The following is a 144,179-nucleotide window of genomic DNA, read 5'->3' as shown; positions in this document are numbered from 1 at the left end:
CACAGGGCATAGTAGTAGATAACATACATCTCCCCCAAGAAAACCTGTTTTATGGTCACAGACCACTCATTTGGTCTTGTAGTTTCTATTGTACATTGTTGGATTAGGGGACTGGTGATTACAGAATGTTACTTACCTTATCACCTAGCAAAATTGTACATATGTCCCTGAGAGTGAGATCACTCAAACTCTAGATGTTCCTTAACTCTGGTTTTCTGGAATGCTGGTACTTGCTTCTTGAATGCTTAAAGAGTTCGACTGTTTCCTCCTACAGGGGAGGAAACAGACACCAAAAAACCATAAGATACCTAGGAATAAACCTAACCAAACAGGTAAAAGATCTGTACTCTGAAAACTATAGAATATTTATGAAAGAAATTGAAGAAGACACAAAGAAATGGAAAAGCATTCCATGCTCATGGATTGGAAGAACGAACGTTAAAAAGCTTATACTACCCAAAGCAATCTACACATTTAATGCAATCCCTATCAAAAGTCTACCAGTATTTTTGGCAAGGCTAGACAAAACCCAAAATTTGTATGCAACCACAAAAGACCCTGAATAGCTAAAACAAACTGGAGGTATCACGATTCTGAATTTCAAGTTATATTATAAAGCTGTAGTCATCAGGACAGTATGGTACTGGCACATATGCAGACACATAGATCAATGGAACACAACAGAAAACCCAGAAATGGACCCCCAATTATATGGCCAACTCAACTTCAACAAAGCAGGAAAGAATATCTAATGGAAAAAAAAGACAGTCTCTTCGACAAATGGTGTTGAGAAAACTGGACGGCGAACATGCAGAAGAATGAAACTGGGCCACTTTCTTACACCATACACAAAAATAAATTCAAAATGGGTGAAAGATCTAAATGTGAGACAGGAAACCGTCAAAGTCCTAGAGAAGAACATAGACAACAACCTCTTTGACCTCGGTCACAGCAACTTCTTACTAGGCAAGTCTCCAGAGGCAAGGGAAACAAAAGCAAAAATGAACTATTCGTACTTCATCAAGATAAAAAGCTTCTACACAGCAAAGGAAACAAACGAAACTGAAAGTCAGCCTATGGAACGGGAGAAGGTATTTGAAAGTAACAGATCTGATAAAGGGTTAGTATACAAAATCTATACAGAACCTACCAACTCAACACCCAAAAAACAAGTAACCCAATTAAGAAATGGGTAGAAGGCATGAATACACACTTTTCAAAAGAAGACATTCAGATGGGTAACAGACACGTGAAAAGGTGTTCAACATCATGCAACATCAAGGAGATACAAATCAAAACCACAATGAGATAGCACCTGACACCTGTCAGAATGGCTAACATTAATAACATAAGAAACAACAGGTGTTGACCTCTTGCACTGTTGGTAGGAATGCACACTGGTGCAGCCACTCTGGAAAACAGTATGGATAGTCCTCAAAAAATTAAAAATAGAACTATTCTATAACCCAGGAATTGCACTATTAGGCATTTATCCAAAGGATAGCAAATGCTGATTTGAAGGGGCACATGTAGCCCAGTGTTTATAGCAGCACTATCAACAACAGCCAATGTACGGAAAGAGTCCAAATGTCCATCGACAGATGAATGGATAAAGAATTATATATATCAGTGATGCATTACTGAATTCTACTCCTAAAACCAATATTTCACTATATGTTAACTAAAATTTAAATTACAAAAAAACAAAACAAAACAAAAAAAACCAAGGGCATCTGGGTAGCTCAGTCAGTTTAGTGCCTGCCTTCAGCTCAGGTCATGATCTCACATTTTGTGAGTTGGAGTCCCACTCAGGCTGGCTGCTGTCAGCGCTGATCCTGCTTCAGATCCTCTGTCACCCCCCTCCCCGCTCCTTCTCCACTTCTGCTCTCTCAAAAATAAATAAACATTTAAAACAAAACAAAGCAAAAAAAAAAAACAACAACAAAAAAGGGGTCCAATTCACAATGACCACTTTTACTCATGAATTTATCTCTCCTCATTTCTTCTCAAACTCTTACCTCAAAACAATCACAAAGCCCTAGCCTGCATGACACTTTTCTTTTACTTCCTTTCTCTTTCTTCTCTCATCCCACAACACACATAAAAGAGCCCAGAAATCTTTCTTACCAAAACAAGAAAGGAAAGAGAGAAATTTAGCACAGAAGACAATTTTCTTTAAGGGGAGTAACCCAGATGTTGTCCCTACCATATAAAATCAAAAGTAAATCAGTAGATAAGAGGCAACATCAAAAATATTACCAAAATCTAATACACACACACACACACACACACACACACACACACACACACAGAAATATTACTCAGCCATTACAAAGGATGAGATCATGCCATTCACAACAACATGGATAGAACTAGAGGGTATAATGTTAGGTGAATAAGTCTGACTGAGAAAGACAAATACCATATGACTTCACTCATATGTGAAATCTAAAAAAACAACAACAACCCACAAGTGAGTTAACAAAAAAAAAAAAAAAGCAGAAATCAGACCTGTAAATACGGAGAACAAATTGATGGTTACCAGAGAGGAGCGGGTAGGGGGATGCGTAAAATGGGTGAAAGCAAGTGGGAGATACAGGCTTCTACTTACGGGATGAACAAATCACAAGAATAAAGATCACAGCATAGGTAATATAGCCAGTGACACTGCAATAGTGTTGTATGGTGACGGAAGGGACTTACACTTGTGGTGAGTACAGCATAACATGTAGAGAAGCTGATTTGTTATGTTGTACACTTGAAACTGATGTAGCAGTGTGTGTCAACTATACTCAAATAAAATTTATTTTAAAAACCACATTACCAAAATCTGAATTACAGATGAAAGACAGATAACTAAAAATGGGTGTATTTAATCTTTTCACAAGATGTTCATAAGCTGCACAAAAAAATATTGATTGAAACTTGGTTTGCCAATAGATGTTTGCTTCAAGGTGCTAGCATTTGTCTAATGACTTTAGTGTCTTATGACATTGTATTCACACCTAAGACAAAGGGAGTATATAATCTTAATCAGTGTTCATTGAAGGCCGTGTGATGCAAGGGAAATTGACATGGTTTCTGCAGCCAGAATGATCAGAATTTTAGCTTTGCCACTCATTAACTTGGCATTCATAACAAAAAAAATTAACGTCTGTTTCTTCCTTTTTAGAACTGTCATCATGCCACCTATTTCAGGAATTGCCTTTAAAGTTACAAATAATACGTGAAAATCAGAACAGATTTATAATAAGTAAAGAGATTGGTTTAGTAATTTAAAAAATTGCACAAAGAAAAGCCCAGGTCAAGATGGCTTCATTACTGAATTCTACCAAAGGTTTAAAGAATTAAGTCCAATCTTTCAGAAAATATTCCGAAAAAACAATGATGAAATACTGCCTCGTTCTCTGAAGGCAGTGTTATCCTGGTAACAAAACCAGGTAAAAACATCATATGAAAAGAAAACTGCAGGCCAATACCTCATATAAATATAGATTCAAAAATACTAGCAAATAAACTCCAGCAATATATATGAAACATAATACACCATAATTAAGCGGGATTTATTTTAGGAAATCAAGGTTGGCCTGACATCAAAAACAAATTAATGTAGTGTATCATATGAATAGAATAAAAAACACGAAACACATCATTATCTCAAGAGATGCAGAAAAAGCATTTGACCGAATCCAATGACTGCTAACAGACACAGAGTGTTGCCTTTGAGGTGATGAAAGTGGTGTAGAATTAGATAGTGGTGATGGTTGCACAATCTTGTGAATATACCAACAACTACCGAATTGTATACTTCCAATTGTGAATTTTATGGTACATAAGTAATATCTCAATAAAAACATCAACCTCATTTAAAAACACTAAGTTTGGGGCGCCTGGGTGCCCTGAGTGTCTGACGTCAGCTCAGGTCACGATCTCACGGTTCATGAGTTCGAGCCCCGCGGTCTCTGCGCTGACAGCTCAGAGCCTGGAGCCTGCTTCAGATTCTGTGTCTCCCTCTCTCTCTGCCCCCCCCCCCCCGCCGTTCATGCTCTGTCTCTCTCTGTCTCAAAAATAAATAAACACTAAAAAAATTTAAAAACATTAAGTGCAATCTACATAATATAAGGCAAAATTATAGTTCAGTGTTGGCATTAAAGAAACAAATTCAATAGTCTGGGTGGAGGGATGGGTAAAATAGGTGAAGAAGATTAAGAGGCACAAACTTGCAGTTATGAAATAAATCACAGAGAAGAAAAGTACAGCATAGGAAATATAGTCAATACTATTGTAATAACCTATGGTGATAGGTGGTACTACATTTACCTTGGTGACCACTGAGTAATGTATGGAGCTGTTGAACCACTATGTTGCACCCTTGAAATGAATACTGCTTGCATGTCAACTATGCTTCAATAATAAAAATTAAAGGGGCGCCTGGGTGGCCCAGTCAGTCAAGCATCTTGCTCTTGGTTTCAGCTCAGGGCACGATTTTACGCTTTGTAAGATTGAGCCAGGCATCGGACTCAGCACTGACAGCGCAGAGCCTGCTTGGGATTCTCTCCCTCTCTCTCTGCCCCTCACCTGCTTGTGCGCACACTCTCTGTCTCTCTTTCAAAAATAAAAATAAAAATAAAAATAAAAATAAAAATAAAAATAAAAATAAAAATACCCAACAATCTGATGCAATTAATAGAAATTTAAAAAACAATGCATGGGAAGTGGCAAACAACGCACGGCACACAGTGAGTGTTCAAGTTCTAATGACAATTCTTCTTATCTCTTTTTTAAGTGTTTATTTTTTTGGAGGGGAAGGGCAGAGAGAGAGAGGGAGAGAGAGAATCCCAAGCAGGCTCCGCACTGTAAGCACAGAGCCTGATGTGGGGCTCGATCTCATGAAACATGAGATCATGACCTGAGCCTAAATCAAAAGTCGGATGCCTAACCGACTGAGACATTCAGGCACCCCACTTTTTGTTTTCTCTTGATACACCGCTATGACAAATACTCTTCAATGATTTAGATAAAAACTCATCCCAATATCCAACAGTCCAACTGTCACAGAGGGTTCCAATGGGTAATTGGAAGTGATGAAGAAATGAAAAGTGAAGCACCTCGTAAGTTGGAATCATGATTAACCCCTTTATACCAAGTATGTCAAGCCTTAGTTTATCATAATTAATCCTACTTACCTCTTCTAATTTTTGGATGAGTGTGCAGAATATTAATTTTTCTTTACATATTTGGTAAAATTCACCATGGAAGTTATCTGGGCCTGGTCTTTTCTTTGTAGGTGGTTTATTGATTAGTAATTAAACCCCATGTTTTAGGTTTATTCAATTGATTAGTAATTAAACCCCATGTTTTAGGTTTATTCAGATTTTGTGTTTCTTCTCGAGTCAGGTTCAATAGTTCATGTCTTTCTAGGCATTTGTCAATTACATCTAAATGTTCTAATTTGTGGCACACCTGGGTGGTTCAGTCGGGTAAGCATCCAACTTCAGCTCAGGTCATGATCTTGTGGTTCATGAGTTCGAGTTCCATGTCAGGGTCTGTGCTGAGAGCTCGGAGCCTGGGGCCTGCTTCCTATTCTGTGTCTCTGTCTGTCTTTGCCCTTGCCCCACTCACGCTCTGTTTCTCTCTCTCTTTCTCTCTCTCAAAAATAAAAAGAAACATTAAAAAATTTTAAAAAATGTTCTAATTTGTTAGCCATAATATTTTTCCTAGTATTTTCTTATAATCCTTTTAACTTCTGTAAGGTCAGTAGTTATGCCCAGTCTTTCAGCCTTAATTTTGGTAATCGGTGTCTGTTATAGTTAATTGTATATATTTGGCTGGGCTATAGTGCTCAGATATTTGGTCAAACGTTATTTTGAATGTTGCAGAAAAAAATGTTTTTGAGGAAATTAACATTTAAATTGGTGAATTTTGAGTAAAGCAGATTACCCTCTATAACGCATGTGGCCTTCACCCAATGAGTTGAAGGCCTTAATAGCAAAAAGTTTGATCTTCCCCAAGCAAAGACTTCTGCCAGCAGACTACCTTTCAACTTGCACTCCAGTTCTTTTCTGAGTTTCCACAGTCATGTGAGCTAAACCCTGAAAAGAAATAAATGTGTGTGTGTGTGTACATATATTTTTTTTCCCTCAAATATTGGTTTTCAAAGAACCGATTTCAAGTTTTGGTTTCTAAAGGGCCAAACTTTGGTATTATCAATCTTCTCTATTGATTGTCTCTTTTTTCTTATATTAACTTCTACGTGATCTTTATTTCTTTTTTTCCTGTTTGTTTTGTGTTTAGTTCTTCTTCTAATTTCTTGAGGAATACGTGTAGGTTAATTAATGCGAGATCTTTCTTCTTTTCTAATAAAGGCATTATAGCTATAAATTTCCCTGTAAGTACTACTTAAGCTGGACCCCACTAATTCTGATTTTTTAAAAATTTTTATCCAGCTTACAACATTTTCCTAATTCCTCTTGTGATTTATTCTTTGGCCAAAAGCATCTGTTTTATCTTCCAATTAGTTGTGTATTTCATAAGTTTCCTTCTGTTGTTGATTTCTAATTTAATTCATTGCGTTAGGAGAACATACTCCTCAATATTGTCCGTTCTTCTTATTAGAATAATCAGTCTCCTGTGAAGTATTTGCTATCCGTTACAAGGTCTAGACTGCGGCAGTGAATAAGAAAGTCCATCCAGAGACACATATGCACATCTTCAGAATGTGTCACATTGGGAAAATTCCTTATTTCAGATTACGTGGCTTATCAAGACTTGAGTAAGGTTGCTCAATGAAATGTTCTGTAAGTTAATGAAATTATTTGAATGCAACTTAGAAAATTCAGCTACATTGCTTTGGATCGAAATAGGTGAAGGAGGGTAAGAAAGCCTGTTTCCTTCTAATGCTATAGCCTCAGAATCCCAAGAGTGTCTTAGAACACAGTTGGACATCACTGGAATAGAGGATACCCAATATAAGGCCTTTTCCCTAAATCCAATGATTCTAAAATTCATCTGGCATATGATGTAAGTAAGTGGGATTTTATTCAGGTATTCTCATATGGTAAACTGCCATTTATTGATCATATATTATATAATGCGGTGTGGTAATCTTTTTATTATTTTTCATTCTACTTAATCCCATAAACCCAATGAGTCAGATAGTATTATCACTGTCTTATGAATGAGGAAAATGAGGCTCGGATTTGTCCAAAGGAAATGAACTCCAGCTTTCTGTGAAATGAGGGTAATATGATCTACTTCAGAGGAACAACTAAAGATAGCAACAACAGAAGTTGTCCATAATTTAACAATGGAGCTGATGGGAAGAAAAACTGTCATATCCTATATAAAGTCAATGGCAAAACGTAAGTACAGAAACCTAGATTCCTGGTCTTCCAGGTCACTCTAACACTCATTTGTACGGTAAGATGTTTTTGAACCAGGGTAGAACTAAGATACTGTAAAAGTATATTATGAGGTTTAGTCAGTGTTGTTATGGCCTTGGAGTAGAATGGTACCAGAGAAGCTAAAATAAATCAGTAAAGCAGGGGCTATGGGTTAAGTGAGGTGCTGCAAGTCTGAGAATTCAGGCAGCTTGAGTGGATATACTATTAACTATTTTCATTTCGCTTTCCTGTCAGGATCCCATAACAAGGCAAGACTGCTAAAAACGAGGGTGGGGGAGGTCTTACTACCCAGAGAGTTTTTGCAAAGCATTGAGACGTGCATATAGTAGAAACTCACTTACTATTGGTTCCCATCACCCAGTCCCCATCTTAGGTCAGAGAGTTAGATATGCAATGAAGCATGCAAGAAAGCCATTGTAGGGGCGCCTGGGTGGCTCAGTCGGTTGAGCGTCCGACTTCAGCTCAGGTCACGATCTTGCGGTCCGTGAGTTCGAGCCCCGCGTCAGGCTCTGGGATGGCCCAGAGCCTGGAGCCTGCTTCCGATTCTGTGTCTCCCTCTCTCTCTGCCCCTCCCCCGTTCATGCTCTGTCTCTCTCTGTCTCAAAGATAAATAAATGTTAAAAAAAAAAAAAAAAAAAAAAAAAAAGAAAGCCATTGTAGCTTTTGGAATCGAAGGGTACATTATCTCATCAGTTGGAAAACGAGTGGAAAGTAACCAGAACACATTCATGAAAGCACGGGAGTGACAGGGACTTAGAAATACCTGGGGGGGAGGTGCCCGGATGGTCCAGTCGATTGGTCTGACTCTTCATTTTGGCTCAGGTCATGATCTCACAGTCTGTGAGTTCGAGCCTGTATCGGGCTCTGCGCTGACAATGTGGAGCCTGCTTGGAATCGTCTCTCTCTCTGCCCCTCCTGCCCCTCTCTCAAAATAAAGAAATAAACTTAACAAAAAAATACCTGGGAGCTGGCAATTGATTAAGCAGTGTAAATCTGAATCTGGGATGGAATAAGGGGCAAGAGCCATCAAAAAGGTGGAAATGGACTTGCCTGTTAGGTGCTAGGAGCTATCTGTCCGCTCTGTACCTCGGCATCTAGTGTGAAAGTTGAAACACACGAAGTTTTCCATACATCCTGTCAGGCACTGTTGTTAAATTTGTCACCTGATTTCGTTTTTCGCTACGTCCCTATCACAAATGCTGTACCACAACCACTTTACAGATGAGGAAACGCAAGTGTGGAAAGGATTCTTGGTCACGCAGCTGGTTACCGGTAGTGCCAGGATTCGATCATGACGAGGATTGACCATAAATGCTTTTCCAACTAAACAATTCTGTCTCCCAAAGCCTTCCCTTTCCCTCTAAATGCTTAATACAACAAAGGCCACAGCAAAATAAGTGACTCTGACACCTTACCACTTCCATCAGTTTCACAAAAGTAATACAACATAACAACATGGCACCAACTTCATGGAGTCACGTGTCTAACCCTCAAGTTTGTTAGTTTGTAAAGGTCAGCTCGTAGAAAGTGAGTGCCAACAGAGATATATTCACTTGGCTGCCATTTTCGCTGAAGCACAACTTGTTTTGTCAACATATAAATTCCCTTATTGGAAATATGACTGGAGCTGAAATGATGGTATTTGCAAACTTGCATTCAGCAAAACTAAAAGTCTAATATTGGCATATAAGGCTTCATAGATGAGTTATCATGTATTTCACACGAAAGCTTTCTGAAAAGTTTTGCTTTTATTTTTGAGATTTTTTGGTCTATCTATCATAAAAACTATTCTCATTTATCACTATAAACATAGCTGTACGGAACGAGAATCTGTATGCAAATTTTGTGCTCAAAGGAAAGCAAACTTTTCAGTTTCAGTTTAATTTAGTTCTTTATTTGTGTCTAAATCAAATTATAAGTACATTTACAAAATATCCTTAGCACTAAATGTGAAATTTGGGAAAATTATTTTCAAGATTTCCTACAAATCATCACTTTACATTATTCATAACTAAATTAAACTAAGCATGAAAAAACACCTCAAACTACCTTTTTATATTACTCAAAATGCTGATGCAGAGAGACTGCAGCAGAAATATCAACGAAGAAAATATTGCAGCAGTGAATATATACTATGACCTAGAATGAGTGGAAGTGGTCCCACTTAAAAAGATGTTCAATTATTCTAGAAGAATATTCCTAAAACTTTCTTGGAAGGCTAAATCTTAATGCTTGGTCATGCTGGCATTTGTTTATATTGCTTCTAAATAAGTTTCTCATTAATGCAAATATGATGCAGGTCTTTAATTAGAAGGGACATAATCTGAAGAAAGTTTTTGAGAGGTTGTCCAATAAAGTGGAGGTTGAAATATGAAAGAAAATTAAAAGGTAGGGTGTACTTAATGAGAAGGCCTAATATACGTGAATTAAAAATCTCAAAATAGATAGTAGAAAATGGCGTCAAGGAAACAAAGAGATAATGACTGATGTCCCTCCCTAATTTTTGAAGATAAAAATTAAAATCCAGAAAGACTAACAAATACCAAGTATAATAAATGAAAAGAAATCCATGACTAGACACATGATAGTGAAAGAGGAGAATACCAAAGACACAGAAGATCTTAAAAGCATCCAGAGAGAAAAGATAATTCACCTGTAGTAATTAGACTGCGACCTGACTTTTCAACATCAGTGAAGGGAACAGGAAGGCAGTGGAACTAACCTAAAATCATATACCAAGTTTAATATTTTCCAAGAATGAGAGTGAAATGATGACATATTTATTTATTTAAGAGCTTTTAAGTTTATTTATTTATGTTGAGAGAGAGTGTGTGCATGTGAGCAGGGCAGGGCAGAGAGAGAGGGGAGAGAGAATCGCAAGTAGGCTACGCACTGTCAGCACAGAGCCTGATGCGGGGCTTGATCTCACAAACCATGAGATCACGATCTGAGCCAAAATCAAGAGTTGGACGCTTAACCGACGGAGCCACCTAGGTGCCCCAAAAGGATGACACATTTAGGTAAACAGAAAGGGAGATAATTTGATGCCAAATAACCTGAACACCCACGGAAAAAATATTGATAAACAGACTTGGTATATTCATAAAAGTGAATACTCTGTGGCAGTGAAAATGAATGAAGTACAGTTGCATGTATACATGTGACTGCGTTTCAACATGCTTCTGGGTTGGAAAGAAAGTCAAAACAATACATACGGTGTAGCTCAATAGGTACAGTGTTCAAAGCCAGGGACCACCAAACAATATATTGTTGCAAGATACTAACATTGTAGGAGCCAGAGAGAAGAGTAAAGCGATGACAGCTACAAACTGAAGAAGGTAGACCACTGGATAAGGGGGTGTGATTGAGTAGAGCACACAGAGGGCTGCGAATGTATTGGTAATGCTGTCTTTCTTAAGACTTCTTAAGATGTCTGTTTACATTGTACTTCTAAGTTATATATACTCTTCTGTATGTATATTTAAAATGAAAACAATCTAGAACAACGACAAAAAGCTCCTGGGGGAACTTGTAGGCGGGCAACACTTACTAATCATTGGGGTTTGTGTTTGACTGACTGGGCAGCAAACGTGCTGGGGGCCTTTTAAATGGTATTCAAGTTTTTGCTCTTGACCATTCAGTTTTCTGAGAGAACTTGAATTTTTCTTCTGGAGGCGTTTATCTTTTTAAGGAGCATTCTGTGACTGCGGTGAAGTGGAGTTGAGGGAAGCTTCTTTTTCCCTATACTTTCAATTAATTATCCTGGTTTTATTTCAAAATCACCCTCTTGCCCTATGTTGTTAATCTGGCGTGTCTGGTTTCTGGGCTTCGCAGGCGTTCCTCAGGGAAGATGAGGTTTTTCTTTGGCTCACTGTTGCTATAATTGGACAGTATATGTGCAATATATGTATATGCGCATTGTTTCAAACATGAAACAATGCAAAAAGCATGTAGCAAGCCATTAATAAAGAACTATTTGGGTGGTCTGAATCGGCCGACAGCAAGTCAATCCTGTGTGCAGAACTGAAACATGTACTCCTGCCCAGCAGCTTGTACACCCAGGGTGACGGTCTGACCCCCGCGGCATGGCAGACCGCACGCAGGGGCAGTGAATACAGCAGACTGGGAGAGCTCCTCCAACCCTGTTCCTCTAATCATGTAGCTTTTAAAAACCATGGCGTGTGGGGCGCCTGGGTGGCCCAGTCGGTTGAGCGTCCGACTTGGGCTCAGGTCGTGATCTCACTGTTTGCGGGTCTGAGTCCCGCGTCGGGCTCTGTGCTGACAGCTCGGAGCCCGGAGCCTGCTTCGGATTCTGTGTCTCTGTCTCGCTCTCCCCCTTCCCTGCTCATGCTCTGTCTCTCTCTCCGTCACTCTCTCCAAATTAAAAAAAATAATAAAATTAAGAAAATTAAAAAAAAACTGTGGTATGTGTAAAGCTGAAACTTGTGTGTTTACCGTCACTCTAACCACCTCGTGAGCTAGACACTTGCCATCATTCATTTACGTGATGAAGCCTATTCATGAATCAATTGCTGCATTTTCCTATGCCTCTACAAATGCAGGTGCAATAAATTTCATGAACATGAATTTACTTTCAAAATTATAAATGAGAGAGAAGAGGCAATAATTTAATAAACTCTACAATGCGTGTGTCAAACCAATCTGGCTCTTACAAGTGAAGTCAGAGTGACTTTCGTTGCCACCCGGAGCAATAGCAGTCAAAGGGAAAATTTAAGACTTTTAGTCTAATAAATTTAGAACACTTCATTATAAAGCTACCACTCTAGAATGGAATAAGTGTTTCAGAGATGTTTATGAAGTCTAAGAGTGTAAATTGAGGGGTTTCGTTTCCAGATCTGCCGGTGATTCATGGTATGAACTGGAAGAAGTCACTTTCATGGGAGTAATTTAAGTCCTTATGTATATTTCCAGGGCATGATACCTTGAAGGGAAACTCTAGATGTGGAATACATCACACACAAAGGGAAATTTCAAAGGCCATGAGTAACAGGAAATGTATTTCCTCGTTGAGAAAAGATGATGCAAGTGCCGATTGCCCTTCTGGCATTTCCAGCACAAGGGCATCCCCACCAGGGGTACAGCTTGGTTAGTGTTTTCAGCTTTGGACTGCTGCTTCTAAAAACTATACAAGTGAGAGTGTCACAGGGTGTCTGGAAAAGCAAGAACAAAACATGTTCATAAAACGACCCGACTACTATTACAGGATGTTTATCCTTTGCTAGTTTCCATTGTCATATGTACTTTATAAAGCTCTATTCACACGGAATGCACAACATGGTGCCATGCACTGTTCACTAATAACAAATATTTTAAGTTTCTTATCTTCATAATTATGACTTATAAATTTAATGGCTGCATAACATTCAATTAAGACATTGTACCATACGCGAACGATTCCCCTATATATGGACACTTATATTACCCATTAAAAAATTTTTTTTTAATATTTACTTTTGGGAGAGAGAGAGAGACAGAGTATGAGTGGCAGAGGGACAGAGAGAGAGAGAGAGAGAGGGAGACGCAGAATCCGAAGCAGGCTCCAGGCTCCGAGCGGCCAGCACAGAGTCCAACGCAGGGCTCGAACCCACAAACTACGAGATCATGACCTGAGCCAAAGTCAGACAATTACCCAACTGAGCCACCCAGACAGCCCTGTATTACCCACTTTTGACCCATTTTGAGATCACTGTGTTTCTGTTGAAATAGCAGAGCAAGCACCAAAATGACACCAGAGTCCATAGTACTAAGCAATACATACATTCATACAATTCCAAGTTTCTATTCAATACCTAGTAATTACACTAGGCACATTTAGGTTTATTACCAGCCCCAAATGCCAGCTTCAATAGTTTTTCAGTCATGATAAACACAGGATTCAGCTAAGATCTTTTATACTGAAACCCAAACATAAGGATCTCTTGTGTGTTTCTCTGGACCTTCATTTGCCAGCAAATGTGCGAAGAGCAGTTACTGTCCTCAAAGAGATCACATCCGATTGAGAAATTAGCAAAGGATACTGAACAGGAATGGTGCTACCTCAAGGGCCAGGAAGGGAGCATCAAGAAGAGAACGTTCATCAGTGTCAAATCAGACCTCCAAAACAGGTCACGTAAGAGGAAAGCCAGTCAGTCCCAGTCAGTGAACAGATAGTTAATGAATGCTTACTATGTGTGAGGCATAGTTTGGGGTCTGAGTATACTATAGTGAACGACGCTGAGTCCCTACCCACAAGGAACTTATGTTCTAATGGGGGCCAAAAGAAGACAAACATATAAACAAAGGCATGAAGGTGACTAAAGGTACTAAGAGCTATAAAGGAAATAGAGAATGTCTTGAGATTTAGCTCAGGTATTCAGGAGGGGTCTCCGTAAGAATATGCAATTTCTTCTGAGACCTGAAAGATCTCAAAGGAAACTTTGGATTCGACAATTAGCAGCTTCCTGGTGATTTCTCAAAGTCCAGCTGATTCAGTTGAATGGTAAGGATGGAAGTCAGATAGCATTAGGAGGGTCGTCGTTCGATGCGTATAGGGAGTTTCGGGGAGGCTAGATTAAGTTCTGGAACTTTGCTCTGTAGCAGTGCTCACAGTTAACAATATAGGATTGTGTAGTTAAAACTTTGTTAAGAGGGTAGATTGCATGTTCAGTGTTCTTACTAGAAAGAAAGAAAAGCAAAAGAACCACGGATACTTAAGGAGGTAATGGATAGGTCTATTATCTTGACCGTGGTGGTGGTGGTATCGGGGATGTTTGCATACTGTCCAAACAAACCAAGTCATACATACTAAGTATGTGCAGTTCTTGTATATCAATGATACCTCGGTAAAGCTTTTTAAAAAGAGAGTGACTGGCGAGTAAGCAGAAAAAAAATAAATAAAAGAGAGGAGGCTTCACCCTTGAAGCTTCACTTGGAAAGGAAGGAGAAAGATGGAAAGAAGCTAGGGGGCAAGACAGTCAAAGGATGTTTATTGTTGCTGATGCTTCTTTTAAAACATTTTATTTGAGTTTGACCGATTTGCAAACTATGGTGACGTGGCTGATAGAAAGACAGATGCCGAACATAAAAAAGAAAAGTAACCAATGAAGCAAGGTCCACTCTCCAGCCCTTTGAATAGATTTGCTTATTCACTCAATATTTACGGAGCGTTTTTGTTTGTTTTGGTGTTGTTCTTTTGCGTGTGTGTGTGTGTTTTACTGAAGTATAGTTGATGCACGCTAATGCATTAGTTTCAGGTGTACGACACAGTGATTTGACAAATTTATACATTATGCTATGCTCACCACTTCTTCTATTGTTTTTAATGTGAACAGCCCACTAATGAGGCATGACTGCCCACTGTTTCACTTTGCAAGAGGATTCCGGCTCATATAGTAGGCTAAATTACAGCCAGCACGGGTGAAAAGGAAAAATATTGAACTTGCCACTTCACTATGGTAATTTGGTGGGGAAAGGCATCCCTTCCAAACTGGAGACATAAGGAAATATTACTTCTGTGAAATTCTTCTTAAAATGGAAATGCCAAATTTATGAAATGTTCTTAAGAAATCTGAACTAAATTTGCTACATAAAACAAATTCCAAGTAAAATGTAAGCATACGTTTTTCCAATACCATATTCTTTTGACAGAAAAATTTTAAATCTTATGCTACATGTAACTCCTCTTTAAATCACTTTTTATGCTGATAGTTTTAGGAAAATACTTTCTTGGACATTAAATAAGACTATGACCTGGTGGTCACTCTTTACTTAGCTTATCATTTGCTGGTTCACAAACTAAAAGCTAATTAGGAAAGACTATGCCTTAGCTATTAATTTTCTAAGGGGTTAGAGAGCATTTTCCTGTAGCTCAGTCATGATACTATGAGTGGATACTTTCCAGGTAGGCTAGTTCCTGGCTGTTAAACATCAGTGGCATTTTGGCCAACTTCACCTCAATCTCAGCCTCCCTACCAATCATTTAACAGCTGGGGAATAGGTTTCCCCACACAAATGCTTTAGTAGGAATTTTCACGATGCACATTCTGACCAGGTGAGTACACGCATCAAACTTTTGAAAAAGTAAAATCATTTTTATAGTTCTGAGCACATTAGATTAAATCAGTGTTTCTCAATTTTGGCATTATTGACATTGGGGCAGGATGATCCATTGTTATGGGAGGCAGTCTTTTGTACTATAGGATGGTTAGCAGCGTTCCTGGCCTCTACTCATTAGAAGCCAGTAGCATTCCCTACTTGCCCTCTTCCCCCCAATTATGACAACTAACGGTATCTGTAGACATTGCCAAATGTCCCCTAGATGGCAAAATCTTCCCGAGTTAAGAACCCCTGGGTCAAAGGCAGGCATTAATGCTATGGGGGAGATAGTTCTAAAGACATTAAAAAGCTAGTACAGTACTTAATGTGTTAGGAATACACATAAACAATAAAATGAACAGAATAAATAAACACTGGTTTTTCTTGGATAATGGATCTGTTTAATCCACCCCACAGGAGAAAACAAAAAACACCTAACTCTTACCCTATAACGATGGAAACGGTTCATGAAATTCTCTTCAAAATGGAAATTTTTAATACAGAACACATTTACAAAATATTAGCTTAAGAGTCATACCTACTAGAGGAACTCACATCAGAGCTGTAGCTTAATTTCCACCTGCATTAACTTATCCAATGATTTCATCAAGCCCTGTGCGTGGTTGCCCTACAAGGCCCGTAGATTTGTAAACTCAGATTCACACTGTAAGCATCGGATCATTTCTCCATCAGTATCACCACAAATCCGTAGTAAAGTCAATAAGCTAGGTAGCACTGAAGAATTTATAGGCAGCAAGTCACTGGGCTCTAAAGGACTCAGGTAAGAGGTAATAAATATAGCTGCCCAATTGTCTAAGAACGACTAAGCTTTTACTAATTGTCAAGGGCCAGAGAGTATGTATGGTCTTGCCAGATAAACAAAGAAATCTAGAAATAACGAAACTGGCATATCCTTGGCTACTCATTACACATTCTACCCAAAGAGAAGATCTCATTAACCTGACAACACAAGGGTGTTCAGAAGGCTGCTTTAAAGAAGGAACCAGACCTGCTGGGACTCAGAACAGTGAAGACCACGCAGCCTACGTAGGGATTTATAGTCTCATATTCTGTGAGCAATTCCTACCAGATAGTCACTGTGCCTGGATTCAGCCCTTGAATCTAAGTGTCCCCACAAGATCTGCCAGCTTTACAAGAAACGGGGAAATCTAGAACACCAAGCCCACTGAGCCTCAGGGGACTGTGCTACACACGCACAAAACTGGGGAGCTGTGTGCATCTGTCAAAATTAATGCTCCTAAAATAGCTTTGCTACTAACATCCACACCCAAACCAACCATAAACCAGGCATTCGACCCTCAAACTGTGTGCTAATGCACTTCAAATGCTTGCCCAGATACACTAGAATCAAAGTGCCAAGTCTGTATAAATTATAAGCCTAGGTCTCCAGAGCCTTTCAAACGTAATAACACTTGGCCTCTGGGGTGAGTCCGGCAAATGAGCCGTTGTTATGCTTTGGTGCGTAAAACAGATACAATGCTCACTGTTTAAGCTTCACCTCAGTCAACAGGGATACTTACTTGTCCCCTTCTTTCATGCTGCTCGGCTGTCCCTCTTCTGGGCTCTCATATCACCCTAAATGCCCTCTCCTATCAAAACTCCTAACCCCTGGAATTGTAATTGTTTATACATCCACGTGGCAATGGGCTCTGAGGGCAGAGGTGGCGTCTGCTTTTTTTTGGCACCTGACATAGGGCCTGATGCCTCGTAGGCAGCCGTTAAGTAATGGTTGAACTATCTAACTGAATCGCTTTTATGTCTGAGTCCTCTGGCACACGCAAGCCTTTCTATTTTACACACCCTATTTCATATCTCGCTTCACAGACTCGGGGACAAGAAATGTAACACTTATTGTTTTTGACAAGCTACCTTTTAAGTATCGTTCTACTAAGGTGGCAGAAACCAATTCAGAGATTTCTACCGCTTTCCCAAGGATGAGGGTCAAGGTTTCTGTGTTTGCGTATGTGTGTTTGTGTGTGAGGGGATATTACTAATCATTTTTCTGGCATCTTTTGAGACAGTCAACATCCTACCTGTCTTTCAGATGCAACACAGACATGCGTGGTCCCCATATCATGGCTCTTTCATTCCAAGGAGCTCTTTTGTCAACTTCTGGGGCATACTGAGATCATGTCGCCACTCTACGCTATTCGTTTTTAGGCCCTGGAAATTTCCTGAGATGTCTAGGTATTGGTTTTCTGGAGTTTTGCCATCTCCCCAAGCTCTACTAGGATAATGGAAGACGGCCATGACTGCTCCACCCCTCTTGACTTGCATCTGCCCATAGACTGAAAACTTTGTTTCTGGTCTTGAGAACATAAAAGTTCTACAACTCATGAGAGATTTTTCTGAGATCTTTCGACTATGCTCTGGGTTTTTCAATTCCCCCATTATAAAGAAAACCCTCTTTCTGTCTCCTGCTTTCTGCTCTGACATTCCTTCATTAAGACATAGACATAGAGTGGCCTAGCTCACCGAATGGATGGGAAGGGATGAGGCAGACCTGTACCAAGCTACAAAAAAATACTTTGAGGTTTAAGTCCCTACCCAATTCCAAAAACAAAACAAAACAAAATGTTCTTTCTATAGCTCAGTAGTTCTCAAGTGGGGGCAATTTTGCATCCCTTTCCCAGGGAACATTTTACAATATCTGGAGACATTTCGGGTTGTGGCAACGGGGTGGATGAAGGAAGTAGTTGGTTATTATTGACATCCAATGGGTACAGACCAGAAATGCTGCTGAAGATCCAAAGTCGCACAAGAGGGCCCCCCACAACAGTTTTCTGCCATAAAATGTCAGTAGTGACAAAAGTAAAACACCCTGTAGATCATTCCTTAATATGCCACCCAAAGAGATTTGGGTTGTTTTCAGATATAAAATTACATATCTTTTGGCAAATCAACAGCTGTTTCTCACCATTAATTGATACCCAAGAGAAAGGAGATGAAAACTGATATTGCAAAGACCCATTGTGTGCCAGGCACTATGTTCAATAGTTGGCATTTACATGGCTCCATCTAATCCTTGCAGAAAAATAATATCAGTGAGTTACAATGGCTATCTACATTTTACAGAGTTAAAAAAAGAAGACTGACTTGCAGAAAAAGGAAACCATTGATCCAGATCGCAGCATCTAACAGTGGCAGAACTAACACTTACTATCAAACTGTATGACTCCAGAGCTGATGTCCTTCCAGCCTTAACAAGGACATTGCCTGATCCATGGATCTTTTTTCCCCAAGTTTATTGAGATATGATTTATATACAGCGTTGTGTCAGTTTAAGGTGGAAAACGTGTTGATTTGATATATAGTGCAAAATGATTATCACCATAATGTTAGCAAACATTTCTATTACTTCACATAATTACCATTTCTCTTTTGTAGTGAGACCATTTAAGATCCATTCTCTCAGCAAATCTCAAGTGTGTAATATAGTATTATTAACTATAATCACTGTGCTGTACATTGGATGCTCAGAACTTATTCATTTTATAACCGGGAATTTGTACCCTTTGACCAACATCTCCTCATTTCCCCTGCCCACCAGCCCCTGGTAACCACCAGTCTACTCTCTATTTTTAGGAGTTTGGCTTTTTCAGATTCCACAAATAAATGCTATCATACAATATTTATCTTTCTCTGCCTGACTTATGTCACTTAGCATAATGCTCTCGAGGTCCATCCATGTTGTTGCAAATGGCAGGATTCCTTTCTTTCTCATGGCAGAATTATTCATATATATATATATATATATATATATATATATATATATATACACACACACACACACCAGAGGACACTTACATTGTTTCCATATCTTGGCTATTGTGAATAACGTTGCAGTGAACATGGGAGCACAGATGTCTTTCCTAGATCCTATTTTCATTTCCTTTGGGTATACACCCAGATGTACGATTGCTGGATCATATAGTAGTCCTATTTCTATTTTCAATTTTGTGAGGAACCTACATACTGCTTTCCATAGTGGCTGTACCAATTTACATTCCCACCTACAGTGCACAAGGGTTCTTTACCCTCAGGCATTTTCTTTTGTAGAGATTTTTGCTTTTTTTCTAATGGAGTGTCAAGCATGGAAGTTTGGCATTCAACAAGGAATACTGCATAACTTTCTTGTTCTGAAAAAAAACTTCAATAATGAATAATAATGAATAGGCTGTGAGGCTTTCTAGGAAAGTGAACGGAAATAGTACAGGCTTAAAGAACTTCTCACAGCATAACTGACCAAAATGAACAGAAAGAATCAGTGCTTAAACTTGGAAAAAAAAACCAAACCCTAGTCTCACTAAGTATATCTCTACGGGTATGATTCAGATACAAACTAATTTGGCTTAGGTTGAAAGAAGACTCAAGAAATCAATATATGACCCTTATCGCCACCTTAGTCCACACCTTCCAGTTTGGAGAGGAAAGGAAATTAGATTTGAGCGGACCTGAAAAAATGTAGAATGTATTGTGTGGAGCCCATTTCTCCACTGCAGATAACCAGCCTTGCAAATTTAAATGCTGGAAGATGTACAAAGCCATACAACCTATATGAGTGCCTACCTACCTACCTACCCAACTCTCTAGTTCCTCTCCCTTCTAGCCAGGTAAAACGTCAGAGAGAAACAGAACTACAAAACTAGAGCCACAAACAGCTTTGGGGACAGGAGACATACAAAGGTTTCCACGAAACAAAAACCCCATCAACTCTGGGCTTTTTTTTTTTTTTTTTTGTAACTCTGGGCTTTTTGTCATGAAAATGGATTCCTTACCCTGCAAAGGAATACAATGTAAAACGAAGGGCACTCTCCACCAACAGATACAGGAATGCCCCCTCAGCATGGAGCAGCTTACCCCGGTACAGGGATGCCAACAAAATCAGAGAAAATAGCAACTGAGAGAAAAAAAATAATTGCACCTGCACACAGCCCTAGATACCTCTTCATTGTCCCTCAGCATTGCCCCCCTCCCTGACAAAAAGCTGAATGGCTGAACAAAGAGTAGAAACAATAAACCCAAAGCTGTTCCATGCATGTTCCAAGACATTGGTCCACAAATGTAAATCCACAGACCGGTTTTAGAAGGTGGGCTAAAAGGCCAGATTCAAAAGCTCTAAATTTAAGATTGATTCAGTAGGTCTGGAATTGGGATTGACACTCTTATTTTGCACATCCGTGTTTGAGAAACACCCTTCAAAGCGGAGAGAGTAGGTGAGGCCAAAAATTGCTGTGTCGACCAGCACAGATACCAAGAATACTGTAGCACACCCTTTGGGGGATGGGGACAAGAAATGATCCCAGTGCAAAATAAATGAGTACAGCAAATAGGAACAACATGGTACTTATGTATAAAATGCTCTAGATGTTGGGGGAGGCGCCAAGATGGCAGAACAGCACGGAAGCTTTTTGTGTGTCTCGTGTCCATGAAATCCAGCCAGACCAACACTAAACCATCCTACGCACCTAGAAAACTGATTGGAAGATTAACACAACAATCTGCACAACCTGAACCACAGAATCCAGCAGGTACGCGACACGAAGAGCTGAACTTGGGGAGCAAGAAGCCCCGAAAGGTAGGGAACTCCTCCTTCTGCAGGCGGAGAGAGGACGGAGACCGGGGAGGGGGGAGCATACGGGAAAAGCACCCCTCCCCAAAAGCAGCTGGAGAGAAAGTGGAAAATTGGAAACAGCCGCAGGGACTAAACTAAAAAGGGAGAAAGGAGAAAGGAGAGGGTTTCAATTCCATTAAGACTGCAAACAAGGGGAGCGCAAAGGCTGCAACTCCGCAGATCCCTACCTGGAGGTGCTCTGGTGGGAAGGGCGAATCCCCAGGAACAGAGTGGGGTCCGGGAGGTTCTCGGGCCACACGGGGGAAAAGCGGTTCCACTGCTGAAAGGACATTTGGTAGAGACTGTTCAAGCCACCTGGTCCCGGCAGACCCCGGAAGGTGGCCACATTCGCTGGTGCTGGGGCAAGGTCATTAAGGGTGAAGCCTGGTGCCAGACGTGTGTTGCGATTTTCCACGGTCCCTGAAATGCCGAGGCTACGCTGTCTCGCGGTTTTGGTGGGGTGGGGGGGGGCAGGCTGTCCGGCACCTGGCCGCAGTCTCGGGGCACCGGCAGCAGCAGGGTCCAGCGGGCGTTCCTGGGTGCAGCCGACATTCGGCCGTTGCTCATCGCTTGGTGAGACCCTCCCGCAGAGGGGCGGAGCGGGTCAAAGCCACAGTCCTTCGGAAGTAAGGGGCCGGGGAAAACAGCCGCATTTGAGACAGGACTCGGGAGAGAGGTGCTGCCCGGGGCCTGGTCACGGAGAGTGCAAAAGCTGGGAGTGGACAAGAGCTGAAGACGGAGCCGGTGCGCGATTGCTGATCTGGGAGAACAGACTGGGTGGCTGCGGGGGCGCCATTTTTCACCGCTCCCGCGCATGCGCACGTGCACCGACGAGCACCGCAACAATCCACCCCAGTAGGCTAGCAGCGCCATCTAGGGGAAGACGGAGCTGTTACACCCAGCCCTGCCCAACTGGGCCAACTTCACTCTTCAAGAACACAAACCTCACCACCCGCTTAATTTATGGACTATAAAGAGCCACATGGACTGACCTCCAGGGGAAAATGAAGCAATTTCAGTCCTACTTCAATCTGTTAGCAGGTTCATCTATTCAATTTTTTTTCTTTCTCTTTTCCTTTTTTCTCTTTTACAATTCTTTTTCTTGAATACAGAAGGAGAAAAAACTGTTTTTATTTTCAATTTTTATTAAAAATATCTCTTTAATTTTTATTACTATATTTTTTACTTTTGTGTAGATTTTTTCAAATTCTACTTTACCTCAACCATTTTATTTTAGTCTACTTCAGTGCATTCACCTTTTAAAATTTTCGAACAATTTACTTTTTCTTTCTTTATTTTACTTTTTTCTATTTTCATTTCTTTTCTTCTTCCTGAATGTAGAAAGAGAAAAACTTCATTTTTACTTTCAATTTCTTTTAAAAATATTTTTATTTAATTTTTATTACTATATTTTTTGCTTTTATGTAAACTTTTTCAAATTCTATCTTACTCCCATCATTTTATTTCAGTCTACTACAGTGTATTCAGGTTTTCAGATTTTCAAACGATTTCTTTTTTTGTCTTTTCTTTTTTCTCTTTTTCTCTTTTTTTCCTTTTTTGTTTCTTTTCCTTTTTCTTAAATACAGAAAATGAAAGAATTCATATTTCTTTTTAATTTTTATTAAAAATAACTTTCTATAATTTTTTTCTACTATACTCTACTTTTGTGTATTTTAGTCTACATTAGTGTATTCATTTTTTCAAATTCTCAAACGATTTCCTTTCCTTTTTTTTCTCCCCCTCCCCCCTTTTTTTGTTTGTTTCTCTAATCTGTCAAACTACTTTCTACACCCAGAACAAAACACACCTAGGATCTAGCATCATCTATTCGATTTGTGTGTGTGTGTGTGTGTGTGTTTAATTTTTAATTTTGATTTTTTTTAATTTCAATTTTTCTACCTCATTAATTCCTTTTCTCCCTTCAAAATGACAAAACAAAGGAATTCACCCCAAGAGAAAGAGCAGGAAGAAACGATAGCCAGGGATTTAACCAACACAGACACAAGCAAGATGTCTGAACCAGAATTTAGAATCACGATAATAAGAATACTAGCTGGAGTCAAAAATAGATTAGAATTCCTTTCTGCAGAGATAAAAGAAGTAAAAAATAGCCAGAATGAAATTAAAAATGCTATAAATGAGCTGCAATCATGAATGGATGCTGTGACGGCAAGGATGGATGAGGCAGAACAGAGAATCAGTGATATAGAGGACAAACTTATAGAGAATACTGAAGGAGAAGGAAAGAGGGAGATGAAGGCAAAAGAGCACAATTTAAAAATTAGAGAAATCAGTGACTCATTAAAAAGGAACAACATGCGAATCATGGGGGTCCCAGAGGAGGAAGAGAGAGAAATAGGGGTAGAAGGGTTATGTGAGCAAATCATAGCAGAAAACTTTCCTAACCTGGGGAAAGACACAGACATCAAAATCCAGGAAGCACAGAGGACCCCCATTAGATTCAACAAAAACAGACCATCAACAAGGCATATCATAGTCAAATTCACAAAATACTCAGGCAAGGAGAGAATCATGAAAGCAGCAAGGGAAAAAAAAAGTCCCTAACCTACAAGGGAGGACGGATCAGGTTTGCAGCAGACCTATCCACAGAAACTTGGCAGGCCAGAAAGGAGTGGCAGGATATATTCAATGTGCTGAATCAGAAAAATATGCAGCCAAGAATTCTTTATTCAGCAAGGCTGTCATTCAAAATAGAAGGAGAGTTAAAAATTTCCCAGACAAACAAAAATTAAAGGAGTTTGTGACCACTAAACTAGCCCTGCAAGAAATTTTAAGGGGGACTCTCTGATGGGAGAAAAGATGAAAATATGTGTGTGTGTGTGTGTGTGTGTGTGTGTATCAAAAGCAACAAAGATTAGAAAGGACCAGAGAACACCACCAGAAACTCCAACTCTACAAGCATCATAATGGCAATAAATTCATATCTTTCAGTACTTACTCTAAACGTCAATGGACTCAATGCTCCAATCAAAAGACATAGGGTAACAGAATGGATAAGAAAACAAGACCCATCTATATGCTGTGTACAAGAGACCCACTTTAGACCTAAAGACACCTATAGATTGAAAATAAGGGGATGGAGAACCATTTGTCATGCTAATGGTCAACAAAAGAGCCAGAGTAGCCATACTTATATCAGACAATCTGGACTTTAAAAGATTTTTTTTTTTTTAATTTTTTTTTTTTCAACGTTTTTTATTTATTTTTGGGACAGAGAGAGACAGAGCATGAACGGGGGAGGGGCAGAGAGAGAGGGAGACACAGAATCGGAAACAGGCTCCAGGCTCCGAGCCATCAGCCCAGAGCCTGACGCGGGGCTCGAACTCACAGACCGCGAGATCGTGACCTGGCTGAAGTCGGACGCTTAACCGACTGCGCCACCCAGGCGCCCCTGGACTTTAAAATAAAGACTATATCAAGAGATGCAGAAGGGCATTATATCATAATCAAGGGATCTATCCGCCAAGAAGACCTAATAATTGTAAACATTTATGCACCAAATGTGAGAGCACCCAAATATATAAATCAAGTAATCACAAACATAAAGAAACTCATCGATAGTAATACCATGATAGTAGGAGACTTCAACACCCCACTCACAGCAATGGACAGATCATCTAATCAAAAAATCAACAAGGAAACAATGGCTTTGAATGACACACTGGACCAGATGGACTTAACAGATATATTCAGAACATTTCATCCTAAAGCAGCAGAATATACATTCTTCTTCAGTGCACATGGAACATTCTCCAGAATAGACCATATACTGGGACACAAATCAGCCCTAAGTATGTACAGAACGATCGAGATCATACCGTACATATTTTCAGACCACAACACTATGAAATTCGAAATCAACCACATGAAAAAATTTGGAAAGGTAAGAAGGAAGAAAAATCTCCCAAATAAACAAGAGTCCAGGGCCAGATGGCTTTCCAGGGGAATTCTACCAAACATTTAAGGAAGAGTTAACACCTATTCTCTTGAATGTGTTCCAAAAATTGAAATGGAAGGAAAACTTCCAAACTCTTTCTATGAAAGCTCTATGAAGCTTTCTATGAAAACTTCCAGAACTCGTTCTATGAATCATTACCTTGATTCCAAAACCAGAGACCCCACTAAAAAGGAGAACTATAGACCAATTTCCCTGATGAACATGGGTGCAAAAATCCTCAACAAGATACTAGCCAACTGGATCCAGCAATACATTAAAAAAATTATTCACCACGACCAAGTGGGATTTATACCTGGGATGCAGGGCTGGTTCAATATCTGTAAAACAATTAACGTGATTCATCACATCAATAAAAGAAAGGACAAGAAGCATATGATTCTCTCAATAGATGCAGAGAAAGCATTTGACAAAATATAGCATCCTTTCTGGATAAAAACCCTCAAGAAAGTAGGGTTAGAAGGAGGATACCTCAAGATGATAGAAACCATATATGAGCGACCCAACACTAATATCATCCTCAATGGGGAAAAACTGAGAGCTTCCCCCTAAGGTCAGGAAGAAGACAGGGATGTCCACTCTCGCCACTGTTATTCAACATAGTATTGGAAGTCTTAGCCTCTGCAATCAGACAACACAAAGAAATAAAAGGCATCCAAATCGGCCAGGAGGAGGTCAAACTTTCACTCTTTGCAGATGACATGATACTCTATATGGAAAACACAAAAGATTCCACCAAAAAACTGCTAGAACTGATTCATGAATTCAGCAAAGTTGCAGGATATACAGTCAATGCACAGAAATCGGTTGCATTCCTATACACCAACAAGGAAGCAACAGAAAGAGAAATCAAGGAATTGATCCCATTTACAGTTGCACCAAAAACCATAAAATACTTAGGAATAAATCTAACCAAAGATGTGAAAAAACTATACACTGAAAACTATAGAAAGATTTTGAAAGAAATTGAAGAAGACACAAAGAAATGGAAAAAGATTCCATGCTCCTGGATAGGAAGAACAAATATTGTTAAAATGTCTATACTACTCAAAGCAATCTACATATTCAACACGATCCCTATCAAAGTAACACCAGCATTCTTCACAGAGCTAGAACAAACAATCCTAAAATTTGTATGGAACCAGAAAAGACCCCGAACAGCCAAAGCAACCTTGAGAAAGAAAATGAAAGCAGGAGGCATCACAATCCCAGACTTCAAGCTACACTACAAAGCTGTAATCATCAAGACAGTATGGTACTGGCACAAGAACAGACGCTCAGATCAATGGAACAGAATAGAGAACCCAGAAATGGACCCACAACTAATCGTATGGGCAACTAATCTTTGACAAAGCAGGAAAGAATATCCAATGGAATAAAGACAGTCTCTTCAGCAAGTTGTGATGGGAAAACTGGACAGCGACATGCAGAAGAATGAACATGGACCACTTTCTTACACCAGACACAAAAATAAACTCAAAGTGGATGAAAGATCTCAATGTAAGACGGGAAGCCATCAAAATCCTTGAGGAGAAAGCAGGCAAAAACCAATTTGATCTTGCCCGCAGCAATTTCTTACTCAACACGTCTCCAGAGGCAAGGGCAACAAAAGCAAAAATGAACTACTGGGACTTCATCAAAATAAAAAGATTCTGCACAGTGAAGGAAACAATCAGCAAAACTAAAAGGCAACTGACAGGAGGTGAGAAGATATTTGCAAATGACATATCAGATAAAGGGCTAGTATCCAAAATCTACAAAGAACTTATCAAACTCAACACCCAAAAAACAAATAACCCAGTGAAGAAATGGGCAAAATACATGAATAGATACTTCTCCAAAGAAGACATCCAGATGGCAACAGGCACATGAAAAGATGCTCCACATCACTCCTCATCAGGGAAATACAAATCAAAACCACAGTGAGATATCACCTCCCACCTGTCAGAATGGCTAACATTCACAACTCAGGCAACAACAGATGTTGGTGAGGATGCGGAGAAAGAGGATCTCTTTTGCAACGTCGATGGGAATGCAAGCTGGTGCAGCCACTCTGGAAAACAGAATGGAGGTTTCCCAAAAAACTAAAAATAGAACTACCCTACAACCCAGCAGTTGCACTACTAGGCATTTATCCACTCGATACAGGTGTGCTGGTTTGAAGGGACACAGGCACCCCCTTGTTTATAGCAGCACTATCAACAGTAGCCAAAGTATGGGAAGAGCCCAAATGTCCATCAATGGATGAATGGATAAAGATGTGGTGTATATATACAATGGAGTATTACTCGGCAATAAAAAAGAAGGAAACCTTGCCATTTGCAACTACGTGGATGGAACTGGAGGGTATGATGCTAATTGAAATTAGTTAGTCAGAGAAAGACAAAAATCATATGAATTCACTCATATGAGGACTTAAGAGACAAAACAGATGAATATAAGGGAAGGGAAACAAAAATAATATAAAAACAGGAAGGGGGACAAAACAGAAGAGACTCATAAATATGGAGAACAAACTGAAGGTTGCTGGAGGGGTTGTGGGAGGGGGGATGGGCCAAAGGGGTAAGGGGCATTAAGGAATCTACTGAAATCATTGCTTCACTATATACAAACAAATTTGGATGTAAATTTTTAGAAATAAAAAGTAAAGTAAAAAAAATCTACAGCTATAAAGGTAATAAAATGACTTTTAAAACTTAAAAAAAAGAACTCATGTTAATTGTACCAATCATCAAAAATATTCATGAAATAAAAAGATATGCAAATGTCAAAAAAATAAATAAAATGCTCTAAAATAGAAGAGGGAGGAGAACAGGAATATAGCTAGCAAAGAGAGCTCAGTAGCTTTTTGGCCAGCTTCTTTAACAGTGGCTGAAGAACTAAAGAGATCATAGGTGATATGTAACAAATGGATAAACTAAAAAGATAACTCTAAAATCAGTCAGAAGCGGTAAGAAACATTATTAATCTAGACAAAATTTGAGTCGCTGGGTAGCTCAGTTGGTTAAGTGTCTGACTTCTGCTCAGGTCATGATCCCACGGTTCACGAGTTCAAGCCCTGCTTTGGGCTCTGTGCTGACAGCTCAGAGCCTGGAGCCTGCTTCGAATTCTGTGTCTCCCTCTGTCTCCTCCCCTCCCCTGCTCCTACTCTGTCTCTCTCAAAAATAAACAAAAACGTTTTTAAAAAATTGAAAATTTTTCAGTCAATAACCTCAAGTGTAGGCTTGGGAAATACAGGGAATAAAGGGCAGACAGATGAGCGTGACATATGGCATGATATCAAAAGAAAACAAACCTAACATTAGTATCACCCTTCTAAAATTAGGCTTACTACCTGTGGAAATAGACTGAGATAGGGAAAAAAGTAACTGCTCAATAATTTCTTCACTTTAAGCAACATATTATGACTTTGGCCCTTAAAATCAATCAGAACATGTTTTGAAGGTAGCTTTAACAAGAAATAGTTATGTGACCCTGGCCCAATGATTGACTCCCCTCACCCTCTGCCTTTTCATTGGCAAATAGAAGATGAGCAGTGTGCCTGTCTCACAAGGTTATTGTGAGGGCTAAATGAGATGATGCCTGCGAATTCCCAAGCAATTACAAAGAAAAGTCTCAATAGGCATCAGCTACAGCTATTAATATTTCATACAGGAGAAGTCAAAGAAACCCTTTGTATCTAAAAGTGACACTTGAAAATTTTAACTTGAATGCACTATTTTAAACGTTTAAAACTAAAACCTAGCAGAATTAAAAATTAGTTGACATATTTGAGATTGCTCAGATGGGAAGCAAATGTAACATAAAGAACTAAATAATATCAGACAAAAATGAAGTGAGATGAGGAGTGAGAACAAATATGTAGATCCAATCATACCCCTCCTTTTACTGAAAAGACTCATAGTTAGGCAGATTAATTATAATAACAATAGTATCATATTTATTCAATTCAACACAAAACTCCTAAAGGACAGTAACTCAGAAAGGCTGAAAATAAAAATCTTTGGCAAAAGGTTACCAGATAATGCAAACAAAAATGGGAACAGACATTCATTTCTTTAAAGGGTAAGATCTGGAAAAGGCACATTTCTACTCACAGCCCATTAGAACTCAGTCATATGGCACTGTCCAGTTACCAAGGGGCTGTGAACGTAGTCTGGGAATCCATTCACCCAGATCAACTGCAAGAGATATAGTAGTCAAGAAAGAAGGGATAATTGGGTATCTAGGAATCTCTGACACAAGAATATGTCTCTTAGATCAGGGGCAAAGCAAGGGTGTTTGTCAGAACAATGACTTCACATTTCTTTGGAAGTGCCAGGCAATGCAATTCAACCAGAGGACGGAATAAGAGGCACAGGTATCAGAAAGTAAAGGCAAAATCATCATTTTCTGAAGATAATATGATGTTACATTATCTACATTACCGGAGAACTTTAATAGAACCAGCTGAAGATACATTAGAAGCAATAGGAGAGGAGAATAAAATGGAAAATATATTTTTAATAATTCCCTCTAATTACATAATAGCTACTTAGGGACTATAATGAGAAAAATAGTCACATTTACACGAGAAACAACAGCAGTAATATCAATAGCAACACAACAATGACACTAAATACAATTCTTACAAATTAACCTAATATGTTGTACATTACCTCCCATAACTTATTTATAACTGGAAATTTGTACCTTTTGACCATTTCGTCCACCCCACATTCTGCACCTCTGACAAGAGCCAATTTGTTCTTTGTGGCTATAGTTAACCATAGTGTACTGTGTATTTGAAAGTTACTAAGACAGTAGATCCTGAAAGTTCTTATCACAAGAAACAAAATTTTGAAATTATGTGTGGTGATGGATGTTAACCAGACTTGTGATCACAATATAAACAAATACTGAATCATCACATTGTATACCTGAAACTAATAGGAATTGAATAAGAATGAAGAGCCCAAATGCCCATGACTGATGAATGGATAAAGAACACACACACACACACACACACACACACACACACACACACTGGCGTATTACTCAGTGATCAAAAAGAATGAAAATCTTGCCATTTGCAATGATGTGGGTGTGTTAGGGTAAGTGACATAAGTCAATCAGAGAAAGACAAATATGATATGATTTCACTCATATGCGGAATTGAAGAAACAGAACAGATGAACATAGGGGAAGGGACAAAAAATAAAATAAGATATAAACAGAGAGGGAGGCAAACCATAAGAGACTCTTAAATACAGAGAACCAACTGAGGGTTGCTGGAGGGGAGGTGGGTGGGGGGATGGATTAAATGGGCAATGGGCATTAAGGAGGGCGCTTGTTGGGATGAGCACTGGGTGTTGTATGTAAGTGATGAATCACTGGGTTCTACTCCTGAAACCAATACTACACTATATGTTAGTTATAACTATATGTTAGTTATAACTTGAATTTAAATAAATTCTTGGAAAGAAAAAAAAGAACAATGTGAAGTAGTTACTCTGGAAGTCTCCATAGTAAAGTGGAAGTGATATTTTGAAAGTGCAAAGCAATTCCATCACCGTTCTTGCTTAAAACTCTCTGTCCACTGCAGTTTAAAAGAAGTCCAAGTTTCTTTCCATGGCCTGGGCCTCTCTGACCTCATGTCTGATAACTTCTTCCTTTGTTTCAACTTGCACCTTCTAGGTGAGAAATTCAGCCACATCAGCCTCCTGTCTGTCCCTGAACACATCAAGCTAATTCTTGCTTTAGGGCAATTGTACTAGCTATTTCCTCTTCTGGAAGGCTCTTCCCCCAGATTTTTCTCATGGTAGCTCCTTTTTTTTTTTTTTTTAATTTTTTTTTTCAACGTTTTTTTTAATTTATTTTTGGGACAGAGAGAGACAGGGCATGAACGGGGGAGGGGCAGAGAGAGAGGGAGACACAGAATCGGAAACAGGCTCCAGGCTCCGAGCCATCAGCCCAGAGCCTGACGCGGGGCTCGAACTCACGGACCGCGAGATCGTGACCTGGCTGAAGTCGGACGCTTAACCGACTGTGCCACCCAGGCGCCCCATGGTAGCTCCTTTTTATCAATTCATGTTCTAGCTTAAAACTCATAAGTCCTAAAGAATTTCTCTCTCTTTCCTTTCCTTTCCTTTCCTTTCCTTTCCTTTCCTTTCCTTTCCTTTCCTTTTTTCTTTCTTCTTTCTTTCTTTCTTTCTTTCTTCTTCTTCTTTTTCTTTCTTTCTTCTTTTTCTTTCAAGAGTACGAGCGGGAGGCAGAGGGAGAGAGAGTGAGAGAATCCCAAGCAGGCTCCATGCTCAGCTTGGCTCCCAACGTGGGGCTCAATCCCACGACCCTGGGATCATGACCTGAGCCAAAATCAAGAGTCGGACACTCAACAAACTGAGCCACCCAGGCGCCCCTAGAGGCATTTCTGACCAACCTTTGTTTACAGAGCCACTCTCTCACTAAGTCATTGTCTATTAAACTGTTACATGAAAATGCCAAATACAAAAGCTAAGTTATACCACATCACGTATAATATAGATAGATTGTTCCCAAGAGTATATTTAATACATTTCATAATATATTAGATAATTGTTAGTGGTAGGCGCTGTGAAGTGAGAGAAATGAGTTAAGGCGGTCAAAGGTACAGGTTTCTAGTTCTAAAATAAGTAAGTCATGAGGATGTAATGTCTAGCATATCAGGGTAATTTCTATATATTTTGTAATTATATGTGTATAATATTTTATGCTTATATTATCATACATAAAATACATTATTTTAATAGTATAGTATATTATATTGAAGTAGTTATATCAATATATTAATTTTATGTTAGATATATTACATATATTAGATAACTCCCATAATACTATATATTATATATACATAGTATATTAAAGAAAACAGTTACCTGGTGAGATTTTCAGATAATTGTTACTTTATCCTTTATATTTTGTTCTGTTGTCTGATTTTTATTTTTTAATTTTAATTTTTTTTGAGATAGAGAAAGAGAGAGCAGGAGAGGGTCAGAGGGGGAGAGAGAGAGAGAGAGAGAGAGACTCTTAAGCAGGCTCCTCACCCAGTGCAGAGCCCAACATGGGGCTCGATCTCACAACTGCAAGGTCATGAACTAAGCCAAAAATCAAGAGTCAGATGTTCAACTTACTGAGCCACCCAGGTGCCCCTGTTGTGTGATCTTTTTAAATCATAGATGGAGAGATGAATAGACACATTCAGGGAAAAGGAAATTGAATCGGTGAGGATACAAATGTAGAAAACCCTTTCTCAAAGTGGCATGAACAAAAGGGAACTTTATTAACTCACTTCCTCAAAATATGTGAAAGAAATGTTGTGTTTTTGGAACAAATTTCCAATATAATTAAGACACAGCTTTATATTAGTTTCAGGTGTACAATATGAATCAACAATTCCATATATTACTCAGTGCTCATGAAGATAAATGTACTCTTGATCCCCTACCTGTTTCACCCATCCCCCCACCCCCACCTCCCCTCTGGTAACCGTCAGTTTGTTCTCTATAGTTAATAGTCTGTTTCTTGGATTCTCTCTTTCTCTCTCTTTTGTTGTATTTTGTTTGTTACGTTTCTTAGATTTCACATATGACTGAAATAATGTGGTATTTGTCTTTCTCAGACTTATTCTACCTAGCATTATACTCTCTTGATCAATCCACATCATTGCAAATTACAAGACTTCATTCTTTTTGATGGCTGAGTAATGTTCTGTTATATATAGATATAGATAGATATAGATATAGATATAGATATAGATATAGATATAGATATAGATATAGATATATATCACATCTTCTTTATCCGTTCATCTATTGATGGACACTTGGTTTCCTTCTGGAAGAATTGTCTTCATTCATGTGGTCATTCAGTCAAAAGAAATTTAAGTACATAATTATGTGCCTTTTAGTTTCTGAGCATATAGCAGTGAGGAAGACAGTACGCCCGCCCTCAATTATCTTATATCCTGGAGAAGTTAGAAAGAAAATAAACACATGTGTTAAATATATTTGGATACATTTCAGGTACTAATAAGCACTACAAAGAAGCTAAATTAAGGAAAGGTGGTAGAGGGTGGCAGTGGAGATTTGCTCTGGTTTGAGTGTTCTGGAAAGACCTTTCAGAAAGAGGTATCCTTTCAGTTGAGGTTTGAATGACAGTACAGTTCTGCAATGATATAGGAGAGTTCCAGAGGGAATGAACAACAGGGGAAAAAGACCTCGGATAGAAAATGTGGTGGGAGTGAAGTGAGTCAGCCAGGGAGCATGCAGAGTTAAAGTAGGAGAAAAAGGCAGGGCCAGGTTCTGGAGGTCTTTGGAGGGGGAGATGAAGAAGGAGAGGAAACTCAGATCTAGTTTCCCTAGCCTAACTACCTCCAAAACCTTACGGAGGTCTGGGGTGGGAAGAGTGGGTTCTGTCCCACAGGAATGCTCGCTAGTTCTCGTAGGATATCACACATGGTAGTTCTTTATTCTTTATTCTTCTTTATTCTCTTGTATGCATTCAATGTACTCATTTTTTTCTCTTTAACTCCCTACCCAATTTTATGAGGTCATTCTTATACTTATTTTGTATATAAAGAAACTGTATTAGTTTCCTATTGCTGCTATAACAAATCACCACAAACTCAGTGGTATGAAATAACATAATGCATTCTCTTACAGTTCTGGAGGTCAGAAATTGGAAATGGGTCTCACCGGGGTAAAATCAAGGTTCCAGCAGGGCTGTGTTCCTTTTGGAGGTTCTAGGAGAGAATCCATTTCTTTGTATCTAGAGTCTCCCTGCCTTTCTCAGTTCACATTTCTGTGCCTCCATAGTCACATCATCTCTGATGCTGAATCCTCTGCCTCCGTCTTCTAAAGACTCACGACACTACCTACCCAGATAGTCCAGAATAACCTCCCACCTCAAGGTCTTTAATTTAATCACTTGTACAAGGCTTTTTTGTTTGTTTGTTGGCTTTTTAACCATACAAGGTAACCTAGTCATAGGTTCCAGGGAATAGGGCCTTGACACATTTGGGGAAGAGGACATTATATTGCCTACTATGAAAATTGACATTTAGTAGAGCGACTCGGCCCATGTCACACTACTCTAAAGAGGCAGAATCTTTTTCAGACCCTGGCCTAGGTGTTAATTAATGTTCTTAGTGAGAAACTACAGTAAAGCACATTCTCAAGGCAGAGACACAAGGCTTTGGAGGTAATTCTGATTTATTAAGACACTAATACATGGCCGCGATCTGGCCAGTACATCAACCTAAATGTCTTTAGGAGGAGTGGCGGCATAGCTTAGCAGTTTAAGAAGTACAAAGCTCAGGAGTCATATAAATCTTGTTACGATGCCCAGTTCTACCATCTACCACCTTTGGGAACTTGGTCAAGTACTTTACCCCTGTGGGTCCCAGTTTCCTCATCTGTAACATATCTCACGAGATAATCAGACAGATTTAATGAAATAATGCCTAGACAACATAAAGTAGCACAGACGTATTCAAACACGGTCATTATTACTGAGATATTCTTTGCCTTAGTTTCATAGTGACAAATTTTAAGTCAGTGTTCATTTTTCATTGACGTTGTTAAATTTAGTGTTTTGCTTTCAAGATAAGGAATCAAAGAGAACATACACAATAAGAATGATCACGTTCTTCTAGTCTAATTTAGAAATAGGCTTTTCATTTTTGTAGCCTAAAAAATCACTTCATTTGCAAAGGAGTTCTGTATCAGTCCTATAAGTCATGTCAAAAAGATACGATCACAAAGTTGTTTTGTGCAACACAAAATATAATAAATTGTTCCCCATTCCTCGATCTCACATTACTTACATTACTTCAGATCTGTGAGAAAAATGACCCAGACTGTGCAACAATTCACTTATTAACTCTATGCAATGCTAATTAGGAAATTTTAGAAAGTATTCTTAGAGGTCAGGATCCTTTTCTGACTTTAGTGGTCTCTGTTTTTAAATCTCTGTGCATCCTTGTCTTTGCCAAGAGCTAGAAAAACAATGACTGAAGCCTCTTTGTTCTCCTTACCATTGCATTATCAGAAAAGAAAGTTATATTCAAAGAAATATTTAAACACGTTTTATGCTTAAAATAGCCAAGAGTAGGAAGACAAACTCTGTATTGTGTAAACTGCATTAAAACTCCATCTATCTTTACTAGTCTGCCGGTCTCAAGAGGCATATGTGGGCATGATAGCAACATAGTCACGATCGGCCACTTGCCTCAAGGTAATTCAGGACACATACACAGAGCAACAAGCCGGGCTGCCTTTGGATGCTCTCTTAGTTATTACCCTTTTTTTTTTTTATTAGTTGTAGTCACTCTCTGTATCTCCTTGACTACACTGGTGTTGACTACGTTCTGAGATTGGTTCTACTATAGTAGAAACCGTAAAGAAATCTCCTGGATCAGTGAAATCTTATTTTGGAAATTACTATCTTCATGGCTTCTGGGACTTTACATTTGATTGCTTTAGTCTTTTAGTCTACTCATTCCAGACTACTGATTACTTATGTCACATTGCCTTTCAGAATCCACATCTTCTTGCCTCTCAACCTATACATTTAACTTTTGACTCCAGACCACCTTTAACCGTGGAACTGATGCAGTCTTTCATTCGGCATGTCTTCTAGATTCCTGAGTCATGACTCATTTTTGACATTTGTTTCTTACATAATCCTGTTTTCCTGCCCTCCTGACCTGGTTGATTGCTGAATTCTCTTTAATATAAGAATTCATATTTTTCTTTCGCATCTGTCTTCCCCTAGAGCTTGGCTACCCCAGAATCACCAGTGGTCCTAGTTCTTGTGTTCAGGCACACAGTAGTCCACCAATCACAGATGAGTAGCCTGAGAACAGAGTAGCTTAGTTTTAAGCAGGTCAAGCAAGGCTATATGGACATCCAGACTCCTTACGATGGCCTGCAAAGCCCTGCACGATGTTCCCACATGCCCTTATCTCTCGGACGTCATCTCCTGTATCGTTCCCACTTGCTTACTATGCTATAGTACACTGGTCTTCCACTCTGTTGACGATGCCAATCTGGTTGCTGCCCTTGGACTCCTCTACATGTTTCTCTCTCGGTCTGGAAGAAAGGCTTTCCCCCCAGAAGTTTTCACAGCCAGTTTCGTCTTATCATTCCAGTTACTGCTCCAATGTCATCTCCTGAGATGTCTTCTTTGACCATCCTATTTAAAGTACCCCTTCTCCTCTCTCGTTCATTTGTCCTCTGTTTCCCTGTAATAATCACTATTAAAATTTTTTATTTCCATGTTTATTGTGTAACTCCGGCTCCTATTGGAAAACAAGATCCTAGGGAAGGTATTTTGTATCTGTTTCTCTCACTTCTGTATTCAGGGTTGCTAGGTATTTAATAAGTATTTGTTGAATGAATAAATTGATGAATGAATTAATTAAATGGTAGTTTATGACTCAGGCTAAATTTTATAAAACTATTTTCTGTCTTATTTGCTTTTTAAATTAAATCTACTTAAAGTCTTTCAGTTAATTTCGAACCCTCCAGATATTGCCTTACCTGATTTTTTCTTTGATTCTACTCAAGAATGAATAAGAGTAGTAAAATGGAAATAGTGTCCCTATAAAACATTTATCTACCATGAAAGACAAAGAGATAGAAAGGAAGTTTATTTTATTTGATTAAAAGTTTTTAATGTTTATTTATTTTTGAGAGAGAGAGAGAGAGAGAGAGAGAATGAGTAGGAGAGGGGCAGAGGGAGAGGGAGACACAGAATCCGAAGCAGGCTCCAGGCTCTGAGCTGTCAGCACAGAGCCCGACGTGGGGCTCGAACTCACCGACCATGAGATCATGACCTGAGCTGAAGTCGGATGCTTAACTGACTGAGCCACCCAGGTGCCCCCAGACAGGAAGTTTAAAATAAAAACAAAATAAGTGGGCATGAATCAATTGTAACCATTAAAGAAAGAACAAAATCGGTATAATTTATTTGAAAATATAACTAAATTTAAAATTAATTCAAAATATACATGTATTAGTTTCCTAGAGGTGCTCTAACAAAATACTACAAACTGGGTGCCTTAAAACAACAGAAATTGTTGTCTCCCATTTCTGGAGGCCAGAAGTCCAAGCTCCAGATGATAACAGAGTTGGTTCCTTCTGAGAGCTTTGAAGGACGATCTGTTCCGTGCCGTTCTCACAGCTTCCTCATCTCCCTCAACTAGTAAGTCTTTGCAAAGAGCTCATCCCCTTAACGAGATCTACCAGAATACTGTCTTTAATACTTCAATCTTCTGGCCTCTTTCATAGCACTGCCAATCCTCTCACACTGCTCGAGTTTTCTTTCCTTTTTGATGGCACTGATCTCTCTCCAACAGTTTGATCTCTAATAGCACATACATTATTATTTATTACTGTTGACTTTTATCTGTCGTCTCCCATTAGAATGTATGTTCCAAAATTCCAATAGAGCAAGTAGTCCTGCCTATTTTGTTCATTCAGTAAATATGTGGGTTAAATGAATGAATGAATTTGCTTTTCAAATTGATGCAACCTTTGGGAAATCATTACATGGCTATATGAAATAAAAACCTTACACATGTCCATATCCTTTGAGAATTTCTACCTCTTAGGAATAATCCTAAAGAGGTAAAATGAAATGCAGAGTAGGGTCTGTAGGGAAAGATTTATAGCACAGTTGGTTGTACTTGTGAAAACTTGAAAACAAATCCTAATATTCGGCAAATGCTATGTAAATTATACTTGAAATAATACACAGGCACAAAAACTATTTTGTGTTTGGAATGACATAATGACATGGATATCATTAGATTAAATATCTTCTTACCTAAAATGTGAAAAATAACATAACAAGATAAGCAATTGAATATGCCAGTGGCTCCCAAATGCATTTATTCACTAAAAAGTTATTTACTGGACACTTTTCTATATGTACTGGCAATGTGGCAGTGGACGAAACAGACAAAATATCCTATCATGGGTCCATATTCTAGTATGATAAAGCAGTCATAAACAAATCAATATGGTATAGCATCAGATGTGATAAGTGCTGCTATGAAGAACTAAGAACTCTTAAGGGTAGAGAGTGATAGGAAGTGCTATTTCAGATAGGATGGACAGAGAAGGCCTCTCTGAGGAGGTGATATTTGAGATTTGAGCAGCAACCAAAATAAACTTGGGGAGGGTGATACAAACATCTAGAAGAAGAGCAATCCAGGCTGAGGGACCAGCAAGTGCCAAAACTAGGATGAAAACAAGCCAGGCAAGTTGAAGGAGACACTGGGTTAGGAAGGAAAGAAGAAAGTTTTTGTAGCTGGAGCAGAGAGATCAAGGTAGAAAGTGGTAGGAAGTAAGTTTGGAAAGATAAACAGGGTCAGATCAAGAACAATTTTGTAGGCCATGGAGAAGAGTTTTTGCATTTCATTGTACTTGTAATGAGCATTCAAGAGACGACTTTATTTAAAAGAGTAAAATGAACCAGCTTATGATTTAAAAGAGTAACTCTGAGGGGCGCCTGGAGGGCTCAGTTGGTTAAGTGTCCGACTCCTGGTTTCTGCTCAGGTCATGACCTCATGGCTTCATGGGTTCGAGCCTCGCATCGGGCTCTGCCCTGGCAGTGTGGAGCCTGCTTGAGATGATCTCTCTCCCTCTCTCTCTGCCCCTCCACTACTTGTGCTGTCTCTCTCAAAATAAATAAATAAACCTAAAAAAATAAAATAGGGGCGCCTGGGTGGCTCAATCGGTTGAGTGACCGACTTTGGCTCAGGTCATGATCTCACGGTTTGTGAGTTCGAGCCCTGCGTCAGGCTCTGTGCTGACAGCTCAGAGCCTGGAGCCTGCTTCGGCTTCTGTGCTTCCTCTCTCTCTGCCCCTACCCTACTCATGCTCTGTCCCTCTCGAGTGTCTCAGAAATAAACATTAAAAAAAAATTAAAAAATAAAAAAGATAAAAAATAAAATAGAAACTTCGACATCTAGGTTGAAAATGGACAAATTCACAGCAAAAGAACCAGAATGACTAATTGATGATGTTGCCTAATATAGTCAAGAAGTGACGCTGGCTTGGATAGGGGTAGTATTAGTGAAAGATTATGGTAAATAACAAGATTTGGAGATAATAACAACACGAATTGCTGATGTATTGGATGTAGGAATTGAGTTGAAAAAGGTAATCAAAGTTCAACTTCTCTTTGGGTCTGAGCATCAGAGTAAATAATTGCTCCATTTCCAACTAATACAAGCAATGAGAAAGGAGAAAGGCAGGTTTACTGTTGAGGGGGCAATAATGGTGTTCTATTTCAGAGAATTGTAAGAAATCTCTTAGTCATCCAAGTGTATATGTTAAATAGGTAATTCAATATAGATAATCTAGATTTAAGGGGCTGCATCTGGGATAGATTTATAAATTTGGAAGTCATCAGTATGGAGGTGGCACTTCAAGCTGAGAGACTGGATGAGATAGATCATCACTATAGATGGAAAAATACCTGATGACTAAGCCCTGGTTTCCCTAACCTTTGGAGGGTAGCCCCAAAAAGACATAGAAGAATCCCGAGTAGGGTCTGAGGAAAATCAAGAGGATAGGGTATCTTGGAAACAAAGTGAAAACAACAAAAAAAAAGCAATTTAGTTCTAGCTAATGCAATAAAACAAGTAAAGGAAATACAAGATATCCAGTTCGGAAAGGAACAAACTGTTCACAGAAGACAGGGCCATTTATGTAGGAAACTCAAAAGAATCAACAAAGACCTCCTAGAACTAAAAATTGGTTATGGTAAGGTTACAGGATATAGACGTCAATGACTTTCCTATATACCACCAATAAACAAGTGTAATTTGAAACTAAAAACATAGTACCATTGTCATTATTAGCACTTAGGTGTAAATCTAACAACACATGTATAAGATCTATGAGAAAACTAAAATAATTAAATCAAAGAAGAACTAAATACATGGAGAGCTACTGCATGTTCACAAATAAGAAGGCTCAAAATCGTCAAGATGTCAGTTCTTTCCAACGTGATCTACAGATTCAGGGCAATCCTAATCAAAACCCCAGAAACTTATTTTGTGAATAGGGACAAACCGATTCTAAAGTTTACAAGACGAAGCAAAAGACACAGAATAGTCAGAACAATATTGGAGGAGAAGAACAAAGTTGGAGGACTGACATGATCTGAGTTCAAGACTTACTATAAAGCTGCTGTAATAAAGATAAAGTGGTATTGCTGAAAAAATAGACAAATAGGTAAGTGGAGCAGAATAGAGAACCCAGAAATAAACCCACATGAATACAGCCAACTGATCTTTGACAAAGGAGCAAAGGCAAGCCAATGGTGCAAAGAGAGTCTTTTCAAAAAGTGGCACTGAAACAATGGAACGTCCACATGTTAAAAAAAAAAAATGAAACTGGACACATACCTTATACCTTTAACAAAAATAAATTCAGAATGGATCATAAGCCTAAATGTAAAAAAAAAAAAAAAAAAATCCAAACAAAAAACCTAAGTAATTCCTAGAAGATAACAGGAGAAAACCTAGATGACCTTAGGGATAGCAATGACTTTTTTGGATACAATACCAGGGACCCGGTCTATGAAAGAAATAATTTGATAAGCTGAACTTCATTAAAATTATAAACTTCTCTGCAAAAGACACTGTCAAGAGAATGAGAAGACAAGATGTAGACTGGCTGAAAATATTTGCAAAAGATAAATCTAATAAAGGACTATTATCCAAAATGCACAAAGAACAACACTCAACGATAAGAACACAACAATCCAATTTAAAACTGGGCAAAAGACCTGAATGGATCCCTCACCAGAGAATACATACAGATGACAAATAAGCATATGAAAAGATAATCCATTTTATACGTCATTAGGGAAATGCAAATTGAAAGAGTAATGAGATGACGCTACACACCGATAAAAACAGCCAAAATCCCGAACACTGGCAACACCAAATGCTGGTGAGAATGTGCAGCAACGGGAATTCTCATTCACTGATGGGGGGAATTCAAAATATTACAGCCACTTTGGAACTTCAGGTTTATTTTTTTTTTTAAGTGTATTTATTTTAAGAAACAGAGCGAGTGAGAGTGGGGGACGGGCGGAGAGCGAGGGACAGAGAGAGAATCCCAAGCAGGCTTCGCACTGTCAGCGCAGAACCTGACACGGGGCACGAACTCATGAACCATGAGACCATGACCTGAGCCAAAACCAAGAGTCTGACGCTTAACCGACTGAGCCACCCAGGTGTCCCTGGAACTTCAGTTTTAAAGAGAACTTTAGTTTCCTTACAGAACTAAACGTTATCTTACCACACAATCCAGTAGTCGTGCTCCTTGGGATTTACCCACAAGCTTGACAACTTACGTCCAAACCCAAAAAAACCACACACAGATGTTTGTAGCAGCTTTCCTCGTAATTGCCGAAGACCTGAAAGCAACTGAGATGTCCCTCAATAGGTGAACTGATGCGTGAACTGGTACATCAAGACAACAGAATATCATCCAGTGCTAGAGAGAAATGAGCGATCAAGCCACGAAAAGACATGGAGGAACCTTACATGCATGTTCCTAAGTGAAGGAGGCCGATATGAAAAGGCTGTATAATTACAAGTGTATGACATTCTGCAAAAGGCAAAACTATGGAGACAGTAAAAATTTATGGTTGCCAGGGGTTGTCTCTGTCTCTCCCTCTCTGTCTCTGTGTCTCTCTCTCTCAAAAATAAATAAACGCTAAAAATGTACCAGTTTTTGTGTGAACATACGTTTTAAATATTCTGGAGTACATACCTAGAAGTAAAATTGCTGGGTCTCAGGGCAACCTTGTGCTCAGTTTTTCTAAGGAACTTTTAAACTGTTTTTACAAAGGGGCTGTGCAATTTTACAACCCCACCAGCAGTATATATCAGCATCCCAATTTTATCACATCTTCCCCAACACTTGTTTTTATAATAGCCAGCCTAGAGGTTGTGAGCGGTATCTCATTGGGAGCAGTTCTCTTTTGATTGATCATATTTTCCCAGTGAAATTAGGAAGTGGTGTCATCAGCTGAGAGAGAAGGGGGAGGAGTTATTTGAGGGGTGAGGACAGATGAGAAGGCATGGAATGGAATTATCTGGCAGTGAGAGAGAAACTGATTAGGGATAAGCAATGTTAAGGGCTCAGTTGAAGCACGTGGCCATGTATTTTAAAAAAGACTGGTCAATATTTTTCCTATTTTCTTCTCCTTTCCTAGTCAATTCACTGCTTGTAGACAGCCATGGTGATAATGACTGCCAAGATAAAATTTTCACAAGTCTGTAACAAACTAAGAAAAATAAGAACAATATTGATAGTTCCTTATAAGGCTTTATTCAACTGGAATGGCTATTTTATTCTGAGATTATATCATTTCTACACTATAGTGTTAAAATATCCTTTTACAATATGATGGCGATGGGAGATAATAGATTTTTTTATCACTGTTGATGGCCTAATGTTTTGTTTCGGTTTTGGCATTACTCTGCACATGAAAAGTTGGTAATTTTATGCTGTGCCTCTACTTTTTTAAATTGTCTGGGAAGTCCTAAGTCATAAATCACAAATATATCTAATATTACACTGCTATGTTTAAAAAAGAACAGAATAACAACTGGATAAAAATACAGTAAAATTTAACAGGGGTTATCTCTGAGTGCTGGTTTATGGGTGATTTTTATTTTCTTCTCCATACTTTAATGTGCAATCATAATGTTTCTATAAATACCATGTTTTATAAACAACCACAGGTTTGTTTTTTTTTAAGAACCAAGAGAAGTTCAAAAACTTTAAAGGTATAACACATTATGAGAAAAACAAATGAATACATATTTTTAATGTTTTAATGTTTATTTTCGAGAGAGAGACAGAGACAGAGACAGAGCACAGGCGGGGAGGGGCAGAGAGAGAGGGAGACACAGAATCCGCAGCAGGCTCCAGGCTCTGAGCTGTCAGCACAGAGCCCGACGCGGGGCTCGAACTCATGGACCGTGAGATCATGACCTGAGCCGAAGTCAGACGCTCAACCGACTGAGCCACCCAGGCGCCCCAAAATGAATAAAGATTTTAACTGAAAAGTTTGCTTTAAAATCCCATCTCCTTCTCTAAAATTTAATATATAATAGCATCTGATTTTTCTCTCTTACTCCTACTATAGCCAAAAATTGAGTCTGCTTTATACACCACTTAATTCTCTAGTGTCTTAAGGTTCATTTAGATTTAATGGTTATCCTGCTGCTAGAAGAGTGCGTGCTGACTCGAGAATACACTAGTGATGGTGACCTTCAAAAGGTTTTCTGCAAAAAAACCACAATCCCCCCACTGTATATAAGCACCGTTGCAAACATTTTAACAAAGACACGTTGCTGCCAAAACCAAAGAAAGGTTATCAGCAGCTAGCAAATGGTATTCTGAGAGAGCTGCCATAATTAAAATAATCTTTCAAGACGCTGAAGTCTCGAGTAAAATAAGGTTGAACCGCGGGAAAGAAAAATTCAAGAATTAGACATGCCAGCTGAAACAACAGCCACTTTATTCAGTTAGTCTTGATCTTCTAGAGACGTATCCTCATCCTTACTCACCGAGGTGACCAATTAAAAAATTCCTGTTGGATAGCCCATAGGGAGGCATATAGTTCTTTAAATTACCATGGCCAATGAAGACACAATCTAAGAGTTTGGGAGGCAAGGGTCAGCGAAATATTCTACAAATGAAAAGGTACTCTAGTCAGTGGTTTTCTAATCCCACGGTGGAAAATACCTACAGAGAGATGACAATCACCATCCTCAACAAAATAAATGAGATATGACCTGAGAAGAAAGTTGAGGTCGATAAACTTAATTTTCAATCTCAATTAGAACGACCCTATCATTGTCTCATTCAATGCTTTATTAAGTGTTTAGAATAATCAGTCAGCCCAATAGTCTTGGACAATCAATGCTTAAAAATTATGTGCTGACTTCTAACTCGCCATCCTGCATATAGTGTAAGTATTTTCCTCTATGCTCTTTCCCTCAGTCCTCATGCCCAGTTGGTTGCCAGGTTCTGATGATTAAATCTATGTGATGTGGCTCATGAATCCATCCCTTCCATTTTATTACATCTGCTTCAGTTCAAATGCTTATCATACTTCTATAAGAATATATCAACCAGATGATTCTCTATTTCTTCTATCTTTCCAAAACAGTCTATCCGACATATTATTAATCCTCCTTCTACAGAAGTGACTTTATTCTCATGGAAAGCCACATCTTCATATGCTCTGGAAGCCATTTCCTCTCAATTCCCCAGTGAGTCAGTTTCTGTAAGTTACTACATCTTCCTGTTGAACATTTTCTCTACTGGGTTATTGATGTCAGCCTGTTAACATGCTCAAGTAACCACTGCTTAAACAAAAGCTCTCCCTTGTCCCAACAACCACCTTTAGATACTATTCCGTTTCTTTACTTCCCTCCATAGCAATATTTTTCTAAGGAGTCATCTGAACTTTCCATCACAACTTTCTCACTTCCTATTTGCTCTTTCACAACTGCAACTATGTTTCCAGTATAGTCACTCCGCTAGCAGTGTTTTCTGTAAATTTTACAAACAACCTCCATTTTTTTGGAGTAGGCAACAGAAGAAAGTCACCATGGCTCCCACTCACCCTGTTTTCCTCCTACCTTACTGTCCATTGTTTCCCCATGTCCATTCATAGTTTCTTGTACCTCACTTGGAAATTTGGAATTCCTTCTGATTCAATCCTGACTCTCTTCTTTTTTCTGCACATTGATCACTGATCTCATCGATTGCCATGCCTTTCAATGCTACCTACTTAACAATTATTTTCAGATTTATTTCTGAAGTGCTGACCTCTCATTGGAGCTTGAGACTCATCCAAAAGTTTACCCGACATCTATTCTTGGATATCTCATAGGTATTTCAAACCTAATATTTACAAAATTGAAATCTTGGTCTTCATCTTAAAACCTTCCATTACTTTCCTAGTAGATGATGCAACCATCCAGTCAATTACTCATGCTAGAAAATATGAGTCATTCTCAGTTATTCCATTTTCTCTACCTATCATATACAACGAAATCTATCATCCCCAAATAAATCTATCATCCAGTTATATATGCCATTTTGTATAGCTCTTGCTCTGCACCAAGCGATCAATGTTCCTTATCTGGATCACTGAAGTAGCCCATGTATATATCTTCAGCCTTGAGTTCTCTTCTGAGAACAAGTACAAAATATCACAGCAAACTTGGGCTGCTCATTGCCATTTTAAGGTGGAACCATAGACTTTAAATAACAACATATCCCAGCACCTGCAAAAATTGATCATCTTACACAAATTAGATTTATATGCCTTTAAGGAACATAGCAAAAGTATTTACCAAATTACCCCTACTAGGTACATATTTGTGAGCAATTTGTAATTTTGTCTGGCAAGAGAAAACAGTGAATAGCCACAATCCTCAGAAGACAGGTAATATTCTTAGTGCTTTAAGAACTGCTACTTATGAGCTAATACTTGTATGAGAACTGAGACTAAGTCTACACCATGATGTGTGTGCTCACTGTAAGACAATTAATTTGCAAACTGACTGGATATTTATTTAGGCTTCATATGCTGGATCACAGAAATCTTCATCTTTTAATCTGTAATTGTTTAAATAAAACTTTAATTTTGAGATAGTTATAGATTCACATAGAGCTATAAGAAATAATGCAGACAGATAATGGGTACCCTCCAAAAGTAACAGTTTCCTCCAAAAGTAACATCTTCCAAAACTGTGGTACAATATCATAGCCAGGATACTGACATTAATGCAGTCAAGATTAACAGAACATTTTCATTACCATAAAGATCTCTCATTCTGTCCTTTTATAGTCAAACCCACTTCCCTCCTGCCCTCATCCCTCCTTAATCCATGACAATAATGAATCTGGTCTCCATTTCTATAATTTTGACATTTCAAGAATGCCACATAAATTAAATTATATAGTAAGTAGCCTTTGTCATTGGCTTGATTTCATTCGGTATTATTTTCTGGAGATACATCCGAGTTTCCTGTACGTATCAGTAGTTCCCTCTTTTTTTATTGCTGAAGAGTACTCTAACATATGGATTCACCATAGTTTGTTTGACCACTTACCCACTGAGGGACATTTCATTGCTTCTCGTTTCTGGCTATTGTAAAGAAAACTTCTATGAACACCCATGTACAAGTTTTGTGTGTGTGTGTGTGTGTGTGTGTGTGTGTGGAAACATAATTCTTTATTTTTCTAGAATAAATGCTTAAGGGTACAATTGCTGGGTCAAATAGTAGTTGCCTGTTTAGTTTTTGTTATGTTTTGTTTTGTTTGAAAAGCTGCCAAACAGTTTTCCAAATACCATCTCCCTTTCCCTCCAGGAATGTATGAATGGTGAGTTTTTTTTCACATTCTCTCCAGCTTTTGGTGTTGTCATTATTCTTAATTTGAACCATTCTGATAGATGTGTGATGATATCTTATGTGGTTTTGTCTTTCCCTAATGGCGAATGATGTTGAACATGTTTTTACGTGCCTATTTGCCATCTGTACTTTTCTCTGTAATCTTGCATTTTCAACCATCTTATGAACAAACTGAGCTTTGGCATATGTCTAGACCTTGAATTTTGATTATGATTTTGGAGGAATTCGTAAGGTGTCTGAAAGGCATGGCTGGTTTGTATTTAGATCTTTCACTGCCGAGCTGTAATGACATTCTCTGAAGTCCTTCAGTAGATACTACCTCAGTCAATTAATCTTAGAAAACCTTCATATAGGAAAAGTCAGCCCCAAACATTATGTATGTAGAAAGTAATTCAAACATTCTTTGCAAAAATTTTTCTGCCTGGAAAATAACCTAATTGGATCGTCATGAGGCTAAACTAATAGCAGATTTTGAGGCTGTTCAATGGAAATGGTTTCAAATAACATGAAACCAGTGACAGTTCAAAATAGACACAGAAAATAGGGGGGAAATTGTATCTATGAATATGGTAGCTCAACGATAGCTCGTAGGAAAGTTACTAGCAAATGCAAGATAGCTGAGAAATTGATCTTTTGTTTGTGGGTGGTTAATGCTTTTGCCTTCATAGGGGAGGCTGAATGAATAGTATGCTTTTAGTAAATGCAGACTCATCAGATCGCATCCTCACGACGCTGCTGCTGTTGATCTATAAAATAGTGATAGAAGAGAGAAGACAAAGTAAAAGACTTCATCTACTTCAAAATTCAAAAAGGAGCCTTATGGATCCTCTCTTTTCTAATCTGCTGCCCAATTTATATTTTCTAAATCTCATTCCAATTTGTCTATACAGGAATTCTCCCTAAATTTTCCCTCCAGAACACCACAGCACTACAGAATTCCTGAAAGTGAATGAATTCAGCAGTAGTAAGGATTGTAGTCCATTATTTACAATCAAGTTTCTTTAAAAAATTTTTTTAATGTTTATTTTTGAGAGAGAGAGGGAGATAGACAGAGTGCAAATGGGGGAGAGGCAGAGAGAGAGGGAGACACAGAATCCGAGGCAGGCTCCAGGCTCTGAGCTGTCAGCACAGAGCTCACCATGGGGCTCGAGCCCACAAACTGTGAGATCATGACTTAAGCTAAAGTCGGACTCTTAACCAACTCTGACACCCAGGCACCCCCCTCAAATCTCTTTTTTAAACAAAAGTGTGCAAAAAAGTGCATATTAGCACCAGAATTAAGTAAAACTTTTTTCTTTTCTTTCTTTTCTTCTTCTTCTTCTTCTTCTTCTTTTTCTTCCTCCTCCTCCTCCTCCTCCTCCTCCTTCTTCTTCTTCTCCTTCCTTCTTCTTCTCCTTCCTTCTTCTTCTTCTTCTTTCTTCTTCTTCTTCTTCTTCTTCTTCTTCTTCTTCTTCTTCTTCTTCTTCTTCTTCTTCTTCTTCTTCTTCAACCAAGCCTTGACTACTGTGTATTATGCAGTTAAATAGGATTTGTGGGATTTGTGTCTAAAGACCTCACTGTTGGAACACTAGATGCTAGGTGAACAGTTCAGGGTTAGACTTTTATTTTATCATTTGCATTCAGTTACATGTAACAGTAAGGTCAGCTACCGTTCAATGAATGATCTACTCTGTGACACCACTGTGGTAAGGAGTTTTCAGACCACTCATTTAATGCTCACCTCAATCTTGTGAGACAGATATTTTTACTGCAGTTTTACATAAAAGAAAAACAGTGCTCTAAGAGAGAAGTCATGTGTCTGGGGTGACACAGTTAGGAAGTGATACAACTGGGCTTCTCTGTCTCCAAGTCCATACTTTACACAACTGCTCTGATTTATGATGAGTAGCCATCACAACAAATTCTCTGAGCGCTAGAAATGGGGGTGTGACTCCGGGTGGAGATTGAAACATAAAAGGAACTTTGAAGTCACTGAGCAGTCAATTCCCAGTGGCTATCCCACAGAAAATTACAAACTAAATCTCTTATCTCCCTGACAACCATCCCTATGTTATTTCCTCCTGGATTTGTTGATATGTGCCTTGGGGAAAAAAATAAAACCACTTTTTTTTCTAAGACTGGAGAAATCCAAATATATGTAGGATGGTTAATACTCCATCAAGACACAAACACATACACACACACACATTTGCACAAACAATACAAACATACCTCGTATTTTCCTCACAGAAGTTGTCTCCCCCAACACCGCCCACTTAAACAATGATCATCTATTTTGAAAACAAGGTGTGGGTGTGGTGTCGGATAAACACCTGCTCAGGGGACAGGACATCTTCCTGGAGAGCCATCATCTGAAAATACCAGCAAGAAAGTCTGTGGGTCCGTCTTAGAATGAGAAAAAGGGTATAGAAAATGGACTCCGCCCACCTTTTCAAAGAAACAATAATAGTAATAATAGATTCTTATTGAAGGTCTACTATGTATCAGGCACTGATCTAATATCTATATGTGGATTAAGTCATTTAATCCTCACAACTCCATGGAGCGGGTTCTTATGATGTCTTCAGAGGTCCACAAGATATCAGGTATTGATACTGGTTGTTCATGTAAAGAACAAAATTATATTTGCTTCTAAAACAAAGTGGGGCTAGAGAGGAAACACATAACATGTTATATGCAAATATTGGAGTATGTTTAAAGGAAAAAGAAATAGTTTTTAGATGACCTGCTTTTGCTCTAGTGTTTCAACAGATGAAACACAGGGTTATTACATTTTCTTTAAACCACTTACAGTAAATTAAGATAACAAGAGCCGGCCTTTTGAACTGAACTGTATATGTTCCTCTTTGTCCTAAGTATGGTGAATTTACTTTTGGAAGTGAAAATTGGGACGTGTGGTCTAACAAATCCAAGCTTATTTGTACAAACATAAAGAAAAAAATCTACTTGAATTTAACGTCTTGGAACATTTAGGCAGTGTAAAAAAATTTTTTTTCAAGCAGTGTAGTTCTGGTGCCTATGTGGTGGAGAAACTTATGAAGCAGATTTTCAGGGTTTTGACAATTCATCTAGATTTATGATTTTTCTGTAATGAGGCCTCTGAAAGGACCCTCCACCATAGTGAAGATGATGATAAACCCATCACAGAAGGAAGAGGGAATGGAAGATTTAGATGAGTGAATATGTTCCAAGAATTGAATGTCCTAAATGCCTATATATTTTCACAAGTGTGCTAACATGTTGCTGAGCTATGTTACTGAATATGGAAAGTCACAAGAATCTAATATCATCTGACACCATACTGTACAGTTTACATGAGTTATCTCATTGAATCCTCTTAGGGCCGATGTAATCCCTTCTTAGAGGAATGTAATCATCTTTATTTTCCACATAAGGGGAACCGAGGCTCTAAATATGTGTCAGGTCCCGCTGTAACAAAGGGGGGAGATTCAGGGTTTTGGCAAAAAGGAACTTACTGTCTCAGAGTACAACTAGGTACCGCTGGTAAGTATGTGCATAGATTGACTTCAGAGAAGTCCATCATATTCCTGGGTTGGATTAGATCATCTTCTCAAATGCTTTTCTAAGTTCCTGTGTGCTTAGTTCCTATCAAAACTGTAATTAATCACATATTTTAATACTCACCCTCCCCCGCTAGACTAGCCTATCAGTTCTATACAAGTGGGACTTTTTCTGTCTCGTTCATTTCTGCACCTCTAGCACTCAGGACAGTTCTGGGCATGTAGGTGAAACTCAATAAATATTTGCTGAATGAATGAATGGGAACAGTAGATGGAGTCTCAGATGGAGGTGAAAGGAGAAGGAATTATGTAGACATTGCCCAGTCATTTTTGCCTTAAAAAACAGAATGGGTGATGGGTATTAAGGTGGGCACTTGTGATAAGCGCTGGGTGTTGTGTGTGAGTGATGAATCACAAAATTCTACTACTGAAACTATTATTACACTATATGTTAACTGGCTGGAATTTAAATAAAAACTTGAAAAAGAAAAAGCAACCAAACAACAACAACAATACAACAAAAACAGAACTCATCAGGTCCCCGCTAACTGCCCCAACCATCATCACTACTCACCCAAACAGCTGCAACTCCTGGGTTCCTATCTCATTAAATGACACTGCTATCCAACCAGTCACTTGAACAAGTAACTCCGAAAACATACATGACTTTTCCTTTAAATCTCATAATGAATCATTTGCCAAGTTGTATCGGATCTACCCATCCTGCAACATCAAATTCCAATACCATCTCGTCTATGAAGCTTTCTTTATATATGAACACAGAAAAAGAAATGCTTCTTAGTTTTCAATTCCCATGATCTATGGTACCTCTTCCACAACATGTATTACTTTGTACCTGATATTACTAATTTTATATGTGTGTGACAGTGTATCTATGTATCTAATCTAGCTATGTATCTATGAATCTGTGTAACTAACTAATATACTTAGTTCTGCATCCCCTGCAGAGAAACCTTATCCTTGAAGTCAGGAAAAATAGGTAATTTATCATTTAAATCTCCCACTGCAACTAACAGGATGACTAGCACATACTTAGTTGATAAATAAATATTTGTTGAAAATGTGATTTGTTAAATTACCCAACAAATATTAGTGTTATTCCCAGCATGAATTGTCTTTAACGTCCAGGTATGACACTGCCAGTTAAATTGTTACTTTTTCATTAAAAAGAGACATTTTATTTTCACTAGCAGTATGGTGAGATTAGAGACCCAGAAATAATGAGTGGCTGCTTGAGTCAACTAGAGAAACCTTTATCTAAGCCAGGCCTTAAGCTCTCAGTAGATCCCTAAGTTGATACCCTCAGAAAAAGTGCCACCTTACTCCGTCTTCTCACCATATTTAGACACATTTAGATGAGACTGAGCACCTGTGGAGACATGGTATGTTCCTGACATTCCCTAAAAAGAGGGAGAACTTTCCAGATGCAACAGTCTGCCTGTTTTACTGGGTATGTGATCTGGTACTCTCATTTACAGAATTCATCAATAATGTGCTTTTCTATAGAAAAAAAGCCAACTGCATTGTGTGATGGTTGCTATTTTGTTTAAATGTGCATCCCTTGTTGTGATGAGTACTAGGTGTTGTATGGAAGTGTTGAATGACTACATTGTACACTTGAAACTGATATTACCTTGTATGTGAACTAATAGGAATTTAAATAAAAACTTAAACAAATAAAAAAATAAAAATAATGACGCATCACATTCAATATAAAACATTTACTGAACACCATTAGAGATTGTTAGGGTACTAACTCGTTATTCTGAAATTTGGCAATTAAAAGGAAGAGCTAAATATATATACTGTCTTTCCTGTATGAACTATATTAGAGACTAACTTAATCATTCAAATTGATGAAGATAAGCCACCCTTTATAGAGCAATTCTAACTAGTGAATATGGAAGAAACAATAAAATTAGAAAACCATTATTCTGTAATCCTAAGTAACAAATGACTCAGGCAACAATGCTAAAACTGTTATATGGCAGCTCGATGGGGAAATTAACAACTGAGAAATCAGACTATACCAACCAGAACCCCCTGATCAGTGGGCTCTTCAGTAAAAGTGCACAGTCAACCATTGTATGGCTCCTGTTATGATGCGATATGAGGACCAAAGTACCATCTATGAAACATTCTTACCAAAAAATTCAAACCCAAATCTAATCTTTTAGAGATCACTTCCATATATAGTCAATGTGGAGGATAAAGATACAAGTTCAATGACATATCTTCTTTGTCTGGCACAAGGTAGGTACCCAATACATATTTTAAATTGTTGTTAGTACAGGCGAACATAGCATGGAAAATACCAATTGGAGCGAAATAGAAACTAAGGAAAAGAGGTAGTGAGACATGAAGAAGAGTTTGATGAAATGAGAGTGAAGACTTGCCACTCGCTTTCCTGTGGAAGAAGCAATCGCTCTAGTCTCATGAGTGAATACACACACTTTGGGGCTAGCCAGATTTGGTTCTGACTTACAGCTCAGCTTCACAGCTTAGGTGGTTAAATCTTTCAGAGCGTTAGAGCTTGAGATTCTTCACTTTTTTTGAAGTTTCCCTAACTCTATTTGCTCTTTCCCATTTTCCTCCAATTGATATTCTCTATAATTTTATCAGCTGTATTATTCATTAATTAAAAAAAATATTTATTGATTTCCCATCTTGTTATTTGGGCTGGTTTGGGGGATTAAATAAATGAACCTAAGTGTATACACATGCACACGCACATAGACACATATATTTAGATCACACATGGTAAATGCTTAATAATTGGTGCCTTCCATCCTCCTCCTCCTCATCTTTACAGAAATATTCAAGAATATAATAGAAAGATACGCTGATGGTGGGCAGTGGTGATGAAAGGAAGCAGAGAAAGGGCACAGTATCCACAAAGAAAGAACTGGAAAGACAATAAAAAGACATTATAAATTAACGTGGCTTTGTTTAGAGAAGCATCTCCTTACATGCAGTTATCACTACAAGCATTATTCATCCCGCACAGTTCATCTTTACAAGACACATGAGGGATTCTGAAACATCATCAACTGAGATCCGTAATTTACTATTAGCAGCACTTGGCAATCTATAAACAGTTGTGTGTGATGACCACACAATTGTAAGCAACACCCAATGTTTATGATTTGAATCACTCATAAACTATACATTGTAACGATGGTTGACATAAATTATACTCTTACTTTCTCTGAGTTGGTAATAACAGTAATTGTCTTGATAAATTACTTACGACATTACTCAAGTTTATGTACTTCCATTTGCTTCTATGTTTCTAGCAAAATTATGACACCTGAAGCAGATTATTCTAATTGCTTCTTCAAGCCCAGATGACATGTGTTTTTCTGTACACTATGACTAATAACCCAATTCTCTTGTTTGCTTAGTCATCAAGGCCTTCTACATACATATATACACATATTTACATGTATATATAGTGAAACATGGGAGGCACTGAGAGGTAAACATTTATTTCTGGAAGTCCTTTTAGAATTATGCTAGCAATTGAACAGGCATACATTTATCCCCCATGCACCAAATAATGCTTCAGGTTTATTGCTTGTGGATGTTTGTGAAAGAGACAAAAGTAGTGAGAAAGTCTGAGTCAGCAAGAAAAGACTGTAAACATTGGAGGGTGGGAACGGTGAGAAATTAAATAACCAAGAAAGAAGAAGCATACATTAAAGAATTAGGGAAGGTGGAGTGGACAGATTATTAGGATAGTAAAAAGCCAACCCCCAAGGCTCACTAACTCATTAATGTATCCATCCATCCATTCATCCATCAAATACTAAATCACCCTCTATATACAGGGCAATATATGTGCTACAGTGATGCTTTATTCTTGTAAGAAAGATCAAATGCCTGTACAATTAGGATACAATGAAGAACATGAGAAACTCATGAGAGGCTTAGGATACTTCTTGGTGTACAAAGACGGGATAGATTACAAAATAGATCCAAAAGTAATGGATCAGAGTTTTAGGAAAGAAGTGGCATTGGAATTAAACTTTGAATGATGGTTAAAATTTGACCTTGGGCATACTAAATGAATATGGGAGAGACTTATATGTAGAGGATACAGTAAAACCATTGGTAGAGAAGTAAAATATACAGGGAACAGTACACTTAGAGAAGAGGGTGAATAAAAACTTACACTGGTAGGTAAGACTGAAAAAGTGCATTGGGGAATAATGTCAGGATTTTCAAATACTAAAGACGTCGACCTTTAACCAAGAACCAAGAGCAATTACAGTCACTGTTCCTGAAAGACAATCTGGGTTGAGATGAAGATAAAAGATAAAACTATTTGCATTAATTTTGCATTGCTGCAAAACAAACTAACAGAAACTTATCAGCTTCAAGTAACAAATTTATTATCTCACAGTTTTTCTGGATCGGGAATCTGAAGCTGGGTCCTCCGCTCAGAGTCTCACTAAGGCTGAAATCAAGGTGTGGACTGTAATTTTATTTGCGGCTTGGGATTCTCTTCCAAATTCATTCAGGTTTTGGCAAAATTCAGTGGTGGTATGGTTGAGGTTTCCGTTGTTCTTGCTGACAGTCAACCAGGAGCCACTCGCAGCTCCTAGAAGCCTCAAGTCTCTTGTTTGCTTAGACAATTCTTTGCCTCATTCTTTGTCTCTCTCTTCAAGCCTACAATATGGACCTCTTTCATGCTGAATCCACCTGTTGAATCTCTGACTTCCTCCATCTCTGGTCTCTACACTAAGATTTAGTCTCACCTGATTAGCTGAGGTCCACACTAATGTTTTTCTAATCTTAAGGTCAATTGATTAGGGGCTTTAATTACAATGCTAAAATCCCTTCATAACAACACCTCAGTTGGTATTTGATTGAGTAAATTAAAATGTATATAGATAGATAGATGATAGAGATATAAAGATAGATTACATATAGATATAGAGACAGATATAGTCACAGATATAGATATAAACATAGATGTATCAAGGGCCAGGAATCTTGGGGGGCCATCTCAGAATTCTGCCTATTACAATCCCCAGATCAGCCATTTATTTTTGCTTATTTTTAACCTGTAAAACATATCATGCCAGTTTATTACATAAACACACACACACACACACACACACACACACACACACACATACCTTAAAAGTATTCATTATAATTGCAAGTATTTCTGATATATAGACGTACCAATAGTAGAAAATGAAAGGCATCATCCAGGTTATAATTTATATCAGGTTTAAATTAGGTATGAACTATATTTTGAACATCTAAAATGAGGGTATTCATAATTGCTATTTCAAATTAATCAGGGTGTGTTGAGCAACATCTTATTGGAAACATTGAAAATGTGACATGTTGAAATTGTATTGGCTTGGAAACAAAATACTGTACAACACACAGATAATTAAATTGTATGAGGTCATTCTTGGGCTCGTCAGAGCTGCAAAAAATGTGATATGCTTCAATAATAAGTATAAAGTAGTATCACAAATGGGCAATTGCACAAAAGGAATTTGCAAATTTGTTTCCTTTGAAGCAATGCACCACTTTCCATTCTGCATATTTGTGGTGCTGTTTTGATTCATATTTGTGATATCAATGATAGCTATTTCTTATAAAATCTATTGGTGTGTGATGTTCATTTTTCTGAAAGAAAAACTGAGTCAGAAAAAAACATACAGAGATGTGAACTGAATCTCCATACACACATGAATGGAGAATGAGTGGCAATGTGTACCTTTAGGCAGTACTCTGTTGTTGCTTAGACAGTTTCTCCTCACTGCTCATTCCTGATTCATTAATGAACAGCTGATTTGAAACGCACATTTCATTCATAACACTGAATTTTATGTGCAATCCCTGCAAAACATCACTTGCCTCATGACCAGCAAAATAGTCAATGTACATGAAGCCATCAGTCTCAGGTAATCTCTCTAACGTGGTCCACTGGTCACCGGCGTCCTGTCTTCCTAGCAAAGATTAACCACTGTAGTCTGGCCAATCAGAAAAATTGACATCATCCATGAAAATCAACAATCAGATAAACGGGGCTATTTTTCACCGCTTTTACATGTGGACACAGTTTGTATATGATCAGTTATATTTCAACATCAATTGTAAAAAAACCCACTGGTGCTTAGGCTAATGTACATCTTTGTTTTGTGAATAAATTACCAAAATTGTGATGTTATTATTTAATACTTAACAAAAATAGTTTTCTACTTATACCTTAAACAGAGAAAAGAAATGATCTTCACACAGTTTTCAGACGTTTTCTTTTCTTTTTTATATATTTACTTCTGCTTGAATTTTATTTTTAAGATTTTTGTTTTCCCATTTTTTTTTTTTGGAAATAATACATGATTCCAAAAGTCAGAACCACACAAAAAGACATATTTAAAGAAGTGTCACATCCCCTGTCCTTTCCATGGCATTTCCATACAAGGCCCTGTAGATACTGAGACAATTCATGCATCACCTGGAGCTCATCACTACAGGTATACTCCTTAATCCCCATCACTTATTTAACCCAACTCCCCACCCACCTTCCTTCTGGTAAACATCAGTTTGCTCTCTATAATTAAGAGTCTTTTTCTTGATTTGCCTCTCTGTCTCTCTCTTTTTTCCCATTTGCCTGTTTCTTTTGTTTCTTAAATTCCACATATGAGTGAAATTATATGGCATTTGATTTTTGCTAACTTATTTCAATTAGCATTATACTCTCTAGCTCCATTCTTGTCATTGCAAATGGCAAGATTTCATTTTTATGGCTGAATAATATTCCCCTGTATATATATATACACCACATGTTCTTTTCCCATTTATCTATTGGCGGGGGCTTGGGTTGCTTCCATAATTTGACTAATATAAATAATGCTTCTATAAACATAGGGGTGTATGTATCCCTTTGAATTAGCGTTTTTGTATTCTTTGCGTAAATACCCACTAGTGCAATTGCTGGATCACAGGGTAGTTCTTTATTTAACGTTTTGAGGAATCTCCATGCTGTTTTCCACATTGGCTGCACCAGTTTGCATTCCCAACAGTGGTGCATGAGGGTTCTTTTTTCTCCACATCTTCAGTAACACCTATTGTTTCTTGTGTTGTTGATTTTAGCCAGTTTGACAGGTGTGAGGTGGTGTCTCATTGTAGTTTCGATTTGCATTTCCCTGATGATCGATGTTGAGCATCTTTTCATGTGCCTGATGGCCATCTAGATGTTTTCTTTGGAGAAATGTCTATTCGTGTTTTCTACCTCTTTTTTTCAATTGGATCATTTGATTTTTGGTACTGGTTATCAACTATGGCATTTGCAAATATCACCTCTCATTCCATAGGTTGCCTTTTAGTTCTGTCGATTATTTCCTTTGCTGTGCAGAAGCTTTTTTATTTTGAGGTAGTCCCAACAGTCTATTTTTGCTTTTGTTTCTCTTGACTCAGGAGACATATCTAAAAATACGTTGCTATGGCCAATGTCAAAAAGTTACTGCTAGGGTGCCTGGGTGGCTCAGTCAGTTAAGCATCTGACTCTTGATTTTGGCTCAGGTCAGGATCTCACAGTTTGTGAGATCGAGTCCCGCATCAGGCTCTGTGCTGAGAGTGTGAAACCTGGTTAGGATTCTCCTGTCTCCCTCTCTCTCTGCCCCTCTCTTCCTTTCTTTCTCTCTCTTTCTCAATAAATAAGTAAAATAAAATAAAAACACCTTTAAAAAAACAAAAAAAAAGTGACTGCTTGTGTTCTCTTCTAGGATTTTTATGGTTTCATGTCTCACATTTAGGTATTTGTTTTACTATTGGATATTCTTTCCTACTTTGTTGAATATTTTTGGCAATATAGTTATGGGTCTATTTCTGGGTTTTCTATTCTGTTCCATTGGACTATGTGTCTATTTTTGTGCCAGTACCATACTGTTTTAATCACTACGGCTTTGTAGTATAACTTGAAGTCTGGAATTGTGATGCCTCCAGCTTTGGTTTTCTTTTTCAAGGTTGCTTTGGCTATTCAGGGTATTTTGTGGTTCCATACCAATTTTAGGATTTTTTGTTCTAGTTCTGTCAAAAATGTTATTGTTGTTTTAAAAAATGTATTCATTGTTTCATTTGCCTTCTAGTTAGTTGGCCTAGAGTGCAACAGTGATTTCAGGAGTAAATTCCTTAATGCCCCTTACCCATTTAGCCCATCCCCCCTCCCACAATCCCTCCAGAAACCTTCTGTTTGTTCTCTATATTTAATAGTGTCTTATGTTTTGTCCCCCTCCCTGTCTTTATATTCTTTTTGTCTCCCTTCCCTTATGTTAATCTGTTTAGTATCTTAAATTCCTCATGTGACTGAAGTCATATATTTGTCTTTTTCTGACTAAATTTGCTTAGCATAACACCCTCCAGTTCCATCCACGTAATTGCGAATGGCAAGATTTCATTCTTTTTGATTGTCGAGTAATACTCCATTGTATGTATATATCACATATTCTTTATCCATTCATCTGTTGAAGGATATTTGGGCTTTTTCCATACTTTGGCTATTATTGATAATGCTATTGGCATTTTGATAAGGAATGCTTTAAATATGTAGATTACTTTGGGTAGTATGGACATTTTAACAATATTTGTTCTTCCAATCCTTGAGAATGGAATGTCTTTTCATTTCTTTGTGTCATCTCCAGTTTCCTTTTTTTAAATGTTTATTTATTAAATGCATTAAATAAAGACGTTTTGGGGAGACAGAGAGAGAGAGAGAAAGAGAGAGAGAATACATGAGCAGCTAAAGGGCAACGAGAGGAACAGAGGGAATTCCAAGCAGGTGCCATGCTACCAGTGCAGAGCCCAACAGAGGGCCTGATCTGACAAATCATGAGATTATGACCCGAGCTTGAAATCAAGAGTCAGATTCTTAACTTACAGTCACCCAGGTGCTTTATCAGTGCTTTTTAGTTTTTATTTTAAAAAATTTTTAATGTTTACCTTTGACATAGAGGGAGAGAGAGAGAGAGACAGAGCGCAAGCAGGGGAGGGACAGAGAGAGGGAGTCACAGAATCCCAAGCAGGCTCCAGGCTCTGAGCTGTCAGCACAGAGCCCGACGCAGGGCTCAAACCCATGAACCGTGAGATCATGACCTGAGCCGAAGTCGGACACTCAACCAACTGAGCCACCCAGGCGCCCCAGTGCTTTATAGTTTTTAGAGTACTGGTCTTTCACCTCTTTCATTAGGTTTATTTCTAGGTATCTTATTATTTTTGGTGCAATTTTAAATGAAATTGTTTTCTTCATTTTTTTTTTGCTACTTCATGATCAGTGTATAGAAATGCAACAGATTTCTGTCTATTAATGTTGTATTCTGCACCTTTACTGAATTTGTTTATCAGTTCTAGTAGTTTTTTGGTCACATCTTTAGAGATTTCTATATATAGTAACGCTTTTTCCTATATGTCGTTTGCAAATATCTTCTCCCTTTCTGTCAGTTGCTATTTAGTTTTGATGATTGTTTCCTTTGCTGTGCAGAAGCTTTTTATCTTGATGAGGTCCCTACAGTTCATTTTTGCTTTTGTTTTCCTGGCTTACTAGAAATTTTAGTAAGAAGTTGCTGCAGCCAAGGTCTGAGAGTTGCTGCCTGTTTTTGACTCTAGGATTATGATGGTTTCCTCACAAAAGGCGTAGTTACGATTTATGGACAATGGCCCACAACCTCTCCAAGAAGATTCTTTATCTTCAGTCCTGAGCTGTATGCAAAGACTTGAAAAAAACAAGTGGGAAAGAGATTATGGGCCAGAAGTCTGGAGACTAATCTATAAGGGGCAAATGGGTTCACAATAAAGAATATAAGGAATGAGGAGCACCATCAGTTCTGTAAGATTCTCTGTCCAGTCGCTGGCTACTTCTACTCTACAGACATCTAACATATCTTCCTCTAGACTGATGTCTAAATGAAAGTGCTCTCGGTCTAGTCGTTAATTAAACTCCACTGACTCAAGAGCTAACTTTTTAACCTTGAACTTTAGGAGTATTTTCCTAACTATTAAAATACAAGAGGGCGTTGCTGGGCCTAAATAGTCTTACTATATCACATTTACCCTTATGTATATTTTAGTTTAGAGAACTTTATTTCTTATTATTAATAATTTCTCCATCACATTTTATTTTTCTTATAGTTTTTTTTTTTAATTGAGATCTGACAGTCACAGTGTTAAAAGGACAGTCCTAAAGACACTTTGGATCTCTCCTTCCTATTATTTAGTAACTAGCTCTCTAGAAGCCCTTTAAGTCCCTGTAACTATTCTTTCTTTGAAAACAAAGAAAACCTAAGACCAAGTGGTTAAAAACTTAGGTAGTCAGAACAACAACAATTGCTTGTCATATGAAGCCAATAAAGCTGTAGGCCAGTATCATTCTTCTTGCCTCTAAGACTGCCTCAAGAGGAGTAAAGTAGGTTTGCTGTAGATGTGTCTTTTTTGTTTTAGGACTAGTCGATATCTTTGGGTTTCCAAACCACTCTCTATTAAGCAGTAATGAAATTGTGGATTGGATGTCATACCCAAGAAAGAATTTCCCGATGAAACGCAAAGGATTGGAGAGTATTTTTTGAGCATATGCTATGTTGAAGGCACTGATCAAAATGTGGTCCCCTGTTCAGAGTTAAAAGGATGTTGGAGGCTTAAATAGAAGAGTTGGGTTCAACATTAGCATTTTTATTTTCCTATAATGCCTTATAGAATGTCTCTACTATATCTTATTCTCTGGAATACACTTGGATGAGAATATGGCGCAAAATAAAAAATGTGATTTTTGAATACCTTTCTCTTTTAAAAGAGAAAGATGGCAATATATACTGAATTTTATGGGAAGCTCACAGAAATAAATGCCCAAAGTAAACTAAGTTGCTAATTTTGTAGGTATTTTTCAAAGTTTTCAAGGAGAAAGTCATCTGAGAATTTATTTGCTCACCAATCTCTCTCTTTAGGCATGAACACTTCTGACATATCTGTGAGAGTGAAATTTAGTGGGAGAAAAATCAATCACAGGAAACAGAGTGAGTTTATCTTTGATTTCTAACACTTTTCTAATGTATGTGCTTTAATTTTCACAAATATTTAAATTTGAAGCAAACCCTTTGGCTTACTTTGGATGTAATCAGCTTTAGTTTAAGTAATGTAATGAATTACATACTGAACTTAATTTATTTTCATTAAGAACATCAAAGGACCAAATATAATATTATTTTATAGGTAATTCATTGAGATGATATTTCTGTTCTTCATTACGGTTTATAAAAAGAAAAAGACCCAAGGCAAGAATTGACAGTAATAATAACAATTCAAACAAAAACAAAAATATTTCTATGAATAGACAATAACACCCCAGAGGGAAGAGCACTAGATAGTCATCGTTAGCTGTACTATCATGTTGCTATCTTTATTTTAATGACAATTAGTACCATTTCTTAGGGAGGTAGGAAAAGTTTTAAATGGGGCCTTTAATGGAAGAAGACTACAAGCAGAAAAGTAAGACAGTAAGGCTTAAAGGTTAAAAATGTGATTCTGGAGCCAGGCTGCCCAGAGTCAAATCACAGTTCTGCTACTCACTACCTGTGTGACTGTGAATATGACACTTAATTCTCTGTACCTCAGTTTCACTTCTGTGAAGTGAAGAATACCAACTGGAAAAGGCAGATGGGATTGGATTGAAAAGGAAACCACAGCCAAAAATGGGTACAGAAAAAACCCTGTTTCACAAAATAGAAAAAGAAGAAAGACCACAGGGGTACTCTACATTTTAAAGTAGTGTATATAACAGAGGATACCAAAAAAAAAAAAAAAACCAACCACTTAAGACATAGAGTTTAGATCAAGAATTTCTAAATTCACTACATAATTCCAAGGAAAAGAAATTGGAGTAAATTGGAAGACATAAGGAATAAAGAGAAACAGCTATTCTAAATAATACTAGAACAAAACTTCTCAAGACATGAGAAATGAAAGAGCCACATAGTGCCAAGCAAATGAATGAAAATATGCCATACATCTTATCATAGTAGTGATAGTTTAGACCCCAAAGGTCAAGAGAAAACCATAAAATTTTTCAGAGTAAAAAATAATTATCTACAAATAATAAAACTGTGTTTTTCCTTTATACTTCCCATTGGTAACCTGGCAAGAACGTAGTGCAGAAAACATTTAGTTTTTTAAAGAAATAAAACTGAAAAAAGTTTCTGTATAGGCAGCCAATCAACCATGCAAAAGTTAGAGCAAAATAATGATATTTTCAGACATGCAAAAGTCTCAGTTTAACAACTCATGAGTCCTCCCTAAAATAAATGCTAGAAAAAAAAAAAAAGATTAATCTGGAAGAAGTAGTAATGAAAAAGCAATGGTGGGAAAAGAAACCATAAAGTAAAGGATCTGTGTAACATTTAAATAAGTACTGATTTTAAAATAATAATAAAAATCTAGAACTAAACTATCAAATAGTATCAATATAAGATGTAGCAGGGACAGGCAAAGGAATGAAAAGGAGGAAATGTGTTAAGCTTCTTAGCATTGTAAGAGAGAGAAAATATTAGTTTAATATAGATATGGAAAAATAAGTTAGATTTGTGTGTTAAAGTTTAAGTGCAACCACTATAAGAATACAAACACACAGAGAGCAATTAAGACATTCCCAAATAAACAAATGCCAAAGAAGTTCATTAGCACTAGACTTGCCTTAAATCAATGCTCGAAAGATTCCTACAGGGTGAAATGAAAGGACACCAGACAGTAACACGAAGCCATATGAAGAAATAAAGATCAGTAGAGGTAAATACATTGGCAATTATAAAATCTAGCATTATTGCAACAGTGGTTTGTACTGCCCTTTTGGTTTTCTACATGATTTAAGAGATTAATATATTTTTAAAAATTATAAGTGTTATAATTTTAGGATGTTGAATGTAATTCCCACTGTAATCTTAAAAAATAGCTATAGAATATACACAAAAGTAAATGAAAAAAAATTTAAACACTTTAATATAAAAAAATCAAATAAAAATTAAGATAGCAGTGCAGGAAATGAGGGGCAAGAAAGCTAGAAGACATAGAAAACAAATAGAAAAATGATAGAAGTTAAGATCCATATTATCAGTCATTACTTTAAATGTTATTTGGATTTAATTCTCCAATCAGAAGACAGAGAATGCCAAAATGAATAGTAACACATGATCCAATTATATGCTGTCTACAAAAGACTCATTTTAGATTTAAAGTCACAAATAGATGGAAGTGAAAGGATAGAAAAAAAATATTCTATGCAACTAGTAACCAAAAGAGAGTAGGTATGGCTATACTATTATCAAACAAACTAGACTGTAAATCAAAATGCTTACAAGGGTCAAAGAAGGACATTATATATTAAAACAAGGCTCAATGCAGCAAGAAGGAATAACAATAACATACACTTTTTTCATAGATCAGGAAAGTATATGAAGCAAAAACTGATATAAACAAAGGGAAAAATAGTTATAAAAGAATAGTTGGAGACTTCAATACCACTCAGTAATGGATAGAAAAACCAGACAGGAAATAAGTAAAGAAATAGAGGACTTAACACAATAAACCCACTAAATATAATGGACATACGTAGAACACTGTACCTAATAACAACAACATACACATTCTACTCAGGTGCACATGGAACATTTTCCAGGATAGACCATATGTTAGGCTACAAATTAAATGTCAATAAATTTTGAAAGATCAATATAATACAAAGTATCTTCTTTGACTACAACATGATACAGTTACAAATCAACAACAGAAATAAAACTGGAAAGTTAACAAATGTGTGGAAATTGAAAAACATACTCTTAAATAACCAAAGTATCAAAGAAATCACAAGGGAAATTAGAAAATACTTAGATACTGATGAAAATGAAATCATGGCATACAAAAATGTATGAAATGCAGTGAAAGCAGTATTGGGGAAATTTATAGTCAGCATTAGTGCTCACACTAAAAAATAAGAAAGATCTTGAGTTTTGGTTCAAGATGGAAATGTAGGAAGACTGTGAATTCATCTTCTCCATGAAACACACCAAATTACACTTATTAATATAACAATTCCTCCTCAAGAAGAACTGAAGCCTGACTGAATAGCTACTGATCAGCCAAAGGTTGAGAATAGCAAAGCAACAGCAAGAGAGGCCATGGTTTTAAAAAGTAAGTGACATATACAGCCAGAGCTCCAGCCAGCAAGTGAAAGTCGCCAACCACACACATTTTGCCTGGCAGATGCCATACACAGGAACACTTTTCAACTTTAGGAGAAGTTACCATTTTGACTAACCCATAGAAACAAACACAGAAAGTCAAGAAAAATGGGGGGACAGAGGAATTTGCTCCAAAAGAAAGAACAAGAAAAAAAAAACTCAGAAAAATAACTAAATGAAACAGAGGTAAGCAACATGCTTGATAAAGAATTTAAAGAATATTAAAAAGATATGATCATAAAGATACTCACTAGGCTGGAGAAAAGAATAGAAGAGCTCAGTGAGACCTTCAATAAAGAGATAGGAAATATTAAAAACAACCAATCAAAGTTGAAGAATACAGCAATTGAAAAAAAAAAAAAACTAGAGGGAATCAACAGTACATTAGAATATACAGAAACACATATTAGCAATCCGGAAGACATAGTAATGGAAAGCACACAAACTGAACAGCAAAGAGAGAAAAGAATTTTTAAAAATGAGGATAGATTAAGAGATTTCTTAGATAACATCAAGCAAACAAACATTCACATTGGAGAGGTCCCAGAAGAAAAGAAAGAGAAAGGTGCAGAAAACTTATTTAAAGAAATAATAACTGAAAACTTCTCTAATCTAAGGAAGGAAATAGATAAATACCCAAGTCCAAGAAACATAGAGAATTCCAAATAAGATGAACCCAGTAGGTCCACACCACAATACATAATGATTAAAATGTCAAAGGTTGAAGATAAAGAGAGAATCTTAAAAGCAGCAAGAGAGAAACAAAAGTTACTTACAAGGAAAAGCCTATAAGGCTATGAGCTGATTTTTCAGCAGAAACATTGCAAGCCATATGGGAGTGGCAGGATATACTCAAAGTGCTGAAAGTAAAAAAAAAAAAAAAAAAAAAAATCTACAACCAAGAATACTCTACCCAACAAAGTTATCATTCAGATTTAAGGAGAGATAAAGTTTCCAGACAAAAGATAAAGGAATTTATCACCACTAAAGCAGCCTTACAAGAAATGTTAAAGGGATTTCTTTAAGTGGAAAAGAAATGGCTATAACTAGACAAAGGAGAACTATGAATAAAATATGTAAAATGTGACAACATATACATAAAATGTAAAGGAGTAAAAATGGAAGAGAAAGGGAAAAATAAAAAAAAATGTCATTTAGTTTTAAAGAATGTGAACTTAATTGACCATCAAATTAGTATGGACTGCTATCTACTTAGGATGTTATATATGAACCTCATGGTAACCACAAACCTAAAATCTATGATAAATACACAAATAAAAAGAAAGAAAACCAAAAAAATACTAAAGATACTTATCAATCACAAAGGAAGAGAGCAAGAGAAGAAGAAAGGAACAAAGAAGAACTACCAAAACAAGCAGAAAACATTTTTAAAAGTGGGAATAAGTACATATCTATCAATAATTACTTAAAATATAAATGGCTTAATGGAGTGGCAGAATGGATAAAAAAACAAGGCCCATCTGTGTTCTGCCTATAGGAGATTCACTTCAGACCTAAAGATGCATACAGACTGAAAGTGAAGGGATGGAAAAACATTCACCATGTAAATAGAAGTGAAAAAAATCTGGAGTAGCAATACTTATATCAGAAAAAATAGACTTTAAAACAAAGACTGTAACAGGAGTCAAAGAAAGGCATTACATACCGATAAAGGGAGAAATCCAAGAAGAGGATATAACAATTGTAAATATCTATGCACCCAACCCTGAGGCACTTAAATATATAATGAAAATATTAATGGACATAAAAAGAGAAATTGATGGTAACGCAATAATAGGAGGGAACTTTAACACTCCACCTACATAAGTTGATGGATCATCCTGAGAGAAAATCAATAAGGCAACAATGTCTTTGAATGATACATTGGGCCAGATAAACATAACAGATATATGTAGAACATTCCATCCAAAAACAACAGAATGCACATTCTTTTCAAGTGCACATGGAACATTCTCCAAAATAAACCACATATTAGGCTGTAGAACAAGCCTCAATAAATTTAAGAAGATTGCAATCATACCATGCATTTTTTCTGACCACAGCAGTATGAAACTAGAAATAAATAACAAGTATAAAACTGGAAAAAATACAAACATGTGGAGACATGATACTAAACAATCAATGGGTTAATGAAGCAATCAAAGAATAAATAAAAAAATACATGGACACAAATGAAAATGAAAACACAATGACTCGAAATCTCTGGGACAGAGCAAAAGTACTTCTAAGAGAGAAGTATGTAGCAATACAGGTCTACCTCAAGAAACAAGAAAAAACTCAAATAAATAATCCAACCTTATGCCTAGAGGAACTGAAAAAGAAGAACAATGCCCAAAGTAAGTAGTAGAAGAAAGTAAATAATATAAAGATCAGAGAAGAAATGATTGAGGTAGAGACAAAAAAAAAGAAAGAAAGAAAAAAGAAAAGAAAAAAGAAAAAAAATCAATGAAACCAAGAACTTGGTTCTTTGAAAAGATAAATAAAATTGACAAACCCTGTGACTCATCCAGAAAAAAAGAGAAAATACCCAAATAAATAGAATCAGAAATGACAAAAGAGAAGTAACAATTGACACCGCAAAAATACAATGGATTATAAGAGAATACTATGAAAAATTATAAGCTAACAAACTGGAAGACAACCTAGAAGAGCTGGATTAATTTCTAGTAACATACAGTCTTCCAAAACTGAACCAGGAAGGAATAGAAAATCTTAACAGATTGATTACAAGTAATGAAATTGAACTGGCAATCAAAAAGCTACCAAAAAGTATAAGTTCAGGACCAGATGGATTCATAAGTGAATTCTACCAGACATTTAAAGAATACTTAATACCTATTCTCCTCAAGCTATTCCAAAAAATAGAAGAAGGAAAGCTTCCAAATACATTTTATAAGGCCATAATTACCCTGATACCAAAACCAAAGACCCCACAAAAAAGAAAACTATAAGCCAAAATCCCTGATGAACATAGAGGCAAACTCTCCAACAAAATATTAGCAAGCTGCATACAACAATATGTTAAAAAAAATCATTCACCAGGATCAGGTGGGATTTATTCCCAGGATGCAAAGATGGTCCAATACCACAAGTCAATCAAGATCATAGATCTGATCAACAAAATGAAGAATAAAAATAATATAATCATCTCCATAGATGCAGAAAAAGCATCTGACAAAGTACAACATCCATTCATGATAAAATCTCAACAAAATGAGGTTAGAGGGAATATAAGTCAACATAATAAAGGCCATATATGAAAAACCCACAGCTAACATCATCCTCAATAGTGAAAAACTGAGAACTTTCCCTCTAAGGCCAGAAACAAGACAGGGAAGTCCACTCTCACCACTTTTATGCAACATAGTACTAGAAGTTCTGGCCACAACACTCAGAGAATAAAAAGATGTAACAAGTATCACATTGGTAAAAAAAAAAAAAAAAAAAGAAGCTAAATTGCCACTCTTCTCTTTCTAGACATCATGGTGCTATACATAGAAAGTCCTAAGGACTCCACAAAAAAACTACTAGAAGTAATAAACAAATTCAGTAAAGTGGCAGGATACAAAATTAATACCCAGAAATTGGTAGTTTTTCTGAACACTAACAATGAAGTTGCAGAAAGAGAAATTAAAAAAAACAAAAAACAAAAAACGCCATTTACAATTGCACCAAGAAGAATAAAATACCTAGGAATAAACTTAAAGAGGTGAAAAACCTGTACTCTGTATACTATAAAGCACTGACAAAAGAAATTGAAGATGACACCAACAAATGAAAAGATATTCCATGATCATGGATTGGAAGAATTAATCTTGTCAAAAAGGCCATATTACCCAAAGCAATCTAAAGATGCAGTGTAATCCATAGCAAAAAACCAACAGCATTTTTCACAGAAGTATAACAAAATAACCCTAAAATTTGTATGGAACCAGAAAAGATAGCCAAAGCTATCTTGACAAAGAAGAACAAAGCTGGAGGTGTCACAATTCCAGATTTCAAGATATACTAAACAGCTGTAGAAATCAAAACAGCATAATATTGGTACAAAAATTGATACATAGACCAATGGAAAAGAATAAAGGCCCCAGAAATACACCTACAACTATGTGATCAACTAATCTATAACAAAAGAGGGAAGAGTATACAATGCAAATAAGACAGTCTTTTAAAAAAAAATGGTGCTGGGAAAACTTGACAGCTACACATAAAAGTATAAAACTGGACTGCTTTCTGATACCATACACAAAAATAAACTCAAAATGGTTAAAGACTTAAACCTGATACCTGAAACCATTAAAATTCTAGAAGAGAACACAGGTAGTAATTTGACATCAGCCATACCAGCATTTTTCTAGATATGTCTCCTAAGGCAGCGGAAACAAAAGCAAAAATAAACTATTGGAACTACATAAAAATAAAAAGCTTTTCACAGCAAAGGAAATCATCAACAAAGCAAAAAGGCAAGTCTACCAAATGGAAGAAGATATTTACAAATGATATATCTGATGAAGGGATAAATATTCAAAACATATAAAGAACTTATGCAACTCAACACCACCAAAACAATCAGATTCAAAAATGGGCAGAGGAACTGAATAGACATTTTTCCAAATAAGATATACACATAAAAAGATGCTCAATGTCACTAATCATCAGGGAAATGCCAATCAAAACCACAATGAGATGTCACCTCAAACCTGTTAGAATGGCTAAAATCAAGAAGAAAAGAAACAACAACTGTTGGTGAGGATGTGGAGAAAAGGAACTCTCATGCACTGTTGGTGGGGATGCAAAGTGGTGAAATCACTGTGTAAAACAGTATGAAGATTACTCAAAAATTAAAAACAGAAATACCATATGATCCAGTAATTCCACTATTGGGAATTTACCCAGGGAAAACCAAAACATTAATTTTAAAAGATATATGTTTTATTGCAGCATTATTTACAATAGCTAAGACATGGAAGCATTCTACATGTCCATAAATAGATGAATGGATAAGAAAAATGTGGTATATATTCACAATGGAATATTACACAGCCATGAAAGGGGATAACACTGAGCCATGTGAGACATGGATAGACCTAGAGGGTATTATGCTAAGTGAAATAAGTTATACTGAAGACAAATACCACGATTCCACTCAGAAATGAAATCTAAAAAAAATGAATAAATCAAAAGCAGAATCAGAACTATAAATACAGAAAACAAACTGATGGTTGCCAGAGGGGAGGGAGTGGGGGGATGGGCAAATTGAGTGAGGGGGAAAGGGAGATACAGGCCTCCAGTTATGGAATGAGTAAATCACAGGAATAAAAAACAGAGCATAAGGAATACAGTCAATGATATTAAAACAGCAATGTAATGGGACAGATCGTGCTATACTTGTGAATACAGCATAATGTATAAATGTGTCAAATCACTTAGTTGAATACCTGAAACTAACATTTTGTGTCAAGTAAACTCCAAAAAAAAGTAAGAAAGATCTGAAATCAACAACCTAACTTTACAAGTTAAGGAAGTAGAAATAGAAGGAAAAAAATGAAACCCCAAGCTAGCAGAAGGCAGGAAATAATAAAGATTATAGCAGACATAAATGAAATAGAGAACAGAAAGAATAACAAAAAATCAACGAAACCAAAATTTGCTTCTTTGAAAACATCAACAACATGCACAAACCTTTAGCTTAGATGGACTAAGAAAAAAAGAGAAAATAGTCAAATTACTAAAATTAGAAATGAAAGTGAGGACATCACCATTGATTCCATAGGTAATACCACCTCAACCCATTAGGATGGCCACTATTCAGAAAAAAAAAATATATCAAATGAGGATATGGAGACATGGGAACACTTGTGCACTGTTGTTGGGGATATAAAATGGTACAGGCTCTGTGGAAACAGTACGTCAGTTCCCCAAAAAATTAAAAATAGAAATACCATATGATCCATCCATTTCAGTTCTTAGCCGTGTTATTCATAATAGGTAAGTAAAACATGGAGAAGCCTAAGTGACCATCAAGAGATAAATGGATAAGCAAAATGCGGTATATGCATGCAGTGGAACATTATTCAGCTTTAAAAAGAAACAACAGATACCCTATGTTTTCACTCTTATGTGGATCCTGAGAAACTTAACAGAAGACCATGGGGGAGGGGAAGGAAAAAAAAGTTAGAGAGAGAGGGAGCCAAACCATAAGAGGCTCTTAAAAACTGAGAATAAACTGAGGGTTGATGGGGGGGTGGGTTGATGGGCATTGAGGAGGGCACCTGTTGGGTTGAGCACTGGGTGTTGTATGGAAAACAATTTGACAATAAATTTCATATTAAAAGAAAGGAAAGAAAATTCTGGCATATGCTACAACATAGGTGAAACTTGAGGTTATTTTGCTCAATGGAATAAGCTAGTCACAAAAAGACAAATACTGTATGATTTCACTTATAAGGAGTACTTAGAACAACCAGAATTACAGAGCCAGAAAATAAAATGGTGGTTGCCAGAGGTTGGGAAGAGTGAGGAGTGGTGGCTATTGCTTAATGGCTATAGAGTTTCAGTTTTACCAGATGAAAAGAGTTTTGGACACAGATAGTGGTGATGCTTCTACAGCATTAGGAATATGTTTAATGCCAATGAACTGTGCACATAAACATGGTTAAGACAGTACATTTTACATTATGTGCATTTTACCAAAATAAAAAATTAAAATAAAGCTGAAGAAAGTAGAAGAGATTAATAAACAGAATACAGAAAGAAAACACTAGAGTTGGTTAATACAATTAAAGGGTGTTTCTTTTTTTTTTTTTTAATTTTTTTTTTGAACGTTTATTTATTTTTGAGACAGAGAGAGACAGACCATGAACGGGGGAGGGGCAGAGAGAGAGGGAGACACAGAATCGGAAGCAGGCTCCAGGCTCTGAGCCGTCAGTCCAGAGCCCGACACGGGGCTCGAACTTGCGGACCGCGAGATCGTGACCTGAGCTGAAGTCGGATGCTTAACCGACTGAGCCACCTAGGCGCCCCAAAGGGTGTTTCTTAAAAGTAACCAATACAATAGCCACACCCAGAACTAGAAAACAGAGAAGCCATAAATGAATAGCATTAGGGATATACAAAGAATATTGTTTTTTTAAGTTTATTTACTTTTGAGAGAGAGAGTATGTGTGTGGGTGAGAGTGGGGGAGGGGCAGAAAGAGAGCGAGAGAGAGAGAATCCCAAGCAGGCCCCATGCTGTCAGCTCAGAGCTGGCCAATGTGGGACTCGAACTCACGAACTGTGAGATCATGACATGAGCCAAAATTAAGTCAGACACTTAACTGATGAAGACACCCAGGTGTCCCAAAAAGAGTATCATTTTAATAAATCTTTAGAAACTAATGATACAGGGGTGCCTGGGTGGCTCAGTCGGTTGGGCCTCTGACTTCAGCTCAGGTCATGATCTCGCTGATCCTGAGTTTGAGCCCTGAGTTGGGCTCTGCGCTGATGGCTCAGAGCCTGGAGCCTGTTTCAGATTCTGTATCTCCTCTCTCTCTCTCTCTCTGTCCCTCCCTTGCTTGCGCTCTGTCTCTCTCTCTGTCTCAAAAATAAATAAACATTAAAAAAATTTTTAACTAATGATACAAAAGAAATGCAAAAAATTTTAAGTCATTAAAAATGCCATTTCTATCTTTTTAAAGCAACAAAATAAATGATCATCTAGAATACATATATACTAAAAATATAAATATAACATATAATATTATAATATAATAATATATACACTAACGTTTTTTCAAAAAGCCGGTTTGACTTGGTATTAGATGCTGACTTGATCATGAATGACCTTGAGGAAATCACTACAACTCTCCAAACTTTTGGTTTTAATTATTAAGTGAAAATAACATAGGGCCTGATGATATTAGTTTTCTATTGCTGTCATAACAAATTACCACACACTTAGCAGATTGGGGCAACACAAATTTATTAGCTCACAGTTCTGGAAGTCAGAAGTCTAAGTGACTTGGCTGGTTTCTCTGCTCTAGGTCTCACAAGGCCAAAATCAAGGTATCTGCCAGCCTGGACTCTTATTTGGAGGCTCTGGACAAGACTCTACTCCTCACAGGATTCAGTTCTTTGTGATTGTGGGACTGGGGTCCCTGCTTCCTTGTTGGCTGTCAGCTGGAGTCCTCTTTTAGCTTTCTTATCACCACTTGCGTTCCTTGTCACTTTGTCCCTTCCATCCTCATAGCCGGTGATAAGGCATTGAGACCTCACACATCGGATCCCTCTGGCTTTTGTTTGCCATACCTCTTACTCTGGCCAGAGAAAGTTCTCTGCTTTTAAGGGCTAATGTTGATCAACATGGGTCCACAATGATTCTCCAGAACAACCTCCCTATTTTAAGGTCTCTCACCTTAATTACATCTGTAAAATCCCTTTTTTCCATGAATGATAACATATTCACAGGTTCTAGGGGTTAGGTTAGGGTGTCATTTGCCTACCACACTACCTCTTAAAATTATTGTAAGAGTTAAATGAGATAATATGTATCAAGCACTCAATACAACATATTAAATGAAGGGAAGCTATTTCTGTACACTTTTGTTTTTGTTTTTGGTATTTTGCAGATTTAGGAGCCTGTACGTTATACTATAATATTGCTTCTCTTAGATGCATACATTCTTATAAGACTTTCCCTGAAAAAAAAACACAGTCCTTGTTTTGCATTCATCATACACCAGATTCCCTCTCATATTCAGACTACAAACTCTATGATCAGCTGACACTAAGGTTTCCACTTCTTAAAAATGTTATACCGCAAAATGTTCACTGTTGTGTTATGATAGTAAAAAATTGGAAATTGGAAACAACCACAAAATATCTAAAAAGTATAGTCATAGTTAAATAACTGATATACAATATAGCATTTGCAGCCTGCATAATTAGACTCATGAAGACTAATGACACAAGAAATAATTTACTTTAATATAATGTTATTTGAAAAACTACAAAACTGTTTGTATACACATACATAGGAAAAAGTCAAATGATGTGTGTGTGTATGTGCATGTGTGTGTGTGTAATGATACATACATAAAGAAAAACCTAGAAGTAAATGTTTCAAAAGCAACGAATATGTTGGTTATTTTAATGGTAGGATTATTGGTGTTTTTCTTCATTTTTTTTTCTGTATTTTACAACTCATAAGGTATGTATATTATTTCATCCTAAAAGCCAATTGTTGCATGCAATAGCAATGAATGTAAAAGGCATTATGCTAAATTTAAAAATCCAGATACAAAAGACTCTACATTTGCATGATTCCATTCATATGGCATTTTGGAAGAGGTGAACTTATAGAATTATAGAGCAGTGATCAATGACTGCCAAGGACTGGGTGTAGAAAGGGAGGATTGACAAGGAAGAGACACGAAGGAACTTTTTCATGTAATGGGAATGTTATAAAAGCTGATTGAATGATTCATAAAATTCATAGAACAGTACACCTTAAAAAGGTGAAGTTTACTGGATGTAAATGGTACCTTAATAAATTTGACTTTAAAAATATTGCTTGGGGCACCTGGATGGCTCAGTCGGTTAAGCACCTGACTCTTGGTTTCAGCTCAGGTCATGATCTCCCAGTTTGTGAGATCAAGCCCTACGACCCAGAAATTGCACTGCTACCCACAGTGCAGAGCCTGGTTGGGATTCTGTTTCTACCTCTCTCTCTGCTCTTCCCCAACTCACTCACATATGCGTGAGCTCTCTCTCTCTCTCAAAATAAATAAATAAACTTTAAAAAAAGTGTATGTTGTTTTGAAGCCTAAAGCCAGCAGAAGAAGGGAAATAATAACGATTAGAGCAGAAATAAATGGTATGAAAAAAAAAAAGGCCGGTAGAACAGACCAAATGAAACTAAGAGATGGTTCTTTGAAAGAATTAATAAAATTGATAAACCCCTAGCCAGACTTATCAAAAAGAAAAAAGAAAGGAAAAAACAAATCAAATCACAAATGAAAGAGGAAAGATCATCAACACCACAGAAATACAAATAATCATAAGAGAATATTATGAAAAATTATATGCCAACAAACTGGAAGACACTGGCAATCTGGAAGAAATGGACAAAGTCCCAGAAACTCACAAACTACCAAAACTGAAAGAGGAAGAAATAGAAAAGTTGACACCCCAAAAACAAATAATCCAGTGAAGAAATGGGCAAAAGACTTGAATAGGCACGTTTCCAAAGAAGACATCCAGATGGCTAACACACACATGAAAAAACTCTCAACATCACTCATCATCATGGAAATACAAATCAAAACCACAATGAGATACCACCTCACCCCTGTCAGAATGGCTAACATGAACAACTCAGGCAATAACAGATGTTAGCGAGCATGCGGAGAAAGAGGATCTCTTTTGCATTGTTAGTGGGAATGCAAACTGGTGCAGCCACTCTGGAAAACAGTATGGAGGTTCCTCAAAAGGCTAAACATAGAACTACCCTACGACCCAATGACCCAGCAATTGCACTACTAGGTATTTATCCAAGGGATGCAGGTGTGCTGTTTCAAAGGGGCACATGCACCCCAATGTTTATAGCAGCACTATCAACAATAGCCAAAGTATGGAAAGAGCCCAAATGTCCATCGATGGATGAATGGATAAAGAAGATGCTGTGTGTGTGTGTGTGTGTGTGTGTGTGTGTGTGTGTGTGTATAAAATGGAGTATTACTCGACAATCAAAAAGAATGAAACCTTGCCATTTGCAACAACGTGGATGGAACTAGAGGGTATTATGTTAAGCAAAATTAGTCAGAGAAAGACAAATATCATATGAATTCACTCATATGTGGAATTTAAGAGACAAAACAGATGAACATAAGGGAAGGGAAGCAAAAATAATATAAAAACAGGGAGGGGGACAAAACATAAGAGACTCTTAAATACAGAGAACAAACTGAGGGTTGCTAGAGGGGTATTGGGTGGGAAATGGGCATTAAGGAGGGCACTTGTTGGGATGAGCACTGGGTGCTACACATAGGGGATGAATCACTGGAATCTACTCCTGAAATCATTATTGCACTATATGCTAACTAACTTGGATGTCAATTAAAAAATAAAAATAAATAAAACAAAATTAAAAAATAATAGAAAATTTGAACAGATCCATAACCAGTGAAAAATTTGAATCAGTAATCAAAAATCTCCCAACAAACTAAAGTCCAGCGTCAGATGGATTTCCAGTGGAATTCTACCAGAGATTTAAAGAAGACTTTATACCTATTTTTTTCAAATTGTTCCAAAAAATAGAAATGGATGGAAAAATTGTAAAGTCCTTCTACAAAGCTAGTATTACCTTGATTCCAAAGCTAGACAAAGACCCCACTAAAAAGAAGAATTACAGGCCAATATCCCTGATGAACATGGATGCAAAAATTCTCAACAAGATACTAGCAAATCAAATCCAACAATACACTAAAAGAATTTTTCCCCAGGATCAAATGGGGTTTATTCCTGGGCTATGGGGGTGGTTCAATATTTGCAAATCAATCAATGTGATATATCATATTAATAAAAGAAATGATAAGAATCTTATGATCCTCTCAATAGATGCAGAAAAAGCATTTGAGAAAATATAGCATCCATTCCTGATTTTAAAAAAACCCTCAAAAAAGTAGGTCTAGCTGGAACATATCTCAACATCATAAAGACCATGTATGGAAGACCCACAGCTAATATCATCCTCAATGGGGAAAAACTGAGAGCTTTTCCTCTATGGTCAGGAAAAAGACAGGGATGTCCACTCTCACCATGACTATTTAACATGGTTAAGTAGTGGAAATCATGGAAGTCTTAGCCTCTGCAATCAGACAACAAATAGAAATAAAAGGCATCCAAATTGGCATGGAAGAAATAAAACTTTCACTATTTGCAGATGACATGAAACTCTGTAGAAAACCTGAAAGACTCAACTGAAAAACTGCTAGAACTAATACATGAATTCAGCAAAGTCACAGGATATAAAATCAACGTACAGAAACCTGTTGCATTTCTATACACCAATAATGAAGCAGCAGAAAAAGAAATCAAGGAACCTATACCACTTACAATTGCACCAGAAACCATAAGATACCTAAGAATAAATCTAACCAAAAAGGTAAAAGATCTATACTCTGCAAACTCTAGAAAACTTATGAAAGAAATTGAAGAGAACGCAAAGAAATGGAAAACCTTCCATACTCACAGAAGACCAAACATTGTTAAAATGTCTGTACTATCCAAAAAAAAAATCTACATTTTGAATGCAATCCCTATCAAAAAACTACCAGCATTTTTCACAGAGCTAGAACAAACAATCCTAAAATTTGTATGGAACCACAAAAACCAAAGCAACCTTGAAAAAGAAAAGCAAAGTTGGAGGCATCATGATTTCAGACAAGCTATACTACAAAGCTGTAGTCATCAAGACAGTATGGTACTGGCACAAAAACAGAACATAGATCAATGGAACAGAACAGAAAATCCAGAAACAGACCCACAACTATATGGTCAACTCATCTTTGACAAAGCAGGAAAGAATATCCAATGGAAGAAAGACAGTCTCATCAACAAATGGTGTCGGGAAAACTGGACAGCAACATGTAAAAGAATGAAACTGGATGACTTTCTTACACCATACAGAAAATAAATTCAAAATGGACGAAAGACCTAAATGTGAGACAGGAAATCATCAAAATCCTAGAAAAGAACACGGGCAGCAATGTCTTTGACCTTGGCCAGAGAAACTTCTTACTAGACACATTGCTGAAGGCAAGGGACATGAAAGCAAAAATGAACTATTGGGGCTTCATCAAGATAAAAAGCTTCTGCACAGCAATGGAAACAATCAACAAAAATAAAAGGCAACTGACAGAATGGGAGAAGATATTTGCAAGTGGCATATTGGATAAAGGGTTAGTATCCAAAATACATAAAGAACTTATCCAACTCAACACCCAAGAATATAATCCAGTTAAGAAATGGGCAGACGAGGGGCACCTGAGTGGCTCCGTCGGTTAAGCGTCTGACTTCGGCTCAGGTCATGATCTCACAGTTCGTGAGTTCGAGCCCCGCATCAGGCTCTGTGCTGACAGCTCGGAGCCTGGAGCCTGCTTCAGATTCTGTCTCCCTCTCTCTCTGCCCTTCCCCACTCTCTCTCTCTCTCTCTCTCTCTCTCTCTCAAAAATAAATAAACATTAAAAAAAAAAGAAATGGGCAACTGACATGCATAGACATTTTTCCAAAGAAGACATCCAGATGGCTAACAGACACATGAAAAGATGCTCAACATCACTCATCATCAGGGAAATACAATTCAAAACCATGATGAGATAGCACCTCACACCTGTCAAAATGGCTAAAATTAACAACACAGGAAACAACAGGTGTTGGCAAGGATATGGAGAAAGAGGAACCCCCTTGCACTGTTGCTGGGAATACAAACTGGTGCAGCCACTCTGAAAATCTGTGTGGAGAGTTTTCAAAAAGTTAAAAATAGAACCACTCTATGACTCAGCAATTGCATTACTGTGTATTTATCCAAAAGATATACAAATACTGATTTGAAGGAGCACGTGTACCCCGATGTTTATAGTAGCATTATCAACAATAGCCAAACTATGGAAGGAGCCCAAATGCCCATCAACTGATGAATGGATAATGAAGATGTGGTTTATCGATACAACGGAATATTACTCGGCCACCAAAAAGAATGCAATCTTGCCATTTGCAATGATGTGGATGGAGCTAGAGTGTATTATGCTAAGTGAAATAAGTCAGTCAGAGAAAGACAGATACCATCTGATTTCACTCATATGTGGAATTTAAGAAAAAAACAGATGCATATAGGGGAAGGGGAAGAAAGAGTGAGGGAAATGAATTATAAGAGACTCTTTTTAAAAAAAAAACATTTTTGATGTTTATTTTATTTTTGAGAGAGGGACAGAGTGTGAATAGGGGAGGGGAAGAAAGAGAGGGAGACACAGAATCTGAAGTAGGCTCCAGGCTCTGAGTTGTTAGCACACGGGGCTCGAACTCATGGACTGCAAGATCATGACCTGAGCTGAAGTCGGACACTTAACTGACTGAGCCACCCAGGTGTCCCATAAGAGAGTCTTAAGTACTGAGAACAAACTGAGGGTTGATGGAGGGAGGTGGACGGGAGATGGGCTAGATGGGCGATGGGTACTAAGAAGGGCAGTTGTGATGGTCACTGGGTGTTATAGGTAAGTGATGAATCACTAAATTCTACCCCTGAAGCCCATTTTATCATATCTGTTAACTAGAATTAAATTTTTTTTACATTTATTTATTTTTGATAGAGAGAGACAGAGCACAAGTGGGGGAGGGGCAGAGAGAGAGAGAGACAGAGACAGAATCCAAAGCAGGCTCCAGGCTCTGAGCCGTCAGCACAGAGCCCGATGCGGGGCTCGAACTCACAAACCACGAGATCATGACCCGAGCCGAAGTTGGACGCTTAACCAACTGAGCCACCCAGGCGCCCCTTTACTAAGTAGAACTTAAATAAAAACTTGAAATAAAGACAAGAAAGTTATTATATTCATATGACACTCAATACACAATTGGACTCCCTGGAGTCGATTCAACTGCCAACATTTTATCCACCTGCATAAGCAACAAAACTACAAAGACAGAAACTCAGAGTGCATGGTCTTGGAGTTTTAATCTCATCGAATTAAGAATCAATACTGAGTCTGCTAGAAGGAAGTCAAGAATTGTGTCCACTAGCGTCCCTATTGCTTGTCACCCCGTAATTCCAATGAACGCATCCAATTCCTCCTCGCTGCTGTCTTAGGTGTGTAGCACCTGCAAGGAATTCATTTTCTCACCATCTGGAGCTCTCAGTGTTTATTGTTCACTAGTAGACTAGAAAGCACCCAAAGGATGATATTCTAATAAAGAAAAGTAGAAACGCAATGTGTCCTCAATTTATTATACAACAATCCAGAGCTCTGAATAAGGGGTAAACTGTTCATATGTTTCCAATATGATTTGTTAATTAAGGAAATGGCAGGGGAAGAGATAAATGACCCTCATATTACACAGCAAATTAAAATTCCAACCTAATGCTAGCATTCATTATCTAGTGTCTTAATTTACCATCGCTTTCCAAAAAATGGAGGCTTTACATATATTCTTAATGTTTTCAATTTCTTTTGATGATAAATTGCATATTTAGGCCTAAAATCTATATATAAAACTTATTTTTTTTTAGCACAAAACTGGATTTTAGTGCCTCACTGAGAATGTAAAGTTTGAAAAGGGTGTTTAACAAAGCCAGAGTGTTTTTTTCAAGTCAGGATGAATGCATCCATTTGTATTCCCCTGTGCACAATTCACTGAACTTCATTTGGAAAATGTCAAGGATAAATATTCTTCAAATGCTTCCATTAAACAGACGATAACCATAGTAACAGTGTATAGTTTGATTTTACCTATATTTCTAAAATTCGCTCTTAAAAAGAAAATGGTATTCAGATTGAAGGTGCAAATGGAACCACTTACATGGTTTTTACACACTGTTCATATCGGGATATTAAAACAAAGATACAATATACCTCCTAATGCATTATATTTGAGTGGCGCCTATTGTCAAAAAGGCTTTTACATAGCCTTTTTTATTCTAACATGTTCTAACTTGAAATCAACTATATCCTCAATTGAGAATGCAGAGACGCAGCTCCTTTCTAAACTCACAAAGTTATTAGCTATCTCCCTTTTACAAATACACACCAAAAAAAAAATGACAGACAAGATAGATAAAATGTGCCCTAGGTCTAACCACATGATGCTAAAGTGGAAAGAGAACTTATAGATCGTTGCACCCTGCGTAGTTATTTTTACAGACAGGAAAAGGGCAGATATCTCTGACTGAGCCTACAGGCAAGGGGTTACCTTCCTTCAAAAAAGAGAGTAGCATAAAGCGAGTAACGATCATGTCGTGCGCACTTGGTGATTATCTCACGTTTAAATCGTGTTAACGATACAAAAGAGGAAACTGAGAAAAAGCCCGTAATAATAAAGAGGCCCTGAGAGATACGCAGGTAGGACATCCAAGATGATGTGGTGGGTCCTTATCTGCCTGAAAAGGACGTGTTACTTAGAAACCCTACAAAATACTGGCTCCGTTAATCAATATTTTTAATGGTAACCGAAGGCCCTTCTCAACTACGGGCCAAGATGATTGGCACACGTAGGGAATATTTTATCTGAGGTGAAGTGTTTTTTCTTCCTCCTCTCCAATCCTGGTAAGAAGCTAAAACATTGCCAGAGGTGAAGTCTGAGAATTCCAAATACAGAAGCTTAATTTGCAGAGGTACCAGACAAGACTTCCCGAATCCCTGAGAAATCTTTTGGCTCTGCGAAAGCACTTTATCACCTCAAGTGAGATGAACAACACATGGAAGGGACTACAAGCGCTGGTACTACCAATAAAAGCAGGCTGACAGTTCTCAGATTCAAAGCCTTTGTCATCCTAAAGGGGGGAAAAAAAGGTCTTAGTGTAACTGAATCTACCTGGCAGGGAACTGTTATTCTGTAGGGCCACTTTCTTAAAAATTAAACAATTCTACCCATGAGTTGCTTTGTTTTGTTTTGTTTTGTTTTGTTTTTAATAAAACTACACTGCATGTCGGCCTGAATAAAAGCTCCAATTTTTCAGTAGCCAAAGCCCACGTTTGGTCACAGGTGAAATTATTTTCAGAAGTTTCCACAACTGGGCCTTGCCTCTCATAAAGTCTCAGTAGCGAGTGCAGACAGCCTGTTATTCTGGGTCACAAAAAGATGCCCCATTTCACCTGATAGCTGTAACTTAAGCCATGCCGCTTCAAATGAAATGTTTTTTAAATTGATTTTCAGGGTAACTAAACTGACTTCTGGAGTCATTCCTTGTGGGCGGGATCCAGAATGTTCTCATTTTGGCCAACACGACAGTAGCGGAAAAGAACAAAGGCACCAGCCACAGTGGCTCTGTGAACGAGAACCTACAAAGTAGGTAGAGGCTTCAGTCACCAGTGTGGGCTAGTCTGCCTGCGGTGTTTAGTTTCTGAGCACCATGTCCTGTAATTCCATCCTGCCTGTACAAAGTTTTGGCACAATATTTGGCAGAATATTCTAATTCCAATATTTTCTAAGTCAAAAAGAGTTTGAGTATTGATAGTAGCTGATCACTAAAAACTCTTCCTCCATGGAATTTTGCACAACAGGCCTATGACTGGGCGGGCAGGGAATATAAACATTGCAGGGTGATATAAAGAACCTTGAACTCAGATCTCAGAGGCCTGGGAAAGGCTGAGTTGTGTGGGTATTCCTTTGTTAACCCTGGACAAGTCACTTTCCCTTTCTGAATTGCAGATTACTGATTTGAGAAAGGATGGAGTCAGACTATCTTTGAAGGTACTAATTGGCAAACTTTAACTTACATGAGATCACCCAGGAAGCTCGTTAAACATGCAGGGGCGTGCGCCCCATCCCTAGAGACTGACCTAGTTGGACTTGACTGTGATTCCAGAACCTGGATCGTGAAAAGAGGACATCTGAGACAGGTGTTCTCGGAGTTCGCTTTGAAAAAAACGCTGTACTAAAATACCTTCTTGATTAAAATTCCATAACTCTATGAGGACTAGACAAGAAGTAATGACTCCTGAAGAATATAGGGAAGAAAGTGATTTAAATTTATTGTACTCTGTCACAAGTAGCTGGGGAGAAGCAAGCTCGTACTTGTGCATTTATCTGCAAACCAAATCCTAATGACAATAGACACTACAGTTACACAATGATCCCCTGGTGAATTGAACTGCCACTGCCTTATTTTCACTACAGAAGGCTAAATGTAAAGAAGCTGACCTACGGACAGCCAATTCATTGGCCTGTGTCACAGCCTAGGATCGAGTGTCATGTCCTTTGCATGTAAGTATGGTAATGCACTCCACCCACACCGACCACGTGTTTGGGGGATTTGATTTACGTAGCAGGAGGTCTGATGATTCCTTCTCTTCATGGGCTCCTCTGTGACCAGAGGGATAATTTGGAGAGGCTCCTGGGTAGTGTTCCTGGCACCGCCCATGAGCCCAGAACAGCATAAAAATATCTAACCCAACCGGGGAGCTTGTCCTCAATAGCTCTGCACATCTGGGTGGTAATATTGACTCAGCATAGGCAGATGACAGTCACTCTGGAAAGGATGCTGTTTATCTATGAAAGAGACCCAGGTAATGCTTTATGGGAGGACTCACATCATGTTTTACGGCATAACCTTTAACTTAAAACAAATCTGATCGTCCCACCTCTGTGCCTTTGTTATCCTTCTCTTCACTAAGAAGGCCTTCCCCACCTTTCCATTTGTGTAAAACCTTTGCCTGGTAGGAGGTCCAGCTTCTTGAGGTTCTGCTTCGACACTCAAGGCAGGACTAACCACTCCTTTGTATAAACTTCCATACCATTGAGGCTGCGTTTCCAGGGGGAACTTAAAACCCTGGTGGGCCTTAGTTTATTTATCTAACGCTGGCTATTTATGATCTAACACCGGCTATTTGTTGTTTTAAATTGTTTTCTTTAATGATATTATAATTAAAACTTTGTGTGTTATGTTTCACTTCCTTCCCTGGATTCTGAGCTCACTGACAAGATTTATTTTGTATTCTTCGTCATATCTGCCATGTCTTGCTTAGAATCTAGATTATAATTGATGCTTAACAAACTTGTTTTAAAGAAAGGAATTAGTGAATGCATGATGGATGAAGTGAATCCAACTATCGGAGGTAAAAAGCTCAGAATTTTTTTTTTTTTTTTTGGTTAAATTTGCCGTTTGAACATAAGATTTTCCCATGTAGTCACATGGGATGAAAATATTGTTCGGACGTGAGGTTGCCCTGACGTGAGCACGCCCTTAGTGAAAGCAGACCAGGGAATGACTCCCCCCTCGGGATTGAGTGCTGACAAAGACTTGTGATTCAAAACACAAATATGGGCATATTCTCCACAGTTAAAGGAGCAAGTTGAAGATAAGGCAATTTAACTTTCCCTTGGCTGATCTTCAAACCCACTCTGGAGTGACAGTTGTGTTGCATGTTGTGAAGCCTGCAGTGAAAATTCCCACAATTGTCCTGCTTCTGGAGGGGGTAAAAGGTAATGCATGTGAGACCCAGCTGACTGCCACACAGGTAAACATTTGCCAGCACAGTGCTGGCAAAGCACTTCCATTTTACTACTCATTTTCCCCCAAACTTGGGACAGAACGATGTTGATGCCCGGGGTACTTTTGCGGTTGATAAAGAAGATGTTCAAGTATTGTTGTTTAATACATATTAAACACGAATCTCACCAGGAAGGGGACACTACTGGGTGTGTTTAATTTGCTTTGTCAAATGCTAAATAAAAACTATCATGAGGGAAATAAAATCATTCCAGTAAAGCATAATTTTCCTTTTACAAGGTTTGTTTAATAATGACAAAAAATGGATGATCTCAATTTCTCTCTTTTTCTTTCTTCCACACACACGCACACACACTCAAAAAGCGGTTTTAAAATCAAAAATAAATTTGGAGATACTGGCTTGCAATTTATAATCTATATTGTCAGGTCTGAAAGAGATTAAAAATGAAATGTCAATCATATAACATTTGGGATAAAGTTATGAGCATAAAACCTCGAAATTACTCAAGAGTATAGCCTTTAGGCATTACAGATTGGTATGCTATTTTTCATGTCTGTGGACTGGGAATTTTCATAATCCCATTATTTTTACCAAAATAGTTAAATCAGAGATGAAGTATAACTTGTTGATGTTCTAATTTAGAAGATGTGAGTAAATACCATATACATGTATGTATATATATTCACACACATACTTTTTACACAAACTTGACTGAATTATAGAATTTATTGTTAATGATCTCTTACTCCAAAGGGGAGGATCCATGATTTTTTCCTTTACCATTAAGTATGATAGGTAAATACACTGTAACTCAGAAGGTGTGGGCCCAGCACATGGCTTAAGCCTAGGCAAATTATTCCCTGAAGTTAGACATTAGCAGACGGTAGCTTCAGACCTCCACTAAAATAAATTCAATGCAACTACAATTTTATGATTAGTTTTATATTTCACATCGAGGGCTTGTTTGATTAACAAGACTGGGACATGTATTAGGCAAAATAACCAGGAGCCTCAGGGAGAATTACCAGCCGAAAGACGTGTACCAGGGCTAAGTAGGGAATTCAAACGAGCCTCCGTTCCTAGGTTAGACGGGGCTCCTCCAAAACTTTAATCACTGCCTTCCTATTCATCTCTGCACTGGGAGCTTTCAGTGAATGGAAAATAAAGTTTGGTGTATGTATTTGCAAATTATTGAGGACGGTATCCTATTTAGGCACAATACGGTATGCATTTGAATGTTAAGAAAAAGGATTAACGTTGGAGTTTAATGTAAAACAATAGGTTACTACATCCCAACTGTCTCGTCCTAAATATATGAAGAATAGACAGTCACCATTTACTGTGAACCTAAAAAAAGTATCTGATGCTATGGTAAGAGTTGAGAGGTAGATGGTGGGATTAATGAGTCTATAAGTCAACAGTTTTATGTACATACATATTATAAACACACGCACAGCATATATATATGTGTATATATATATATATATACATATATATATATATACTATATATACATACTATATATATATAGTATATATACATACTATATATATAATAAAGATATATTGTACTCAATATAATAATTACTGAGGACTTGCCATGTATTAAGCACTGTAAATAGATACAACAGACTCAGTGGTGAGAAAAACTGACAAACTCACATGTATTTTACCATCATGGAGTTTGCCATAGAAGGAGAGCAGTGTTAAACTGACTATTAGGAGTAAGCCAGAGGAGAAGGAAAGCTTTCAGTCAGGAAATATTTGAAGTGTTTATGAATTATACCTATGTTTCAACCTTATAAACATCAGCATGCTGTTCTTTATACAAAACCTTGCTCTTGGACTCATAAACGCAAATAGGGCACATATAGGGATTGTTTTCCTACAGCTAAAATACATCAACACTGAACTACCACCTACCCTCAGCTAATCTCTTCCATAGACACACGTATTTATTGAGTGACTGGACTAAATTAGGCTATGACACAGTGTGAACACACTTTCTTTAACTAGAAATCAAATCAGCAACTTGTGCTCCTTTGGTTCACTTTAACCAGGCTAATAACCAAATAGCTGAGTGTGGGGCCAAGTTGGGCACACAAGGTGTTAGTAAAGGCATTATTGCTTTTCCGGTCTGTAGATAAATCTCTAAGGTAAGCAAGGCAGATGAGATTAGTCCCATTTTATAGATGAGGACAACAAGACTCCATCCAAGGTCAAAACACATAATAAGAGTTATTCCAAAGCTTAAAGTACAAATCTTCTGGCTAAGAACTCTGCTCTCTCTGCTGACTCACATTACTATTCATACACTTGGCAACATGGCGTAAAAGTAAATTGCTTATTTCTGTTTACTTCAAGCCTTGTAGGTGTGTTCCACCAAAGACATTATAAGATGATATTGATTCAATTCAAACCAAAATTACATTAAAATTCATAAATGAGATATTTACTTGGTAGTTAGTCATGACTCAGTGGGTAGTCATGCAATACAGGCTTGTCAGAAATATTATTCACTAGATAATCATGTAGTGATGATTTCTTGGATAAAATTCTACTTTTAGGACTACAGAGTAAATGTCAGTTTGAATCTTCTTTTCTTCTGCTTGCTACTATAGGAAAAAACCCTGTATATTTAAATAACAAAAACAGTAGCCTTTTTATTGCATAAGTTTATGCCCCAAGTGAGTGTAGTAGAAATTCAGTTTGCATATATCCCCACTGAAATTTGAGAATTGGTAACTTAAAATATCTGGTCTGCAAATATGTACAACATCTATAGTATCAAATATCTATAATACAGAAGACCAAATTAGAAATAATAGATTTACAACAAAGAAAGAAGAACCACATGCATAGTCGCAGCTCACTGAAGAATGGTGTTGCATGACTATGGTCTTGGGAACGATTTCATGGATATGACAACAGAAGTACAAGAAACAAAAACCAAAATAATTGGACATCAAACTAAAAACTTCTGCACAGTAAAGGATATACTCGGCAGAGTGAAAAGGCAACCTACGGAATGGGAGAAAATATTTGCAGATCATATATCTGATAAGGGGTTAATCTCCAAAATATATAAGGAATGCACACAATGCAATAAAAAAGCTTGCCACTTTAATCTAAAAAATATGACCTAAGAACTTGGAGAGACATCCCTCCAAATAAGACTTGCCAAAGGCCAACAGTTATATTAAAACATGCTTATTGCCACTAATCATCAGAGAAAGCAAGTCAAAACCACAATGAAGTATCATCTCACATTGGTTAGTACAGCCACTATTTTATTATTTTGTTTTACTTTATTATTTCATTATTAATTTATTTATTTATTTATCTTTCTCCAAATTTTTATTTAAATTCCAGTTGGTTAACATATGGTGTAATATTAGTTTCAGGTGTAGAATTTAGTGATCCACCACTTACATAGACAGCTAGAGCTTATCACAGGTGCCCTCCTTAGTACCCATCACCTAGCTAACACATCCCCCTGCCCACCTCTCCTCCAATAACCCTCAGTTTGAGTCTGTTTCTTGGTTTGCTTCTCTTCCCCCCCCCCCCATGTTCATTTGTTTCTTAAATCCACATATGAGTGAAATCATATGCTATTTGTCATTCTCTGACTTATTTTGCTTAGCATAATACTCTCCAGCTCCATCCACATCATTGCAAATGGCAATATCTCATTCTTTTTATGGCTGAGTAATATTTCATTATATGTATGTGTGTATGTGTGTGTATATATATATATATGCATATATATGTGTACATATATATATACACATATGTAGTGTATATGTATATATATTTATTTATATGTGTATATATATACACAGTGTGTGTGTATATAAATGTATGTATATATATAAATATATTTATTTATTTACATCTTCTTTATCCATTCATCAGTCAATGGACATTTGGGCTTTTCCACAATTTGGTTATTGTTGATAATGCTGCTATAAATATCTGGGTGCATGTGTCCCTTTGAATCAGTATTTTTATATCCTTTGGGTAAATACCTAGTAGTGCAATTACTGGGTCCTAGGGTAGTTCTATTTTTAACTTTTTGAGGACTCTCCATACCATTTTCCAGAGTGGCTGCACCAGTCTGCATTCCCACCAATGGCGTAAGAGGGTTGCCCTTTCTCCACATCCTCGCCAACACCTGTTGTTTCCTGTGTTGTTAATTTTAGCCATCTGACTGGTGTGAAGTGATATCGCGTTGTAGTTTTTATCTGTATTTCCTTGATGACGGCTGATGTTGAGCATCTTTTCATATGTCTGTTAGCCATGTGGATGTCTTTTTTTGGAATAGAAAACCCAGAAATGGACTCACAACTATATGATCAATTAATCTTTGACAAAGCAAGAAAGAATATCCAATGGAAAAAAGTTATCGTCAACAAATGGTGTTGGGAAAACTGAACAGCAACATGTAGAAGAATGAAACTGGACCACTTTCTTTCACCATACACAAAAATAAATTCAAAATGGATGAAAGACCCAAATGTGACACGGGAAATCATCAAAATCCTAGAGAACACAGGCAATAACCTCTTTGACATTGGTCACAGCAACTTCTTACTAGATATGTCTCCTGAGGCTAAGGAAACAAAAGCAAAAATGAATGATTTGGACGTCATCAGGATAAAAAACTTCTGCACAGTGAAGGAAACAATCAGCAAGACTAAAAGGCAACCTATGGAATGGGAGAAGATATTTGCAAATGACCTATCTGATAAAGGGTTAGTATACAAAATATATAAAAAAACCTATAAAAATCAATACCCCCAAAATAAATAATCCAGTTAAAAAATGGGCAGAAGACACGAAAGGACAGCCATTAATTAAAAAAAAAAAAAAAACAAAGCAAAAAATTAAAAAAAAACAAAGCAGAGAGTATAACATGTTGGCAAGGATGTGGAGAAATTGAAACGCTTGCCTCTGTTGGTAGGAAAGCAAAATGGTAAAACCACTATGGAAAACGATATGAAGAGTCTTCAAAAAATTAAAAATGGAGCTACCATATCATCCAGCAATTCCATTTCTGTGTATATATTCAAAAGAATTGAAATCAGGATCTTAAAATGATATAAGCATTCCCATGTTCATTATAGCACTATGCTTGTGCTTATGACACAGCTAAGCTCTAGAAACAACCTAAACATCTAGTGATAAATGAATGGATAAAGAAAATGTAGTATAAACATACAGTGGAATACTATTCAGCCCTAAAATACAAGGACATTTCGGGCACCTGGGTGGCTCAGTCAGTTAAGAGTCAGACTTCGTTTGGCTCAGGTCATGATCTCACAGTTCATGGGTTCAAGCCCCACGTTGGGCTCTGTGCTCACAGCTCAGAGCCTGGAGCCTGCTTCTGATTCTGTCTCCCTTTCTTTCTCTCTGCGAGCACTCTGTCTCTTTCTGTCTCTCAAAAATGAATAAACCTTAAAAAAAATTTAAAAAAGGACAAGGACATTCTGCAATATGCCACGATGTGGATAAACTTTGAGGAGACTATGTTAAGAGAAACAAGCCAGACAAAAAAAAAAAAAAAAAAAAAGACAAGTACTGTATGATTCCACTTATATGAGGTATCTAAAACAGTCAAATTCGTAAAATCAAAGACTGGAATGGTGGTTACCAAAGGGCTGAGGAAGGGAAAATGAGTGTTGATAAATCAACAGGCATAGAGTTTCAGTTCAGTAAGATGAATAAGGTCTAGATACCTGCTGTACGATGTTGCACCTACGTCAACAATAATGTATTGTGCACTTGAAATTTATTAAGAGGCTAAATTTCATGTTAGGTGTTCATTCCCATAATGAGGTAAATTTTTTAAAAAAGAATGTGGCTGTCATATGAGGCAGATTATACATTTAATATAACAGAAACAAGCAACTCTAGAAGATTTCTAAGTGTTTTTAATTTTTATGAATAATCACAGTAATATTCACGAGAGGAAATTTAGAAACGAAAAAATTGTAATACAATCATTCAGAAATGACTGCTATAAACTTTTCACCGCATTTCCTTCTGGATCATCAATCACGTTTGATATTTCTCATATATTTGTAGCGATTATTTCTTCATTGCCTTCTGTTCTTTAGAACATATTTTAGTTGTACCATATTTCATTTAAGTTTCCCCACATTGTAGGGTGTTATGAGTTTGCCCAGTTACTTTTCCCAGTTACTTTTAAATGTTTTCCAGTTTGAGAGGTTGAAACACTATCTCGGTGATGTACATTTTCTTTGACTGTTAGTGAGAGTGAACATGCTTCCAAGTACTTATTGACTAGTTCCATTTCTTTCTTTGTGGGCTGCTTGAGAATGCTCTTTATTTTATTAAGGACAGTAGCTTCTCTCTCTCAAAAACCGTGCCATCAGCAAAACCAAAAGCAAATTACTGAGAAAAAATATTTTTAACAGATGTGGCAGATACAATAATAGGATGGCTTCATGACAGCCCTTGAGCTGGATGCCTTAGAACTGGAGATTTGTTTGCAGTGATCTTGAGTAACAAAAGCCACCTTTCTACAATCAGTCAGCTTCAGGGGTTAAATGGTAATAGGAATACACATAAGCTCAAAGGAAGCAAGGAGAGTCACTGAGTCCAGCTCCTATAGGCAGATGATATTGGCTACTACAGCCTGATCAATGCACAAAAACTGATTTCTCTTTCCCATCCGTGATTCAGCCTTCTGGCCTTTCATATCCATATTAACAGTTAAATGTCTCTAAGCCATCCAGAAAGGATTTTTACGTCTGAATGTCATCTTTATACCAGTGACTCATCTTAGAAGTTTATTTCTGACATTACAAGATTAATGCTTTGAAAAAGAATGAAAAAAAAAATCCTCATGTGGCATATATATAAAAATCTTTAAATGATACGAAAATTTTAAACTACCACTATTACTGCCAGTAATAATTATATTCTATGTTGACACCTAATTTTTCACTTATCTTATTTGATGCTCTAGCTCTCACGTGGAGAGCTAGAAAGGAGAGGCATTTTCATACTCTTTATAAGAAGTTGAAGTCCAAAAGACATTGAATAAAAACCCCAAGATCATACCATCAATTAATAGCAGGGAAGAGGCTCAAATCCTGTCCCTCTGATTCCAAATCCTTTGCTCCTTTATCCTTAATACTACTGTCCCACTCTTCATGCCACAGTACCATTATCAGAGTTGTAGGCTTCTATTAATAACTATATTTGGCCTATAGGCAATGTCCATGAACACCTTTCTGTTTACCACCAATGTATTAAAACCAGTGCACTTTATTAATACATAGAAGACAGGAATTTTAATTTGTAAGTTTTTAAAAATCTTTAATGTTTATTTAGTTTTGAGAGAGACAGACAGAAAGACAGAGTGTTGAGGGGGGAGGGAGAGAGAGAGAGAGAGGGAGACACAGAATTCGAAGCAGGCTTCAGGCTCTATCAGCTCAGAGCCCGACGCGGGGCTGGAACTCATGAACTCTGAGATCATAAGGTGAGCCAAGGTCGGAAGCTTAACCGACTGAGGCACCCAGTTGCCCCTGATCTGCAAGTTTCTTAAGGGAACTAAGAAGGTAGAAATACACTTTCAAAGAAAGTATGCAAAGTATAAATCTCAGCGTTATGCCTGGAATGAATACTTATATTCTCTATTCATCCTCTCTCTCTCTCTCTCTCTCTCTTTCTCTCCATCCTCCCTCCCTCTGTCCCCATCTCTCTCTCTCCCCCCTCCTTCTTCCTTCCACTGCTCATTTTGCAAGGCCCACCTCATGTGCCATCAACCTTTCCCATTACTTCCCGCAAACTGAGTATGATTAGTTCTTATCTCTAAACACATACAACAGTTAATGAACTTTATCTTATTTCAGACCTATGTGAGTTGTTTTATTCCCTTATCTGACTATGAAATGCTTTATGGTTATGCCTGGCATATACAAGTGTTCAGTAGCATTAAGCAAAATAATGTATAGATATATGAGTAAGGATGTACTGGCATAGACCATTGAAATACATGTGTGAACCTCTGAGGTGAGTTAAAGTTACGGCCCTAGAACTGTCCATAGTAGCATACATCTACGTTCCTAATCCTGGTATGTGGCTGAGAATAATCCACAAAGACTTGACTAGTCTGCAGGGGAGCCCTTCAGAATCTGATTATATTTTCAAAGAACGTCCGATTTTGACATAATGACTTCATCTACTGTTATGTCTCTAAATTCAGTGATGACAATGCTTGCTATTGTCTTTTTCTAATTGGAGCTTTCTGCCTTTTTGACTATGTCCAACAGCATAAATTATGTAGGCAGCGGCAATAGAAGCAGAAAACACTTCTGTCCAAATGCTATTTGGGAGTGAATATCTGCTCTAGGATTTACTCTAGGATACTGTGCTGCTTTTTCGACTTCCTTAACATAGATCTTTTACACTGAAAAGCTCCAAGCTGTACACATAGTACATGGTGCTGGAGTTGTAAATAACTGCTGAAAAGTCAAGTGTGATGGGGCTCTAGTCTCCAAGTAAGAAATTATGTACAAAGACAAGATTCCTTCTCCTTTGGAGACCTCGGTAAGTTCATGTGGAAAAGTGAGTTGTATTAGATCAGAAGTTTCCAAGTATTTCTGTGCAGGAGAGTCTCCTGGGAAATTTATGAAAATACAGTCTTTTATCTCAACCTTCTCCCATAGAATGGAAACCCTCAAGGGTCATTCTAATGCATCCAGTCCATAGATCCCTGTTAAGAGACAGTAGACTACACGATGTGTAAGGTCTCAGACATTACTGGAGTTTTATAATCCCTAAATATATATGAAGCCCAAATGAGAATAGGAAAGTGCTTTTTTATCCATCTGGAATCATCTGAACAGGGAAAAGAATGTTCAACTGAGCATCAAGAGACCTGAAATGAATCATGAAGTTTCCATATCTCTTTGTGATCTTGGGACACATTCTTCCCTTCTCTGCCTCAGTATTGTCATCTGTAAAGTAAAATGATTGCATTCCCTCATAATTAAATCTGTGGGACCTTGCAAATTGTACCTGCAGAAGTCCAAACAAGACAAATGGGGATGAAGCCAACACAAAGACTTGTGTCACCAGGGGAAAGGTTGCTGACTGCCTCACAGCGATACATCATTACAGTGATGCCAAGGTCTGGGATCTAGCCTTCAGCTTCGTCGACCCAGAGATTTAAGTTGTCAGCATATCTACAGTGGACTTGTTACTTAAGGGGTAGATTCACAATACCCTGGCTCACAAGATCAGAAAGGCAAATGATTAATTTACAGTGAGAAATTGGACTGTGATGGTAACTGGACACTGTAGTGGAGACATCTTTTCCCTATAGACTTTCCCTATAGCTTATATAAAGGATGTAATATGGAAAGCTACCTAGAAGGAGGATGCCAGGAACTTGATTATAATGAAAAATGTAACTGAGAAAGGAATGGGACATGAATTACTCTGGTGACGGCAGTCTCTTCTTGAAAGTAAGAGCCACTTAGGGAACCCAGTAATTGTCAGTGTTCCTTCCCATGGTGAGAGCCTAGAACCTTCCCATGGTGAGGGCCTAGAACAAAAAATTCAAGCACTCTGGAAAACAGCGTGGAGAGTCCTTAAAAAATTAAAAACAAAGCCAGCAATTGCACTAGCAGGTATTTATCCAAAAGATACAAAAATGCTGATTCGAAGGGGCACATGCACCCCGATGTTTATAGCAGCACTATCGACAATAGCCAAAGTATGGAAAGAGTCCAAATGTCCACCAATTGATGAATGGATAAACGTATACACATTTATACACATTGGAATATTACTCAGCGATCAAAAAGAATGAAATCTTGCCATTTGCAACGATATGGATGGAGCTAGAGTGTATTAAGTCAGTCAGAGAAAGATAAATATCATATGATTTTGTTGATATATGGAATTTAAGAAACAAAACAGTTGAACACAGGGGAAGGGAAGGAAAAATAAGATAAAAACAGAGAGGGAGGAAAACCACAGGAGACTCTTAAATACAGAGAACAAACTGAGGGCTGCTGGAGAGGTGTTGGGTGGGGGGATAGGCTAAATGGCTGATGGGCATTAAGGAGGTCGCTTGTTGGGATGAGCACTGGGTGTTGTATGCAAGTGATGAATCACAAAATTCTATCCCTGAAACCATTATTACACTATATGTTAACTAACTGGGATTTAAATAAACTAAAATAAAACAAAACAAAACAAAACCCTGCCTGGAAAGCACATGGTCACGTCTGAGTTTACCTCAATGTCACTCCAATTTGACCTGACAAGGAAGCCAGGAAGAGGGGTGAGGCAGTTAAGTAACATTATGGAAAAGTTCATCCAGATCTGGCGAGAGCTAAGAAAGTTCTCTTTTCTAATACAGAATGCATCTTTCTGAGGAAAAGAATCAGGGTCTGCACAACGCAGTTCCTATTTCCTCTAGACCACAGCCCATGTGTCAAATTCTGTCTGTCACCTGTTTTTGTATGGCTTGTAAGCTCAGAAATTTTTTTAATGGCTGAAAAAATCAAAAGATTAACAATATTTTTGTGACATATGAAAATGATAAGTTCCAAATGTCATTGTCTATAAATAAAGTTTTATTGGAACATAGTGATGCCAATTCTCTCACATACTGTCTTTGCTGCTTTTGTGCTATGAGTTTAGTAGTTGTGAAAATAAAAACCCATAAAGCCTGCCAAGTGTATCTGGCCTTTTACATTACAAGTTTGTCATCCTGTGCTTAGATAGTACTTCCAAGTACTTCATCAAGTACTTAGATAGTACTTGATAATATTTGCTTTAAAAGGGATGGGGTTCTTGTAGTCAAATGCTTTACTTACTACTTATAGCTTTTCCACATATATTACCATTACAGCTCGGAAAACTCCTACACTGTTCACAAACTTATTTTGCCATGAAATAATTTTCTTTTCTTCTATTTTCTTGTCTTTTTATTTTTTTAATTCTCTTTTTAAATGTTTATTCATTTTTGAGAGAGAGAGAGAGAGAGAGAGAGAGAGAGAGAGAGGCGGAGGGAGAGGGAGACACAGAATCCTGGGCAGGCTCCAGTCTCTGAGCCGTCAGCACAGAGCCTGATGTGGGGTTAGAACCCATGAACTACAAGATCATAACCTGAGCCAAAGTCAGATGCTTAACTGACTGAGCCACCCAGGCACCCCATATTTTCTCATCTTTTAAAAAAATATTAATACATCTTCGTTTCCCATAAAACAAAACCTGAGGAACATCATTTTGAGAAATGCTGAATTAGCCAATCACTGACAACTTCTTGTCCTTTGGTCTTTATTTTTATTTTTATGTTTTGTCCTATAAAGTCATTGCAGATCTTCTGCTTTTATGGTATTACTTAAGATAATTACCTGAAAGCTTATTTTGCATTCATTTCATGTGTAACATATATGATTTTTTTTAAGCAAGAAAATAATCAAATAACATACCAATTCCTGAAGCCTAACTGGCCATTGAAATTGGAGGAATTTGGTCAGAAGACAGAACAACTAAATATGGTTTGCTAGCCACAAATGGGGAAACTACAATGAACTGAAAATTATTATGTCAACATTTTGCTGGGTTACTGATTATCAAATTCAAAATCAAATGTACCCTGCTTTTATTGTATCAGGAGTGTTCATTTTGATGAACTATGTATAAGATTGGTTCTATGCAAGTTTTGATGAAGGAAGGGATAAAGAATGTTAATTTCCTTTTTTGCTTATTCCCTTAAGCAATGTACGTTTATGAGGTAATTGAAATTAAAGAAAAATATGGAAATCTTATTTTCAGGAAGGCAAAAGCTGGCTAATGGAAACCTGTCGCAGAAATTAATTTAGTTCCCTCTTCACTTCAACTACTTTGGAATGAAGGACCTCAGTCACTTAAGTATTGTAAAAAGTTTAGCTTTTCTTTATATGCCAATTCCATAAAATTACCATAACTCATTTAACTTTAAGGGAAAATAACTGGCTATAAAATTATAGAATCCTGATCCACAGAAATGTTCAATAAGTTCATTCTACACAGTCATATATTGTCTAAGTATTTTCCTACAGACTGTTCTCTTATTTTGTGAATGAAAGGCCAAGAATTTCTTGGCAGATTTTACATGAAATATTTTCTATCTTGTGTGTATGTGTGTGTACATCTGTCTTCTTTTGTATAGAAAGATACTACATAGGTAAAGATGACTGTTGTATTTGACTTCGTTGGAGGGCTTTTTTTCCCCTTGTTACCATATTTTTACAAATTTGTATAGAAACATTTCTCATGAGTGACTCGATCTGTAAATGGTACGTTATCTTACAGAAATCACAACTGTTGAAGCTATTGGCTCTATCTCCAAATTCTCCCATATGTGGTATTCGAAGTCAACAAAGATAAGAATGAAGAAATGAAAAACTGAATATTATGTTCATTATGAAATTTGATTTGCATCAAATCCCTAAGAAATGCTTTTTAGAGGTCTTAGTAGGTACTAACAAAAATATTGTAACTGCTCTTTTCCTCTTCAGAGCGTTTTAATAATCGTTTGTATAAAGTGGCACAGATATTTATTATGCTAACCTGGATCATTCTCTCTTGAGTCTGTCTACACAAAGGAAAAATCATCCTTGGCTAGAACCGGTAGCACTTATAAGAGTGGGAGGCAGTGTCTGAATAAAGAAATATTTACCTAAGAAACTGATACGTCAAAATGTTTGAAAGGTGCTCAATTCAGAAGTCTGGAAAAAGTCAATCCAGACAACATGGTTAATTCATACCTTATGAAGACCAATGCAAATGTGGGTAGGGTATGATCAAGACTGGCAGATGCCTTACAAAAATGTTGCTTAACTTACAACTTTCAGTTATCTATTGGCCACGGGCCATGGGAATTAAACGAGAAGCTACAGAATTCTTAGCACAAATTCCTTTAGAGAGAGGAGTTTGAAAAAATTGTCATTCCTGAACACCAGCCATTGTCCAACACTTGGTCCCTCTGAAACCAATACTTGGCTGTATCCTACTCAGATCTTATGTCAAGCCTGTGGATTCATTGTCATTTGATTTGAGAGAAAAACAGTGACACGAATGATAAGTGGCATGGAAAGATACTACAAATGAATTGGAAAACAATTTGAAATTGGAGTCTGAACGTGTCAAGTCAGGATCGTGTGGGTATAGGTGTAGACGACAGGGCTTGGCCATGCTGTTCGCTCAGCAGCATTCCTGATGCTCACATGCAGGTGCCGTGTACTCTTGATAATGTCTTAAGGGAATAATTGACTTGCCCTGGCATGTAGGAAAAAAAAGGCAATGTCCTGTGGCTCAGGAGACTTGGCTTCTATTGCTAGTGCTGTGGTGGATAAGAGGTACAATCTAATGCAAGTCAGTCCCCCCGGTGCCCATTTTCTCCATCTGTGAAGTGAAGGGAGTTGAAAAGATGATCTTGAAGATCCCTTCTTTCGACCCTAACCCGGTGTGGTTCTGAGATGTTCCTATGTGAGCAGTTTTTAACCTTAGAAGGTAATGACTAGTAAGGGAGATGAACTTAGAAACAAGCAGCAGTAATAATAGCAAAAGTCCAGGGGCACTTATAAGACTGAACATTTGGATTTGAGTGGTAGAGTACAGAAGTTCTCGGCATCTGAAAAGAGCCCTGAAGTAAAAAAAAAAAAAAAAAAAAAAAAAAATTGAGGGGGCACCTGGGTGGCTCAGTCGGTTAAGTGTCTGACTCTTGTTATCAGCTCAGGTCATGCTCTCACGGTTGGTGGGATCGAGTCCCGGATCGGGCTCTGCACTGACGGCAGGGAGCCTGCTTGGGATTTTCCCTCTTCCTCTCTCTCTGCCCATCCCCGACTTGCATGCACTCTATCTCTCTCTCTCTCTCTCAAAGTAAATAAACGTTCAAAAAATTTTACAAAAATCGAGGAAGAGTTTGACCTGTAGGTAGAGAGTGTTAGCACATACAAGCAGACATATGGACTCTTGAAGTAAAGGTCTTTAAGTCATGGTATGTAGGCCAGTGTGGCCTAGTTACCAAAAACATGAGAGTTAATGCAGTGTCTGGGGAATCAGACAGACCGGCCACCAGACAAACTGGCTTTCTAAACTTGAGCAAGTTACCCATCCCTTTTGAGCCTCAAATTCCTCAGCTTAAAAATGGAAGCTCACAGGGGCGCCTGGATGGCTCAGTCGGTGGGGCATCCGGCTTTGGCTCCAGTCACGATCTGGCAGTCTGTGGGTTCGGGCTCCGCGTGGGGCTCTGTGCTGCCAGCTCGGAGCCCGGAGCCCGCTTCGGATGCTGGGCCTCCCTCTTTCTCTGCTCCTCCCTCATTCATGCTCTGTCTCTCTCTGTCTCTCAAAAATAAATAGAAGTTAAAAAAAAATGTTTAATGGAAGCTCACAGGAAGGCTGTTGTGAAGATTAAGTTAGACGATGTACATAATGGGCTTAAACGAATTCACCACACATTGTAAGCAAATATTAGCAAAAGGAACTACCATTATTATTTTCACCATTATTATTATTTAGAACGACAGACAATATTAGGAAAATGGTTTGAGCCAAATTATAAATGATTGAATACTTTGATAAATAATTTGACTTCTTTTTATAGAAAAAGGACCTATTGACTGTTTTGAGGAGTGAAGCAAGATAAATAAAAACTGGCAGAAGAAAGAGAAAGAAAATGATATACTTTTGCTGAAGAAATGCTCAGCAGTGAAGTAAAATTAGTTATAGTCTGTTTCTTCACGACTCCAAGGAGAAACTCAATTTAAATATTAATAGAATGCATCTCAGCTGTCGCTTGAGTCCCATTTCTTTGTTTCTCAGTTGCAGTCTGTGTTGATGCCAACTTTTGCAACATGCCAGTGAAATTTCATTCTTGGTGCACCCATGGTATTTCCTTTGAGGTATGAAAATGGAAATATGATGAGAGAAAAAATTTGATGATTGACAGTCAAATTCAAATCAAGAATCCATGGCAACTTTAAGAGATCTCAAGAAATATATTCCTATTTCACTGTGACCATAGTAAACACCAAATTTGATCACGAGGACATCTGCACAAGAGGGACTATTAGCATTAATCAGTTTTCATTCTAGCAAAGAACAAGTGGTTAAACCTGTAAATGCACCCCAGTGCTTGGTCCTGTCTTGAAAATTTCTTTACTTCTCGACCTGTTCCAAACACATGGGGATCATTTGCTAATCTCTTGTGTGTGTGTGTGTGTGTGTGTGTGTGTGTGTGTGTGTTTTAAAGAATCAGTATTACAAGAGGAAATCACAAAGAAGACTAACATATTTCATTAAATAACAACTAAATCACTTTGAACAGTAAAAACAAAACACTAGAATTAAATGGCAAAATAAAAGCAAAGTGAACCACATTTGCAGCTCATATGACCTGATGAGGAAAGAACCAAGTTGCAAACAGATGAATGAGGAAAAGGTTATACAAAGTCAATTCATTAAAATGAACTATAAGATGTTAGCAAAGATACAGGAAAATGTCCACTTTCACTAGCAGTAACCATACCTAAACGACATCATTGCCACATGCACATTATTTCATAGTAACTATTTTATATTAGATGAATGCTAGCTCCATGTTCCTACCCTTGGATAGATTCCCAGGCAAGACAGATGACTGAACACATACCAAAACCTCCTCCTTCATTGAAAATATAGAAAAATGCTTCCCTTCTTCTTCTTCTTCTTCTTCTTCTTCTTCTTCTTCTTCTTCTTCTTCTTCTTCTTCTTCTTCTTTTTCTTTCTTCTTCTTCTTCTTCTTCTTCTTCTTCTTCTTCTTCTTCTTCTTCTTCTCCTTCTTCTTTTTTAAGAATGCCTAACTGTATTAAATACGAGAGTGAACTATCCGTGCACCAGAACACTGGCTCAAGCTAAAAGATTACAGGAAGCCAGGATCAGAGATGAACACTGGGGACCAGAGTTTTAACGTGCTGACATAATGACTGAATTTTGACCCCTCAAGTGGTTAGATAGCAAAACCAGCCTTCCTTCATGAAGCCAGAACATGGAGTTGAACTCTCTGCCCATATTCAGGGGCAGATATAACTGTAACACCCAACATGGCCTGTGCTACAAAAAGATGCTGAAATGCCACCACGAGATTGAGAATTCAGCCTGTGTTGCACGAAGACATGGTGACTAGAATTGTGGCATCTAAATAAAGAGCCCCAAGCTGCTCACAGAGACTCTCTGGCATCTTAAAACCCAAAACTGTCTGACATGTATGCTTTAAAACAACCACCCAGGCGGGAGACCTCTCCATTACAAATGATAAAGCACAAAAGGAAATCTTGATGCAAATAAGAAAATCTAACCCAACAATATAGGGACATCAGAACGAGTTGTCTTAGAAAGATAGACACGCTCATTAATTATAGATTTTTAATAAAAGCTTCATTGAAATATCATTAAAATGTCATAACATTTCCCCTTTTAAATTGTACAATTCAGGGGCACCTGGGTGGCTCAGTCGGTAAACATCCGACTTAAGCTCAGGTCATGATCTCACGGTTCGTGGGTTTGAGCCCCGTGTCGGGCTCTGTGTTGACAGCTCAGAGTCTGGAGCCTGCTTCAGATTCTGTGTGTCCCTCTCTGTCTGCTTTTTCCCTTATCATGCTGTGTCTATCTCTCTCAAAAGTGAATTAACATTAATTTTTTTTTAAATTGTACAACTCAGTGTTTCTTAGTATATTTACAGAGTTATGCAACCATCAACATTACTTTTAGAACATTTTCATCACCCTCAAAGGCAACCTCATAGCCATTAGCAATCATTCTCCATTTACTCCATTCCCCTAGGCCTAGATAACCACTAATCTACTTACTGTTTCATTTCTGAAATCTGGTAGTTTCGTAAAATGGAATCATATAATATGTGTCTTTATGCGTCTGATTTTCACTTCGAATGTTTTTCCAGGATCATTCATGCTGTAGCATGCATCAGTACTTTATTTCTTATTATTGACAAATAATATCCCACTGTGTGGATTATTATGTGGTGGAATGCTATGTTCATCCATTTATCAAGTGATAGATATTTGGTTTGTTTACAGTTTGGGACTATTATAAATAATGATGTTATGAATATTTTTGTGTATTAAGTTTTTCTTTGTTTTTTATTAAAAAAAATTGTTTAACATTTATTTATTTTTGAGAGACAGGGAGACAGAGAGCGAGCAGGGGAGGGGCAGAGAGAGAGGGAGACAGAGAATCCGAAGCCGACTCCAGGCTCTGAGCTGTCAGCACAGAGCCCGACTCGAGAACCGAACTCCTGAATCCTGAGATGGAAGTCGGACGCTTCACCGACTGAGCCACCCAGGCGCCCGTGTGCATTAAGTGTTTGTGTGGAGATTTGTTTTCATTTGTTTTTGGTGTATGCCAAGGAGTGGAATTTCTATATCGTGTGTTAACTCTGTGGTTAACATTTCTACAAACTGTCCAACTGTTTTCCAAAGTGGCTGCACAGTTTTACAATGACACCAGCAATACACGAGGGCTCCGGTTCTCCCATATCCTTGTCAACACTTGTGAATGTCTCTCTTTTATTCTAGCCATTCTAGTAGGGGTGAAGTGGTATTTCATTGTGGTTTTGCTCGGCATTTCCCTAATGACTAGTAATGTTGAGTATCTTTTCATATTGGCCATCTGAGGATCTTAATGGAGGAAATATTCAAGCCCGTTACCCATACTGTACTTCTTAGTCTTTTTGTTGTTGAGTTGTAAGAATTATTTATATACTCTGGATACAAGTGCCTTATCAGATATACGATTTGCAAATACTTTCTACCATTCTGCAGGTTGTCTTTTCACTTTCTTGAGAGTCTTTTGACATATAAATGTTTTTACTTTTGATGAGGTCCAATTTCTTTACTTTTTCTTGCTTCTATTTTTGATATCATATTTAAGAAATTATTCCCCAATCTTGGGTGGCAGAGGTTGACACCCATGTTTTCTTCTGTAAGTTTTATAGTTTTAACTCTTATGTTTAAGCCTATGACTGATTTTGAATTAATTTTTGTATATGGTTTGAGATAGGAGTCCAACTTCATTCTTTTGCAGGTAGATATCCAGTAATCCCCGTAATTTCAGACTTTTGTTTAAATGATAAAAATGTAAAGAGAACCAACCAAAGAATGGAATGTGATAATGTGCTCTGATAGAACAGGAAAAGAAAAAAGTTCAATAATCCAATAGGAAACAGGAAGGGAGAACAGAAGAAGGAAAGCAGGTGCATGGTAAATACACAAAATAGACCAATGATCTCAATAAATGGAAATAAATCAAGCATGTCTCGTAAAAGACATTTAAATCAGAACAAAAATAATTCCTATTTACTATTCACAAGAATCATATCTAGGCAAAATGATAGACAGGTTTAGAATAAAATCTTCAAGTAAATTAGTAACAAAAAAATCAAAGCAATATTAATATTCAGCAAGACAGAATTGAAAGTGGAAAACATTAATGGGAACAAAGGCAGAGATTCCACTCTGATAAAGGAATAATCTACCAAGGAGACAACAATCACGAATGGTATGGACCAAACAGCACAGCTTGAACAATATGAAACAATAGAAAGAAACGCAGAGAAAAAGTAGCATTTCTTGCCATTTCTCATCTGCTTATAATTTACATCATTATTCCAAATTAGATATGACTGGGAAGTCTCCTTATTTTATTGTGGCATTGTGTCATAAAGGTGTGTATAAGTAAATACATATGAGATTCATTATGACACTAAGGTGTTATCTTCCACCTTTCAAATTTGTCGATGTCTTCAGAAATGGTAATATTCAATTGATGCTGACAGCAGCATCGTGCTGAGCCATATTGGAGCCTGAGGCAAAAGCAAAACAAAATCTCATCCTGTTTTTATTTAAAACGTTATTTTGTTCACCATGGAGTTTTGCAATAATTTTGTTGTTTTCAAGATCTGCATTAAAATATTACGCAAATTTGTTATCCAAGGTTCATTTGCCTCATCCTCATACTTCTACTGGCCTGTATGGCAGGGTTCATAGCATGTGTTCTAGTCTTTCCACCTCTTGAAAGTGAACCTAACTAGGAAATATGAAATGTGGGCAAAAAAAGGGGGGGAAACTGACATAATAGATTTCAACTGCAGTGTTTGTTTTGTTTGTTTGTTTGTTTACGTTTTGAGAGAGAGAGAGAGAGAGAGAGAGCGAGCATGAGCAGGGCAGGGGCAGAGAGAGAGAGGGAGAGAGAGAATCCCAAGCAGGTTCATGCTGTCAGCACAGAGAGCCTGACGCGGAGCTTGATCTCACGAACCGTGAGATCATGACCTGTGTGGAAATTAAGAGTCCAACATTCAACCGACTGAGCCACCCAGATGCTCCCATTTGCTGTGCTTTATATAAGGGAACATAGAAGAATAATTAAATCAGCTCCAGGAAATGACACGTAATCAAAGGTATATTTTAAAATCTGACCAATATATGCCTGTGATAGATGAAATGATCTCAGGAGGTACTTAAAAAAGAGTTCCAAACTTTGGGATTTGAGGGGAGGATTACATGAGATTCACTTCACATACTTAAGAAAACATTTTACAAAACGGCAGATTTAAGATGTAGAGGTGAGGCCATGATAGCTATAATTTTAAACAGCTCTACACAGATACAGGTGTAGTCAACTTGGCTTTGGACAGTTGGAAACCACGTTTTAGAACAAAATTTGATTAAGTGTTAACCACTCCATAGAGGCTTGTACCTTAGAAGAATTTTTAAGAATTATCTTATTTTACAAATGAGAAAATGGAGTACCAGAGTGACAGAGTGAGTCATCCTATCTTATAAGGCAATATCAGGGTAAGAATTCAAAATTGCTGTCTCTGTGCTCTCTAACAGATCCTGCTAGATTTTCTGAGAATGAACACTGCCTCTAGACAGAAAATATAACAAACCAATGGAGTTTTTGAATTCAGTGTCATAAATTGAGTCTTCGTAGATTGGGGCATACCTTAATATATTAATTTAAATCTACATTCCTCTTTGGGGCGCCTGGGTGGCTCAGTCAGTTGGGCGTCTGACTTCGGCTCAGGTCGTGATCTCACAGTTCGTGGGTTCGAGCCCCGTGTCCGGCTCTGTGCTGACAGCTCGGAGCCTGGGGCCTGCTTCGGCTTCTGTGTCTCCCTCTCTCTCTCTGCCCCTCCCCCATTCACAGCCTGTCTGTTTCTCTCTCTCAAAAATAAATAAACATTAGAAAAAAAATTTTTTAAATCTACTTCCTCTTTGTGAAGGAATACACAATACTGCCCAGTTTTCCATGAGAATCGCAAGTCATTCAAAAATATTTTCCTCCAAAATGTATATATTCAATAGCCGTTAATAACACACAGCTTCCTTTAAACCTTTTTATAACAAAAAGCTTTTAAAATGATTAGAATGGTCTCTTGATTCAGATGCTAAAAATGAAACCGCAGGATGTTTTCCAGAACATCTGCAAATCAGTGAACACACAAATGGAATATTTAAAATGGCTCTTCCGATATTGGTAATTGTATCCACCATGTGTTAACATTCCGTCTGCTACCTCACTTCACGCCAGCTAACCCTATCCAACTGCCTACTGACTCCTTATCACATCTGACTATACAGAAGACAGACATATCTTTTATTGAACAAAGGACAAAGGATGATTCACCGTGAGAACACACCGTTAGACATGCAAGGCCATACTCACAAGCTGAGGGTCACTGCTGGATAAAAGAATAATCTACCCAGGGAGAAACATGGTAAGTACCGTGCACTGATGGAACTTGGTCGAAAGCATGAGGGTGATTCCGAATCACCGAGGGAACTTTTTCAAACTCTAATTCCTGCCACAGATATGTTCTAAGAGCAGCCAGGCCAGCTGTAGACTGACTAACTACTCCTGCTGTAGAGCAAAGTGTTCTGAGTCTCCCTTTTGCCCTGATAACATATAATTGATATGCACCCATCGGTGAGTGCTGAGAAAGAAATATTCAGTTGTGTACTCATTTGACAAACATTTAACGAGTACCTATTCTGTACCAGGTTCTGTCCACTGTATTTTCAAACATTTAAATTGCTATTCATGCGAATCTGAAATCATACTGAGTGGTCTATGATGTGAAATAGAAAAATCAATAAGATTATGCCAGTCTTAGTAAGTTTAAATCGAAATCTATAATTACTCACTAAATCAATCAATTCTAGGCCTTAGGGTTAGATTAAAGTAGTCAAGATTGTAACCACCTTTATTTCATGACTCACATCTACAATTAAATTATATTACAGCTATTCTTATCGTCACATTAGAGGAATGTTTCTGAATAGTGGTATAAAGTATCTTCATGTTCATTTAATCCTATTTCAGTGGAAGCTAAGAAGTGAAGCATATTTTTTTTTTAAAGTACCTATCTTTTTGTAATGAGCACCCATCTTGTTATTTGGGAAATCTCTTTGTTAGGAAAGCCTAAAGGTCACAGCACACATCCCTGTACACAAGAATTATGAAAATTAAGCTGCGTGAGCTGCAGTCATTGGCTCACGTTTCCGTGGCATCCAAAAGTACCTGCAGAGATAACACTTTGGCTAAAATAACTAGATAGTCAAGACAATCAATATGTCAAAAATGGATGTTCCTAATCATACATTTTATCATTAATTGGTAATTTTCAGCATGTATTGGAGAAGTATGACACCATTTTTGATTCCTTAAATAGAATCTAAAAACGCGTCTTAAGGGGCGCCTGGGTGACACAGTCGGTTGAGTGTCTGACTGTCAGTTTTGGCTCAGGTCATGATCCCCGGGTGTGGGATCGAGCCCCGTGTCGGGCTCCGTGCTGAGCATGGAGGCTGCTTGAGATTCTATCCCTCTGCCCCTCTCCCCCACTCACTCTTGCGAGATCTCTCTCAAAAAGATAAAAAACAAAAACAAAAACAAAAAAGATGTGTATTAAAAAAAATTGTCCCTGTTTTGCTGTCCGTCTCAAACTGTAAATTGCCCGAGTCCAAAGCCCACTTTTATCAGATACTAGCTGTGTGACCTTAACCAAGTAACATAAACTCAGAGTTTCAATTCCTAGTTCCAAAATGGCACTAATCATGGGGCCTACTTCAGAGCCATTGTGAAGACTAATGAAATAATTTACAGAAAGCACTTTGCACAATTAATGCCTTATATAGGTGATAAATAAACGTTAACTGTCATTATGCGCTATTTGGGTTTACCTCTAAACAATTTTCAGTCAACCAAGCCTACTGTTGGTAATAGTGAACATTTGGCAACCAGCTGAATGTTCAACAAAAGTGATTTAGATTATGATTTTTCTAAGTAAGTGACTATTATGTGGTAATTAAACTCACGTGAGGGAAAAATATTTAACAACAATATTTCGCTTCATTTTCTATCAATGTGAATCCCTACACATTCACAGAAAAGGATGATAAAACCAGAAGTACTTAAAACACAAGCATGGAGAATAGAAAAAGATAGCTGATTAATTTTAGCATTTGTTACATTACCCATACATATTACATTTTCTAGGTGAACTAGTAAACCAATTAAAAGAGAGTGTACAACTTCTAAGCAGTGTTATGAAAAGTGGATCCAGGGAAGAGAATCCCAGTTGCAACCAAAGCGATCAAGTAAGGAATTAAAAAAAATAACAAAGGAATCTTAGCAACAGGGGGACAAGTTCAAATTGAAAAGGCTAAATAAGTTGATAGAAATAAATCAAAATAAAACAGCAATTGCAATCAATACAAACTATGCTTTCCAGTTAAAAGATTTGAATATTCTTAGATGCTTAAAAAGTCCATTTTGTATATTGTTTGCAAGAGTCACACAACTATAAGGACACAAACCATATTTAAGGAAAAGAGCGGAAAGCTACACAAAATAAATGTAAACAAAAATATGGCTTAGCTACATTAATATCAGACAAAATAGATGCTAGGCAAAAATCATCACCATAGAAAAATAAGGTCAATTCATATTTATAGAAGAATCAATCTTCATCCTGGAAATAAGGCAATTCTCAGCCTGATAGAACCCACTAAAAGCGGCTTTTAAAATAGCTTGAAATTTTATTATGTAAAATGTGACATAACCATAAGAAAAAACAGATGACCAAATCTGCATTATATTGAAAGCTTTTTACATACATACCTCTCTAAACAGTTGGTCAATTAAGCAGAAAAATATTAATAAGTATCTGGAAGCCTTGAAAAGCATCACTAGCATGGTCAGTCTAACCAAAGTGTGTAGAACATGGCATTCTGCAACGGGAGAACGTAAATTCTTAAACACATACAGAGCATTAATGTAAACTGACCACGTACTAGGCCTTAAATCAATTCTCAAAAAAAAAAAAAATTTGAGAGACATGCCTTACCAGATAGTCCAGTATTTTTATAACGCTATCATAGTTACGAGAATGTGTTCTGAGCTCAGGGATGGACAATGCGAACAATGGAACTAAATAGAGATTCAGGAAGGCAATCGAGCAACAAAGACTGACTTTAATTTGAAAAGATAAGCCTCAAACGGCAAGAGGCATACAAAAGCGGCAATGGTTTAGTATCCAGAATATGTGAAGAAATCCCCCAAATCTTCAAAATGACACACAAGTCAATAGAAAAATTAAAAAAAAAAAGAGGCACAAATCATGAATGGGCACCTCGCCGAAAAAGAAATACAAATGGTCCCCAGTCATTTGAAGATGACACTGAAATTCGTTAGTAATAAGGGAAATTCAAATTAAAACCACGGTGATATATTTCACACTCAACAAATTGGCGAAGTTAAAAAGCCTGGCAATGTTATTATATGTTAGTGAAGATACGAGGTAATGAGGGTTCTCACGCTACTTCAAGTGGATATGTAAATAAACACAACCAATTTGGGAATAAGTTGAACATGTTTATTTCCTGGAACATAACAATCATACTCTTAGGTATACATCCTAGATAACTTGGAAATTTGGACCATAAGTAGAATTGCCAGAATTATCAAATAACAATACAGAACATCCAATTACATTTGAATTTCAGATAAATAAAAAAAAATAGCATATATCTGTATATATCTCTCATGTATTATTGGTGACATACTTATACTAAAAAAATCTGTTGTTTGTCTGAAATTCAAATTGAACTGGGTATTTTGCATGTTATCTGGCAGTCCTAACCATGAGATACGTACAAAATTACTCACAGCATTGTTTGTGCCAGTGAAAGGCTGGCACCAACCACAAGATTCAAGGACGGATAAGATAAAAACAGAGAGGGAGACAAACCTCAAGAGACTCTTAAATACAGAGAACAACCTGAGAGTTGCTGGAGGGGAGGTGGGGGTAATGGGCTAAATGGGAGGTGGGGGCGATGGGCATTAAGGAGGGCGTTTGTTGGGATGAGCACTGGGTGTCATATGTAAGAGATGAATCACTGGGTCCTACTCCCGAAACCAATACTACACTGTATGTTAACTAACTTGAAATGAAATTTAAAAAAATTTTAAAAGCAAGCGAGCAAACAAACAGAGATTCATGGACAAAACAACCGTGCTATAGCCCTACAACGGGATCCTATACGTTGCGCAAAACACACGAAACATGGCTGGTTAAAAAATTTTAAATTCTATTTTCAAACAATATTTCTTTTATTTATTTGTTTGGCAATGTTCTCATGATTTTAAATGGGGACTGTTTTCCCTGAGTTTGGAAGCAGTCTTTCCTCCAAAAAGTGAGTCCTTTTTTTTTTTTTTTCCTTTTTCTGTATGAGTGGTTGTTGAAATCTACACCTAACATTGAACAACTCAAGTGCAGTAATTTTATCCTTTTCTAGGTAACTTATGGCCTCTCTAATGATCACCAAACGGTTTTGGAGAAGCAGGATATACATTGTTTTACTATCATTTTTTTCCACCTGTTCATCCTCGATTCATTTACATTGAGAAAAACATTTTTCTTTCACCACAATTTGAAAATGTGATTTCATGGTAGGCCAATGTTTTAACGTGTTTTCTACGGCCAATAGCAGTGATAGCCATCTTGTAGGCACAGTTCTAATGAGGTGACCTTCAATTTCTATAAAGTAAAATCTCATCAAGTGTTTCTGTGTGATGGACCATCCGAACACATTCACTATGAAAGCCTCGATGCCTCAGGTAAGTGAAACACACCACTTTTTAGCAGGGTTGTGGACAAGGCATACAGAACAATTGGCCAGAAAAGATCTTTTCATTTTCTTTGGTAAAAAGTTTATAAACTAAAAGGAATTTGCCATAATTTACCTTAGCGGGATCTGCCAAACATGCAGAGAGATGAACAGGGTCTAATTTGTATCATTTGATTTATGTTTCCTATAGTTAAAAAAAAATTTTTTTAATGTTGATTTAGTTTTGAGAGAGAGATAAAGAGAGACAGACAGAGCATGAGCAGGGGAGGGGCACAGAGAGGGAGACACAGAATCCGAAGCAGCTCTAGGCTCTGAGCTGTCAGCACAGAGCCCGACACGGGGCTTGAACCCATGGACCATGAGATCGTGACCTGAGCTGAAGTCCTGACACTCAACCGACTGAGCCACCCAAGCGCCCCATTGTTTCCTGTAGTGTTAATCAAAATCTTCTTAGAAACAAAAAAAATACAGTTTGAAGCTCCCTATTTCACATCAAAATACCTAAGAGTTAGAGAGGACCTATTGCCATGATTTAAGGCATTGACTGATGTACTAACAGAATGAGTTTTATGCTGTGCGCGACCCACACACCTTTTATCAACCCTCTTGTTCATTCATAAGACACTTTGGCTGCAGCCTCTGCATCAGGAAATAAAACTTCATTCAGATTCAAAGAGCAATCAAGGGACAGTATCAAAATGGGTGTTCTGTCCTGTGGTACTCCCTGGACTAATTTGGTGGCCAGAATTTTTGACTGAGCACTGGTGTCCTTTAGGGAGATGCAAAAATTTTATTGACTTAAAAGTATTTGCCTGTCTCACCCCAGACTTAGGAGATTCAGTCTCCCCATATGTTTCTACTCCCCCTTTTCCACCATGCCCGATTCCAAATTATTTTCCACAGATTGCACAGTATGCTGTTTCAGTTATTGACTTCCCCAATAGTGTTGTGCATGTCCTTTGACCGGTCATTAAATCATGCAGTCATTTAGCCTTTGTTTTCAGGCATGTCCAGGTTCCTCCTGTGTTAGTATTGTAATCACCTTTTCCTCGTTATCTGAACTCTTAGAAAACATAGGAACACTATTCACAATGCTGAAAGTGTAACAATATGTGCTTTTTCCTCTTCCGGGTGAGTTTTTTAAAATTATTTTTTATTGAAGTATAGTTGACACACAACGTTACATCAGTTTCAGGTGTACGATATAGTGATTCAACAAGTCTATACCTTGCGCTATGCTCTCCATAAGCGTCGTTACCATCTGTCACCATACAATGCTCTTGCAAGACCACTGAATATATTCCTTATGCTGTGCCTTTCCATCTCCATGACTTATTCGTTCCGTAACTAACACTATCTTGATACAAAGCACAGCAGTTAATCTACAGGCAGAGTTCAAAGCAGACTGCTAACACTCACAGAGTGCGGCAACAATGGACGATCCATTCCCATGAAGCATGGATCGTAGTTTCCACATCAGCAGTCAGAGGGAAAAAAGCAAGAGCAACTTCATAGAAGGCAGATAGTCTATGCTTTGTCCACCTTCCAGTGAAGGCAGTGTTACTTTCAGCCCCTGTTTTTTGGGTGCTTTCCTCCATCTGTTCCCACCAATAATGGAAAATCAGGACTTCTCACATCACAGGCTAGAGGCTCTTTGGTCACTCAAGTGACACATTGAAGTACCATTGAGTTCAACCACATTTATCCTCGAGAGAAGAAAGTGAGGCTAAGAAAGGTGCCAAATGTAACACTCATCACAGTATATTACTGACCTCCAATTTAAACATCTTGCTAGTATAACATCTAGTTTTCACCGATCAGAATCTGACTGACCCACATTTAGGAGTAGAGTTAAAAAAAATAATGGCAATATATAGGAAAGTAATTGAGATCTGAAGAAGATATTTTTGTTTATTTTCATAGATATAAAGTTAGAATAAACCATAAGAAGTAATTTCTTGTTCCATAATTCTTTGCAAATGTTTGAAACTTGTTCACCAGCATTTAGGGCAAAAGTTTATAATTTCCATATGTTATGGGCCGCATGATTATGTCCCCTCAAATTCATAGGCTGAAGCTCTAATCGTCAAAGTGATAATATTTGGAAATGGGGCATTTGGGAGGTAACTAGATTTAGATGAGGTCATGAGGGTGGGCACCTCATGATGGGATTAGTTCCCTTGGAAGAGGAGACAGCAGAAGATACTTCTCACACACTCTCTCTCTCTTCCTCTCTCTCTCTCTCTCTCTCTCTCTCTCTCTCTCTCTCTCTCTCTCTCTGTTCAGTCACCAAAGAAGAGGTCTTATGAGCACACAAGAGAAACGGCAGCTGCCTGCAAGCCAAGACCAGAGGCCTCGGACGGAAACCAGACCTACTGGCCGCTTGATCTTGGACTTCCAGCCTCCAGCGCTGTGAGAAATAAAATCCTGTTGTGTAAGCCCCTCAGTTTATGGTTTTGTGAGAGCAGGCTGAGGTGACTAAGACATCCAATATTTGGAGCAAAAGATTATTTGCCTCAAGCTATATATATATATATATATATATATATATATATATATATATATAACATTAGCTATTCACAAGTATTGTCAAAATGACTAACCTTTATAGAGGAAGAAATCACACATCATATTAGATAATAATTTACACTTTGAATAAAATATAAGAATCTACTTAAAAAAAAAAAACACTCCTAAGGAAAATGTAGAGTAGAAATTATACATTACGGTGTATCTGTGTGTATATGTGTGTATGCGTGTGGATTTGAGGTCCTTGCCACACGTAGCTGGTTTCTTTACCATGTTTTGGCAGCCTTCCCATTCCTTCAACTCTCACTCGTATGAACTCTTCCTTGTTACCTTAGGCCTCAAGAGTCCCTATTGATCCGGTTTCAGAAATGCAGTTAATGGAAACACGTGAGCTGAAAAGCCCATTGGCCTCTGTTCGCGCAGTTGCGGTGTTCTCCCCACACCACAGCTGAACGCTGATGCGATCTCAGTTCCCCTCCCCAGCCTACGGGATTATGGCTGCACAACTTCCCTAACGTGGCACATGATGACTTTATCCGTGTTAGAGCACACCAGAACATTCCCGAATGTTCTTTCCTGGTCCCATTAGCCTGTCCACACACTTCAGCCCCTTACAATGATAAGAAATAGGTACAATCTCCATGCTAAGGATTCCATTTCCCTCTGCCTTTTTACTCTCACTTAAAGCTGCTCTGCAAAAACTCCTACTCCTGCTCTGCCATCCATTCACATTGTTTTTGCTCTTCCAAACCCTCACTTCGCTCTTTTTCAAGTCTCTCTAACAGTCGAGTATGATGCCCTTGGCTACTATACTGTATTGCTTTGCACTTCAACTGAGCCACTCTTACTTACATAACATCCATAGAAGCTGTGCAGCCCGGAGGTTAAGAGTAGAGACTCTAGACTATAGCCATTCTGCTTGGGTTAAAATAGTTTCTTCTCCCACTTCCTAGTTTCCTGACCTTGGACAAAGTTACTTAACCTCTTCTTGTGCTTTCTTTTTGCCTGTTCATAAAAATGATGATAATGAGAGTAGACTTCTTAAGATGTCGCGAGGATTAAATGAGATGATCCGTGTAAAACACTTATGTATCTAGTACAAAATAAGTGATGAATAAATTGTAGCTATTAATAATCTCTTCTTCCTACTATCTCCACGCTACAGTGCTAGGTGATATAGGTCAAATTTGTGATTTGAAGGTATTGCATGGTTAGGTTATAGCAATTTTGAAACACGCTCTAATCTATTTGTTCTCTAGGATATATTACCAAAACTATTTCCTAACACGAAATTAATAGGTCCAAGTCATATTGATTAAAACAATATCAGAAGAAGTGAACTAATACTGGACATTTAAATCTTCATCTTTAGAAATAACTCAGCTGAATCAGTAAGACATTGATTCTGGTAACACGACTATGATTAATATCTGTAACTTTGAGCATGTCACTAAAACAAATTGAATTGCAAGCTCCTCACGTGATAAAATGGGAAAATTCAATTCATTTCGAAAATATTTGTGGAGCCCCTACTATCTGCCGGTATCTTCAATAGATGATTTACAAATATCATTCATCCATACAGCAGTACTATGTAATAAGATTATCCTTATTTTGTAGCCAAAAAACATTGAGGCTCTGCATATCTATCTCTCTGAGTTAAGAAGGTCAAATGCGTGGAAGTGTGAATATTTTATAAATGAGAACATTATAAACTTCCCAAACATTGTATTAATTTAAATTCAATACACTTGTTTTGACAAAGTACATCCTTTCAGTAATTAAATTCTTGCCTATCTTTTCTCCCAGTGTTTTGATGGGATATCTGAATCATGAGAACCACTGACCAGTGTTTCTAGATTTGGGTATGATGATTAAATTAGAATCTTTTCAAGATAATTAATGAAATATTAAAACAAGCTTTGAAAGAAAAATAAATTTTAGGTTGGATATATGTCACTATTCCAGAAGTATTTATATTACACTGTATATAATATATAATGATTATATATTAATGTGTTATTAACTAATGATTACTATTAATGATTACAATATATAATACTATATATCACTAAATACTTTGTGCCACAAACTAAAACAGCTAATGTTTGTACGTATATCTTTCAAATTTTGAATCACAAATACTGAAAAGGATTTTGAGACCTAGGAATTAAATTTAACTAGTTTGGAAGAGAAGATACCGAAAAAAATTCATATAAAATTGTCTTCCCTGTGATATATTCACACTTGCCTTATTTATACCCTGGGAATTTCTTCTTAGGAGAAGTTGATGATGTAGATGGCCATCCAGAAGTGCCATGTGTTTGCAAAGGATGTCCAACTATTTTTATTGGACAAATGTCACTCTTAAAGTTGATGAATAGCAAATGTGAAGTAGTGATATCTAATGTTGAAAAATGAATCCACCTAAGGAGCAAGAAACGATGGATAACTTGGTGCTTTTTTAATACCATAAAGAGTTCAGGAGCGCCTGGGTGGCTCAGTCGGTTGGGCGGCCGACTACGGCTCAGGTCATGATCTCGCAGTCTGTGAGTTCGAGCCCCATGTCGGGCTCTGTGCTGACAGCTCAGAGCCTGGAGCCTGCTTCTGCTTCTGTGCCTCCCTCTCTCTCTGTCCCCTTCCCTGCTTGGTCTCTGTCTCTGTCTCTGTCTCTGTCTCTCTCTCAAAAATAATAAACATTAAAAAAATACCATAAGAAGTTCATAAATGAAGAATAGGTTTGGTGATGCCCCAGTTTTGATTTGTGGCTTGTACCACTTCAGATCAACCCGTCTTTATAGACAGAATAAAAATAAAATATCTCATTTCCTCCCCCAAACACTTAATATGATGATATAAGTATGTATTTGTGGGCGATTGAAACACATTCCCTGCTAGTACTCCATAAACTCAGTGAGGGTCCATTGGGACCTGGATTTTGGCCTGCAGAAATCTGTAATAGCAAGTTTAAGCACTTGTAGGATAATGAGAAAATTTAGGGATTCTCAATAATATCATTCAATGCAGTGTATCTTCATTTCTTTAATAAAAAAGGAAATTCCTGCTGATCAAGTGTTACATAGCTTAAGGCTCATTTGGGGAGATGTAATGGCCAATGCCTAATTTATGCTCTTAGGGTTCATCTCAATATTAACCTTTTATGATTCCAGTGGGGTTGGAGGCTTAATAGAATGAGGTGAAGTTATTAAAACATATAACTTTATAATATACACATTTCTCACTGTTCCCTCCAGAGTCAAAATGTTTCTTCTCAATCTGAATGAAGCAGGGAATGATTTATCCATATGCTCCTCCCAGTTCATATTTATCTTTAATGAGAACTTTGCCAGTCAGTTTATTTTTGTAATTAATGACACTTTGCTCCAGAAAAAAAAAAAAACAAAAAACAAAACTGATGTCAATCAGTAAAAAAAAAAAAAAAAAAAAAAAAAAAAAAAGAGAGAGAGAGAGAGCGCCTGTATATATATTTTGGCAATCCAGAGTCCTTGTGTGAGTCTGTGTGTGTGTTTTGTACTTTCTATAGAATTTTAGAATCACAAATTATGACTTTATTTTCCAGTGTTCATTACTGAAGGAAGTTTTGTAGAAATGCTGCCTAATATTTTCTGAAGGTCAACTGAAAGTGAGTCTGTGGCATGGTCAGATAAGAGAACACGGCCTAGAGTCATGCTATTCACATCATTAATCAGAAAGTGAGGAACGTAGAAGGCAGTCTGGAAATATGAGTTATGTGGGTTGGAGAAGAATATATAATCCCGTTCAGTAGAGTGTGAAAGTTTCCATATATCCGCTACTCCTAAATCAGTAATAGCTGAGGATGAGCTTTATGAGCTTTTTGAATAAAATGGTATTCTTGGTAATATACGCTAAATCTCTCTGAATCAGGATCCAAGGCCATACAGTAAGTCACCACTCCAAATTGTCTTCATAAAGGCATTATTTTGAATTTTGTGAGAACTATATATGGGTTGCCATGTAACTTTGTTTTACACTGGATCATTCGTGAAAGAAGCAGAACACCACCAAAGATTTCATGTTTCTCTGAACTTCAAGGCACCTTTAAATATTTAGGGCGCTGGGATGATCGGCTGAGGGGGGTGGCTAAGTACAAATATGCTGAAGTCATACGATACGCCAGATTGACGTGTATATTTTTTGATTTATTCAGCACGCATACATACGCGCATACAAATATGCAACTACTGAGGTGGGAATTGAGACATGAAGTTAAATAACTTCTCCGGGATCATGAAACCACAAAGTTGCAGACTTGAGTCCATATTACTACAAAAATCAGTGTTCTTTTCCCTACAGGGAATGTGTGCCCTGCTATGCTTTATTTGAGTAATGTACACATATCTTTCCCCATGAAACCTTCAGCCACTGAAGGGATTAGAACCTTCGCGCAGTTGATTTTCACAGCTTCACGACACCTAGCTCCAGGCTTAGTGCAACCAGTTGGTACTCAGTAGAGGGGGGTTAGCAGATTGAGCTGATGATTACTGACCTCAAGTATTGGCAATAAAATATAAATGTAATGTGATGAGTGACTATATTTGGAAAACTATCCTTCAGGTATAAAAATGAGGATACAGATCCTGCCATCACTAGTACACGTTTTTTGATGTATGTTTATCCTACAGTTGGAGGAAACCTGCAAGTATTCTCTCAGCCTAGCACCACTGGCAAGATGGATACCCAGGTAGGGCTGCGGCATTTAGTCAGGAAGCAGTTAATGCTTACTGGCCCATTTAGGTGTCATACAAAACAGAAATGAAACAGACCTACTGGTGGGAGTAGATAAAATTATTACTTTCTTACTCTACCGTAATTGCTTTTTGAAATATTTTTTAAGTTTATTAATTTTGGTGGGGAAAGAGAGAGAGAGAGAGAGAGACAGAGTGTGAGTAGGGGAGGGGCAGAGAGAGAGGGAGACACAGAATCCAAAGCAAGCTCCAGGTTCTGAGCTGCCAGCACAGAGCCTGATGCGGGGCTTGACTTACAAACCTTGAGATCATGACCTGAGCCGAAGATGGGCGCTTAACCCGGTGAGCCACCAAGGTGCCCCTATACCGTATACTTCTTGAGCACAGGAAAATTAGTATCTTAATTATCTCTATATTCCTAGCACCTGGCACAGTGTCTGGGTCTATTTTTCCCGAAGAATGAAGCGAGGGAGTTCTGTGATCCCTGAGGTCACTTTTGGTTCTCACCTAACAGCATGACTTTGCACATGTTCTCCCTTCCACCTGCAGTGCCTTTCCTGATCTTGCTTTCTCTATCTCACCACCCCCTGCTTGTTTCCATATGTCAACTCAAGCGTCCTCTCCTCTGGATAACTTTCCTCACCTCCTCTGGTGACATTTCATTCTCCTTTCCCTATATTCCGATTGTACCTGGAATATACTTCTTAAAGATGTGAGAGACAGTTTCTGCATGCCTAGGGAACAACTGAGCTGGTTTTGAATTCTGCTTCCACCATCACCATTCAGAAAGTTCTCCTTCCCTCTCTACTGCCGTACCCTCAACTGTTGAGTTTTGGTCCAGTTGATCTCTAAGATCCAACACCACCCAGCTGAGCAGAGACGAGGTAGAACAGTTCAAATCCAAGATGAGAACCATTGATACTTCTGGTCAGGGGATGACTTTCTTTGGGTTCTGTTGGTACATCTTCTGCCTTATGATTTTACATAAATAGTTCTTTAGAATGGGTATCTAGCTAGAAGCTCATCCTTCTTGCCCTCGGGTTCTATCTTCCTACTTGTAATCAAGTTGGACATGGCCTTGGGGGTCCAACATCCTACAAAGTAATCTACATAAGACATGGGCATTGTTTTAAAAAAATAAAAGGTTTCGTAAGAGTCAATCTGCAATCTAATACAAAAGAGGCTTTGTAACTATTTTATAGGCTAATCCTCAAACAGAACGTTATTGTGTCTCGTGTATTTTACACATGATGAGAAAGAGAAAAAGGCATTATATAGATCCCACACTGGGAGAAAGAAGCCTTATGCCTCTGCCCTTCATTTCTCATATGTTACACCATGATAGACACACTATTATAACTTCATAGGAAAAATATTTATATGTTAGTGTGTGTGCTGGCCTGCATGACCTAAATCAAAAAAAAAAAAGGAAAATGCATATTAATGGTGGGAATAGTTATTTTCAGTCCTAGGTAAGCATTGTAATCATTTTTAGTGCTATATAAAAATACCAGTGCAGGGGCTCCACTCCTTACCAATAAATCAGAATTTCCAGAGATGAGTCTCTGGGGAATCCTTTCAAATCTGGACTCTTAACTCACTCAGTTCTTGTATTATTATTCCTTTGATAATTCCTGACTCACCATTTTCTATGTTTTCTCTTTGAATGTGTTTCCTACACTGTCTCTGGATTTCTGAGACATCTGATGGTCTTTGGATTGTTTGCTCATAATTAAGAATAAAACCAAATACACACAGATGGAGAGCCCCCTTTGCAAAGGTGGAGGTACATGATGAGCAGGTGCTAACCTGGTCTTCTTACTGAAGAACTGCTAAACGTCTGCCGTTCAAAGTTATTTTTATGAGGTCAGTTTCTCAAGAGAATTATCCACCAATATTATGCCCTGGTGACATGACCTCTGTGAGGACGAAAGTGGGGAGGGCTGGGAGCCTCAGTGTGCACATTTTCACTTTCATCCTTTTTCTTTTTTTCAACTCTGGATCTCACCACTGGCCTTCTTTGTGTTAGGTGGCCCCAAGTCTGGAGCTTCCCAAGTTCAGCTTTTAGAAACAAAACCTTTGGTTTCTTATCTGGGAGGAACAGAGAGAGCTTATTGCTGTGGAGGACGGGGGTGGAGACCTGGATGTCCATCAGCTCTAAACACAGACTTTCAAGTCCCCTCTGTTTTAATTCCAGCTCCTCACCATTGTCTTCTGCAGTATCTGATGCCTCAACATGAGCCATTCTGATTTTTGTGTGGAAAATCACCTTGCCTCTATTTATGTCTGCCCCATGTTGGCATTCTTACATTATAAGTTCCTTCACTTTGTTAAATCAATCACCACTTTGAAATGCACTTCCTCCACTAGAATATGGGCTACATGATGGCAGGGATTTTTGTCTGTTCTGCTGATTTGTCTCCAGGGCCAGGAACAATGCCTGGCACATAGCAGGCACTCAATACGTATTTGTCAAATTAGTGCTGAAATCTTTTTTTTTTTTTTTTTTTTTTTTTTGCCGCTGTAACTTGCCTTATTTTCTTTGTCCTTAATTTTAATGCAATTTTTATTACTTTACCATCATTTCAGCAGGGTTTTCTGAAGAGAAAGATGGTAAGCATTTAATCCACCATGTGAGTAAGTGTAACTTATTTTAAGATGTTCACATTGGATGGAGTGTCCTCTGAGAGATCACGTAAGGGCTTCACTTCCTAGACTTCTTATAAATTATGTGCTTAGCCCAATCTAGCCTTCGCTGCTTTCTCAGCCATCCAGCTTGTATTCTTAATGAAATAATTCATTAAGTTAGTTATCCACTTATCCATCTATCCATTCACTCTTTACATTTACCCATTCATTCATTTATTTTAGATATACTCATTGAGTATTCATTCTGTCAAATATCTCTGGGGGTGCCAGGAATACAATGATGCATCCAGCACAGGCCACGCCCTTGAGATGCTCGCACTTCCTGAAGAGAGGCCAGCAAAGCCGTTGACAGGCACTCTGACTCCCTGTTTCTAGGTAGTAGGTGTCTCTAATGAGAAAATTGAGGTTTTATCCAGGTCCCCTCCACCAGAGGACTCTCTGGTTAAATGTGAAGGAGTCCTATCATATAAATGTGCCCACAGGCACACCCACCCAGACATGCAAGTCAAAAGTAACCTACCCCACCATTATTCTAGATATAAAGTGTTGTTAGACCAAGAAAATATTTTTCTTTGAGTCACCAGGCTTCTGTCTCTACATCTTGAGATGTACATCTTGAGAGAACAAGGACCACATCAAAAAAGCAATTTGGTATGAAAGAATGGATTCAAATCCTTGCTGTTTACTTTAGAGAAAGTGGATAATGAGTGACACTTTCTAGTTGTACAATCAGATAATCTCCTTTCTGGCTCTCTGAGGACCCTGTAAAGTGCAGTTTCCAGCAAAGTGACCGAGTTGGCCAGAAAAAAAACAACAGACCCACTTCGAAATTTAGAAGTATCCTTGTTTTCTTTTTGTTTGTTTGTTTTTGTTTTTTAGAGAGAGACAGAGACAAAGACAGTGACCGAGAGAGACAGAGAACAGGATTGGGGGAGAGGGTCAGAGGGAGAGAGAGAGAGAGAGAGACAGAGAGAGAGAGAGGGGGAGAGAGAGAGAGAGAGAGAGAGAGAGAGAGAGAGAGAGAGAATCATTAATAGGCTCCACTCTCAGTGCAGAGCCTGACACGGAGCTCAATCCCATGGCCCTGGGATCATGACCTGAGCCAAAAATCAAGAGTTGGATGCTCAACCCACGGGGCCACCCAGGTGCCCCTAGAAGTATCCTTGTTGAAAGGGTTAGAGAACAATGTACAGAAAGTTGAAAAGGCAACCAGAGCAATGCTTTTACATTGGTAGCTTTTCGCAAGCTACCTATCTATCTGCGAGGTTGCTCTAAAGAGAGAGCACAACAAACCACAAACTTGCTCGTCCCCGTGCTGGGCATAGTGCAGATGCAGGGGAAAGTTGACTTTTCGTACCAGGACAAAACCCGCTAGGGAAGCCCCAGCCCGAATCTCGCATCACGCAAACCAGAACACCAAACAAAAGTCACTAACACTGAAAGGAAACATTCTTGAGTTTTCCTGTTAGCAAATATTCATTAAGTTACTCCTCAACAAACCTTCATGGGTTCTCTTTAGCGAGGCAGTGTGGGAAAAGGGAAAAAGAAGGAATCTGGAGTCAGACGAACATAAATGCAAATCCTATTCCACCACTTAACTGCGTCTGACCCGGAGCTAATTCTCTGAACTCTCTGAACCTTGGTTATTCCCTATGTTGAAATGGAGATGAGAATAGCTTTGCTGCTTCACCGGGTTGTTATGAAGTTTAAATGAGATAATGTATGTGGAAGCAGGCCTGCAGTAAATGTATTTGTAATTGATATTATATATATTCACGGCTGGCACACTCAATCTGCAGTTACAGTTCCCAGTGATAAACTTATCTGAAAATAAATTAAAAAGACATAGGCCCCATCTAAGCTTCAGGCTTAAACCTGAAAAGTGGAATTGCTGTCTTTACTGTGTTGGTGCTTTGTAGAACGTATTACTTTTGAGAAGACAATCATTTTAGTCTTATTGTACCATTTATCACACAAATGTTATCCTGCTTAGCATTCCCCTCATCTCTGAACTCTGCTCACTGTTCCTCGCAAGATTTCCTCATACTTCCTGGCACTGATGTCCTATTTCCTCCAGGCTTCCAAGCTTTGTCTCTCTATCAGTGTTTTATCCCAACCTTTTTTTCTCCAAAGCCTGGCGGGTTCTTGAAGGAGATTGAGCCCAGCAGTCAGTGGAAATAAAAAGCTAAGGAAAGCAGCCATGATCAAGGGCTGAGGCCAAACAGATGAAGGTCAAAAAAGACACTAGTTGCTATGGGGTAAAGAAAAGCAGCATAAAGGACCGAGAATCAGGAAAAGAAGACAAGTGGCCAGTAAACAAATGGTGAAGGAACTGCACTCCATTTGTGGAGTGCTTGTTAGGTGTAAGGATTATGGGCAGCGTCTATAGTGATTACCTAATTTAAGACTCACAGCTCCGGATGAGGGAAGTGCTGGTGTAATGTATCTGTAATATCCCCACTTGGAACATAAACTTCTAGAACAGAGCGCTGATCTTTAGGTATAGGAAAAGGGAGGACATAGCAGAGGCAGTGTAATTAAATGTGAGGAACAATGAACTTTTCAGGAGACCTGAGTTTCATTCCCAGCTTTGTCATTTTTGCTGTTATTTCACACAAGTCCCTCACCTCTCTGAACTTTAGGTTCCTCTTCTGGAGTATCTAGATAATAAGTTCTGCTTCCCTCACACTGATGCTGTGGATCACATAGGAGGTCACACACAGCCAGGATGGTTAAAGCCGTGAGTTCTAAAGCTATGGTGCTTGGCTTCCAAACCTGGATAAGTAAACATGTAACTTTGGGTAGTTGTCTACCTCTCATCCTTCTGTATCTTTTCTCTCTAAAATAGGGATAAATTCTGCATTTCTTCTGGTTATAATGTAGTAGCTGATGCTCTAGAGTGTGTTTTGAATCCTTTCCCCTTCCATCTTCTAAGGGAATTAACTTTTAAGTAACCACTTTGTGTTATGTCCAGTTACATCATCGGCCTGTTGCATGTACTTTTAAACACAGAATCATTTCCATCTTAACCTTTGCTCCCCTCCATATCCCAACAGTCACTACCCCATATCTGTCATCTGTCTTCGCTACACATCACTCAACAGCCAACTTTCCACTGTAATTAGCATTCTGTCCCTACCAGTCTTTTGAAATTGCTCTCATAAGCTCATCAATAATCTTTTCATATTTCTTTGTCTTCTGACCTATGGCCACTTCTCATTTTGCTCTGAGCAAACTCATCCACTCCAATTGATTCAATCACCATCAATAAAATCAATTAAGAGCCCCTAGGGGAACCATTGGAATATCTGGAAGTACACAGTTGGGGAGAATGTGTAATTTCAAAAACACCTATTACAAATGGCAGTCATTGTTAATACACACTATTGAATATAAACTCTAATTTTTTTTAATGTTTATTTGTTTTTGAGAGAGAGAGAGAGACAGAGTGTGAGCAGGGAAGGGGCAGAGAGAGAGGGAGACACAGAATCTGAGTCAGACTCCAGGCTCTGAGCTGTCAGCACAGAGCCTGATACAGGGCTTGAACTCACGAATGGTGAGATAGTGACCTGATCTAAAGTTGGATGCTTAACCGACTGAGCCACCCAGGCACCCCTTGAATATAAAATCTAAAGTATTGGATAGCAGGGAAATAGAAAAGGTAGCCAGAAAACATTTTATTCATGAATCATATGTAGACATATCCCAGGGAAACTTCATAACACCAAAGACAATGAAAACGAAGTAAAAATACAGTTACCCAAAATTTTACAGAGACTACTTAACAGCAAGTAAATTTACAATATACTACTTAACAGCAAGATTAAAGCCAGAATATAATAGAATAAAAATTATCAAATTTCAAGACGAAAAAAACCTTGTAAACCTAAAATTCTATACCTACGTAAATTATCACTCAAAAGAAGAGGCAAAATAAAGATGTTTGGTCAATAAAGCCCTAAGAGACATTACAACTAACAGATATTTACTAAAAAGAATAATAAAAGATGCAATTCGGAAAGAGAGAAAGTTAATTGAGATAGAAGGAACGAGAGGCTAGAAGGAATTGTGAACAAAGCCATTCAAATATACATAGGTAATCCAGTACAAGAATAAATTGCTTTAAATAACAGTGTCTGTATTAATAATGATTATTTGGGGGGCATAAAGAAGTTTCAAAACAGAATTTAAAAAGTAGAAAAAAATGTAAAAATCTGAATAGGCCAAAATTCATGACGGCGTAGGAGCCAAGGGCAAGCTGCCCCAAGATGGGCCACTTTGGCATGAAGATTATGTTGTGTTAAAAAGCAATGAAGACTCAGGAAGTTCAGAAAAAGCTCTTTATATCCACCCTCGGTTGCCTCAAAATAATTTATATAGAGAACCTGCTCCAGAAAGAGAGCTATCACCATGGATAAGTACATTATGATATAAACATATGTAGACATATATGTCTACCATAAGACCTGTTTGATCAAAGTCCTCTGTGGCTCATTGTTTCTTAGGGGCTCAGCCAACATTTGTTTACCAAAAATTTACTCTTTTTCATCTTCTTGTGAAGTGCATTCCTTTCCTTTAAAGCCCCAGACCCTAAACCCCTTCTCCTTAGTTCAGAATGATATATGCTCCTCATTTTGTTTAACTGTGTTTGGAATTTCCATGTCTATGTGGGTTCCCCATATGTACTCTATTAAATTTTATTTTCTCCTGTTAATCTGTCTTGTATCAATTTAATTCTTAGTCCAGCTAGAAGGACCTTGAAGGGGACAGGACAATAGGAATTGAATAAGTAGTTAAAACAAAAAACTATCTCCTCCCCCAAACCAAAGTATTTGTAACTTTAAAAGCATTCATTTCCAAATATTCAAGAATCATATAATCTCTGTCTTGCCATCCTTTATAAACTGGTCTAAAGAATCTTATATGAAAGAATGTTCACCGAATCTTGGTGAAGATAAAACCAGTACAAGAAAATTAAAACTTTAGGTCAATTTCAGGCTCTTGGGTGGTTCAGGCAGTTAAGTGTCTGACTCTCTATTTCAGCTCAGGTCATGATCTCAGGGTCATGAGATAGAGCACCCTCAGGCTTCATGCTGGGTGTGGAGCCTGTTTGAGATTCTCTCTCTTCCTCTCCCTCTGTCCCTCCCCAACTTGCGCATACATGTGTGTGCTCTCTCTCTCTCTCTCTCTCTCAAAAAAACCAAAAAAAAAAAAAAACCAACCAAAATAGTTTCGGTCAATTTCATTTGATTATAGACAGAAAAACACTGAATATATTATAAGCCAATCAAATTCAGTAAAATATATGTGCATGCAAAAATGTGTATATATAATCATATAAATTTTATGTGAGTTTGTGTGCATGTCTGTGTGTTACATTATACCATTAGAAGGCTTTACTCAGGAATGTAGCCGTGGTTTAAATTGAGTAAACTATTTAACATAACTCATCATGTTAATATGTTAAAGGAGAGTAATCACAGAATCATCTGATTAAGGAGAGATAACACATTTTGTAAATTTCAACACCAATTCTAGATTTTTAAAAATACTGAGAAAACTAGGAATAGAAGGCAATCTTCTTAATATGATGAAGCATAACTTCCAAAAACCTTCAGCAAACATCATCCTTAATGATGAAATGTTTAAAGCCAAGCATAAGGAAAGGGCATGTACTGTCACTTTATATACACCACTGCACAGGAAGTCATACCCAGAACTGTAAGATGACAAAAAGAACCAAAATATGTAAGAATCTGGAAAGAAAGAGAGGGAGACAGACAGAAGTTCAGTATTCCCAAATACTATGATTGTTTATAGGAAAAACCCAAGGAAACCTATGCTATAAAACCATTAGAACTAAGGAGGATGAGACACCACCTCACGCCTGTCAGAATGGCTAAAATTAAGAACTTGGGAAACAACAGATGTTGGCGAGGATGCGGAGAAAGGGAAACCCTTTTGCACTGTTGGTGGGAATGCAAGCTGGTGCAGCCGCTCTGGAAAACAGTGTGGAGGTTCCTCAAAAAGTTAGAGCTACCCTAGGACTCAGCAATTGCAATACTAGGTATTTACCCAAATTTATCCAAAGGATACACAAATATTGATTCGAAGGGGCACATGCACCCTAGTGTTTATAGCAGCATTATCCACAATAGCCAAATTATGGAAAGAGCCCAAATGTCCACTGACTGATGAACGGATAAAGAAGTTGACTGATGAATGTGTATACACACACATATATATATCAGCCGTCAAAAACAATAAAATCTTGCCATTTGCAACGATGTGGAGGGAACTAGAATGTATTATATTAGCAAAATAAGTCAGTCAGAGAAAGACAAATATTATATGATTTCACTCATATGTGGAGTTTAAGAAACAAAGCAGATGAACACAGGGGAAGGGAAGGAAAAATAAAATAAGATAAAAACAGAGAGGGAGGCAAACCATAAGAGACTCTTAAGTACAGAGAACAAACTGAGGGTTTCTGGAAGGGAGGTGGGTGGGGGGATGGGCTAAATGGGCAAGGAGCATTTAAAGAGGGCACTTGTTGGGATGAGCCCTGGGTGTTATATGTAAGAGATGAATCACTGGGTTCTACTCCTGAAACCAAGACTACACTATATGTTAACTAACTTGAATTTTAAAAAAATCTTGGAAGAAAAAAAAATACTTTAAAAAAAGAACTGATTTTTTTTTTTAATGTCTATTTTTGAGAGAGAGGCAGACTGCAAGCAGGGGAGGGGCAGAGAGAGAGGGAGACACAGAATCCGAAGCAGGCTCCAGGCTCTGAGCTGTCAGCACAGAGCCTGACGCGGGGCTCAAACCCACGAACTGTGAGATCGTGACTTGAGTCAGAGTCAGCCGCTCAACCGACTAAGCCACCCAGGTGTCCCCTAATGGAGACATTCTAATGAAAAATTTAGAGACAAGAAAAATACAAGAAAAAAATAAATCACATTCTTACACAACACTAATGATTAGACAACATATTTTTTTTTAAGAATACTATTTGCATATGATTTAAAACTAACTATAAGATACCTAGGAAAAAGTAATAGAAAGTATTCGAGTTCTTTGTGGAGAAACCTATAAAATGTTACTTGAAATAAAGTAAATTTAAAAAAAGAAATATATACCATGCATATGGCTGGAAAGACTCATAATAAATATTCAAGTTCTCCATTAATGTCTAAATTCAATGCAATCCTAATCAAAATTACAATAAGAAATTTTTCATGGAATTTGAGAAGCTTATCTTAAAAATTAAATGGAAAAATGCAACTGCAAAGTGCCCAGAATAAGTAAGACAATTTTAAAAAATATTGTAAAGGGCTTTCTGTATTAGCAAGAATTATTATGAAACTGAAGGTATAGCACCTGACAGTACATTACACGGAACTACAGACAAATAGACCAAAGTATCACAGTATGGATACTAGAAACAAACTCAAAATGTATGGAACCTTGATATGTAATAGATGTTGTACTATAAATCCAAGGGGAAATGATGGGGCATTTTAAATGGTGCCAGTACAATGGGCTGTTCACATGGAAAGAAAGAATACCTTACCTCAAATCATACACAAATATCAAGTCCGAACAGATTAAAGACCTGCATGTAAAAATCAAATTATATAATTGGATGAAGTAAACAAAAGTGACGGGCATTATGTGTTTATTGGGGAAGGGTCTCTTTAAAAAGGCATACAGAAGTTCAAACCATGCTACAACATGGATGGACCTTGAAAATATGCACACTGGAGGAAACCAGTCACAAAATATGACATATATGATTTCCTTCATATGTGATGTCCAGAACAGGGAAATCTATAGTGACAGAAAGTTGATTAGTAATTGCTTATGGCTGATCATCCAAATCCTCATCTCCCCAGCCATGAGCAATTACTAATCAACTTTTCCATATATATGACATATACTTTTCAAGGCAAAAAAACGTTCCAAAATTGGTTGTAGTGATGGTGGCACATAAGTGTGAATATACTGGAAACCACTGAATTTTACACATTGAATGGGTGAATTGTATGGCATGTGAATTATATCTTAAAGCTGTGAAATATAAGGTCAAATGGTAAATGAATAGGTTGAGACACAGTGCTCGAAAGCACTGAAGTTGAAAAAAGTTGCATAGAATAGGGGTGCCCTGGTGGCTCAGTCGGTTAAGCATCTGACTTCAGCTCAGGTCATGATCTCACCATTCCTGAGTTCGAGCCCCGTGTCGGGCTTTGTGCTGACAGCTCAGAGCCTGGAGTCTGCTTCAGATTCTGTGTCTCCCTCTCTCTCTAACCCTCCAGGGTTTGCTCTCTCTCTCTCCCTTTAAAAATACTTTTTAAAAAGTTGTGTAGAACAAAACAAATTATAAACAAAGTGAAAGGGCAAGCAACAGACTCAGAGAAGGTACTTACAGTGCATATGACTAACAAAGGTACTCCCAAATTTCAGTTAAAACAACCCAAGGGAAAAAGGACAAAGTAGATGTATAGGTAAATGTCACTTGTGTATGAAAACTAAGCACACATAATGGTGCTTTATTACACTAGAAATCAGGCACATGCAAATTAATACTATAAATAAGACTAACAAAAATGAGAGTCTGATGATACCAAGTGTTGGCAGGATGTAGAAACGGGAATTCTCAGGTAGTGCTGGCAGGACTATAAATGTCTATAATAGTAGAGGAGAGGTTTTGGACAAGATCTAATAATGTTAAAGATGCATGCACCCAATAACATAATAATCACATCCCTTTAAAATTTTCATAGCACCCAATAATCTAATAATCACATTCATTTAAAATTTTCATAGTATTGAATGAGATGTGCAATAATCTGGTATTGTTATTTATTAACAATGTAAAACTGGAGAGAACACACATTTCTATTAATAGAAGAATGGTTAAATACATAGTGGTTCCCTCAGACAGTGGAACAGTAATTATGTTGAAAGAACTATAGGTGTACATATCACTTGCATTAATCTCAAGAACATAACATTAGATGTAAAAGGCAATTGGGGCTCCTGGGTGGCTCAGTCGGTTGAGCATCCACCTCTTGGTTTCGGCTCAGGTCATGATCTCATGGCTTGTGAGTTCAACCCCCACATCGGTCTCTGTGCTGATGGTGTGGAGCCTGCTTGGAATTCTCATTCTCTCTCTCTCTCTCTCTCTCTCTCTCTCTCTCTCTCTCTCTCTCTGCCCCATCCCCCCTCGAAATAAATAAATACACTTTAAAAAGCCTACTGTTTAAAAAAAAAAGAAAAAGGCAAGTAGTGAGAGGGCATAAAAAGTTTGACAGCATAGATGTGGAGGTTTAAACCATAGAAAATATACTGTGTGTTGCTTATGGATGTATTAGGATGGGCTGAGCGGTGTTTGGTAAAAACAGCAAAGACAACAAAATAATCTCAGAAGTTTCAAGCACCAAAGGGTTATTTCTCACTCTTGCTGCATATCAGTTGAGGGTTGCCAAAGGGCTCTCCTCCACATCATCATTATTCTGGGGCTCAGGGAGATAAAACACCCACAATCTGGCAAACTGTAGTTTGCCATGAAAGATAAGGAGTGTCTGAGAGTCTCAGAGGAACAATTAAATGATGTGGCCTCAAAATAACCCGGCAGCTCAAATCATAGTTTATTGGCTAGAAGTCATCACGTGGCCCCATCCAACCACAAGGGGGCTGGGAAGCGTCATCCTGTTATTTGCTCAGAGTCCTAAGGGCTGCAGATGTTTGGTGAATAGAATTCACTACCAAGTGTGGGATGTGAAGACGCCAAACTCAGGACCCTACTAGGCAGTGTGGAACAAGAAGCAAATAAAGGACAGGTACAGAGAGATTCATTCCATCTTTAATGTTTCATTCTTTGAAAGAGTAAAGGGAAGCCTGAGCGAAATACAGTTGTTTTCAAATATAGATTCTTCAGAGGTGAATGGTACATAAGTACGTAGGTACATGAGTGTTCACTTTATCGTTTTATGTAATTAACTAGATGATGGAGTTACTAAATAAGATTGAAGATATGAGAGGTGTCTCGGTGGCTCAGTCAGTTGCATGTCCGACTCTTGATTTCCGCTCAGGTCATGATTTCCTGGTTCACGGGTTCGGGCCCCATGTCTGTCTCTGTGCTGGGGGTGCGGAGCCTGCTTACAATTCTTTCTCTCCCCCTGCCCCACTCGTGCTCTCTCTCTCTAATAAATACACTTTAAAAATTTTTTAAAAGATTGAAGATATGAGAAGAAAAAATCAATTAACAGCTAGTTGTCACATTTAAGAAGAAAAGAGAGAAAATATTAGGAAAGAAAACGCTAAACTAACTTCTCGTACGGACATCATTAAAATAATTGTAAGAGGATATACTGTACAGTTCTAATGTTTTCTGAAACCTGATTGGAATGGATATTTTCTCGAAACATGTAAATTCTCTAAATGATTCTAACAGACAAGAAGTAGAAATGAACTAATGATCATTAATCCATTTCTGAGAGAAATTGGTAAAGATATCAAAGAACTACATTTCCTTCTTCCTCAAATGGTCAGAGCCAGATGGTTTCACAGGTAATATTTTCCATATTTTGAAAAGTTGAAAATACCACTTTCATTTATTCAGTGCCCTTGGAAGGCATGTGCTGTCTTGCCTTTATTATTTTATGATGTCCTCTGAAGAGGCTTGTTTGATTAATCGTATTATTAGGCCCATCTTATAAATGGCAAAACAAAGAAAAAGTAGCAGGGCCAGATTTTAAATCCATTTCTCTCTCTGGCGACAGAGATCACTCTTTTAGAATGCGTATCCCTTCTTGAAAAGAAAACCGCAGGCCCCAAATGGCATTGCTTAGTCGACGTCCCCACACCAGGGCTTACTAAAGAATCTAATTGCAGTTTCAGCCTTCCTCAGAAATGTAGTCCCTGTAGTCAGGCCACCTTGGTCCTCTTCATCCCCCAAAGGACGAGGACGTAATCTTCATGGTGAGACCCCCTGCTCTTGCCCCTAAAGGAAAGCAACCTCGCCTGAAACAATACTTCTCTTTTGCTAATAACTTTCTTGCTCCACCTTTCTGTAAGAATCTCCCATTTTCTACTTGTTAGATGGGGTGCTGCCCGATTCACTGCTTCATAAAACCAATTAGATCTTCAAATTTACTTTGTTGAATTTCGATTTTTAACACCCTATAACATCTATGCATTTTATGTATATGCATCTATGTTATGCATCTATCTATCTATCTATCTAGAGAGGAAGGAAATAACATGTTACCCTCTGTGTACCTTAGTTATTTTATTTAGCCCCATTTCCCACCTATTGTTTAACTTTTTAATTATCTTGTTTTGTTTGTTTTTTTCCTTATTGTCAAGTGTATAGAACAGACTCGTGACAACATTTTTTTCCTTCAAATTTTTATTTAAATTCTAGTTAGTTAGCATACAGGTTAATATTGTTTCAGGAGTAGAATTCAATGATTTATCATTTTTTTTCAATATATGAAGTTTATTGTCAAATTGGTTTCCATACAACACCCAGTGCTCATCCCAAAAGGTGCCCTCCTCAATACCCATCACCCACCCTCTCCTCCCTCCCACCCCCCATCAACCCTCAGTTTGTTCTCAGTTTTTAACAGTCTCTTATGCTTTGGCTCTCTCCAATGATTTATCATTTAAATCCAACACCCAGTGCTCATCACAACAAGTGTCCTCCTTAATACCCATCACCCACCTACCCATCTCCCTCCATCAACCCATAGTTTGTTCTCTATCATTAAGTCTCGGGCGGTTTGTTTCCCTCTCTTCTCTTTCCCCTCCCCTTCCCATATGTTCATGTTTTATTTCTTAAACTCCACATATGAGTGAAATCATATGGTATTTGTCTTTCTCTGACTGACTTATTTCACGTATCATAATACATTCTAGCTCCATCCATGTCATTGCAAATGGCAAGATTTCATGCTTTTTGATAGCTGAGTAATATTCCATTGTATACATATACCACACCTTCTTCATCCATTCATCAGTCGATGGACATTTGGGCTCTTTCCATACTTTGGCTATTGTTGATGGCTTTGCTATAAACATTGGGGTGCACATGCCCCTTTGAATCACCATTTTTTTATCCTTTCAGTAAATACCTAGTAGTGCAATTGCTGGGTCATAGGGTAGTTCTATGTTTAATTTTTTGAGGAACCTCCCTACCATTTCCAGAGTGGTTGAAACAGTCTGCATTCCCACCGACAGTGTAAGAGAGTTCCCCTTTCTCCACATCCTCCCCAACACCTGTTGTTTCTTGTGTTGTTAATTTTAGACATTCTGACAGGTGTGAGGTGGTATCTCGTTGTGGTTTTGATTTGTATTTCCCTGGTCATGAGTAATGTTGAGCCTCTTTTTATGTGTCTGTTTAATACTAATACCCAACATGAACCTGATGAAGATAGCAAATGAGAAGAGAACTAATGAAAAATATCCATTTACAAGTATTGATGCAAACATCTCAAATGAAATATTTGCTAATATAATCCAACAGCAGATCAACAGAATAATACATAATGATGAAGTGGGAGGCATTCTAGGAATGCAGAGTTCAGTAACAGGAATCTCATAGGAATTGCATAAATATGATTTATCATATTAATAAGTCAAAAAGAGGAAAAAATATGGATATCCTGTAGATGCCAATAAAGGAATGCATAAAATTAAACCTTCATTAAAACATGAATGCTTCCATAAAAGTATAATGTATGACCCAAATTAAAAGCCTTGTATTTTATTGTACAAAAAATTGAGGGAGACTAAATTTAATTCCAGGAACAAAATTAAGATGCTGGTTTCACCACTATTATATAAAGTTGTTTCAAAAGTGCTAGATTATGCATTTAGATAAGAGAAAAAAGTCAAATTTCACATATTTGACATGAAGATAAATGCAAAATTAATACACACTGATTATATCTTCTATTTATACCAACCAAAACCAAATTAAAATGTAATGGGAAAGACCCATTTACATAAGTAGTCAAAAATAAAATGAAAATAAAATATCAAGGAATACATTTAACAAGCAATGCAAAAGGACTAAATGAGTAAAGCTACCATATAAGACTTTACTGAGGGAAATGAAAAGGAAAAGACCTGAATAAAAGTAGAGAAACATAGAAAAGGCAGTAATTTAAAGATATCAGTTCTCCCTGTATCATAAAATGCTGATTAAAATAAGATATTTTTCACCCTTCAGATGCCTAACAACAACAAAAACGTATTACCAAAGAGGGAAGACTATGAAGAGACTTGCTGTTAGGAAGGGTGTAGGAGTGGGCACATTCATGAATAATATTGCAAGCACAAGTTGTTCTGGCTTTTTGGAAGGCATTTAGCATTCATTGTGCTCTCTTAACAAATTAAATATATGAGTCAAATTAAAAGCTCCATGTTTAATCATAAAAAATTTAAAATGTCAAAATTAATGCCAGGAACAGGAGCAGAATGCTTACTATTATAAAATTATTTTGAAAGTATGAGGCGCTTATGCAATGGAAATATATAGACAGAACGATGCAGTAAAATAGAGCACTTAGACATATATATATATATATATATATATATATATATATATACACACACACATATATATGTATATAATCATATACCATAATTAGGAATATAATACAAGCAGCATTTTAAATCTTTGGGGAAAAGATGGACTAATCAATAAATCATTTGGGGGAAATGGATTATCTCCTGAGAATAGCAATAGTAATTAGACTAAGTCCAGCTAATATTAATTATGTACTTACTATGTACCAAGTTTTGTTCTGAATTCTTTGAATGGATTCTTTCATTTTCGCCACACGCTTATGAGTCAGGGAGTATGTTCCCTCCCTTTTTACAGAGGAAGAAACAGACTTTAAGAGGTTAAGTGATTTTCTCAAGGTTACTTGGCTATTAGGTGGTAGAGGCCAGATATAAGTCTTTTTTTTCTATTTTTAATTTTTTTAATGTTTATTTATTTTTGAGAGTGAGAGAGAGAGAGAGAGAGAGAGAGAGCAGGGGAGGGGCAGAGAGAGAGGAAGACATAGAATCTGAGGCAAGCTTCAGGCTCTGAACTGTCAGCACAGAGCCTGATGTGGGGCTCGAACCCATGAACCACGAACCCAACCGGGAGATCATGACCCGAGCTGAAGTCAGACGCTTAATCCACTGAGCCACCCAGGTGTCCCAGATACAAGTCTTTCTTATCATAGACCCTAAGCACTAGCTGCTAAGCTTGATTACTACCTCACTCCAAAGCCCTCAGATAAATTCCAGATAGATCCAATATTTAAATGTTAAAAATCAAACCACTGTAGAAAAAAGATATTTATAAATGCTTTTTGTGATCTTGATGTGGGAGACAACTTTCTAAGCCTCACTGGTACGTAGAAGCCACAAAAATTTGGTAAGTATGATCATATAAAAATGTATAGCTTTTTAGCTAAAAATACCATAATGAAAGTTAAAAGACAATCTGGGAGGAAGTATTTGTAATACATTTAACAGACTAATTTCCTTAATATTCACAGAGCTTGTATAAATCAAAACTGAAAAGATGAGCAACATTATTTAAAAATAGGCAAGGAACATGAAAAGTCAACTGAAAAATAAGAACAAAAAATGATTATTAAAAATGACAAGATGCTCACCTTCACTAGTTATCCAAAATATAAATTAAAATATTTCCCTTCTTTAGGTTGATCATGAAGAAAAATATTAACAAAGATGACAGAACACAAGGAAACCCACAGTCAGGAAAGGATGTGGGCGTATCAGGGGCAGTGACGGTGAGAGAGCAATTTATTCCTGCCTTTTTGGAAGTACAATTAGTTATGTGCCTAAAATTTTTTTAAATTAAATATTCTTCAGCTCTGTAGATCTTCGATTAATACCTTCTAACATGACAGCAAAAAAGAAAATGCATTAAGGTGTATTGCACAAGCATGATTCCTGCAGCACTGTTTTTAATAGGGGCCATTTGGTAAGAATCAACCTAAACGCTGACCAACATTGAACATGGGCATGAATGAATCCCATTCATGGGATGGGCATGAAAAGGGATCCACAATACATTGATGAGTGGAAGAGTAAGAAACAAAATAGGACACATGGTATGACCTTATCTGTGTAAAAGTGTGTGCAGGTATGTGTGCTTACACGTGCACATACATAAATGTATGACTTAAAGAAGTCTTGGCCTCATTAAAGACATTTCCACAGGATGTCTCATTCAAAAACACCAACAGTCTATCATCTGAAATATTCAAAAAGCAACTTTACTCTTTATTTCCTATTCTTGAAAAGTGCCAGGGTAGAGAATATATTCATAATGCGTGGCAAAATTCATTCAGCACTCTCTCCTTCTCTTTGTCTCTGTCTCCCTCTAGGCCTCCAATGCTTTTTCAACTCCTATCATCGGAGGTACAGCTATAGAAATCTCTGGTGCATGTTACCAGTTTAACGGCCACAGCCAGAGAGGGAGACAAAGAGACAAAGAGTGTGTGTAGATGCTCTCCCCAAATTTTCGGGAACCAGGCTCACCCTGAATTAAAATGGCAGCTTCTCTATTACTCGGATAGAGGAGATAAAGGGATAGGGCAGGGGAGGGGAGGGAAATTCATAGAAAAAAGGGCCCCAGGCAGATAAAACTACAAAGGTAACTACAAAGATAAATATATATTCTTAACCAAAGCTTCTGGGTCATTTTCCAAGATAAATAGGTTAATTTGTGTGCATTGCAAGATTTCCCATTTTATAATGTTCTTAGTACAAGAATTCATTCTATATCATTAGAAAAAAGTTTCTAGAGCTTTCCCGTGAGCCCTTCCTATGTGCACCATAAAGATCCATGGTATGTCAAAGATCTGTGACTTCATATAGAATTGCTTGAATTGCATGCAGACATCTCTACATGCTTTTAAATAAGACCAGAATTTCTCAACCTTGGCATTATTGACAAATTGGGCGGGGTGATTCCCTTTCCTGGGTGCAGGTGGGAAAGCTGACCTGTGCACTGCAGAATTGTTGTAGCATTTCTGGCTTCTAGCCATTAAAGGCCAGGAGGACTTTCCACTCTCCCTACCCATTCCCTCATCACCCAGATTGCGACAATCAAAAATATGTTCAGACGTTGCCAATTGCGCCATAGGGACCAAAACCGCACTTCACTGAAAACCACAGGAATTGACACAGATCTACGGAAACAGAAGATTGAATACAGATATAAACACACACACACACACACACACACACACACACACACACACATATATTTACACCTATGTGTACATCTTTCTGTATCATGATAAATTTTGTTTCTAATTTGCAAAATAACAGAAGTGGATCAGGTCAAAAGTAAGCACGTGAAAAAGCTAAAGCTTATGCAATAAATACACATTTATTTCTAAAATTCACGAAAGGCTGATCAGATCAAAAGAATCATGAGAAATGTCATTACAACCAAAATGACACTGATAAAAATGCAATATAGAATTGAAAAATGCTATCAGGGGTGAGGAACTGGCAGAGTTCAGCCAAAATCTAATTAGAAGTATTCTACCAGGAAAACGGAGGGCTACTCAAATTTATTTTTTAATCATTTTGTTGTTTCTGTCTTTCTTCGAGGCAGAATATGCTTAAGCTTATCCTGGGATTGTTTCCGTATAATTCTAGACTGATGGAATGAATCAGAGAATTGCAGAAACTCCCCGGTGAATTCACCATCTGCCCAAGCCCTCTGAATGTTTTCTATGACTGAAATCCCTGAACAAGTGAAGTTGAAGGCATTGCTGAGCAGAAAGAGATAATGAGAATATAAAATAAAGAGAACACACGAACATCAAACTTGCTGATTTAGAAGCCCACACTGCAAACTTGCTTTGGGGAAATTTATCAGCGTGCCCAAAGAACTTCCTCTTGCTTTCAGAAGAACTTCTTACTGTGATGAATAGCTTTGGTAACACGCTGGTATCAGACCCATCTTAGGCACTAAGAATTAAACAACACCCCCACCCCCAAAAAGAGAAAGAAAGGTCCATTGGCAGAGCTGGCCAGGTCATCCATATGGAAAGCTAACAGTACACAGACACAATGTTAACTCTTAGTTCCAATGCTGAGCTTGACAGTGATTTCCAGGACACCTTCCGGTTTTCACTTCCTCTACTTTTCAGTTGTGGAATCTAATCAAATATATCTAACAGGCTGTCTGGCCATCTACTCTCTGCAGAAATTCATGAGAACCTTTCATACCCCTCTCCCTGCCATAGTTGGCAAAATATTGTCTTGTAGGCAATTAGTCTCATGGTGCATTTCAAAAAAGCAATGTTTTTTTAATGTTTATTTATTTATTTTGAGAGAGAGAGAGAGAGAGAGAGAGAGAGAGCGTGCGTGCAAGGGAAGGGCAGACAGAGAGGAAGACAAAGAATCCTAAGCAGGTTTCACAGGGCCAGTGCAGAGCCCGAGGTGAGGCTTGATCTCATGGACCATGAGATCATGACTTGAGCCAAGATCAAGACTCTGACGCTTCACCAACTGAGCACCCAGGCGCCCCCATAAAGCAATGTTTCGGATAACTTAAAAAGTAATCCAAAGTACATTTTGATGCATGTCAATAAATTAGCTGCATTGGTATGAGTGCATATACAATTAATTCATATAAGATACATTAAAAGTGGAACAAAGAGACAAGAATAACATTTCATACCTATATTAATTGTGATATAACTTTAATTCATTTAAGATTCTCGCTGTTTCTATCATGTTGATGTAAGTCAGTGCTGTTCTTAATAAAATGCAACCAAAACCTGGCCCATGTTTCTCTAAATTCTCAGCTTTATCCAGATTTTAGAAAAACTGAAGCACGTAAATAAACTGCCTCACTAGAGACACGTCTTTAGGCATGTGTCAAATATAGTTCTTGATATATTGGTTCAAACAGGAAAGGGAAGAGTTGACACAAAATCCTTTATTGCTGCATAGACCAGGGGTCAGCAGACTAAGTCCCCTGGGCCAAAACCAAGCCGTCATCTGTTTTGTAAAAAGAGTTTTATTGGAATGCAGTCATGCCTGTTCATTTACATATTGTGTACAGCTGTTTTTGTGTTGTAAAGGCAGAGTTGAATAGTTGTGACAGGGAAGTCGTGCCCTGCAAAATCTAGTTGCTATCTGGCCCTTTGCAGAAAATGATTGCCAACTCCTGGCATAGATTAGCAAAGGGAAAGGATTGTAGAAATAATCCAATCTTCTTATTTTATGGAGGGGAAAAAACTGAGGCCTAGAGGGAGTACACGGTTTGCCCAGAGTCACGCAGCTTATAAGTAGCACACTGGTTACTAGAAACCAGGTTTTTTGATGTCCTTTGGGAGAAATGGATACTGCCTCCAAGAATTATAAGTAAGGTCCACAGTTACCCAGAGTTTATATTTCAGCCTATAAGATATCACGATGCTTTTGGCTTTTAGATAGAAGAGTGAAAAGACAAATCTGTGAGCTAAAATGCCTTTGCTTTTTCCTGGAGATTAGATGAGAGAGTTGTATGTATGTGTGTAGCCAGCACCTGCCTCAAATTACTTGCCTTTCTACTTTCATTTTTCTACATGAGCAAACTGAAATCTGCTGGGTATAGTAGCTTGTTTTGAGGCCATACCTGCAATGAGGATTAAAGATAGAATTCACCCTTTGAATTTAGAATTCTAGTCTTCATTCTATAATGACAAATGAACAATTCAAACATAGAACACTAGAACCTAGGAATCAGTTGGGATAAATGTTTCTTTGCCTCTGCTTGTGTTTTGAAATAACAAGAGAATAATCATTGTTCCTTCACTGCACTTTTCCAACTAGTGTAAAAAGCTTCCAAAGGGTATCAAATGCAGTTTTACTTCCCAGTAGGCACCAGCAGCTGTTTATTGATAGTTTCTTAACGGGGACTATGAAAACTAACCTCCCACTTGCGCCGCCACGGCCTTGTGTCAAGAGAGAACAAGAACTAGAGAGGTACCCACATGACTGCCAAATGGGATGACCATCCACCTTCCTGTGCTCTGTACCGCTGTGTTTCTAAACAAAATAAACTATCCGTCTGGAAACAATAATGAGGGGAAGTTCAAGAGAAACAAATGGCTTAAACAAGACAAACAAAACGAATCATACACAGAAATAAGAAAGAAATGATTTCTTCCTCCATTTCCATGGCTCGATCCAAGGCTCGATCCCTTCTAATTGAATATGCTTCACAGTGTAATTTTGGGCATTTTAGAATGATGAGTTATGTTGCACAAATGTGGATGATGGCTTGGATGAGAAAGGCGAGAAAACCATCAAAGATAATACTGCAAATATCCAGTTGAAAAATAATGATGTGCTGGATTAAATAAAAATGAAGATAGAAAAGAATACCCTGTCTGAAGATATTAACTGAGTGAGAAGCTTAAATCCTTTCTAGAATTGTATCAGTTTCCTATTGCTGCTGTAACAAATTACCACAAACTGAGTGTCTTAAAGTAACAGAAATTTAGTATCTTAAAATTCTGAAGTTCAGAAGTCCTAAACGGATGTCTAAAATCAAGGTATACAAGGCTGCATTCCTTTTGGAGGCTCAAGGACAGAATCCATTTCTTTGGCTTTTCCACCTTCTAAAGGCCACCTACATTCCTTTGTCCTATGGCCCCATTTCTCCACTTTCAATGCCAGTAATTTTGGACCAAGGCCTCTCTCACTAGTACCTCTCTGCATCTCTTTTATTCTTCCTCAGTTTTTTCACTTTCAAGGATCCTTTTGATTACATTGGGCTGACCCAGATAATCTCCCGATCTGCTGATTAGCAACCTTCATTCTATATGAACCTCAATTCCTCTTTGCCTTGTAATGTAACATATTGATGCATTACAGGGATTAAGACCTAGGCATCTGCAGGGGGTCATTATTCTACCTGCCACTTCTTGAATTCTTCCTTGAACTACTGAGATGTATTGTGGTTTAAAATATACATCTCATGCTAAGGAAAATCCAGTCCTTACAATGTCCCACAAGGCTCTCCATGTAGTTAAAAACTATGGCCCTGGAGATAGACAGAGTTGGATTTGAATAATGGTTTTGCCATTTAATAGTTTTGTAAACTCATAAAAAAATATATCTCCTAGCCTCAGTTTCCTCATCTGCAAAACGTGGAAAGCAGTTATAGCCAACAAATAGGGTTACGGTGAAGACTGAATAAGATGATGATGATAAAGGGTTTAGCACAGTGCCTGGTTCAGTAAATGTTAGTTACCACTTAGTAAGGAATAGAAATACAGGTGAAGGGTAGTTGTATTTTAATTTGGGACATATTGATAGGAGTTGCTTGAAAAACATCTGTTATAGACTGAATGTGGCCCCCCCCCATTCATATGTTGAAGTCCCGACTTTCAATGTGTTGGTATTTGGGGGGGTAGGCCCTTAGAAAGTTATTAGGTTTCGATAGGGACCTGAAGGTGGGGTTTTCATGACCGGATGAGTGTCTTTAAAAATTTTTTTCAATGTTTATTTATTTTGAGAGAGAGAGAGAGAGCACACGTGCACGCACGTACATGAGCTGGGGAGGGGCAGAGAGAGGGAGACACAGAATCCGAAGCAGGCTTCAGGCTCTGAGCTGTCAGAACAGAGCCCGATGCGGGACTCTAACCCACAAACTGTGAGATCATGACCTGAGCCAAAGTCAGACGCTTAACCAACTGAGCCACCCGGCGCCCTGGATGAGTGTCTTTATAAGAAGAGACTGGAGAGCTAGCTCTCTCTTTCTCTGCCACGTGAAGATCCAGCAAAAAGGTGACATCTGCAAGCCAGGGAAAGAGCTGTCAACAGAACACAACTGTGCTGGCACCCTGATCTCAGACTTCCCAGCCTCCAAAACTGTGAGAAATAAATGTTGGTTAAGCCAGAGGGCACTTGTTGGGATGAGCACTGGATGTTGTATGGAAACCAATCTGACAATAAATTATATTTAAAAAAATGTTGGCTAGGCCACCTAGTCTATGGGATTTTGTTACAGTAGCCTGGGCATTCACCCTTGGAATTCAGAATTCACCACTGGAAATTAGCATCCATATTTATCCCCCTAGTTTGTTCTTTCCCACTCTCCTAAAGGACCATTTCATACTTTCCCTTCTTCCCTCAAACTTGTAACACCTCCTAGCTTTTGCTCACACTCTGCAAAATATATAAGCAATTAGAATTTCCCAAAGCTCCCACTTGTTCATCTACACACCTACCTGTACCCACGGTCATGTATCTCACTTTCTTTCTTGTTGCTATGGTTGACCGTTCATGGTCTTAAGTCCCAATCCTCCCCCACTTGTGCACTAGGTTCCAACTTTTTTTGCCCACTGGAGCAATTTCCCCTCTCTCCTCTGCATCTTCAAGCCCTCTCCACCTCGTAGACCATTGCCTTCAGCATATAAACATTTCAATATTGCTCTCAGTATAAAAAAAGCTCTCTTTACCCCATTTTACCTTTCCCTTCATAGCAAAGCTCCTTGAAACGGCTCTCTACATTCCTTATCTGAAATTTATCTCCTCTTCTTTTTTCTGGAACTATTCATGTAAGCTTTTTACCCCAGCACTCCACTGAAGCTGCTCTTACCCTAGATTGCCAAATGACGTTCACATCGCTAAATCCAGGGATCGCTTCTGACTTCGTCTTCTTTGACCCATCAGCAGGATTTGACACAGCTGATCACTTCTGATTCTGAAGTACTGTCCTTATTTGACTTCTAGGAAATCACACTCACTTTGTTTTCTCTATATGTTTAGCCAATTTTCGCCATTCTCCTTTGCTTGTTCTTCCTCATATTTTGACCTCTAAATATTGGAATATACCAGATTTCAGTCCTTCTAGGATTTTGCTAGTCTGTCTACTTTCACTCACATGGTGACATGATCTTATTTTTTTATCTTTTTTTTTTTTTTTAATTTTTTTTCAACGTTTTTTATTTATTTTTGGGACAGAGAGAGACAGAGCATGAACAGGGGAGGGGCAGAGAGAGAGGGAGACACAGAATCGGAAACAGGCTCCAGGCTCCGAGCCATCAGCCCAGAGCCTGACGCGGGGCTCGAACTCACGGACCGCGAGATCGTGACCTGGCTGAAGTCGGACGCTTAACCGACTGCGCCACCCAGGCGCCCCTTATTTTTTTTAATGGAAAAAAATTTTTTTAATGTTTATTTATTTTTGAGAGAGATAGAGACAGAGTATGAGTGGGGGAGGGGCAGAGAGAGAGGGAGACACAGAATCAGAAGCAGGCTCCAGGCTCTGAGCTGTCAACACAGAGCCCAATGTGGAGCTCGAACTCACGAACAGTGAGATCATGACCTGAGCCAGAGTCAGACGCTTAACCGACTGACCCACCCAGGCGCCCCTCCAGTCACATGATTTTAGATATCTATATGCTGATGCCTCACAGATTTATATCCAAAAATGTGAATTGAGCTGCACACTTTTATATCCAAATACTTCACATCAGCACTTGGAGGTGGTGATCTTAAAATACAGGGATGCAAAACAGCTTCTGAAATCTCCTCCAAACTTCCTCCCATAGTCCGCCCTGTCTCAGCAAATGGCAACACCCCTTATTTTGTTGCTCAGGCCCCAAACCTTAGAGTCACCCCTGACTTAGTCACTCCTAATTTCAAAATATACATTTAATCCAGCAGCCCTGTGGATTCTAACTTCAACACATATCCAGAATCTGACAATTTCTCACCATCTTCCCTCCTACCACCCTGGTCCTAACCATCAGCATTTATTTCTTGAATCATTGCCGGGAGCCTCCTAACTGGCCTGTATACCTCCATCCTATAGTCTCTTCTCAGTACGAAAGCTGCAGTGACCCTGTTAGATTCCACTAAATCACAAGTTATGTCCTGTTGTTTCCTCTTCTGAAAATCCCCTCAGTGCCCTCCCGCCTCACAATGGATAAAATCCACACTGCAATGGCCCAAAGGTTCTTGGGCAGTGGTGTGCTGGCAGTGCAAGCAACTAGTTCTATATAAAAAGTATGTATGAAATCAAAACCACACTCAGATACCACCTCACGCCAGTCAGAGTGGCTAAAATGAACAAATCAGGAAAAAACAGATCCTGGCGAGGATGTGGAGAAACGGGAACCCTCTGGCACTGTTGGTGGGAATGCAGACTGGTGCAGCCGCTCTGGAAAACAGTGTGGAGGTTCCTCAAAATATTAAAAATCGATCTACCCTATGACCCAGCAAAAGCACTGCTAGCAATTTACCCAGGGGATACAGGACTGCTGATGCATAGGGACACTTGCACCCCAAACTTTATAGCAGCGCTTTCAACAATAGCCAAATTATGGAAAGAGCCTAAATGTCCATCAACGATGAATGGATAAAGAAATTGTGGTTTCTATACACAATGGAATACGATGTGGCAATGAGAAAGAATGAAATATGGCCTTTTGTAGCAATATGGATGGAATTGGAGAGTGTTATGCAAAGTGAAGTAAGTCATACAGAGAAAGACAGATACCATATGTTTTCACTCTTGTGTGGATCCTGAGAAACTTAACAGAAGACCATGGGAGAGGGGAAGGAAAAAAAAAAAGGTTAGAGAGGGAGGGAGCCAAAACATAAGAGACTCTGAAAAACTGAGAACAAACTGAGGGTTTATGGGGGGGGGGGAGGGCAGGGAGGGTTGGTGATGGGTATCGAGGAGGGCACCTGTTGGGATGAGCACTGGGTGTTGTGAGGAAACCAATTTGACAATAAATTTCATATTAAAAATAAGTAAATAAATAAATAAATAAATAAATAAAAAGTATGTATGTGTATATACAGACACACACACTACGCATTGTGCATACACAGATACATACACACTACACATTGTGTATTTAAATTTCTGTTCACAAAAATATGCAATAAAAAAATAAAAGACAAACTACAAAACACCAATGCAACACATATGACAAATGGCCAATTTCCTTAATATATATAAAGCGCTCTTAAAAATAAAATAAGCAAATGAAAAGACCATAATAGAAAATATCTTAGGATGACATACAAAACATTTAATAAAGAGATTCTAATAGTTATAAACGTATGAAATTAATTTCAATCTAATAAGATGTCATATTCTACCTATCAAATATCAAATATAAAAGTTTCAAACATCCAGTGTTGTCGAGGGTGTGAGAAATTAGGACTTCTGTTTCATTTTTGGTATAATAGATAATTTGGCAAGTTCCATCCAAACTTTAAGTGAATATAATCTTTTATCAAATGGCTCTACTTTTATTTGTTTTAAATGTTCAATTTTTTATTTTCAGAGAGAGATCAAGTGGGAGAGGAGCAGAGGGAGAGGGAGACAGAATCCCAAGCAGGTTCCATGCCATCAGTGCAGAGCCCGACATAGGGCTCAAACCCATGAACCGTGAGATCGTGACCTGAGCCTAAGCCAAGAGTCGGATGCCTAACCAACTGAGCCACCCAGGCACCCCAAAAATTATTCTGCTTTTAAAGTTATACTCAGATATATTCACAGATGTACAGAAAGATATACCTACAGTGATGTTCACAGTGGCATTATTTATGACCTCAAATACACAGATATCACCCAAACATCCACCTATGGCAAATTGGCTAACTGATTTCCATTATACCTGCAAGATGAAGTAAAATGCCTCCATTTAAATTAATACAGTAGATCTTCGTGTGCTAAGATGGGTTGATCGCGAACTGAATTAAGTTTAAGAATCAAGATGCTATACTGTACATAGTATTTTCCCTTTGGTATGGGCTAAATTGTGTCCCCTCAAAGTTCATATGTTGAAGTTCTAACCCCCCAGTACCTGAGAATATGACCGTATTTGGAGACAGTATCTTTAAAGGGGCAATTAAAGTAAAATGAGGTCATTTGAGTGGGTCCTAATCAAATATGATTATTGTCTTTATAACAAGAGATTAGGTTACAGACAGCACACAGAGAGAAGGGCCTGGGAACTTATAGTCAGAAGGCGGTAAGCTACATGCCAAGGAGTGAGGCCTCAGAAGAAACCAACCCAGTTAGCACTTTGAGCTGAACTTCTAGCTCCCAGAAATGTGAGAAAATAAAGGTTTATATTTTATGCCACTCACTCTGTAGTATTTTGTTATGACAGCCCTAGAAAACTAATAAAAAAAAAAGTGTGTGTGTGTGTGTGTGTGTGTGTGTGTGTGTGTGTGTGTGTGAAGTATGAGCATGGAAAGTTTCTGCAAGGGTACACAGTAAACTGTTGGTAATTGTAAAATTTAGATGGTCCATGTCAACCTAAAATCGCCAGGAGGCAATAACTAAGCAAGAGCATTTATTTGGGATCAAAGGACTGCAATGCGGGGTACAAAGATTTGGATAGAAACCCAAATAGCGTCCCACTAGGGAGCAAAAGT

The sequence above is a fragment of the Neofelis nebulosa genome, chromosome X, assembly GCF_028018385.1.
Source record: "Neofelis nebulosa isolate mNeoNeb1 chromosome X, mNeoNeb1.pri, whole genome shotgun sequence".
Classification (NCBI taxonomy): Eukaryota; Metazoa; Chordata; class Mammalia; order Carnivora; family Felidae; genus Neofelis; species Neofelis nebulosa.
The sequence above is the reverse complement of the archived record's forward strand: the minus strand, read 5'-3'. Positions refer to the sequence as shown.